This window comes from Dendropsophus ebraccatus, chromosome 1, assembly GCF_027789765.1.
Source record: "Dendropsophus ebraccatus isolate aDenEbr1 chromosome 1, aDenEbr1.pat, whole genome shotgun sequence".
Classification (NCBI taxonomy): Eukaryota; Metazoa; Chordata; class Amphibia; order Anura; family Hylidae; genus Dendropsophus; species Dendropsophus ebraccatus.
In genome coordinates this window covers 138,254,887-138,399,065 of record NC_091454.1, presented here as the reverse complement: position 1 = coordinate 138,399,065, position 144,179 = coordinate 138,254,887, and the positions used below count along the sequence as shown (strand labels likewise).

The window sequence follows — 144,179 nt, the reverse complement described above, 5'->3', positions numbered from 1 at the left end:
TCGCTGCGATCGTTTAGACCGCAGCGAGTATGTAGTGTATGGGAACTGCCAGGACCTGCCGGGCTCGCAGCGAGAATCTCGCTGCGAGCCCGCCCGTGTGAATATACCCTTAAAAGGAATCTTAAATACAGAAGTAAAATACAATGAGACTTTGCATGTCTCTATATCAACTACAGTTATACAGTATAACCAAACACTAACCTCCCTCGTCGCCTTCTTTTTTTTCTGTCAGGAATGTTCTGGTCATATTCAGTTTCTTTGCTGTATGGCACTTATAATTCAGTTTTGGTTTTGTACTTTCCCCTTCTCCTGAGCATGAAAAAGGAAAAATAAGAATCAAATACCAAATTAATAAAAGGTCACAAGGACACAAGGTATCCTGGTGGTGCTGAGTAATAATGGTACAAAGTTTTAATAATGCAATAGTGAAACTCATCCATCTTTTCCAACGTAGCACTGGCAGATGGTGAGTTGATGCTTTTTTTTCTCCATCTGTCTGTATTATTCACTTTTGCAATAAATAATAATACATTTTTTTTCATACTTTGTTTGCAGATACTGCTCTCAAATAAAAAGCGGACACAGGAGTTTTTAGCTCGTAAAAGTTTGCCTCAACTGAATGCTTCAGTAACAGAAAAAATCTCTGTGCTACAATCTTAAGTCTGGAGCCTAACCTGTTCAGCAAAGTGTTATTATAAATCTACATCTGTTGCTTGGCATTTATAATCACTATATGCCTCCACAGTCTCCTGAGCCACAAGCCTGCAACTAGCAGGATTATTACACTGAACGATTATTGGCCTTACTTGGCCGATTTCTGACCGTTCAGCCTGATAATCGTTCAGTGTAATAGCACCTGTTAAAAGGCAACAATGAGCTGACATGCACAATGTCAGCTGATCGTGGTCTTTAAACATGTTAAAAAAATCTGCAATAGTCTGCAGCACACTGTTTTGTGCAAACGATCTACGGGCCGCATTACATAGCCCGATCAAAATAGTAAAATGAATGCTGATCTGCTAGATTGGTGCTAGTTTACTGAGCCTATTACACAGCTCGATTATCGTGCAGAAAGGGCTGTACAGACATTGCTTACTATGTCCGTGTAGTCCCTTTCTGCACGTTAATCGAGCCCTTGCTTTAAAGTGAAGTTCATACAATATCTGTCCATGCTGTCCGATGTTCTCTTCGCTCCTGCCCGATGTCTGCAGCCTCTGGTGGAACTTCACAGCGTGTCTGTGAAGTGTCAGGGCGTTCAGCAAATCACTGGGCACTGCAGTCCCGTCCCAGCCAGTGATTGACTGAGCAGCCTGTTGCTTCACAGGCACACTCTAAAGTTGTGCCGGCGGCTGCTGGGAGCATTAAAAACACAGCGGAGTGGGCAGAAGTACTGTATGTACTTTATTATTTTATTTGTATATTAATCAGCCGTCGACGGCGCATCATTTTTGCACAAAGCAATGCACGGTCGGCGGTCGATGACTTTAGGTCAGGACAAAAAGACACGATCTGCAGATGATCATTGTCATTGGCTAATTGTTGTCTTTACTACACAAAATGATGATTAGCCAAGTCGGCCTGATTCTGCAGATTACAGCTCCATGAAATAGGGCCCTAAGGGTCTTTGAGCAACTGCTCCACACTCACTGTCTGTCCATTTAATAGCACAGTGCAGCAAGCGGGGAACAAGAGGAAAGCAAGCACTGAGCTAAGAGGTGTAATAAGGCCCTTAGACTGCAGTGGCCACCTCTCTATAGATGGATGGGGGTCCCAGACCCATTTGGCACCTTTACACTGGAAAGGGAGAGAGGGGAAGACAGAGAAAGAGAGACAGAGATAGTTATAGAGCTAAGAGACACTACACTTCCTTGGGTTTCTATGACCTGTCCCAGGCAAGAAGTATAGATGTAGAAGTGTGACTGGAGAAGTCAGATAGTAGATGGTGAAGACATGCTGTTCAAGTCATTCTAGCGCAAACTGGGTTGGTAAGCTGGGGTAGTGGCTGGTCAAAGAGTATAGGTAGAGGGATATTTTTTAAGGATAGGTGTTATGGCTGTATATTTAAAAGAGGAAGGAGAGATGAAAATGGTAAGTGATAGACTGAAAAGATGGGATAGGGCATACAGTATAAGGCTTATTTTTTACACAATGTATAAACAACGGCCGCTGCTGCAAAACCACAGCCATTATCAGTGTTCATGATCATTAAAAGGGTAGTTAATAGGGATGAGCGAACCTCGAGCATGCTCGAGTTCATCCGAACCTGATCGTTCCGCATTTGATTTTTTTTGTATTTTCTAAACAGTGAAACAGGATATTAAAGCAAACCCTATCGATCTTTACCTTGATCAGGTATTTCTTCAAAGATTACGAATGTGCCCAGGGCATCTAGAAAAAAATATTGTCAAATAGTTTATACTAAATCATCTTAAGTATTACATGGTGGCTTACAAAAAACCTGGAAAGGCCTAGGTAATAAGAAGTTAAAGGGAATCTGTCATTTTCATACTTTTGGCTCCCACTGCTCCATCATCTTTGATTGATATATCACTCCATTTGGTTATATAGAGAGATCTATCAAATAAAACCACCGGGGACCACCCCAATGACTGAAGCAGCATTCTTCTGCTTCTGATTCAATAAAGAGTGTGTGTAACTATCATTCCTTGCTGACTGCAGAATACGCTGTAAAAATCCTGCCTTTGGCATGTTTGTTCGGGCATGCGCAGAGGACGGAATTGATCTGGCAGTGCTGTTGACTGCTCTGTCAGTGTACACAGTAAATAGCGCTGCTAGATGATCCTGGAGAAAGTGTATCCTGCTGCCGGAAAGGAGTGATAGTTACACTTCAAGAGGTTCCCTGTTAGGTGCCACTCCTGCGAGTGCCCCAATCAACATACCCACAGTATATATGACTGATCAATGCTAAGTAATAACATACACTTTTCTATTGTATAATTGGAGAACATGCTATGACCACTGCTGGCATTCATATATCTACAAAGAATAAGTCAGCAGCCCCTTACCTTCATACTCGCCTGCAAACACATATTTATCAACTTGCAAGAAAGGCTTATCGGTGTTTATCCCCTGTACAAAAAGGTAATTAGGATTATTATCAGTTTTAATATAGTTAGATACTGCTACAAACTATATAGCATTAAATGGTGGGGTGTGCAAACATGAGGTCTAACTGGTTAGTTCTTCAGTATTAGGCTATGTTCCCACACAGTATTTTTGCTCAGTATTTTTCAACCAAAACCAGAAGTGGATTGCAAACACAGAAAGGCTATGTTCACACACTGTTGAAAGTAGATGGCAGTCATTTAATAGTTGATAATCACTATTATTTTAAAACAACGGACGTTATTTGCTGTTAAATGGTTGCCATCCACTCAATTTCAACGGTGTGTGAACATAGCCTTCTGTGTTTTTAATCCACTCTTTGTTTTGGTTGAAAAATACTGAGCAAAAATACAGTGTGGGAACATAGCCTTAAAGGGGTAGTGCGGCGCTAAGAAATCATTCACAAAATAACACACATTACAAAGCTATACAACTTTATAATGTATGTTATGTATGTGAATGGCCCCGTTCCCGTGTATATTGTATGTATACTGCACTACACTTCCGGGTACACAGGCGGGGGGCGGGGTACACGGGAAGGGGGCCATTCATATACATAACATACATTACAAAGTTGTATAACTTTGTAATGTGTGTTATTTTGTGAATAGTTTCTTAGCGCTGCACTACCCCATTAAAATGCAAATAGTTTTGTATCTCTAATTTATTTATGGGTAGAACTAAGGAGTGGTGCACAGCACAAAAATGTTTTTAATCCAAATAATTTTTGATCACATCAATACAGGTTTACTCATTCTTTTATTAAGTTAAAAGCAAAGAGGTTGCTCTGTTTCAAACTAAGAAAACTGGAGCATTTTTGTTTTACATAAACTGCTTAATAGAAATACCATAATATCCCAGCTGTATTTTACCAGAATTTTGCACTTGTTGCCGCATTTTTCTAAAATGTCTGAATCAACGATTCCTGTCAACTCCACCAAGACCAGCTGTTCCTAAAAGGAAAGAATATCATCAATACAGTCAAGCAACTAAAACACAAAAACATCATAACTATCTTAAGGGGGGCCAAATGGTTCCCACCCATGATTAGCATTTCTTTTCTATAAAACAAAAGTAGTAAAGCAAAGGGACACAAGTATGTTCCTTGCACAGGGGACTGCTTTTATCAATGTTTGCCCTTGTGGTATACGCCGCTATGGGGGTGGGCAGTGCTCCTAAGGGGTGCCCCAGTGCTTCTAACGGTCTCACCGGACCATGGAGCAAAAGACTAAGGCTTCATTCACACGCTCCGTGTGATAAGGCTACATTCTCACGTTCCTGTACAGATATGCGCGGTGCTGCAATGAAGCAACCCTGCGGCGCTGTCATAACAGCGCGGCACATATCTGTACAGTTCCCCCGCTCCCAGCATCTTATCACAAATGTTGCCCGGGCGGGGGAGAGTCAATTACAGGCATTCCACATCTGTGTTCCATGCGGAACATGGAACGTGTGAATGCAGCCTTACTGCACCGGAACGGTGCTGAGGAGGAATGTAAGACACATACCTTCCTCCTCAACAGTAGAGATTTATCAGCAGGTCAGATTCATCTTACCTGCTGATAGCTCCCCTTTAAAGGGTTAAAGCAGATTGCACATATTGCTCAAACAGAAATAACTAAATTTAAAGGGGTTACACAAGATTAGGAAAACATTGCTTCTTTCTTCCAGACACCTGTCCTCAGTTTGTGTGAGGTATCACACTTTGATTAATGTGAATGAGGCTGACCTGTAATATCACACACAACGGACAAACGTTGGACTGTTTTTCGAAGCAAGCAGCTATGCGTTTCTGTTTCTGGATAACCAGGTTAGCATGTCAAACTCTAAACACTCGTTGGTCAATATACATAGTAAAGACACAAAATAATATGTCCAGTGAGAATTTAAAAAAAAAAAAAATTGGCTGTTTCTTCTCCTTACCCAATGCAGACAAGAATAAAAAAAAAACATATATATGGCATAACTTTTGTGTTTGTTATTATGCATTACCTCTTCTTCTTCATCATCAGACACACACTGATTGTTTGCACTGGTCTTTTGTCCATGAGACACAGGAGTTACATTGGAAGTCATAACAGACTAGCGATGCAGTATGTTTTTACAACACTGGGTGGCAGCAGTTGCACACGTCGTGGTCAGGTTGATACTAAGAAGAATAAAAGTAAATTTATTTTTTACTAATTAAAGCAGATCTAATCTGTTTCTATATTCTGATTGTAATTTTTTTTTTTTAGTAAATTATAATGGGGGCAGCTATCATTCCGGAGCTGCTTTTAACAGCATTTATTAAAGATTTGCTTTACAGCAAGCCCCATTAACATAATAAAACTGGAGGGGACAGGGGGCTGTTGACTTCAATGGGAGAGTTTTCTATTTCCCGGGACCTGTGCAGAGGACATTGTATAGAGAGAAAAGCTATTATCATCACTTATTGTGAATGGCCCCATATTATCCATATACTGTACTAGTGTCACGTTTCACTGTAAGGGTGCATGCACACTACAGAATACGCTCGTAAAGGCGGCTGTGGATTCCGTCACTGGCCCCTGATTGCGGCAGCATGCATCTCTGCCTGTGCCATAAACACCACTTTAAGGCCAGGCCGATTCCGCCATCCACCAAAAGAACTGACATGTCAATTCTTTCGGCAGACTCCATCCGTGCCTAGAACGGAGTTAATGGCACAGGCGGAGATGCATGCTTCCGCGAGCAGGGGCCAGTCCTTTACGGGCGTATTCTGTAGTGTGCATGCACCCTAATCCTGCCTGTGATAATAAGGAGGAGACTGTACAAAAGTTCTCTCTACAAAACAGGAATCATCATCTTTCTATTACACTCAGTGGCCAGACTGAAAACTGCAAATATTTACTATTCTTTCATAATAAAGATAGTAACATAAGAGGAGTGAAGCCTTAGGAATGGGTTACATGTGCTGGGATGGGCAGATACTCTGTAGTACTCGATTATCCATGTAATTACCCAGTTTCTCCAACAGTAAGGCCTGGCTTGACTCTGCAGTTTCTGGAGTAGGCTGGTAATATAAGCAGCCCCAGGAATAGTCCCTAGTTACACTCCAGGTCATGGTATGTGACCTGACAGAGAAAGCATACTGCTGCTCCCAGCCCTCCTGTGCCCCGCCATCTCATGCCACTGCAGAGCAATATCCGCTCACCTGCTTCCAGCTCCCACTCCAGAGCCCCCTCCTCCCCCCAGATGCTAGTGACCCCATAACTACTACTATAGGTGTACACATAAGCCACATATACATCACTAGTTACTCAGAGACTCTGACCACCCGGTAATTGCGGGACATAACATGACAATAACACGTCACTAGCGTCATTCATCCTGCACCCACCGCGTCACACAGCAGCTTCTGGGCTGCGGAAGGACCTTTGGTGACGTCACTGTCATGTGATCTATCACGTGTGTGGGAGTTCCCCAGACCTGGCATGGTAGACGCTAGAGTGTATCCTCTCCTTTGAGTGTGATGTCAGCAGGAGGGGCGGGGCCTCGACCAGAAGTAGAAAGGAGTAAGCTGCTGCACCATTCACTGTGCAGAAACAGAGAAAAGGAAGCTCCAATATCCACAGTAACATGGAGAGGTATACAGGGGGAAAGGATTGGTGTGTGGGGTCTGTATACAGGGGAAAGGATTGAAGTGTGTGGGGTCTGTATACAGGGGAGAGGATTGCTGTGTGTAAGGGGTCTGTATACAGGGGGACAGGACTGGTGTGTGGGGTCTGTATACAGGGGGAGAGGACTGGTGTGTGGGGTCTGTATAGGGAGACAGGACTGGTTTGTCCCCACACACCAGTCCTCTCCCCCTGTATACAGACCCCTTACACACCAGTCCTCACCCCCTGTATACAGACCCCACACACCAGTCCTGTCCCCCTGTATACAGACCCCTTACACACCAGTCCTCACCCCCTGTATACAGACCCCTTACACACCAGTCCTGTCCCCCTGTATACAGACCCCACACACCAGTCCTGTCCCCCTGTATACAGACCCCACACACCAGTCCTGTCCCCCTGTATACAGACCCCACACACCAGTCCTGTCCCCCTGTATACAGACCCCTTACACACAACTCCTTGCCCCCTGTATACAGACCCCACACACCAGTCCTCTCCCCCTGTATACAGACCCCTTACACACCAGTCCTCTCCCCCTGTATACAGACCCCTTACACACCAGTCCTCACCCCCTGTATACAGACCCCCCACACACACACCAGTCCTCTCCCCTGTATACAGACCCCACACACCCCAGTCCTTTCTCACTGTATACAGACCCCCCACACACCAGTCCTCTCCCCCTGTATACAGACCCCACACACCAATCCTCTCCCACTGTATACAGACCCCATACACCAGTCCTCTCCCCCTGTATCCAGACCCCTTACACACCAGTCCTCACCCCCTGTATACAGACCCCACACACCAGTCCTGTCCCCCTGTATACAGACCCCACACACACCAGTCCTGTCCCCCTGTATACAGACCCCACACACACCAGTCCTGTCCCCCTGTATACAGACCCCACACACACCAGTCCTGTCCCCCTGTATACAGACCCCCCCACACACACACCAGTCCTCTCCCCCTGTATACAGACCCCCCCCACACACACCAGTCCTCTCCCCCTGTATACAGACCCCCCACACACACACCAGTCCTCTCCCCCTGTATACAGACCCCCCCACACACCAGTCCTCTCCCCCTGTATACAGACCCCCCCACACACACACACCAGTCCTCTCCCCCTGTATACAGACCCCCCCCACACACACCAGTCCTCTCCCCTGTATACAGACCCCCCCCACACACACCAGTCCTCTCCCCTGTATACAGACCCCACACACCCCAGTCCTTTCTCACTGTATACAGACCCCCCACACACCAGTCCTCTCCCCCTGTATACAGACCCCACACACCAGTCCTCTCCCCCTGTATACAGACCCCCCACACACCAGTCCTGTTCCCTGTGCAGCTAACGGTCCTATTACACCAAAGCATTATTGGCCGATGATTCCTGGCCGTTCCATCTGATAATGATTTGCTGTATTAATCCATTATATCGGCTGATTATGGTCTTCAAACTGGTTGAGAAATCCAGATCACGATAGCGCTGCTGTCTACATTGGGCAGCCTGAACGATCTAAGGATTGTCCAGGCTGCCCCTACACTGCTGCCCACGGTTTCCCCGCTCCCTGTCTGTGCGTGTAATAACACATACAGCGAGCAGGGAGCAAGAGGGAAGTGAGCTCTGACCTAACATGTCGCCGCTCTCTTCAACCTCTTAATCATGCTGTGTAATACAGTCCTCTGCAGTGAGAGCCTCCGAGGAGAGGATACACCCAGAGGAGAGGATACATTCTAGACACTTCAGTACTGAACGTGCTAGAATGTATCCCCTACAGTGAAAGACTCAGAGGAGAGGATACATTCTAGCCATTTCAGTACTTAACATGCTAGAATGGATCCTCTCCTCTGAGTTTCTCACTAGTATCTTCAGTACTGAAATGGCTAGAATGTATCCTCTCCTCTGAGTGTATGCTCTCCTCTGAGTTTCTCACTGCCGGGGATACATTTTAGCATGTTCAGTACTGAAATGGCTAGAATGTCTCCTCTCCTCTGAGTGTATCCTCTCTGAGAGGGTATATATTCTAGCCATTTCGATACTAAACATGCTAGAATGTATCCCCTGCATTGAGAAACTCAGAGGAGAGGATACATTCTAGACCAGTGTTTCCCAATCGGGGCTCCGCGGCACACTGGGGTGCCGGGAGAACCCGCCAGGGGTGTCGGGGGACCCCGGTGGGAAGTGTGCACTGTCTCCTTAAGCATCCCGAGAAGCTGCGGCCACGCAGCTTCTCGGGATGCACAGATCGCTTTGATGTTCCACCCGCACAGTGAGCGGGCAGAACATTAAAGCGAGCAGAATGCAGTAGCAGGACCTGTCAGCGTCCTCCTCCTGCATTCCCTCCCATAGGCTGCCGGCACTTCATACCAGCAGCCTATGGGACGCCGGGATGTGACCTCTCCGGCAGGCGTGATGATGTGACGTCATCACGCCTGCCGGAGGTTACGTCCCTGCGGCTCGCAAGATGGAGCCAGAAGAGGAGGAGAGCTGCTGCCTGCAGCCATACAGCGCGATTAGGTGAGTAGGATGGGTTTTTGTTTTTAGGGGCATCTCTGGGGGCATTATTAGCTCATGGGGGCACCTCTGGGGGCATTATTAGCTCATGGGGGCACCTCTGAGGGCATTAGTATATGGGGGCACCTCTGGGGGCATTATTAGTTCATGGGGGCACCTCTGGGGGCATTATTAGTTCATAGGGGGCACATCTGGGGGCATTATTAGTTCATAGGGGGCACCTCTGGGGGCATTATTAGTTCATGGGGGCACCTCTGGGGGCATTATTAGTTCATAGGGGGCACCTCTGGGGGCATTATTAGTTCATAGGGGGCACCTTTGGGGGCATTATTAGCTTATGGGGGCACCTCTGGGGGCATTATTAGTTCATGGGGGCACCTCTGGGGGCATTATTAGTTCATGGGGGCACCTCTGGGGGCATTATTAGTTCATAGGGGGCACCTCTGGGGGCATTATTAGCTCATGGGGGCACCTCTGGGGGCATTATTAGTTCATGGGGTTGCTAGAAATGTGCAGAGCCTGAATTGTTTGTCTCGCAGGTTCTGAAAAGATGAAACGTATCTGGAAGAAATCATCATGGAGGACTGGGCCGGATGGAGAGGAAAAGGGAAAGTGACGCCTCAGATCAAAGAAGACGTCACCTGTGAGTCACTGTATGACAGTTTTCCTATTTTGTAGAACATTATTTAGTAGGGGTGCCCCGAGCTAATTTTTTTTTTCCAAGGGGTGCCCCGAGGTCGAAAAGGTTGGGAAGCACTGTTCTAGACACTTAAGTACTGAACATGCTAGAATGTATACCCTATAGTAAGAGCCTCAGAGGAGAGAATATATTCTAGGCGTGTCAATAGTGAAAATGCTAGAATGTATCCCCTACAGTGAGAAACTCAAAGGAGCCAGCATTCCCCAGTACGCATCACCTCTGCCAGTATCCCCCAGTACGCATCACCTCTGCCAGCATCCCCCAGTACGCATCACCTCTGCCAGCATCCCCCAGTACGCATCACCTCTGTCAGCAGCTTTGTCTTCACACAGATACAGTGTGTATGGAGTTATAGCTCACCCCTGCCCTGTAAAAGGAGTCTTCCGTGTACGTAGTCTCCAGCTTCCCTGTATGGTCCCTTAGTTCTCCCAGTGTTGGATGGAGGCAGTGTGATAGGTAATCTGCTGCCTCTCTCTCACACTAGGAGTTAGACTTTACCAGCAGATGACCGAGCAGACAGGTGAGTATGAAATACTGCACAGGAGGCATAGTCTATTACAGCGCTTCTCAAACTTTTTCTACTGGAGCCTCACCCAACAGACCAAGGCAATGCCTTGGCCTCACCCAACTGACCAAGAGGGTGGCTGGGCCTCACTATCTGTGGTGGAAGTCCTTTTAAAAGCTAAAAATAATGCTGGGGCTACCTTTTCACCCGTCTCCCAAGCTCTATGTATTAATAAAGCAAGTAAAAAATAAATTGATATTGTTGCTAAAATGGAGATTTTTGCAAACAACAAAAGGACTGTGCAGATCATAGTTGCTTTGTGAAAACTGGCTTATTATCTGGGCCTCACCAAAAACTAGGGGGCGCCTCACAGTTGAGAAGCACTGGTCTATTAGGGCTTAATAAGAGGGGACGGATGACAAAGTGCATTATGCTTTATTAAGTGGAGGTGTTACGTCAATAAAGGAGTTATCCAGTGCTACAAAAACATGGCCACTTTCCTCCAGAAACAGCGCCTCTGGTCCCAGTTTGGGTGCAGTTTGCAATTCAGTTCCATTGATGTGAATAGAGCTTAAAGGGGTTATCCAGCGCTACAAAAACATGGCCACTTTTCCCCCTACTGTTGTCTCCAGTTCAGGTGCGGTTTGCAATTAAGCTCCATTTACTTCAATAGAACTGAGTTTCAAAACCCCAACCAAACTGGAGACAACAGTAGGGGGAAAGTGGCCATGTTTTAGTAGCGCTGGATAACCCCTTTAAAGTCATTCTATTACCCATGAATACATAGGTGATTTACACAGCAGCAGCTGCTGCAAATTGCAGATTTACCTTTGTTGGGGAGGTCCAGAGCTTTTTTTTGCAGGGAAAAAAAAGGTTTTAATCCTTAGTGCCATAGGCCAACAGCTTCACCGAGGTGGGGCTTCCCTGCTGCTGAGCCCTCTCTTCCCACCTCAGTCCAGTGCTGTAATCCACGCCTCCTTGTGACACCTCACGGGAGGATTACACTCGGCAGCAGAGGTGATCCTTCTGTTGGCATCAAGGAATAAAAGCTTTTTCCTGCAAAAAGAAGCCCCAGATCTCCCTAACAAAGGTAAATCCGCAATGTGCAGCAGCTGTTGTGAACATCATCTGTGTTAACATGGGGGACAGTATCACTTTAAGTGTACTATACCTTATTAAAGTAGTGCTAAGCTGTCTGCCCTGATTCAGGAGAGTTGGGTGAGGGGAGTGGGCAGGGTGGGAGGATTGTAATGAACAACAGCTGAGGGAAAGCATCCTGGGACTTCAGAAGATGATGTATTGTCTACACAGAGAGTTTGGAACTGGGAGATATAGGCAATATTCACTTTGTAGTTCTGCCATTTTCCTTTCCATCATGCTGCCGCACTGGTAGGTTATATGCCTTGGGGTGATAGTTTTATTTAAATATAATTTTCTTATACCAGATAACTCCTTTAAGGGTGGTTACAGTGCCTTACACCTCATCAAAGATGATATGTGGCCAGCAAACAATGATTTTCAGGCCTACTCAAAAGATGCAAAAACCAACAAGCGGGCGTTCCCCTGCTCCTCACCTGATCACTTTCTGTGTAAAATGGCCTTTAGTCTAGCGGTGGTAGAGGGCTTGTGTTAGGGGCTCTGATAGGTTACAACTTATATACATACACATGTAATCTGGGCCTGAGCATAAGGTGCAATAGTATAGTCTTATATAAATGGGCAGGGCCAACATTTGCATGGTGCTGCTAGTTTTTACATTTACCTGAATCTCCATAATGTCCATTCCCAAAAGTTGGCAAGTATGTTCATGTGCCTGGCAGGGGCGGACACAGACTGCATAGGGCCCCTGTGCAAAAAAATGTCCATGGGCCCCCCATAAGCAAACCACGCCGCCACATCCCTCAACATACTTACCTGGTCTAGCGCAGTCCCCTGGCGCGTCACTCGTGAACCAGGGAGAATGCACGAACGCTGCACCAGGCAAGGTGAGTATATGCATGGAGTAGGCTTTTGTGGCTGGAGGTACAATACTGCCTCCAGCCGCAGGGAGATATATGCAACTGTATCCCTCACCTGCAAAATTTCTGCCGTCCTTGAGGGGGTTGCGTTGCAGACTACTCTGATCTGGTGGTAGGGGTGTTGTTGCTGGACCCGCTCTGATGCTCTGTCCCAAGGCTTGGGGGGGGGGGGGGGAATTAGGGTGTTGTGTGGTCCGCTGTAATGCATCTTCCAAGGGGAAGGGGGTTGCGGGCCGCTCTGATTCGCAGTAACACATATCACAGCACAGTTCCACAATAAAGAAATAGCGATCGGCACTATCGCAGTGTGAACTATGTCCTATTAGGATATTCCGCTGGTATTTATGCCCTCAGTTAAAAAGGTATGGGTGCTCCTTCTTATGAAACCAAATTCCAATATAGTAACATTCAGTACAGAAGATGAAAGGGCACTCACCATAAAACGTGACTTTTACTGTAGCTCCATTAAAAACAATCCATTGTATTCAGGCGACTAAGACACCAGCACCATGCGGTGAACCTACGTGACAGCCGTTTCGCGTGCGTTAGCGCGCTTTTCCAGACGTAGGACACTCCCCCACAGCCCGGGTTATATACCCTAACTGGGCTTGCGTAGTGTGTCCTATTGCCAAATACTTAAAAATATTAAATATTATTAAAAACTAAGTAAGGCAGTACACCTCATACAGAGCAATAAATTATAGTATAAATTCATACATTAATTCATTAAATAATCATGTTCAGTTTGATTCGGTCATTAAGACCTAAAGGTCCTTGTGCATTTGTTGGTAATATAATACGGGCTTCACTTTGTAGCAAACGTTTGTTTGTATCCGTCTCTGAATTTTCTGTTATATTTTTCAATCCCTGAAAACGCAGTACATTGACATCGCCTCCATGTACATTCTTCACATGGTCAATTAACCTAGGGGCCCCTTTCTCTGTTCTGAATGATCTCATATGTTCGTAAAACCGCCTATGAAGTGGGCGCGTTGTTTTTCCTACATAAAAAGCTCCGCAATTGCAGGTGATGGCATAGGGAACATTAGAGGGACAGCAACAAATTAACTCTTTTACATTATAGGTTAATCCACCGATCTGTACGGACTTTCCAGTAGCAAAAAATCTACACCACGAACAATTTCCACATCGGAAATTCCCTTTCAGGGATGAATTCTCCAACCAGGTAAGTTGTTTTCTTGTGCTTGTGTACTTACTTCTTACTAATTTATCCTTTAGATTGTGGCACCTTTTAAATGTTATCAAAGGTCTTCCCTTATAGTATTTCGCCAATATGGGGTCGTTTTCTATTATATCCCAATGCTTGAGGACAGAGCGCTTGATTGTGTCAGCCATTGGACTAAATTTAAATGAAAATGCAAAGCGTTTTGTTTTAGACACCTTTTTAGATGTTATTTCATTTCTTTTCTTATTACTTTTTTTTATATAGCAAAGCATTCCATACCCATTTAGTGGCTCTATCATTTGCTCGCTCTAATATCTCCAAAGGATAATCACGACTGAGGAATCTCCCTGTGAGTTCCTATGCTTGCTGTGCATAGTTTTCATCTGAGCTGTTTATGCGACGTAGGGAACGGCTGTTTTTGTATGGTCGGGATGGTAGCTTGAAAAATGAAGAAGAGCATTAGTAGCTGTCGGTTTGCAATATGTCTCAGTTTCTAGTTTCACATTTTCTACGGTAACTAGTACATCTAGAAATTCCATCTTTTTTTTCCTGCTTTACTTGTGAAATTCATGTTTTTATCGTTGTTGTTTAGATATTTCACAAAATCACCAAAATCAAGCTCACTGCTGTCCCAAAGGACGAAATCATACACAAAGCGTAAATATAATTTAATAGCAGACATAAATGGATTATCTTTTGTGAACACTAATTCCCTCTCTAGTACACCTAAATAGAGATTAGCGAAAGTGCATGCGATGGGCCTGCCTTCGCAGTGCTCTTTTTCATTTTTCAAGCTACCATCCTGACCATCCAAAACCAGCCATTCCCTACAGCCAGTATCTCCGCCTACGTCGCATAAACAGCTCAGATGAAAACTATGCACAGCAAGCATAGGAACTCACAGGGAGATTCCTCAGTCGTGGTTATCCTTTGGAGATATTAGAGCGAGCAAATGATAGAGCCACAAAACAGGTACGGAATGCTTTGCTATATAAAAAAGTAATAAGAAAAGAAATGAAATAACATCTAAAGAGGTGTCTGAAACAAAACACTTCGCTTTTTTATTTAAATTTATTCCAATGGCTGACACAATCAAGCGCTCTATCCTCAAGCATTGGGATATAATAGAAAACGACCCCATATTGGCGAAATACTATAAGGGAAGACCTTTGATAACATTTAAAAGGTGCCACAATCTAAAGGATAAATTAGTAAGAAGTAAGTACACAAGCACAAGAAAACAACTTACCTGGTTGGAGAATTCATCCTCAAAAGGGAATTTCCGATGTGGAAATTGTTCGTGGTGTAGATTTTTTGCTCCTGGAAAGTCCGGACAGATCGGTGGATTAACCTATAATGTAAAAGCCTTAATTTGTTGCAGTCCCCCTAATGTTGTCTATGCCATCACCTGCAATTGCGGAGCTTTTATGTAGGAAAAACAACGAGCCCACTTCGTAGGCGGTTTTACGAACATATGAGATCATTCAGAACAGAGAAAGGGGCCCCTAGGTTAATTGACCATGTGAAGAATGTACATGGAGGCGATGTCAATGTACTGCGTTTTTTCAGGAAGTGAAAAAAATAACAGCAAATTCAGAGACAGATAAAAACAAACGTTTGCTACAAAGTGAAGCCCGTATTATATTAGCAACAAATGCACAATATACTATAATTTATTGCTCTGTATGAGGTGTACTGCCTTACTTTGTTTTTAATAATATTTAATATTTTTAAGTATTTGGCAATAGGACACACTACGCAAGCCCAGTTAGGGTATATAACCCGGGCTGTGGGGGAGTGTCCTACGTCTGGAGAAGCGTGCTAACGCACGCGAAACGGCTGTCACGTAGGTTCACCGCATGGTGCTGGCGTCTTAGTCGCCTGAATACAATGGATTGTTTTTAATGGAGCTACAATAAAAGTCACGTTTTATGGTGAGTGCCCTCCTTTCATCTTCTGTACTGAATGTTGCATATCACAGCACACTTACCTCATCACACATATACACTCCTTACCTCATTACACATATCATACATTACCTCATCACACATAGCATACACTCCTCACCTCATCACACATAGCATACACTCCTCACCTCATCACACATAGCATACACTCCTCACCTCATCACACATAGCATACACTCCTCACCTCATTACACATAGCATACACTCCTCACCTCATCACACATAGCATACACTCCTCACCTCATTACACATAGCATACACTCCTTAAGGGTGCCTTCACACCTACCGGATCCGCAGCGGATCTCACTTCTGCGGATTCGCAGCGAGATCCGCTGCGGATCCAGTATCAATTCACCCCTATGATAGCTTATACTCCCAGCAGGATTGACATCCCGCTGTGAATATGTGCTTTAACCCCCTGCTGTCCGCAGCCCCGCCACACCCCCCATCCCTGGCCGCATCCCCCCATCCTCGGCTGAATCCTGCAGCCCGCATCCCCCCATCCTCCGCCGCATCCTGCAGCCCGCCGCCGAGAGCATACAGTACCTGCTTGGCGGCGCGGCTGCAGTGAGGCTGCCGGCTCCGTTCCTGCTCAGATCAGCTGAGTGGGACCAGAGCCGGGAGCCTCACTGCAGCGGTGCCACCGAGCAGGTACTGTATGCTCTTGGTGGCGGGCTGCAGGATGCGGCCGGGGATGTGGGATGCGGGCTGCAGGATGTGGCCTGGGATGGGGGGGATGCGGGCGGCCGCGGGCTGCAGGATGCGGCCGGGGAAAGGCGATGCGGCGGCGGGGCTGCGGACAGCGGGGGGTTAAAGCACATATTCACAGCAGGATGTCAATCCCGCTGCGAGTATGTGCTATCATAGGGGTGAATGGTACCGGATCCGCAACGGTTCTCGCTACGAATCCGCAGAAGTGAGACCCGCTGCGGATACGGTAGGTGTGAAGGCACCCTAACTCATTACACATAGCATACACTCTACTGCCCAGGTGGGGGGAGGCGAGCAGAGTGTGGCCGCTGTGCACATGCAGGGTGGTGCTCTTCTCTGCACAGCACAGTTCGTGGGGGAGAGAAGGGGGAGGGGCGGCCCGCTCTGAGACGCTATCCTCTGAGAGATGGGAGTGGCAGCAGTACCATGTGAGGAGCGTGGGTATGTATGAGCAGCCAGCCCCAGCTGTGCTTGCCTCCCTAGCTGATTAAACTGATAAGGGGACGCAAGTTCGGCTACAGGGATGTGTCACCTGTATGCAGGGGCATAGCTAATGTCTCCTGGGCCCTGGTGCGAGAGGCCAACTTGGGCACGACTAAGTGATGCTATTGGTGTGTGTGTATGTATATATATATATATATATATATATACACTCCAAGACAGATATTACCAATAACACCAGCATATTGGAAGAGAAATTATCACCGTACATATTACTGCCATACTGTTACCGACCAAATCCTGTATACTGAGACTAGTAATACCAGTATATAGGAAGGAAATGTTACCGCCACACCACAACCACTACCATCACCACCATATTGTTACTGACCAAATCCAGTATACTAAATCACCTCATCCAGTCATATAGAGGTGGCCCCAGCTCTACACAGGTTCTATACACCATATACATTACAGTGCAGTTATATCAGGTGACTCACAGGAGACGTCTTCTCTGATCAGAGTTCTTTCCTTTTCATCTTCTCCATCCGTCCTGGGCCATTATGAGAACTTCTCCGAGCCACGAATCCACAGAATCTGCCAGACAGACATATTAGTCACCTCACTCTGGCACCATCCTCATCTCTATACACACTGCACATCTGTATTGGCCCCTTTACACCCTCATTTAGTGGGTAGCCCTGACTCTATGTGACCCCCTAATAATATATGCCCCCCTCTGTGTATTCCTTCTCCCCCTATGTTGCCCCCCCCAAATAGATGGCCCCTCTCCCCCCATGTTGCCCTCCTTATAGATGGGCCCCTCTCCCCCCATGTTGCCCTCCTTATAGATGGCCCCCTCTCCCCCCACCCCCCTTATAGATGGCCCCCTCTCCCCCCACCCTCCCGGGGGGGGGGGGCTGCCGAGGGTGTCACGTCTTATCCCCGGCAGCGCGTGCATCCCAGAGCTCCCTGCACGCTGGAACCGGAAGTCAGGGCCCAAGGCGCGCAGGGAGCTCTGGGATGCGCGCGCTGCCGGGGATAAGACGCGACTGAGCCGGACTCTTGTGACCGCAAGCAAAACAATGCGGTCACAAGAGTGATTGATCGAGAGGGCCGCGCGGGCCCCCCTTCGTGGCGGCGGTAGCTACGCCACTGCCTGTATGTGCAGCCCCAGGCTCCCTGCTTTCAAATCTTGCCTGGCAGGGGGCAGCTGGCCCCTACCCCCTCAGTGGCCCTGTGCAGCCACACCGACTGCACATGCGATATGTCCGCCAATGGTGCCTGGTCTGATATATAACATGGTGGTTTGATGTGGAAATAAAAACTGTCCCAGCAATGTGAGACCAAGGCCCCATTCACCCTTCAGGAAAATCTGTCCGTTTTTTCTTATAAGGAATTTCTGTCAGGATTTCCTGACCCATAGGGTTGCATCGAACACTGACAGCCTTCAGGATTTTTCCTGAAGGGTGTCGTTCAGGAAATTATAGAACCTGTCCTATTTTCATCAGGATTTCCTAAACGGTTGCCCCCATAGTAATCTATGGGTGCTCAGGAAATCTTGATGCTTTCCTGATGTGTTTTTTTAAGAAATCCTGAAGACACAACTGATGGTTTCCTGAACATAAAAACTGATTACTGTCATGAAATCCTGATGCTTTTTAAAGGGGTAGTGCGGTGCTAAACAATTATTCACAGAACAACACACATTACAAAGTTATACAACTTTGTAATGTATGTTATGTCTGTGAATCGCCCCCTTCCCGTGTCCCCCCCCCCCCCCCACGTGTACCCGAAAGTGCATTATACAATCGCGGCTTAGCACAGTTGTGACGCGGCGGAGGGGGGACGGCGGCAGGGATTCGGCCATGCGTCCAAAGATGACATTTGGCACAAAATGGCAGACGGCCCTCGACACGGATCAGGTAATGTATAATGCACATCACACTTCAGGGTACACGGGCGGGGGTGGTGGGACACAGGGAAGGGGGCGATTCACAGACATAACATACATTACAAAGTTGTATAACTTTGTAATGTGTGTTATTCTGTGAATAATTTTTTAGCGCCGCACTACCTCTTTAAGGCCTCCTGATCAGGATTTCCCTGATAGTAAAAACTGACATTGAGGTGTGAATGGTGCCTTAATTAGTCATATTTTATAGCCTGATATATTATATAGCAAGTATAAGTTCTTTATAGCATATATGCCTAGAGCTGGCCCTTTTCTGATTGTTTTCTGACTCTCCAACATTTTAAATGGGTCTCCTGAGAAATATTGCACAAGGTAAATTATCTCTAGAATGTGGAGTTCAACCACTTCCTCATCAAGCGTTATGGGGAGTGAGGCCTTAAAGTGACTGTACCACCAGGCCCAGGCTGAAGCACTGGAGGCGGGCCGACCCACCCTTAGTGGGAGGAAACCCTAGTCCCTCTATGATAGGGTTCCATTAATTCTAATGGAGTCATGTCATGGGGGGGGCTGGGGTTTCTTCCCACTAGGGGTGGGTTGGCCCACCTCCAGTGCTTTAGCCTGGGCCTGGTGGTACAGTCACTTTAAATTTCTTGATGAGTTTGAAGGAAATTAAGCCCTTGAATAATAATACCTCCTGTGCTTTTTATTCCACTTAGTTTCTATGGACTAATTTCTCTACCTTTACACCCCCATCCTGGGCTTCTCAACACTTTACAACACTTTTCAACACTTAAAATTACTGTCATGTACCTTTTCCTTCCTCCATTATCTGGTTACATATACAGTGGTGCCTTGGATTAAGAGTATAATTCGTTCTGGGACTGTGCTTGTAATCCAAATCCACTCTTAAACCAAAGCAAATTTTCCCATAAGAAACCACTGATATGCAGACAATTGGTTCCTCACCAAAAAAAAAAGATTTTTTTTCTGAATAACATGTAGAACAGATGAAACAAACAATGAGAAACAGCTAAATGTCATATTTAGGGATGGTCCGAATCCGCCGAGGTTCGGGTTCGGCTAAACCTGAACGTTCGGCATCGTATTCCCGCTGTCTGCCCACTCCATGCAGCAGGCGGATACAGTGGGAGGACCGCCTGGAAAAATGGGATACAGCCTATGGCTATGGCTGTATCCCAGTTTTCCAGGCGTTCCTCCCGCTTGATCCACCCGCTGCACAGAGCGGGCAGACAGCGGTAATCATTGCGGATGGTTCGGGTTCGTACGAACCTTGTCCGAACCAGGTTCGGACCATCCCTAGTCATATTATAAGTTACTGTCCAGTATAGCAAGCAGCATGTGGTGTATAATGTATAGTAAGTGCATAAACCTGAAATAACAGCAGCAGTTTGTAGATACAGGATGGAACTTCAGATCCCCATAATGCAGTACCATAGTTCAACGGGCTAGAATAAAGAAGCAGTGCTGCTGTCAGAGGTCTGTGTGGTCACATGACAGCAATAGGGAAGAGGGGTGTTCAGCCTGGACTAATCGGGAAGTGAGAATAACAGAGCTGTGCAGGAGGACAGTGGCAGAGACTTTTCTATACAGCAGTGTGAATGGTTCAATGTAAGTGCAGCCACATTATAGCAGGAATGGAGAGAGTGGGAAATGCAAGGGCTGTCAGATCTGCCATGATTTGGAAGGTGATGGAGACTTCCTGGGTCAGAGTACAGGGCTGTAGACCACCTTGTGCACGCCATGCCCCTCCCCCACTCTCCCACCCAGTACAGGAAACACTTAAACCAAAGCAATGCTCTTAAACCAAGTTACAATTTTGAGAAAATGTGAGCTCTTCTTACAAAACACTCGTAATACAAGTTACTCTTAAACCAAGGTACCACTATAGTTTGTTTTAACTTTACACTTTGGATCAACGTACCAATGGAGGAATGGATGAGCTAAGAAAGTAAATAGCAGAATATAAATGCCCAGGAAGAAAGCAGCACTGCATGATCAAGCAGAGAAGTGGATTCACATAGTAAGGAGCCATGATCAGGGTCCACTCACATAGACAAACACAGAAAAACTACAGTACTCGATAGATGTGTGAACATAGTGCTTTTTATTTCATTGTAAACCAATCTTAGATAAAGCATTGTGGAAAGATTTGAACCTGCTGTGGAGCATGGGCAGATTTTTGCCTGGTTTACACTGGTTTCCATGCGTAAAACATGATCAATCAGGTGTGGGGGAGGCCACACACCCTGCCCGCCCATCAGAAGAACGGGGGTTGCAGCTGGCGCACAACAGGTAGAAGGCAACAATCTGTGCTTTCCCTGTGGCGTACAGCTGGGAGCATGTTAATAAATCTCCCCATAGATGGGCTGATAACTGGCTCGTCCACCTCTACGTGCACCTTCTGCCTTTTGTTTCAACCCCATTCCTCGTTCCTTTATTTTCAGTAATTAGCGGGTAATTCTGTATGTCTAATGGTCTGTTTACATACCCCTTAGAACTTTAAATTGCTGCTGTATTTTTTGGCACTACATAAATAATATATTTAAAAAATGTAGAAATAGCTAATTATTTATACAGACGCCAACCCTGTAAACATTCAGCCCACTCAGACAGACTGAGCGTTCTTTAGGCATATATATATTTAGCAATTACCTAGTACTGTATGCTTCTTCTCTTCCCTGGAGAGATACATTGTGAAAACACCCTTGTTCATTGAAGCCTGTTTAATCTTTGTAAGGCAAAATAAAAGATGTGTAAGTAACTAAAAGACGCAATTAAGTGTAATGTGAAAATAACAGGTTTACACATTCTCCCTCCTCTTATGTGGTAGAACTGTAATAATTTCTCAATTGGTAATAGTCTGTGAAAATAATGGTCCGACTCCCTCCAGATACTATATATTTTGTAGTGCATACTCATTGTGAAGTGTAATTTGTTTGTGCTGGAAAAAGCTATCAAGATTAAATGTGGAGATATGAAAGATGAGAAACAGCAGTGATTCAATTATTGTAAAGTAGTGTTCTTCACACAAATAGGACTCTCATAATGTGATGAGCCACACCTTTCAGGGTTTTATTTTGCAGTTTAAGGTTATGTTCACACTACGTATATGTCTGGCCGCATATTTTACACGGCCGGACATATATGTGTGAAACTCCGGCCGGGGATTTACGTAAGTTGCGTAAATCTCCGGACGCTTATTCACGGAATGCGCTTAGCCGGAAACTTACGTAGTGTGAACATAGCCATAGGCTATGTTCACACTACGTATCTTTCCGGCCGTAGTGCGAACCGCGAACATACGCACATAGTTTTGAGGTTGATGCGTTCGCTTGAAAGTATACGATATACGCCCGCACAATGCACACTACGTATGAGCTTAAGGCCGGATCGTATACGGCGCCGTGAAAAATGAACAACACCATTGTTTAAGGATGGAAATGTTCCAACTCACGGCCGTGGATTTCAATGTGGTCCCGTACAAAGTACTTATTTCAGCCAAATTGAACGTGATTTTTAGATCCAAAAGGTACTGTGTGGTTTATTGGGCTGGGCGAAGATTTCCAAGTAAATGACATGTTTCAGATCGCTTCGAAGCTAGGGAAGCATAACTCTACTACGGGCGTATGTTCGCGGTTCGCCCGCATGTTCGCAATCCGGCCGCATGTCTATTTTTCCCACGGCCGTACTTTCAGCCGCACATGTACGGCTGCGTACGAACTACGGCCGGACTCATACGTAGTGACAGAATGGTGTCTGCCATGAGGTGAAGTCTCCTCTCTCCCCTCCACATTACACACAGCAGCAGCTCTGCCCTAACACTGTACATCCTTACACTACAATAGTAACAACATAGGGGAAGATTTAGCAAAGCCTGTGCAAGGAAGCAGTTACCCATAGCCAGGGCCGGCGTTAGGGGGGGGCAAGCAGGGCAAATGCCCAGGGCCCCTATCCCCCAGGGGCCCCCTACCGCAGTTCCAGTGGAGAGGAGAGCACAGACAGGGTCCTGCAGCGTCTGGGAATGATCCCTGGCTGCTGCTATCAGGGGTCACGCAGAGGCTGCAGGACGCTGGGCTCGGTGTCTGCTCCCCCTCCCCCTCCCTCCAGCTCCTCTCACTGCACGTGACTTCCTGCTCTGGTGTGGAGCTGTCGGGACGATGGAGGAGAGGGCTGCCGGGTGAGGATGACAGCCTGCTGCTAAGGAACATGAGGGGGATGCACCACTACACCCAGCATGCTAGAGGGAGTAAGTATTCTGTACATGTAGTGTGTAATGCGTATGAATGTAGGTGTATAATGCATGAATGCAGTGTGTGTTACATGTCCTGTGTATAGTGTGTGGACTGGATGGTTTGTATCTGTATAATGTGTTTTCATGGGTGTGTGAGTGTGTGTGTATATATATATATATATATATATATATATATATATATATATATATATATATATATATATAATGGTGTGTGTGTATATATATATATATATATATAAAATGGTGTGTGTGTGTGTGTGTGTGTGTGTGTATATATATATATATATAATATATATAATGGTGTGTGTGTGTATAAGCACTGCTGACTCCAAGTGTTGAGGTGAATGTACTGTATATAGGAGCTGCAGCCATTCTCCGGCCTCATCAGTCCTATGTAATTGCTGCAGCTCCTATGTATAGTGTATGATGACATCACTAAGGCAATACGGTGTATTTTATTGAGAAAAAAATAAGGTGGTATTCAGTCTTTAGGTGGTGGTCACTGTATGGTGGTAATATTGGTCTGTATATAGTGTCATTATGCAGTGGTCACTCTTTGGCATTAATATTGGTCTGTATATAGCGTATATATATACACTCATTACTGCCATAGATTGACTTCCACATAATGACACTATATACAGACCAATATTACCGCCATACAGTGACCACCACATAATGACTCTATATACACACTATATACAGACCAATAGTACAACCATAGAGTGATCGCCCACATAATATTGGTCTGTATATAGTGTGTATATAGAGTCATTATACAGGGGTCAGTCTATGGCAGTAATTTTGGTCTGTATATAGAGTCATTATGCAGTGGTCACTCTATGGCGGTAATATTGGTCTGTATATAGTGTCATTATGCAGTGGTCACTCTTTGGCATTAATATTGGTCTGTATATAGCGTATATATAGAGTCATTATTGCCATAGATTGACTACCACATAATGACACTATATACAGTACAGCCACAGTACAGTATATATAGTACAGCCATAGAGTGATCGCCACATAATATTGGTCTGCATACAGTGTATATAGAGTCATTATACAGGGGTCAGTCTATGGCAGTAATATTGGTCTGTATATAGAGTCATTATGCAGTGGTCACTCTATGGCGGTAATATTGGTCTGTATATAGAGTGTATATAAAGTCATTATACAGGGGTCAGCCTATGGCAACAATATTGGTCTGTATATAGCGTATATAGCGTAGAGTCATTACTGCAATAGATTGACTGCCACATAATGACTCTATATATACACTATATACACCAATAGTACAGCCATAGGGTGACAGCCACATAATATTGGTCTGTATACAGTGTATATACAGTCATTTATTATACAGTGGTCAGTCTATGGTGGTAATATTGGTCTGTATATAGTGTATATAGAGTCATTATGCGGTGGTCACTCTATGGCGGTAATATTGGTCTGTATATAGTGTATATAGAGTCATTATGGGGCAGTCACTTTTATGGTGGTAATATTGGCCTATATATAGTGTGTTTTCTTCAATAACGGTATGGAGGTAATATTTGGTCCTGATTATAGTGATTTTTTTAAATTTATTTTTTTAAAGCAATTCATATAAATAGTTCTTGTATTTACACCACTAGCGGGCAGTCCTGACATTTAGCGGCAGTCCTGGCATGTAGGGGCAGTCCTGGCATTTAGCTGCATTCCTGGCATTTAGCGGCAGTCCTGGCATGTAGTGGCAGTCCCAGAATGTAGCGGCGGTCCTGACATGTAGGGGCAGTCCCAGAATGTAGCGGCGGTCCCGACATGTAGCTGCGGTCCTGACATGTAGCGGCATGTAAACTTCTGAACTGAGTAAGGGCCCTAATACATGGAGCGAAAATTGTCCGAATCAGGATGCTATCGCTCTGTGAGGACACTGGGGAACATGATCAGGTAGTATATATCACAGACAAGGCCTGAGGACACCGGGGAACATGATCAGGTAGTATATATCACAGACAAGGCCTGAGGACACCGGGGAACATGATCAAGTAGTATATATCACAGACATGGCCTGAGGACACCGGGGAACGTGATCAGGTAGTATATATATCTTTATTGTTTACTATATACAGCAAGGATTGCACACACATCACTAATGATATACTGTATATATACACATAGGGGGAGATTTATCAAACATAGTGTAAAGTGAAACTGGCTCAGTTGCCCCTAGCAACTTATCAGATTCCACCTTTCATTACTCAGATTCTAAGTAGGTGGAATCTGATTGGTTGCTAGGGGCAACTGAGGCAATTCTTCTTTACACCAGTTTGATAAATCTCCTCCATTGCTTTTGCTGTAGTAGGCTCTCTAAGCGAGCTCCATTCTACCAGATTGGCGCTCACTTCTGCAGAATATCAGGCCGTGTAATACGGCCTTAAAAGTGGCCGTATGCTTCCAATAACTGCTGGCTGAACATTCCTTCAGCTGACAATTATCTCTCCCATCTGGTCCCGTCCTCCCCATACACAGAAATTTGGCACATCTGAGTTTTCCTGTGTTTTCTATGAGAGGGTAAAGCCATAGCCATACAGATCTGATGGCGGCTTATCTCTCTTAGAACAAAGAGGTTGGGCATTGATTTTCCATCAAGCTTGATCCCCTATGTCCACTGATATCATCTGTCAGAGGACTGTCCAGAGAGCCCCATACACCTTACACTGATGGCCGAACCCACCAGGAGCAACAGGTACCACCAACAAAAGAGTAAAATGTATGGGGACCTTAAATTGTTGCTAAAATATTTCAGCATTTGGGGCCCCACCTTTAACTTTGCCCAGGGCCACATGTAGTCTAAAACCGTCCCTGCCCATAGCAACCAATCAGATTACTTCTTTCATTTTTTTAAAAAGGCCTTGGAAAATGAAGCCTAGAATCTGACTGGTTGCTATGGGCAACTGCTTATAGGTCCTTTATTTATTGTTTATAGCTCTAACCTATGCTGCAGTGCTGTACAGAGATTGTAGTCTGTCATACTGTCCTTACTGCTGCAGTTTCTTCTGGGCTCAGATGTTAGTTAGATGTTAGGGGTGTGGCTAAAGAAATGCGGAGACATAACCCCACCCGCCTGATGACTCACTGTTCCCTCACTGGCAGGAACAGGAAACAAAAAGGGAACAGGACATCACAGGAAGTAAAGAAAACACAGACAGAGTGGTCATGTGACTGAGCCTGAGAACACAGTAAGCGCTCTAAATAAATAGAAGTGTATGTAGAATATGCAACATCCTCAGAGGTCAATGCAATGCTAGTTTATTGAAAAATCCCGGACAACCCCTTTAAGCTAAGAGATGTATTTCAAAATACACTCACCAGCCACTTTATTAGGTACACCTGTCCAACTGCACGTTACCACTTAATTTCTAATCAGCCAATCACATGGCGGCAACTCAGTGCATTTAGGCATGTAGACATGGTCAAGACAATCTCCTGCAGTTCAAACCGAGCATCAGTATGGGGAAGAAAGGTGATTTGAGTGCCTTTGAACGTGGCATGGTTGTTGGTGCCAGAAGGGCTGCTCTGAGTATTTCAGAAACTGCTGATCTACTGGGATTTTCACGCACAACCATCTCTAGGGTTTACAGAGAATGGTCCGAAAAAGAAAAAACATCCAGTGAGCGGCAGTTCTGTGGGCGGAAATACCTTGTTGATGCCAGAGGTCAGAGGAGAATGGGCAGACTGGTTCGAGCTGATAGAAAGGCAACAGTGACTCAAATAGCCAACCGTTACAACCAAGATAGGCAGAAGAGCATCTCTGAACGCACAGTATGTCGAACTTTGAGGCAGATGGGCTACAGCAGCAGAAGACCACACCGGGTGCCACTCCTTTCAGCTAAGAACAAGAAACTGAGGCTACAATTTGCACAAGCTCATCGAAATTGGACAGTAGAAGATTGGAAAAACGTTGCCTGGTCTGATGAGTCTCGATTTCTGCTGCCACATTCGGATGGTAGGGTCAGAATTTGGCGTCAACAACATGAAAGCATGGATCCATCCTGCCTTGTATCAACGGTTCAGGCTGGTGGTGGTGGTGTCATGGTGTGGGGAATATTTTCTTGGCACTCTTTGGGCCCCTTGGTACCAATTGAGCATCGTTGCAACGCCACAGCCTACCTGAGTGTTGTTGCTGACCATGTCCATCCCTTTATGACCACAATGTACCCAACATCTGATGGCTACTTTCAGCAGGATAATGCGCGATGTCATAAAGCTAGAATCATCTCAGACTGGTTTCTTGAACATGACAATGAGGTCACTGTACTCCAATGGCCTCCACAGTCACCAGATCTCAATCCAATAGAGCATCTTTGGGATGTGGTGGAACGGGAGATTGGCATCATGCATGTGCAGCTGACAAATCTGCGGCAACTGTGTGATGCCATCATGTCAATATGGACCAAAATCTCTGAGGAATGCTTCCAGCACCTTGTGGAATCTATGCCACGAAGAATTGAGGCAGTTCTGAAGGCAAAAGGGGGTCCAACCCGTTACTAGCATGGTGTACCTAATAAAGTGGTCGGTGAGTGTATAAGGCTAACATTTCCAAATGTGCATCCTTTTGTTATATGTTTGAGAATAATCCAGGTTATTCTGTCAGGGCATGCTAGTTTATGCTGGAGAACAACATGTTTGTCACCACTAGCATAGATTGCAGAGCTATAAGGCACTGCCAGAAATGTATACAGTAAGTTTCCTGATGAAAAAAGGCAGGCCTATCTAAACTTGTGACACAGAATGGTATTGTTTGTACAGTATACATTTAAATGAATTTGACCGCCATAAAATGCAAAACAGATCCAAACATTTGCCAACATTTTTTGCTTTTCCTGTTTTGCTCTATACTCGTTCTGGTTACATCAACAGTCTATGGGGCAGGCCTGCTCAGCCAATCAGCATCATATCCCCAAACCCAGAAGCAGTGGCACAACAGGGAGCAGCGTAACACCTTAGTAAGGGCAGCAGTGTGGGAACATGGGAGGTGTTTTTTTCACCCTCTTACCCCGTCCCTGCACACAACACTTGAAGAAGTCCTGGCTGGACAACTTCTTTAACCCCTTGCCGCTGCAGTCTGTTTTATCTGCGATGCCCTGGCCCCTAGGGGCCACTCCGCAGTATAGATGGTGCTAACAGGCAGGAACCGGGGCAGCTGTAGGATAATGTGGTCACGGTGTAGGCACGAGGGTGATACAGCTGGAAACCGGGCTCCTGACCCTGCGGGAATACTGGGCATGCGATTCTTCGTTGTCCTTAGTCAGGGCACCAATTATCACACCAATGCCAAGGTTCAGAAACAACGGTAGTTGTATATTTATTGTAACGGTGGTAACTAATAGCAACAGTCTCTCCGGATGCAACCGGGAATAAGGCAGACTTGAATAAAGCAGAGTAATGGGTGATGCTGCAATAGGCTGTGAGAGTAGCGTGCTGAATGATGGGGGGAGTAGTAGTGAAACTGAAGTTGAGATGCTGGGTGGAATGAGACTTGAATGAAATACTTGCTGTTGATGATTTGAGAAGATGATGAGGAGATGAACTGAGGAATGACTGAAGAATCAACACCCAGATGAGAATCTTGAGGCTTGAGACAGGAACACAGCCAGTGGACTGGAGCAGCAGAGCACACGCAGGTCTCTCTCTTAGCAGGGAGAGAGGAAGGACACAGAACTGGTCTCCTGTGGGGCAGGAGATCGACTACACCACAACTTGTCTCCTGAAGGTGGAGGACAAGACTGAGGTAGCACAGGAAGTCACATGGTAACCCCAGCCAAAAGCTCGATGACCATTGGTGTTACCATGGAAGCAGGGCACAGTCACGTGACATCCAGCCATTGCATCATCACACCATTAGGCATATACAGAGAAATATACATGAGAAGTACCATCCTTAAACACTAGGAGGCGACATAATACCTTTAGACACTGATACCTGAATACACATACAATAAATGAATGAAATAGCAGACCTGAATACTGAGAAGGGTAACGCAATACACGCAGTTTGCAGTGGACCATAGCTTTCCAGAACAGAACTAGTTATAATAAAAATATGAGCATAAGAAGGGCTGTTCTGGGACACTGCATATCCTTAATGCCCAGGGCCTATTTTTCAGATCTAACCTGTCTCTCTTTATGTAGTAATAACTCTGCGATGCTTTTAATTATCGTGGTTATTCTGAGATTGTTTTTTAGTGACATTTTCCTCCTTAGGTTTGTGGTATTCTTTGGTTGATACACTCAAAATTTCAAATTCTGATTTTATTAAGGACTAGTTTAGTTCTGAAGTAGATTTGTGGGGTCTGTGTTACCCCCATAAATCTCTCCACTGTAAAAATTGCACCCCTCAAAGTATTCAAAGTAACATTTCATAAGTTTAGTAACCCTTTAGGTATTTCGCAAAAATAAGGAGAAATTTTAAATTTTCATTTTTTTGGCAGCTATTCCATTTTAATCCATTTTTTTTCCTCTAACACAGCAAACAATAACTGAGAAATGGAACTCAATATTTATTCCACTAATGTCAATGTTTCTAGAAATCCCCCATATGTGGCCCCAGTGCGTCACCTGACTCAACCACAGGCCTCAGACATGACAGAGACCTGGTGAATTTTGAGGCATTTTTTTTTATCCATTATACCATGTCACAGAGACCTTTTGGTGCTCAAAATATTTGTGTAAGACAAGTTGACGTTTCCATCTGTACCATTCTGGGGGACATGTGACACCCTGACAAAATTAAGCAGCTGTTTTTAATCCTTTTTTTGTACACCATTAACTATAAGTTACATATGACATGTTATCGTTATTCGTCAGGTCGGTGTGATTACAGCGATATCCATTTTATATAGCTTTTGTTAAAGTTTATGGCATTCATACTATAAAAACTGTTTGTTTCTTGCATATTGTAAGAGCTGTAATATTTTTATTTTTTCGCCAATAGAGTTATGTGAGGGATTTTTTTTGCGGTATAAGCTGACATTTTTAGGGAGCGTGATTAACAAAAAAATTTCATTTTGGTTAGTTTTTTATTTTTAGGTTAATCAGGCGGGATAATTAATGTAACAGGTTAATAGATGGGGTCATTATGGACACAGTGATACCAAAAATATGTATTTCATTTATAGGGGATCATTTAAAAAATTGGGAATGGGGAATGTGTATATTAATTTATTTATGTATGTATTGATGTATGTTTGTGTTTTAACTAACTGTTGCAGGTACATATATAATACATTACAGTACATGATCTGTGCTGCAATGTTGCTATGGTTACCCCCGAAGCCGTGCGATCGCTCACACGGCTTCGGGGTGGTCGGAGGGAGCGGATCTCCCTCCGGATGCACCATAGACACTGCGGTCCCACAGATTGCGGCGCCTATGGGGTTAACTGCCCGGGGGGAGTGCGGTTCACCTTCAGGTAGTGGCAGCAGGAGGAAGCTGTGTGAGACAGCCTCCTCCTGCTGCCTGATCGCCGCTAGGGACAGCGGGGGGAGGCAGGGACAGCATGACGTTCCAGGAACGTCATGTTGCAGGAACTACCTGCTTTACATGACGTTCCTGGAACATCATTTTGTGGCAAGGGGTTAACAACAACCCTCTGATATCTATACTTCAGCCAACCACACATCCGCTGAACTGCCCAGGAATTAAAAGGGTTATCCAGCTATGCAAAACAATAGTTATACGGTTGCTAGTATGTAAAAAACATTAAAGAAGCTATGCTTACCTCTGCGCTTCCCTGGTGTCCATCTACGAGCCTCTGGTATCCCCTTCATTTGATCCTGCCTCCATTAATCTTGGGATGACGGCCCGTTCAGCCAATCACTGGCCGTGGCTATTGTTTTACATTGCCAGATAACCCTTTTTAATTTGAATGAATGTTTAGGTACTATCATATACAGTAACTGTAGGGTAGTCCCCCAGGGTCAATTCCACTGGTGGGCCCTAGGTACCCTAGTCTGATACTCGCTGTGACCAAGAATAAGGGCTGTATTACACAACCCAATAGGCTGGGCAGGGGCTTCACAGACATTGTTAACAATATCCATGCAGTCCCTGCTTAAAGGGGTATTAGCCACCGCTGACACTTCTGAGCCCTTCTCCGCAGTGACAGGTCGCTCAGCCACTCACTGGCCCTGGTGCTGTCCTGTCTCAGCCAAAGGTTTGCTGAGCAGGCTTAATAATTCAATGTATCCCTATGTTACAATAGCACAGTCTCTTGTGAGTGTACAATTTATGAAAAGAGGCACTCACATTTAGTAGTCTTCATTTTGACTTCTGTTTATTGAACGCTTTATTGGAGTTCGGCTGTGTGTGAAGAGATCACTGGAGATAGCTTGAGGCTAGGCGTCCTCTCCCCTTCCGTGGGATGTTTTCAGAAGGTGGGGCTTCCCTACTCAGGAGTTTCTGCTCCATAGTGTGAGGAGGCGGGGATCCTGCACGCCGATGGCCTCTGCGGCTTCCCACCCTCGCGTCTCTACTCCGGCCCGCACGCGGGTTGAGGCTTACTTCCGGCTGTATTGCGTGTCACGTGGCGGATCCAGAAGTGACGCGTACGTCGCGTCCTGACGTCACACGCCGGGAGTATTCTTCCGGGACCGGTGCGGTTGCTTCATAAGGTGAGTGCTGAGGGGGTTAGCTGATCTGAGGCCTGCATTTGCATTTTCTCATGGAGGGTGCTGGATCAAAAAAGTCCGCTACGGCGGAAAAAGCTACGCCTACAGACAAAGCCCCACAACCGCAGCCAGGGGTGAGTTATTTATTGTTATATATTTTTTCTCACCTGGGTCACTGACCAAGCACACTGTGTATCCGGTAGCACTGGGTGGATTACTTATTATGCTATACAGTAAAAATCCATCTGCATGTTTCCTTAGGAAAAGGAGAAGGAGAAGGGCCCTGCAAGGAAATGTAACCTTTGTGGCACCAGGCTCTCTTCGTCTTATAAGAAAAATATTTGTGCAGCCTGTATAGGCGATATTGTAAAAGAGGATAGAGCCTCTTTCCTGTCTGAGATAAAAGACATGATGAAAGCTAAAATGGCAGCAGTTAAACCACCTCCTCCTACTTTACCTCCAGCCACATTACCAGTTCAAATGGATCTTGTAGAACCTGTAAATATATCTCCTATTAATGTTCTACCTATAACACCTGGTGCGTTGGACACTCCAGCCACAGTTACTCCACCCCCTGACTGTAATCCAGTGGCTGTTGCGGGTCCTAGCTCCTTCGAAGAACTAGTGGTGAGGCCAAAAAAGCGCAAGACTGTGTCTATATCATCTGACTCTGAATCAGAATCTGGTCAATTATCTGACTCCCACGTGATATACTCTGAGGAGTTGGATACTCAGGAGGGTGCCAGAAGATATCTCTTTCCAACAGACCATACCGGAGCTCTCCTTAAAGCTGTTAGGAGCGCTCTTGGAATGGAAGATGTACAAGAAGAATTATCAGTCAAAGATAATCTCTTCGCAGGCTTAAAGACAAAAAAGAAACAGCGTTTCCCATCCATGAGTCTTTACATCAACTAATACAGGATGAATGGGAAGACCCAGAGAAAAGGCTCATGGTTCCTTCCCAGATTAAAAGACGTCTCCCCTTTAGTGAAGAGGACATTGAGAAATGGGGTGAAGCCCCTAGGATCGACGCCCAAGTAGCTAAAACCACTAAAAAAACTACACTCTCATTTGAGGATTCCTCTCAGATGAAAGACCCGTTGGATAGGAAGGCTGAAAAAAATCCTGGGATACCGTATCGATCCCTGAAGAATAACATTGCGGCTACATGTGTAGCTCGTGCCTTACATGTCTGGATCGGACAATTAGAAGATCACCTAAGGAATAAGAAATCTAGAGAACAAATAATTGGATCACTCCCTCTCTAGAAGGATGTGGCAGCTTATCTGGCAGACTCGACAGCTGAAGCAATCAGAATATCTGCCAAAGATGGGGCACTGACCACTGCGGCTCGATGTGCACTATGGCTTAAAAGTTGGACTGGAGATAATATCTCCAAGTCAAAACTCTGTGGTATTCCCTTTGAAGGGAACTATGTTTTTGGTTCAGCTCTAGATAAAATTGTAGAGAAAACGGCGGACAAAAAGAAGGCTCTACCCGAAGGAAAGACCCCAAAAAAGAAGGAACAATACAAACGGCCCAGATTCCAAGAAGACTATAAGGGCAAAGGGAAAACTGGCCGTTGGAGCTACAATAAAGGAGGGAAGGGGAAGAATATTTTTTTTCAACCCAAAGGCCTCAAAAGACCAGCAATAACCACTTTCCAGTGTGTGTGTGTGTGTGTGTGTGTGTGTGTGTGGGGGCTGGCCAAGTTTCGGGAGGCTTGGTACAACATCTCAAAAAACCAGTGGATCCTCAAGATCATCTCCTTAGGATACAAAATAGAATTCCTGGACAACTGTGGTTCATCTAAGGCATCAAGGGAGTCCGAAACAGAATTCTCTTCAATCCATCTCAGATCAGATATTCTTCTGGGCAGAAAAACACCTACTTTCTCTTTCAGAAACCCACCTCAAGGGAATAGACAATGTTCAAGCGGACTTCCTGAGCCGCCATAACATTCACCCAGGAGAATGGTGTCTGAACCAAGACATCTTTCAGATGCTAATAAAGAAATGGGGCACACCAGAAGTGGATCTCTTCGCCACTCGACAAAACAGGAAGTTGGATACGTTTTTCTCTCTGACTCCCAAGGACAGAGCTCTGGGGGTGGATGCTCAGGCACAACCGTGGACTTTCAAGATGGCTTATGCTTTTCCGCCTATCCCTCTGATCCCCAAGACACTCCAGAAAATCAGGACAGAACAAATAACAGTGATTCTTCTGACCCCATTCTGGCCGAAGAGGGCATGGTTCGGCCTACTACAAACTGTGTCTGGAACCACCGATACAGCTTCCTCTCCTCCCAGATCTTCTCCATCAAGGTCCATTACATCACCCAAATCTGGAAGATCTACGGATGACTGCATGGATCCTGAAAAGTCCATGTTAAAAAGTAGCGGACTTTCAGATGATGTAATCACCACCCTACAAAGAAGCAGGAAACCGGTAACTGCAAAAATATATCTAAAGGTGTGGAAGGTCTTCTCATCCTGGTGTCCATCTCCTCCACCGTTTCCAGCCGATCCTGACATACCATTAATTCTGGATTTTTTACAGGCTGGACTGAAGAAAGGGCTAAAATCTGCAACCTTAAGGCTGGGTTCACACTATGTATATTTCAGTCAGTATTGTGGTCCTCATATTGCAACCAAAACCAGAAGTGGATTGAATACACAGAAAGGATCTGTTCACACAATGTTGAAATTGAGTGGATTGCCGTCATTTAATGGCAAATATTTGCTGGTATTTTAAAACAACGGCTGTTGTATTGAAATAATGGCTGTTATTTACTGTTACATGGCAGCCATCCACTCAATTTCAACATTGTATGAACAGAGCCTTTCTGTGTTTTTAATCCACTCCTTTTGGTTGCAATATGAGGACCACAATACTGACTGAAATATACGTAGTGTGAACCCAGCCTCAAAGTACAAATATCAGCCTTGTCGGCCATATATGATGCTAATATAGCTGACCATAGGTGGGTGAAAAAATTTATGAGGAGCGCTTCTAGATCTAATCCTACTTTAAAAAATCTCGTTCCACCTTGGGACTTCAACACCGTCCTAGAAGGTCTAACTCGTCCTCCTTTTGAACCATTGTCCGAGGCCAGTATAAAAATTTTGTCCTGGAATACCGCCTTCTTGGTGGCTATTGTCTCGGCCTGTAGAGTCTCAGAAATTCAGGCCTTCACTATTAGGGAACCTTTTTTTATTCTTCAATCAGACTGCATAGTTCTCAAAACTGATCCAAATTTCCTTCCCAAAGTGGTCTCTAATTTTCACCGTTCCCAAGATGTATATCTACCATCCTTTTGTGAAAGACCTAGGAATATCCATATTTCATCTATTGGATGTTAAGAGAGCAGTCCTCCAATATCTAGAATCCTGCAGTTCTTGGAGACAAGACCAAGCTCTTTTTCTTCTATTCCAGGGGAAAAATAAGGGCAAAAAGGCTTCCAAAAGTGTAATATCTCGCTGGATAAAAAACGCGATTCTAGAGGTCTACAAATTAATGAACTTAACTTCTCCTTTACCAATCAAAGCCCATTCCACTAGAGCAGTGTCCACTTCTTAGGCGGAGAGAGCCTGCGTGTCAATTAAACAGATCTGCAGGGCTGCTTCTTTGTCAACGCCTCACACGTTCACCAGACACTACAGACTTCAGCTACAGCGGAACGATGATCTTCCCTTCGGCAGAAAAGTTCTGCAAGCTGTGGTCCCACCCTAAGGTAAATTGTTGGTATTCTCCTGTGGTGCCGTCATGAAGGTGAGGAGAGAAAATGGTATTAGTCTTACCGGTAAGACTGTTTCTCCGAACCTTCATGACGGCACCACCATCCCTCCCTAATATTAAGTACTCACGTGGTGCTAGTGTTGTTATAAAGTCACTGGTGTAAGTGGGGAGGGGCTTTTAACCTCTCGTGTTTGTTGGAGTTAACTCCCGTGGTGCTGTCATGAAGGTTCGGAGAAACAGTCTTACCCGTAAGACTAATACCATTATATATATATATATATATATATATATATATATATATATATAAAATAAAAATTTAAATTGACCTTATTCTGTCCTGTTTATTAATAGTTTTTTATTGGGTGGGCAAAATAGCATTGCCTGCTATGCGGTTGTATTGTGTTAAAAAATGGAAACCAGACACATTCTGTTATTTTTACCAATGGACTCAATAGAAAATTAACAACTTTATTATGATGTTCTAATCCATTAATATTACAGAAAAATTTTTAAATACATAAAAAAATTTAAAACATAAAAGGTACACATTTTCAATGGTTCTTTATCTTACTCAATTGTATAAAATTTCGAAAGTTAGAGAAAAAGGAACTATGACATTGACATGTAAAAAATATTAAAATGTAAATACTGTACAGACATAAGATAATTAGAAAGACAGGGAAATCTTTAGCATGTTAATTTGTAAGTATTTTTCTATCTACATTTGAGGTCCAGCACTGTGGCTGCAAGACCCAGACACCTGACTGAAATTGTAGATTATCTAAGGTTGCTTCAATTGAACTGTGTGGATCTGGGGTTGTAGAAGTAATATAGTGCCTAATATAGCATCATAATTTGGTTTTTCCATATGACTGCTATTTTGTCCTTTTGTGTAGGAAACAAATATTTTACTAGACTTAAAAGAGTACCTATCAGCACGGATGCTGCAAATTTCATTCTTTATCTAAAAGTTCGGGTATTCAAAGATGTGAACCATGTCGTGATGGAAATGCGTGCAACCTCTATTCTAATCCAATGGAGGTCATGCTCATTTCTATCATGGTGGTGTTCATAGCCATAGATACCCGAACTTCCAGATGAAGAGAGGAATTCCCTACTGATATGGCAGAAGCCATGCCGACAGATACTCTTTAAAGAGCGACAAACTTAATAGGATCCACATGGGAGAACCCATCACTCTAGTGTGAACAGTCTAAGGCTTGAGCTAGGAACATGATTTTTGTCACACAACAGCCGCACCAACAATTGTAGCACTTTGCTGTCTATTAGCATGCACAATGAATTGTGTGACAGTCAGAACTAGACATAATTTTTCTGCAATAAGAAAAAGTCGCTTAGCTTTTTTTCACCCAATTTCTGTGTGATAAAATAATAACTTACTGCAGGTATCACTTTACCAAAGACTTTGAATAATGTACATTCTCTCCAAAATGCTGAAATGTGTAATTTACGGGAAATTTTTAATTGGTTGTTTTTCAAAAAAATATTAAAATGCCTATAACCCAACCTTAGAATAAAATAAAATAAACTTGTATAAAGTTGCCTAAAAAAGAACTCCATTTCTTTGTATTTAATTAACTAGTAACATTAAAGGGGTTTACCACTTAATGGTAAAATTGTTTAGTGTACAGTATTAGTAAGTGTACTACTGACAGCCGCTCCCTGTGTACCTCATATAGGTAATATCAGACTCCCCTCTGCCAGGCTGTTTGCTGAATGGTGATTCTCTCCATAAGAAGGCCAAGCATGGAGAAGAATGTAACCATTCCCCTCTCTTGGAGCCTGTATATGCCTATATACAGAGGTAACATGCTTCTTCATGCTAAGCCATCTTATGGAGGTGGGTTGTATAATTTTAGCTCTATAGCAGGCATGTCCAAACTTTTTTCGAAGAGTGCCAAATTTGATGAAGTGAACATGTGCGAGGGCCGACCATTTTACATGCTACATGCTATATGCTTTATAACACAGGCAGATAATAGCAAGCTGGATACCTGGGGGGCCGTAAAAGTTCGGAACGCGGGCCGCTAATGGCCCTCCGGCCGGACTTTGGACATGCCTGCTCTATAGTAAAATTGCTCAGCTTACAGTATAAGTAAGTATACTATGTACCGCACGTAGTGACAACAGCACCCTATGTACCCATAAAGTGGACAATCTCCCTAAAGGGACTCTATCAACAGGTTATCAGGAGAGGCACTTATTGCTCCTTAAGGCTGGGTTCACACTATGTATATTTGAGGCTGTATTTGTGAGGCTGTATAGCAACCAAAACCAGGAGTGGATTGAAAACACAGAAAGGCTCTATTCACATAATGTTGTAATTGAGTGGATGGCCATCATTTAATGGCAAATATTTGCTGTTATTTTAAAACAACGGCTGTGGTATTGAAATAATGGCCGTTATTTACTGTTATATGGCGGCCATCCACTCAATTTCAACATTGTGTGAACAGATCCTTTCTGTGTTTTCAATCCACTCCTGGTTTTGGTTGCTATGAGGACCTGACATGAGGACCAAATACAGCCTCAAATATACATAGTGTGAACCCAGCCCCCAGGAGCTTTGGTGCACTGTGTTTATAATACAAACATTTTATTAACATGGCAGGGAGCTACTTTACCCCTGGGTGCACTGATATGACCACTGGAAGAGCAGGTGGGCAGCCGTATCAATGTACCAAGGATTAAAGGGGTTATCCAGTGCTACAAAAACATGGCCACTTTCTTTCAGAGACAACACAACTCTTGTCTCCAGTTAAGGTGCGGTTTGCAATTAAGCTCCATTCACTTCAATGGAGCTGAGCAGCAAAACCCCACCCAAGCTGAAGACATGAGTGGGGCTGTCTCTGGAAGAAAGTGGCCATGTTTTTGTAGAGCTGGATAGCCCCTTTAAAGTACCACCCTGCTGCACCAAAACACCTCATTAACATTGATAAAATGCAGATTTCATAGGATGCCTTAACCTGCTGATAGATTCCCATTACCTTGTTTCTTATTTACCATTTTACATCTAATAATGATGTACAGGACATAAACTTTCAAATGCCCATGGCGATCCACAGCTGTGATGGTTTCTTTGGATTCCATAATTGTCCACATTCACAAATGGTACATGAGGGGATAGGTTAGATGAAGTGACACTGTGGTGGTGAGAGTAAGAGAGTGGCTGCATTCCAAAGGAGACAGGAATTGGTATACAGTCTAAAGCAGAAATATCTCTATTTGTAAATTCAGTGGGAAAAATGGTGCTGCTTGTGATAGGAGATGGGGAAACAGCTGACAGTCCTGCAACAAATCATAAAAACATACAAATTGTTTAAAATTACTTATGTTCATTTAGAAGAAATATGTTTTGTTTGACGTAGGCTGTACACTGAAGTTGTCCAAACTTTAAACATCATTTATTATATAGATCAGAAAAAGAACAATGTTTGTCATACTAATAAAAAGATCCAGTGAAAGTAACACTACTACCTGGTGACAGTGAGGCCCTATTCACACATCAGTAATCCTGTCCATAATTGCAGATCTGCAGCTATGGATAGGATTCTGATGTGTGTCATTCTGTATTTACACGGACCCAAGCTTGAAATCAGTATTTTTTGTGGCACAGATCATGGCTCCTTTATCTATCAGTTACAACTACAGTGTAAAAGTGTCCATTGAAATCCATGAGTACTACATTGTGCACAATTACAGATTCTAAATTGGGGCCAGTATAATTCTAATGTGTGAAAAGGGCCTGGGACAGCATCTCTTCTATCATCTCATCTCCAGATATCATGTCAAGTTCTTTAATAACTAGGGTGCATCATATATCCTATCCTCAAAAATCGTTTATTATTTCAGCTACCAGCAAGGACTTTCTTGGAATACTACTTGATTCTCATCAATAGACATTTTTTCCCCTCAGGAAAAGAGTCCATTCCTTTTTTTTTCCAAAAGAGACTAATGGTGCATTAACAGATTTTTTTAAGCCAAAGCCAGGAATAGATTTGAAAAGAGAAGTCTTAGTATTTCCTTTATGACCTGTTCCCTGTTTATAGTCTGTTACTGACTTTGGCTTCAAAATTCTGTCAGATAAAGCTCTCTGTGTAAACGCACCCTAGGGCTGCGTTCACACTATGTATATTTCAGTCAGTATATGTATATTTCAGTCAGTATATTTCAGTCAGTATTGCAACCAAAACCAGGAGTGGATTAAAAACACAGAAAGGATCTGTTCACACAATGTTGAAATTGAGTGGATGGCCGCCATTTAATGGCAAATATTTGCTGTTATTTTAGAACAACGGCTGTTATATTAAAATAAAGGCAGTTATTTACTGTTATATGGCGGCCATCCACTCAATTTCAACATTGCGTGAACAGATCCTTTCTGTGTTTTTAATCCACTTCTGGTTTTGGTGGCAATACTGACTGAAATATACGTAGTGTGAACGCAGCCCAAGAATGGGTTCATACTGAGAAATTCTCGCGAATAAACTCAGCGGAATTCCGTCCATTTTAGAATGGTGTCTATGGAGCCGGCGGACGTACTGCGGAACTCCGCGTAGTTTATCCGCGAGAATTCCTCAGTATGAACCCACCCTTATGGTGGTCACATGGACTCATTTAAGACTCATTTAAGACCTCTCCAAAATCAGATCTTATCCAGTTAGGACAATAGCCCTAATTTTTCTATTGAAAATGAAAATGTCTCTCCTATGAAGTCATATCTTTGTTCTCTTGAGGTTCCTAGAACCTCTGCTCAAGACCACAGCCTTTCCAATCCACTAAACAGTAATCTTGGATTCTTAAAGATAGCCAGACTTTGTCTCCAGGTTGAAATTTGGGTGCATCCCTCCGTTTCTTGACGGCTTGCCCTATGATGTAAGAAGAGGCGAACTTCTGAATCTGTAGAAAGTAGCACTGGAAGACAAGGATGCTGGCCATAGACTATATGAAAGGTAGTTCCCCGGAAGAGCCGCCAGAGTGGTTATTATAAGCAAGCTTGGCCCATGACAGCAGAGGGACCCAATCATCTTGACGAGTTACCAGAAAGTGGCGAAGATACTTGCCCAGAATCTGGTTTACCTGTTCCGTCTGGCCGTTGGATTGAGGATGGTAGGCCGAAAACAGATCCAGTTTTAGGACTCTGTTGTGCGTTCGGCTCGGCGTCCATAGCAACCAGAATGCTTATGTTTTTGCTATACTCAGCTCTGCTGCTCCTGGTTGTAGCAGTGTCCAGTGTTGCACTCCACCTGCTTATCAGCACTAGGTGTTTGCGATGACAGTGATTTGACTGACAACTGACTCGCCCAGTTAGCTGTCAGTATCTGGGCTGGGCTGGGCCTTCTAGTCCTATAAGTCTTTCACTTTGTCTCAATTTCTCTGCCTGTGATAGCGCCTAGTTTCTAGTGCCTTGATCTAGGGTTTCTGACCTGACAATTCTGTATGTTTTTTGACCTTTGGCTTTTTTTTTACCTTGACTTCTCTCCCGGACTCCGATTTTGTACTTTTGCTCCCGCACGTTGGTGACTTGGAACGCTGACCTTTCTATTATTGTGTGAGTTTGTCTTGTCTTGTTTTGTGTTTCCTTTTGCTGCAGTATAGGGAACGCCACCCAGTTGTCCGCAACTGCTTAGGGCTGTTGTGGCAAGTAGGTAGGGCCAGCTGGGGCGGGTGTCAGTTCTAGGGCTGCACTCATCTTTGTCATCCCAGACCCCCCCCCCCCACCTGACATCCAGCTTGATTTGGAACTGGACACAGAGAGCTCGGCAAAATTTGGAGGGAAATTGAACTCCCCTGTCTGAGACAATATGGGTTGACATGCAGTGTCCCAGAACATGCAGACTACTACTCCTATTATGTCCATTTCTCTTGCTGTGTCGATGCCTGTTCTGGTAAGTGTTTGCACTGCAACTGCTGCTGGTTTTCCCCTAGTATTCTCTGGTAATGTGCATTCTCATGTGTATTCTCATGTATTCCTGTGTATTATTGCATTGTACAGTGGTATGCAAGGCTGTTGATCACGTGACCTGTAACCATGGTTCCTCCAATGGCCGACTAGCTCTGGCCAGGAGCAACCATGTGACCTCCCACTTCCTCCTAACAAGTTAGTCTTCCCCTTGCTGCTGAGCAAGGAGGTTGTGTGTGTCGTCCCTCTCCTTCCTCAGAGGAGTTGTGGATCGAGTGCTCTGCTGTATTCAAGTCTTCGGCTGTATCTGCCTGTTCAAGTGACCGGATTCTCCTCTCTTATCTGGGTGTCATTCCGTTATCTCTCCTCATCGCTGCAAGGATTCACAGCAAGTATTATTCTCAAGCTAATCCACCCAGCAACGCTATATCTCTCATACTCCTACTCCCATCATCCGGCACGTATTCTCACAGCCTATGCAGCACCACTCCTGCCTTATTTGTCAAAGCCTGCTATATACCCGGTTGCATCCGGACAGAACTGTTGCTACTAGTTACCTCATCTATAATAAAACCGCTGTTACTGAACCCTGGCATTGGTGTCCACTAACTGGTGCCCTGACTAGGTGCAGCGAAGAATCGCATGCCCATCATCACCCGCAGATTCCACAGACCGGCCTTACAGCTGTGCTGCCCTCAGGCCTATACCGTGACAAGTATAACCCCTGCAGCTGCCCCGGTCATTGCCCGCTCATAACACCAGCACTGCGGAAGTGGCCCCCAGGGGCCAGGGCATCGCATTTTTGGCGTCACGAACAGGATACAGACTGTGTTGTGCCAACTGTTAGTGCCCCCAGAACTGTACTGAAACCCCCTAGAGACTTGGGCGTTGGAAAACCAGAAGAGCATCACCAGATATTCAAAGTGTTTGTCCCAGATGTTGAATTCAGTCTTCCATTCATCAACCCTCATGAATTCGGATGAGGTTATACACGTCCCGGAAATCCAGTTCAGGGAATATCTTGGCACCCCAGATCTAATAAAAAAGCTCTGAAATGAGTGGGAGCGGATAGTGGTTCTTCATGGTGATCTTATTCAGGCCCCTGTAGTCAATACAGGGCCTCAGGGATCCATCCCTTTTCTCCATGAAAAAGAAACCTGCTGACATCACCTCCATCTCAAGCTGTGAGAGTGGAGTAAACTCTGCCACGAGTCAGTGAGGCAGTCATATGGTTGGTGTGGTGGAAGAGTCTCTGCCTGATTCTTACAGAAGACATTTGCAAAGTCATGATAGGGTGCAGGCAAAGCCGAGGGTATAGGACCAGTTGGCTAAAAGAGTAGAGGCTGCCACTAGACTAGGTGATCTGAAGTTTCCCAGCCGGATGGGACACTCCTTCAGCTGGTGCCCTTTTGTCCCCCAGTAGACACACAGACCCAGGTTACAATAACAAGTCTTTTCCTCTGCGGATAAATGAGCTTTCTCAACCTGCATGGCCTCTTTTCATGGTGGCACGGATTTAGGCTAGACAGGGTGTTGAAAAGTTGGAACTCAAAAAGAGCAGGAAGATTCCTGCTGCTGACGAAATTCCTGCTGTGGTTCAGTGGAACTGCCACTAGAATGGTGAGCGGAAGAGTGCTTGCAAAGTTCTGGACCATCTGGAACGACTGTTCCTGGCTAGCCCCTTTGTGGGCAGCCTCTGCAGTTGCGGCTGGGTGCATGTACTGACTCACTGCTCCAGTTAGCGTCCCCATTTTTGCAACTGTGGTCCCCAGAAGTCAGACCCCTTGTGATCAGACACTTATCTCTTATTCTCTTGAGAGGGGATATGTTTTTATCCCTGGAATTCCCCTTTAATTTCAAGGAAATAGTTATAGACAGACATCCAGTAGACTTAGGTTGGCTTGACAGTCAGATGCTTATGTCACTCCCAGAGCTAGCCACACACTTCAAAAAGCTATCTGCCCCCAACTATTCCTTCTGATCGTCTCATAGACATGTATGCACACTTCTAGTTGTGAATTATCTCCCCCCAGAAGATAAAGATTCTATAAGGATGGAGTGTCCTGAAATACAGTCCAAATCTTCTCTTCCCTGATGTTTGTCAGGAGAATCCTATACATCTTATATAGTTAATCTGTCCAGATGAAATCATTGGGTTTGGCTAACATCAATTTAATGTGTGTGGCCAGCTTTATTATAAACCTTGCAGTATATGGTCATATCAGTGTTTAGGTTACCACTCTTCTCTTACTTGTTGGGGCCTCCTCTGCTGCAAATGGGGAACTGATAGGGTGATATTTATAAGAGGAGATTTTATCTTTTCCAAAGGATGCCGAGTCCATCATTGGTTGTCTCTGCAAAATAATAAAAAAGGACAACTAGATCTATTTTTTTTCTATTGCTTATGTATATCTTATTAAAGCATTCAATAGCAATGTATAGGATCTGTGTATAAAAACTTAGTGGGCTATTTACTTTGACTAGCAGGACATTTTCTACTAAGCATTTGTTACAAAGATATTGCCAACTTCAGATAACTGGCAGGTATAAAGCAAAAGCATTCAGCAACTATAAGGAGCCTTACAAGGGGTAACTAGGGCTTTGAAATTGACAACAATTCATTAATTATAGACCAGTGGGGATCCATATCATAGCACCATTGCATAGCATGTATTAAAGGGCCATAGTGCTCATGCATCCGCTCATACTTTAAATGCTAGGTATTAGCACTGTGTCACATCAGACAAAGCAGCAATATATCGCACAGCTGCTATGATAAGCCATCAGTTTTAAATCCTCACGCAGCTCCAAGAGGAAAAATCTCTGTCTCTTCTTTATGACTTGTTCCCTGTTTATAGTCTGTTTCTGGTTTTGGCTGCAAAAACCTGTCAGGTATCTATGTGCATAGAATATCTTGCAAACTTTGAATGGTGAATGATTGTGGGTTGATTTGCCACCTGTGCTTGATAAACCCTCCATTATTTACTCTTATATTATGAATAGAGATGAGCGAACCGGGTTTGGGTTCGAGTCGATCCGAACTCAAACGTTCGGTATTTGATTAGCGGGGGCTGCTGAACTTGGATAAAGCTTTAAGGTTGTCTGGAAAACATGGATACAGCCAATGACTATATCCATGATTACCACATAGCCTTAGGGCTTTATCTAAGTTCAGCAGCCACCGCTAATTAAATGCCGAAAGTTCGGGTTCGGATCGACTCTAGCATGCTCGAGGTTCGCTCATCTCTAATTATGAACTCTATGGCCCAAATTTAACATTGTATATTTTAGGGCATCTTGTGGACAAACTTTAGCACACATCCATTTCATGCATTTTATAAAGTTCAACCCTCGTTTCCAACCAACCCGCCTGATTTTTTTCTTTTTTTTTTTTTTGTTCTCGGTAACAATCAGGATTCCACTCTATTTCTTCGCTTGCAAAGTTAACTGTGGTGCACATTTTTGATACACATTATACAACCAATAAAAAGTTGTAAATAACATCCCAGCCTTATCTACAATCTGTGTCAAATGTATTAAAGGACTAGTGCCAAAATAATATATGAGGTAAAATGAACGGCAAGCGAATCAGACAAAAATTAATGAAAATGAAAACGAACATGGTAAAAGTAGACCTATAAGCTATATGGGTATTTGCACTAGTAGTATCCTGTCTTGCTCCCCATAAGGCATAGCTATAATCCTCTTCATTGTGAACTAAACTATTGATATTACCTGTGGTGAAAGGTAGTCACTTAGCATTGATGCGTGAAATGTGGCAGCTCTTTGTGTTATATTTCCAAAATGTGGAACCAATAATGTTCTCCTTGAACCTGTAAAGATAAATCAAACAATTTATACAGCCAATATATTACCACGTCTATCAGAAAAGCACCAGTAATGGGATCACATTTTAATCCGCACTTAAAGGGGAACTCCGGATAAGAAAAACTTGTTTTCTATTAAAAGTACATTAAAACTTATATAGATGTGTCTATACAATGTATTATTGTATCTGTACGGTTCTGCCACACTGGTACACTGGCCCCTGTGCAAATCCACATTGTCTCCTGCTCCTTCTGCTATGCCCCCTTAGGAGACAACTCTTCCATGCCTCTGTCTTACATTGTGTGTGTTTGCTGAGATCAGGCTGAAGATGCAGACAGGGGGCAGGGCGTGATGGAGGCTTGGCTGGATAACCCAATCCTCTGAGTGATCCATCATCTCTGACCAGCCGGAAGCAGGTGCAGCACTAATTTTACAGTTTGTGTGGGTGATGGACTGTGATGATAAGCTGAGGGAAAGCATTGCATTCTGGGAAATGCTAAACCAGGAAGGACAGAAACACAATACAGAGAAACCCCCCCCCCCTACCCCAAACAAATGGATTTTTGGTAGTTTCAAAACTGGGATAGGCAGGTGAGTAATACTTTATGCTTCTGCAGAAGTTTCATTTTTTTTAACCTCTACCTGGAGTTCCTCTTTAATACGCTGCTCTGCTATATTCTTAAAGGGAAAATCTATGATGGCCTATCCACAGAATAGAAATAATGTTAGAAATGTTACTTGAAACCAAGCTAATCACAGAGTGTTGGGATCCAGAGCAATCAGCAATTAGCTGTAATCTATGCAGAAACTTGGTAGTACGTATTCAACTTCCCTGCAGCATTACCTGGTTGTCCAAAAAGATAGACACCTGAATAAATGATGTACGGTAGTTAGGAATGCCATCCTGTGTGTGGCATGTTGCCATGAGGAGAAGTCCAGAGAAAATGAAAAATCCAGTGCAGGCAAGGGGGGTGTGGGAACATAATAAAGAATCTGCAGCACATCAAAAGTTTTCTCTCACCCTCCGGGCTCCAGTTTCGTCACAACCCGGGGGAAGTGCCTGCTCAGCCAGTCAGTGACTGTAGCAGTGTCCTAATCCCAGCCACTGATTGGCTGAGCAGACATTCCTAAGCCTGGGTCATGACATTGCAGGAGTGGGAGCTTCAGGAGGCCAACGGGGGTCCATGAGTGGTACTGCATCACTTTGGGGGATGTGTACGGATAGATTCTTTATTATGTTCCTGCACCCTGCCAGCACTGCATTTTTGGTTTTCGCCTTGCATCATCATGGGACATGCAACATTCTCCCCTTGCTATTGATCAATTTATGTGGCTTAAATTTTGTGTGATCCCCTGAAGAATTTCCTAACAGGAGGAAGGATGCAGCCACTGTGCTATAGGGAAACTAGGGACCCTAGGGTAAGAGTGGTGGAGTTGCCCTTATTAGGGCAGGTGCTCTGTCTAGAGGGACATCGGCATTGGGGGTATATTAGAGTAGGGACTGGTTGCCCCGATATTAACACATTATTCATCACCTCCCCAGCTGTTCAGGAACTATACCAGAAGACTCTATTCCTCAGCAGTGGAACCAAATCCTTGCAAGAGATAGCCTGGGATGAAGGTTATGTATACCCCACACATTTACCCTTAAAGACGTTTCTTCATCATTAACAAGTGAGTGGTAGGATTGTTTCAACTCATTTTACTCCTAGTATTGTTTTGGGCTTTGGACATAACTATTTAGGAATATTGGGGAATATTTATTGAATTGAATTGGCTCAGTTGCCCCTAGCAACCAATCAGATTCCACCTTTGATTTTCAAAGAATCTGTGAGGAATTAAAAGTGGAATCTGATTGGTTGCTGGGGGCAATTAAGACATCCAACTTCTCCAGATGCCAGGGGTCAAATGCAGAGCATTCAGGTTTGGAGTGATGTTGCTGAACCCAATTTTTTCACAAGAACGCTTAAAACTAGTCACAAGTAAAATGCTGATTTTTGGTTAAGATCATATGGTTCAGATCATATGTGCCCAAAAATGGTACCCATGGAGTCGCTACACAAGAGCTGTCATACAGGTCATGTGATGAAAAAAATAAAATGTTATTGGTCTTTGTGTGCAGTTAAACAAAACCAAAATTATTTTGTGTTTTTAGGTTGGATCATTAAAAATGCCATAATTGCCACATGGCAGTTGAAAATGTTGGTCCCTTCAAAAATAATCTGGGTGTAATGGTGGAGGAGAATGAGGAAAAGGCCAATCTACTAAAAACATCCTTCTCTACCATATTCACAGAAGAAAATCCTATAATGGATGACATGAGTAGGGCCGATGTAAATCATTCCATAAATCTCAACTGCCTAACACAACAAGAAGTGCTGCGCACCCTAAAAATCATATAAATCACTGGGCCCAGAAGAGATTCATTTCAGAGTTTTGCAGGAACTGAGTACTGTGTTAGACAGATCCTTATTCCTAATATTTAAAGATTTTAATATGACAGGGATTGTTCAATAAGACTGTCTCATATATTGCCAATATTGGTGCCGATATTTAACAGGGAATCAAAAAGTGATCCTGGAAACTATAGGCCTCTAAGTCTAACATCTGTTGTGGGTAACGTATTCGAGGGTTTCTAAAAGATGTTATACTGGAGTATCCTAATGAAAGTACCCTAATAACACGTCACCAGTATGGACTTATGAGGGATCAGTCTTGTCAGCCTTATCTGATTAGCTTCTATGAGGAGCTCAGTAATAGACTGGACCTGGTGGAGGCTGTGGACATTGTGTATCTGGACTTTTCAAAGGCATTTGATACTGTGCCACATGAAAGGTTGGTCTATAAAATGAGGATAGTGGGAAAATATATGTAAATGGCTGAGTTATAGGAAACAGAAAATAGTTATTGATAGAACATACTCAGATTGGGTCACAGTTATAAGTTGGATACCACAGGGGTCAGTTTTAGGTCCAGTTCTTTTTAATATGTTTTTAATGACCTTATAGAGTGTTTACAGAGTAGAATTTCCATTTTTGCAGATGACTCTAAACTGGTAACGTAATAACCAGAGAGCATGATAATATGATATTACAGAGGGATTTGGAGAAGCTTGAGGCTTGGGCAGAGAAATGGCAAATTAAGTTTAATGGGGATAAATGTCAGCTTATCCACTTAGGCCGTAGAAATAATGAGTATGTTTATGTGCCAAGTAATAAAACACTGGGTAAAAGACTTTGGGGTATTGGTGGATAGTAAATTCAACTTTAATGACCAGTGCCAGGCAGTGGCAGCCAAGGATAATAAATCATGGGATGCACCAAAAGAGGCATAGATGCTAAACATAAGAACATAGGTTTTACTATAGTTTAGACTTTATGGACTCTTGCCTTTTTTTAACCTTATTAACAATGTAATTATGTAACACTGTGGCAAGATGTTAGTTTGGAGTCAATAGATAAATATATAACACCATATCATCACACTGTAGTGGAGTTTTAAGCTCTGGCTATGTTTTTTTTTTGTTTCAGAAATAGTGACATTTTTCCTCCCACAGACTTCCAAAAGGGAAGGGTCGCAAAAAACAATGCCATGCCCATATTCATGTTGGCCTTTTTTCTAATGCCCCCCCCCCCCCCGTCTTTAATAGGAATCCTTCAGAATAAAAAAATCACCAAATAAAAAAACCCTATACTAATTAATACACTACACACTAGACTAAACTGTCTGCAAAAAATCCCACCAAAATGCAGGAAAAACTTCTAGCAGATATTCGTTACTTTTTTATTTTATTTTTGGCCATGCAAAATTTGTGTCTGATGAAAGCCTTAGGCTATGTTCATATGACTTTTTTCTGGCAGTTGTTTAATACTTAAAACAATGGCCATTGTTTTGAATATCGAATAACGTCAGTGGTTTAGCATGTTTCAGTGCCAATCATTGCAATGATGGCCACTGGAACATTAGTCTGGTTCAGGTGGGCTGATTGCGCTTTTAACTAAAAAGTCTATTGAATTTAATAGTAAAGACGGTGAAAGGACAGTGTAAAAAGAAAAACTGTGTGAATAGCTAAAAAATTTACTTTCATTGTTTGCAAAAGACTTCCACAAACAATGGTCGTTATCGTTATGTTGAAGTCCATACAAACAACGCCTGTCATTTAATACACTGTGCGCATTGGATGGCCGTCATTCCATTGACTTCAGTGCATTGGGGTCAATTAAAATGCGGTATTAAAGGACGTGATTTAAAAAAAAAACCGACGCCTTTACTCTTTTTTTACTCAGTATAAACATAGCCTTAGGCAAATAACGGCCGTTGTTTGCACAAATATGGCAGTTTTTAAGAAATACGGCTGTGTTTTTTACGTAGTGTGAACATAGCCATAAAAAAATGTATCACCATTATGGCTATGTTCACACTGCGTATGTTTCCGGCCGTAGTTCGTACACCGCCATACGGACGGATGAGTACGAACATACGCCCGTAGTACAGTTATGCTTCCCTAGCTTGTTTCAAAGCGATCTGAGGCAGGTCATTTACTTGGAAATCTTCGCCCAGCCCCGTAAACCACACAGAACCTTTTGGATCGAAAAATCAAGTTCAATTTGGCTGAAATAAGTACTCCGTACGGGACCGCATGGAAATCCACGGCCGTGAGTTTCAACATTTCCGTCCTCAAACAATGGTCTTGATTATTTTTCACGGCGCCGTATACGATCCGGTCGTAAGCTCACACGTAGTGTGCATTGTGCGGGCGTATATCGTATACTTTCAAGCGAACGCATCAACCTCAAAACTACGTCCGTATATTCGGGGTTCGCACTACGGTCGGAAACATACGCAGTGTGAACATAGCCTATAATTGTGAAAACCCACAGAATAAAGATGTCACTTTTATAGCATGGAGAATGCTGTTTAAGGGTAGCTTCACACGTACCGAATACGCAGCAGATTTCATGCGTAATCCGCTGTGGATCCTATAGTATGAAGCTGAATTGGTCCCATACACGCAGCGGATCCACTGCGTGTATGGTACCTGGCCCCTTTAACTGCCACCCGCGGCCCGAGCATACATTACCTGCTCAGCGTCACGGCTGTGTGTGACGCTCCCGTCACCCCTCGCTCCCCTTTGGGAGCATCACACACAGCTGCTGCGCCAAGCAGGTAGTATATGCTTGGGGCCGGGGCTGCTGGTGGGTGGCTGACTGGGGGGGGGTAAAATCTGCAGCGGATTTCGAAGCAAACTCGCAGCGTGAATTCCACTGAGGATCTGGTACGTGTAAAGCTACCCTTAGGCTATGTTCACACAAGTAAACAAAGGCCGATATTTGACACTCAAAGCAACGGCAGTTGTTTTAAATGACGATTGCATTGCACTCAATGAACAACAGCCAGAAATAATTGACATTATCATTATTTTGACGGCCGTAGCAAACAACAGCCATGGTTCACTAGATTGTGTGAAACAGTGGCCATTATTTGCATTTACTTCAGTGCAAATCATTGCATTATAAAAAGAACGGACATTGTTTAAATTGACATTCTTTTCATAACAAGTATGTTGTGTGCACATAGCTTAAAACCAAAACCAAAAAAAACAAACAAAACAATCCCGAAAAGCTATGAATGTATCCTTCATCAGAAAAAAAATGTCTACATTTCAGGAAACATTCTGGGTCTACCTTCATCACCTGAAAGCTGTATGTCTCTTCTTATTTTTTCTTCCCGTCTCCACTTAGCTCTCCTGTTTGAAAACCAAATCTTTAAAAGAGGGTGAAAATTAACATCAGTATTAGGCTATGTTCACATACCGTAAAATATGGTCGTACTTTAAAAATAACAATGCTCTTCATTGAAGTCAAAGGGCAATTGGTCAACAGGGCACACACTGTATAGAATAACAGATATCATTGATTACGAACATCCAAAAAATGAACATGCTTACCTGCTATTGGAAAATACATCTGTTCACTTTTTTTTTTTTTACTCAAAATTACAGTCATAGTTACATAGTTACATAGTTAATACGGTTGAAAAAAGACACATGTCCATCAAGTTCAACCAAGGAGGGGATGGATACAGGGAAGGGGGAGGGGTGATAGGTTCTATACAGTCAGTTAGCTTTTTTTTTTCTACCTAGCCTTATGTTTACACAATGAGGCGAGCAAGCAATGAAACAGAGCATTAAAATGGATATAAAACACCGCCATATTTTGAATCTCACGTACGTATGAAAAAATGCATGTGCTTGTACAAAATGTATGTATTTTTAGGCTATGTTCACACTACGTGAACACCCGGCCGGGTCATGGAACGGCCGGTCTCAGCCCGAATCATCACGGCCGGTACTTAAGTACCGGCCGGGTGATATTTCCGGCCGTGGAGCTCTGATGCGGGCGCATCAGCGCGCATCCACATCAGAGCTTCCCATAGCCCACTGTGTGAACTGAATTCCGGCCGCAGAAAACTGACATGTCAGTTTTTTCCGGCGCCGCCGGAGTGTGTACGATATGTGTACGCTCCGGCCGGGATCCCATTGAAAATAAGGCTATGTTCCACCCCTCAAAACTACGGCCGTAGTTCTGCGGCGAGATCTACGGCCGTAGTTTTACGTAGTGTGAACATAGTCAGTCTTACTATGTTTGCACAGTCAGGTGTTTTTCTATAGACTTCAACGCATCATTGGGTTAAAAATGTGGCCACATTTCTACCAATTTTACTGCTGTATTTTGCTTTTATTTTACAGTTAACTGCTTATTGTCTAGGTTACTGACCACTACTCTGCTCTAAAAGGCTTGTGGAATAGAGCTGAAACGTTGCACTTTCTTATGCAAACTGGCACAAAAAAGTAAGAGCAATTTATTCTGTAGGTGCCGTCCTTCACTTGCTTCCCTTGGATATGTTTAAAATATGGGTCATAACCCAAAAGGACTGTGCATCTCGTATTGTGGTACCGCAAATCCAACCCCCTTATAATTATATCTATCTAGATTTTTTTTTTGCATATTCTGTATACTATACAGTATATCTACACTATTGGAAGAGTTTTTGATCAGGGTGTTTTTTTTTTTTTGTTTGGCCTATTTCTGCACTTTCACTAATAGCATGAACGAAAAAAGAATGAAAAGATACAGCTCACCGGTGGATGAGAAACAACAGCAGCAGGTTGGGTGCAAGGGAGGATGCTCGAACTTCAAGGCGCTGGCCAGACGCCGTAAGCAGGACTTCAGCAGGAGAGGAGAGTGTGGAAGTCGGCACTCCTAGGCGTAGTAGATTAAAATATAACTTTTATTCGTGCATTTAAAATCCCATGGTGGGCATGACAGGACCTACGCGTTTCGCGCAACTGCACTTAATCATGGTCTACTACGTCTAGGAGTGCCGACACACTCTCCTCTCCTGCTGAAGACTAACTTTCACTAATAGACAGGTTTATCAACTTATTAAGTTAATGGCCTTTATATTTTTAGAGCTGAAAGCTCTTTTGTTTCAGAAATTGAAAATTTTAATTTTGTTTCAATGTTTTTTGTTTGTTTTTTTCAAGTCTCAAGCTCATATCTAAATCACTCACCACAGTTTTTTTTTAGTTTTTACATTAGGAAATACACCACCCTTTGTGTGGAGTTTGCAACATCTGTGGAAAAGTTGCATGTTGTTAATTTACCTTTACAAGATACCCATGCAACTAAGCAGTTGCACAAAATTTAACAACTTTTTCCCGGCAATCGGTCTATATCATTGATAAATTCTACCCTATATCTCCGTATTTGTTAGGGTCCTATTACACCAACAGATTATCTGACAAACTTTTTTGAGCCAAAGCCAGGATCGGCAGAGAACAGGTCATAAAGGAAAGACTGAAATTTCTCCTCTTTTCAAATCCGAATCAGTCTGACCACAGCTTTTAGCAATGAGCGGTCAACAATGAAAAAGGATAGGGCGGCATATCAAGAGGCAAGTTTGCTAAATAAATGTATTTGCAAAAATATTTAAATTGATGAACCTTATGCTGCGTTTACACGGAACGATTATCGTGCGAATTTGCACGATAACGGTCGAATTCGAACGATAATCGTACGTGTAAATGCAGCGAACGATCGAACGACGAGCGAGAAATCGTTCATTTTGATCTTTGAACATGTTCTTAAATCGTCGTTCGCAAAAAATTTGCAGATTGTTCCGTGTAAACAGTCGTTTATCGATTTTACCTATGTGCGAGATAGACTTAAGCGATCGCAAAACGAATTCTCCGTACTATATATCGTTTCGTCTAAACGCTGATCGTTATAAAAAAAAAAAAGTTACTTCGAAATCGTTAATTGTACGATCGGGCGAATTATCGTTTCGTGTAAACGCAGCATTACAATTTTACCTGTATTAGTTGAGATAGGAATACCCCTTTAGGCTATGTTCCCACACCATAAAATAAAAAAATATACGGATGTTATTTTCAGTATGAGACTATGTTCCCACACAGTATTTTGGTAAGTATTCTGCAAACAAAACCAGGAGTGGATTGAAAACACAGAAAGGCTATGATCACACACTGTTGAAATTGAGTGGATGGCCGCCATTTAATGGCAAATAATTTTCGTTATTTTAAAACAAGGGCCATTGTTCTGAAATAACAGCCATTATTTGTCGTTGTATGATGGCCATCCACTCAATTACAACAGTGTGTGAACATAGCCTTTCTGTGTTTTCAATCCGCTCCTGGTTTTGGTTGCAAAATACTGAGCAAAAATACTGTGTGGAAACATAGCCTAATAAAGCACTCTATTGAAGTCAATGGAAAAATGGCCATAAAGAATAACATCTGTAATTGAGCATGGCCATTTTCAACATGCTCAGTATTTACAACCTGCTTTCGCAAAATACAGACATTTTTTTTTCATCTGTTCACACATTGTTTAAATGCCACTCAAAATTACAACCATATTTTGATATTTATTTTTTACTGTGTATAAATATAGCCTTAAAAGGGGTACTCTGACCGGGACCCCTTTCTCCGCAATGCTTGGGGAGCGGGTGGGTAAAAACAAGAACATCCACTTACCTCTTTAGTCCCACAGTGTCTAGACACTACTTGGTCTTGAGATTGAATGTGAAATGTGATGTGGCAGCCCGCTCAGCCATTGAGCGTCTATAGTGGTGTCCCACCTCTGCCACTGAATGGCTGTGTGTGCCTGCCACTTCACGTCTAAAATCCTGCCTTAAGACCAGGTCACACATTGCAGAGCCCATGCTGACAATTTTGGTTCTAATACTGTAAACAAAGCAAAGCCTTAGGCCGGATACACACATTTCGTAGGTATAGTCTGTGCACAGATTTTATGCTAAGAACTAAACTTTGGAACTCATAAATCCTTATTCATTATGATGCATTAAGCTCCTAAACAGTTAAAGCGAGACTGTATCTACCAACCCACCCCACCAAACCACTATTATCATCCATTTGGAGAGAGTAAATACTTATCAGTTGTGTCTTTTAAAATGTGCTCAGTGCCATGGTTAGAGCAAAAAATTATCTTAATCTGCTGCGCTGTGATATACTATTAGCTAGAGTGTCTGTGCCCCAGGTCTGCGACACCTCTCCTTTCTTCTTCCCCATCATCCTCATCATTAGGAACACCCCCAAGCAGGATTTCTATTTGTCACTTGTCCAAACAGTGCACAAGTGCCATAGCCACACAGGTGCACTGTTTAGATGAGCAATGAATAGAAATCCTGCCTGAGGGCATTCCTAATGACGAGGAGGGTGGGGAGGAGGAAAAGAGAGGCGTTGCAGACCCGTGGCACAGAAACTATAGGCCACGACAGTATGACAGTGTTGTAGATTAAAAGCTGACACAGAAATGTGGACAGTGTACATCGGACGGGGATGGGGGGGGGTCTTATACAAGAAAACATAGAGCTTGATGTGGACAGAGCCTTGTTTGTATGCAGTCGTGTTTTCTTGTGGGTTTTTTTTTTTCTTTTTTTTATAACTAGTCCAATTTCTACTCTTTTTGCTTACTCTGCTTAGTCTGCTTAGTGTTCACACAATGCAGGATTGCTACTTTTTTTCCCAAAATTGTCCCCAAAAAATTTTATTAAATTTTCATTGCAATTTTGCAAATCATGGTAAAAAATAACACCATATGACAGGGATTTGCTTAATCACAGTAAACTAGTGCCATTTTTGCTGGGATTTAGGAAACATCTTGACAAAAATGCAGGGAAAACATTGTAAAATCGCATGGCGTGAACACAGCCTTATAAGCTAAAATTAGATTTCTTATTGATTAACCTTTCATTCAGAAAGATGTGAACTTGTCTCTGTTTTGCATTTTATATATATATGTTAAAACCTCGGTTCCCAAACACCTCGGAGTTCGAACAATTCGGTGTTCGAACTCAGTAAAGACGAACGGCGTGCTGAAGAAGCATACAGGAAGCGCTTCGGGCCGGTGGGGGGATGCGGAGAGCAGGTCAGAGTGGACAGGGAGCAGTGCGAGGCAGGAGCGTTCCCCACAGTTAGAGGCAGGAGCGGGAGGCTATTTAAACTTGCCGCCAAGCTCCTGCTCCTCTAAGCTGCCGGGGACACCCTGAAAAGAAGTGGGGAATCCCATCATTATGATGGGATTCCCCACTTCTTTACAGGGTGTCCTCCACAGCTGAGAGGAGCAGGAGCTTGGCGGCAAGTTTAAATAGCTCGGTTCTCGAACTGCTCGGTTCTGGAACAGCCTTCCAGAACCGATTATGTTCGAGAACCGAGGTACCACTGTATACGCCATTCACAGGGCAACAAAAAGAACATTTTTATTTTCTGGGTCACTACAATTACAGCAATACCAAATGTATATATGTTTTTTGGTTTTTTTTACTAGTCTTGCACAATACAAACACTTTTTATTAAAAAGAATAAGAAGTCTACAGTCCAAGACCTGTAACGTTATTATTTTTTTCTTAACAGAGACGGGTGAAAAAACATGTGGGTTCTTTGTAGCTATTGATACCAGTTTCTGATACATGTGACTTTTTGATTACCCTTTTTCTATATTTTTGAGAAGCAGATTAACACCATTTGCACATTGTTTGTTTGTTTTTTAAATGTTACAGCATTTACCATTTGAGAGAAATAAAGATTTAATTTTATAGTTTCTGGTTGTTACGGACATGGTATTATCAAATTGTGTTTTGTTTGTTTTTTAATTATTTTTCCAGCTTTTTTTTTTTTAAGATGGGGGGGGGGGGGGTTGTGGTGGGGGTTATAATTTTTTTACTTTTTAACTAGGCCCATTAGGGGACTTCCCTATACTGTAGTGCAGTGCAGTGTATTAGTCAGCATTATGCATGGCAGGCCTGGGGCCTATAGAAAGAAGTCCATTGGCAGCCAATGGTCATGTTCCCAGGTTACGAAAAGAAGAAGAAAGGGTCCTCTCCAGCTCAATTACAATTGAATGCTTTATTAGACATACATATAACTCCGACGCGTTTCAGACCCCACTGGGTCCTTAGTCATGGTTTTCTGTGTAAAAAGACATATACAACAATAACCATCTCCATAAGATTAGTGACATAAATTAGTTTCACAATACAAAAAAATCATTAATTGTTAAATAACATGAAATTCAACATATAGACAAACGACTGTGTGTACATATAAATAGATAAAATCCCATCTCCATTATACCAGCACGCACAATAGTGGTGGTGTGTATGGTGATATATTGTAGCAGTTCCTGAATGCATACCTCAATATCTGATAGTATATCCCATACCCTGAACGTACATATCCAGTATCTATTATTTTGTCATATCTCCAAAAGTCTCATGATCAAATCATATCCATATATAGAAGACATAAAACAGAAATAGATGAATATATATATATCAAACAGAAAGTACCTGAAATATATTCAGCTGTATGCACAGCGTCCATGTGAAGGACAAATGAGGTTAATTTACTGTGAAAAAACGATATATGTGTAGTTGTAATACTGGTTATAGAACTCTATGTACCATATATCCATATATCCATATACAAGAGTCCAGACACATGCCCACCCAATTCGGTATATATCTAAATAAATAAATAAATAAATATATATGCCTTGTACATACCTATGTTAGCATCTCTAAAGGAATGGATGAATGGCGCCAGGCATGGCCGAAGGCGTCCGAGTACATACAGCAAGACGCCGCTTTATATCTATATTGTCAGCTGAACTTCCGCCGGAAGTCCTGTGACGTATATGCGCTTCACCCTGGAACGCATACCTCGGTGCGCTCTAATTGAACAACCCTTATGCAGGACACGTGATCGGCATGCGCTCCACAGTGGAACGCATGTCGGTAAACGTCTCCTCGATAGCTGGATCCATGGGACAAACATACCATAGAAAAAATAGACATGTATATGCTACATACTATTTATACATAAGTATACTTATTCACAATTAGTATAGTGGTCCATGAGTAAAAAGAATAAATGAATAGAATTATACAGAATAGTTTATAGGTACCAGATATTAGGTTAATACAAATACATTAAATCATTTTTAATGTTTAACCCTTTAGGTGCCCTGGTTCCCAACTTAAGGATCCACTCCGCTTCTTTCAATAATAGCCTTTTCCTCCAATTACCTGCTCTGGTGGGTCTTACTACCTTGTCTATGGCATAACATTTAAATGTGTCTAACTTGGACAAAATGTCTCGAGGCACCAGAGAGCTGTACACTGTTCTTTTTAATGCCATATACATGTTCGGCTATCCTGACCTTTAATTTTCGAATTGAACAACCCACGTACAAAAGGTTGCAACTCGTGCAACCTATGATGTATATCACGTGGTCTGACTCACATGTGAGGTTGTGTCTGATATCTATCATATACCTTGCTTCCATCACTTGATTTAAAATTCATATAAATTCCTGTGAATTTACACATACCACACCGGGGGGTATTGCAAGGGCGAAAACCACCCACTCTAAGTGATCTCGTTTCCATTTTGGGGCTTCTATATAGACTTGGAGATAACATCATGCCCAAAGACGGACTTCTTCTCGAAATAAAGTGGCAGCCCTCATCCAAAATGGATGCCAAATCTGCGTCTTTTCTTAAAATCCCCAAATTTTCTTTAATTATATTTTTGATGGTTACGTATTCCTTATTAAATGGGGTACAAAAATAAACCCCCTTATTATACCTGTTATCCTTATTTCTCTTTTTCTTGTTATTGTTGTCTAAAAGTTCTTTTCTGTTCACCTTACTCGCTATCCTATGGGCTCTCGCCAAAATGGCTGGGGAATATCCCCTAGCTCTTAATCTATCCTCTGTCTCTTTTAATTTTGAAATAGAGAAACAGAGTCTGTCCTTTTTGGATCTTAAGTTAGAGGGAAATTCTGTGGAGAGGCGGGTGTTAACATCCCTATTTAGAAAACCCTCAGCCGGAAATACAGTATTACATGCGCAAAGTGAACATCCCAAGCATACGATCAAGGCTATTCCGGTCGGGGAGTTCATTAGAACGATTAGAGCATGCTCAGACCCAAATATGGCACAAACACAATTAAAAGAGACAGAGGATAAATTAAGAGTTAGGGGATATTCCCCAGCCATTTTGGCGAGAGCCCATAGGATAGCTAGTAAGGTGAACAGAAAAGAACTTTTAGACAACAATAACAAGAAAAAGAGAAATAAGGATAACAGGTATAATAAGGGGGTTTATTTTTGTACCCCATTAATTAAGGAATACGTAACTATCAAAAATATAATTAAAGAAAATTTGGGGATTTTAAGAAAAGACGCAGATTTGGCATCCATTTTGGATGAGGGCTGCCACTTTATTTCCAGAAGAAGTCCGTCTTTGGGCATGATTGTCACGGCCGCGGCGGCGTCCCGCGTTCCGGGCCGCCGCCGCGACCGCTTCCTGCCCCATGCAGCAGCCGGTGTCCATAGTCGGGGACCCGGCGCTGCTATCACCTCGGCCCCGGAGGGCGCCTCACCTCTCCACGCTCCTGTCTCCCGCTGTGCCGGCCGGCGCGCGCGTCCCCGCCTCCTAGGGCGCGCGCGCGCCGGCTGTCTCAGATTTAAAGGGGCAGTGCGCTCCTAATTGGTAGTTGCACCTAATCACTCCCCTATAAATCCCAGCATGCCCTGTCCCCTGTGTTGGAGCCTCTACATGCTTCCCATAGCGTTTGGCCCAGCTCCCTGTTGTTCCTGTGTCCTGTCCGTTACCTGGTCCCAAGTCCCTGTTCCTGAGTCCTGTCCGTTACCTGGTCCCAAGTCCCTGTTCCTGAGTCCTGTCCGTTACCTGGTCCCAAGTCCCTGTTCCTGGTTCCTGTTTCCCTGTCACTCCACCTGTTCCCGTGTCCAGCCTGTCACGTGCGCTCTCACCTGCAGACCATTGCCTGTGCCATCTCCTGCCACGCCTCGCCTGCCGACACCAGCAACCAAGCCAGGGGTAGCGACCTGGGGGTCGCCTGCCGCAGCAAGTCCATCCCGCCTTGCGGCGGGCTCTGGTGAAAACCAGCGGCCCCTTAGACTCCGCTCCCTGGTGAGGTTTGTGCCATCGCTGGTGCCGGTCCAGTGGATCCACTACTCCAGGCGTTACAATGATGTTATCTCCAAGTCTATATAGAAGCCCCAAAATGGAAACGAGATCACTTAGAGTGGGTGGTTTTCGCCCTTGCAATACCCCCCGGTGTGGTATGTGTAAATTCACAGGAATTTATATGAATTTTAAATCAAGTGATGGAAGCAAGGTATATGATAGATATCAGACACAACCTCACATGTGAGTCAGACCACGTGATATACATCATAGGTTGCACGAGTTGCAACCTTTTGTACGTGGGTTGTTCAATTCGAAAATTAAAGGTCAGGATAGCCGAACATGTATATGGCATTAAAAAGAACAGTGTACAGCTCTCTGGTGCCTCGAGACATTTTGTCCAAGTTAGACACATTTAAATGTTATGCCATAGACAAGGTAGTAAGACCCACCAGAGCAGGTAATTGGAGGAAAAGGCTATTATTGAAAGAAGCGGAGTGGATCCTTAAGTTGGGAACCAGGGCACCTAAAGGGTTAAACATTAAAAATGATTTAATGTATTTGTATTAACCTAATATCTGGTACCTATAAACTATTCTGTATAATTCTATTCATTTATTCTTTTTACTCATGGACCACTATACTAATTGTGAATAAGTATACTTATGTATAAATAGTATGTAGCATATACATGTCTATTTTTTCTATGGTATGTTTGTCCCATGGATCCAGCTATCGAGGAGACGTTTACCGACATGCGTTCCACTGTGGAGCGCATGCCGATCACGTGTCCTGCATAAGGGTTGTTCAATTAGAGCGCACCGAGGTATGCGTTCCAGGGTGAAGCGCATATACGTCACAGGACTTCCGGCGGAAGTTCAGCTGACAATATAGATATAAAGCGGCGTCTTGCTGTATGTACTCGGACGCCATCGGCCATGCCCGGCGCCATTCATCCATTCCTTTAGAGATGCTAACATAGGTATGTACAAGGCATATATATTTATTTATTTATTTAGATATATACCGAGTTGAGTGGGCATGTGTCTGGACTCTTGTATATGGATATATGGTACATAGAGTTCTATAACCAGTATTACAACTACACATATATCGTTTTTTCACAGTAAATTAACCTCATTTGTCCTCCACATAAATATATTTCAGGTACTTTCTGTTTGATATATATATATTCATCTATTTCTGTTTTGTGTCTTCTATATATGGATATGATTTGATCATGAAACTTTGTGAGATATGACATAATAATAGATACTGGATATGTACGTTCAGGGTATGGGATATACTATCAGATATTGAGGTATGCATTCAGGTACTGCTATAATATATCACCATACACACCACCACTATTGTGCGTGCTGGTATAATGGAGATGGGATTTTATCTATTTATATGTACACACAGTCGTTTGTCTATATGTTGAATTTCATGTTATTTAACAATTAATGAATTTTTTGTATTGTGAAACTAATTTACGTCACTAATCTTATGGAGATGGTTATTGTTGTATATGTCTTTTTACACAGAAAACCATGACTAAGGACCCAGTGGGGTCTGAAACGCGTCGGTGTTATATGTATGTCTAATAAAGCATTCAATTATAATTGAGCTGGAGAGGACCCTTTCTTCTTCTTTTCGTATGCTATACCCCGGAGTCCAGGGGAAGTCTCTCCGCGCTCAAACTTTTTGGCAATCAAGCCAGGAGACATGATTGACTATTCACCAGAGTGCTGACCACATACTGTATATGCTTTTCTTTATGTTCCCAGGTTGCCAATGGTGTTAATGAGACCTCCAGATCTGTTACATGCCGAGGTCATAATTTGACATATAACAGGTTAAAGTACCAGGATAAGAGGTTTCCCTGGTCCTGGCAATTACATTGCAAAACAGTCCTAACAAGTTCAATGAAACCAAAAAAATTCACATGTTTATGGTGTGGCCCGTGGCTTTGGACCCGCAATTGAAGACTGCACTACAAACCTATATATGTCAATCACCCGTTAATATGTCCGTATGTGTTATGGGGCCATGATCCATGGCGCAAAAATAAAACAAGTAAGGACCTGCTTTTGGGCCACAGATCGCCATCTGTCCATTGTGGAAACTATTGAAGCACGTTCATGGTGTGGTCCACAGTTGGGAGTACGGGGATGCAGAGTATACATGTTAAGATTTTTTTTTTTGCCTCCACTGTACTTTGGGAGCCAGCTGCCATGCTGACAGCAGAGGAGATCTGGCACAGGAGACTTTTAATAAGGTGAAATGCCCTTAGTGACCTTCATAATAACACAAATGGGTGTTAAAAAATATTGCTGCTTTCTTCTAGTGTGGTCAGGTCACAGTATGGTGGTATTGGTCAGGTCTGGTGTGGCAGTGTTATCCAGTCACAGTATGCTGGTATTGGTCAGGTCTGACATGGTGATGGTATCCAGTCACAGTATGCTGGTATTGGTCAGGTCTGGTGTGGCGGTGTTATCCAGTCACAGTATGGTGGTATTGGTCAGGTCTGGTGAGGCGGTGTTATCCAGTCACAGTGTGGCGGTATTGGTCAGGTCTGGTGTGGCGGTGTTACCCAGTCACAGTGTGGAGGTATTGGTCAGGTGTGGCGGTGTTACCCAGTCACAGTATGCTGGTATTGGTCAGGTCTGGTATGGCTGTGTTATCCAGTCACAGTATGGCGGTATTGATCAGGTCTGGTATGGCAGTGTTATCCAGTCACAGTATGGCGGTATTGGTCCGGTCTGGTATGGCGGTGTTATCCAGTTACATTATGGAGGTGTTGTTCAGGTCTGGTGTGGCGGTGTTAAATGTGACGCCTTGATGCTATTACCTTCCAATCTACAAATCCTGTGGTGAAAATTCCCTCAGACAATAAGCAGACTGAATCAATGATAAGAGCAATGTGGAGATTTGTTTGTTTTAAGCAGTTAAAAACCATAAACTTGATTCAGACAATGTTTCTACATGTAGAGAAATGCATGTGGCTTAGCCACTCTCCTCCACTCTCCCCAAGATGTGGCGTCTTCAGGTTTAGTGCCTGGGGCAGCAGCAGCTGGTAATACGGCCCTGAGTGTGGTAGTGCAGTTTGGCTCCTTTCACAGCAACTATTGGCTCTATCATGAACACAATTTTTTTTCATCTTTATCTATGAATATAAACACAAATAAGGCATGGCAATGAATACACATACTCTGATAGTGACTTCAGGAAGCTCAGTGTCAGCAGAAAGCCTCTCTCTGGTTGCAAGGTCAGGATACTGAATACGTAGAAACTCTGTTACCATAAAAAAGAAAAAGGTAGAGAGAATCTATTAGTGTCCTCAGTCTTTCAAGTGTACTTTAAATTGAAAGCAAAATATAAGGACGGTATAATGCAGTTTACAGTATATAGAGATGGCACTCATATGAGAAAACAGAAGCCAAATAGCTGATGTATACAGCATCTTTGTATAAATCTATATGCCTGGCTTTTCACATCAGGTATAACAAGGTATTTGAATTATCAGAAAGGTGAGTTTGCTCCGGGAACACTAAATGCTAATTATATTTGTTTGAGGGTATGTGCACACTGAGTAATTTAGATGGAAAGTCTGTCACGTAATCCTTCGCTCGCGCCCGCTCGCGTTCAAGATCATTCTTTGGATGGAGGAAGGAATCCGCCCATGCAAAGAATGGAGTCTATGACACTGGTGGAGACACGCGCTCCTGCTGCAGTGTACGAGCTGGGAATTCCGCGGCGGTGGTTCCGTCTGAATTCCTCAGTGTGAACATACCCTTATGGAGCAGAAAAATGATTATCTGAAAAAATATTTTAATATTTAAAATGAAATTAAGAGAAGGTCAGAAGACTCAAACCTGCTGTTATGCTCCCCAAGGACAGGAGACACTGAAGAAGGTCATATTCTTACCTTACTCCTTAGTGCCATTTTCCCTTGCAGTCTTTTGCTTTATTAATATGTTAAGTAGGTATTTCTGTGCACAGGGGAATTACTACGGCCCCCAATGCACCTATCATTTGTGTGTTTACAGCAGGGAGAGGAAGGGGATGCCAGATGTCTGTAGCGCTGCAGCTAGGTCAGTATTTCTTGTTTTTTTAATACAGGGATGCCTACATAGTGGTGAGGTATGCAGCCTAAGAGGGTTGCCTATATGGGGGGAAGGGGGTTAACTTACAAAGTATTGTCTACATCATAGGCCTCCAAACTGCGGCCCTCCAGCTGTTGCAAAACTACAACTCCCATCATGCCCGGACAGGTAAAGCTTACGACTTGACTGTCCAGGCATGATGGGAAATGTAGTATTGCAACAGCTGGAAGGCCGCAGTTTGGAGACCCATGGATGGAGTAGTGTCAGCTATGTTTTTGTATCCGTCAAAAAAAACGGATCCTTTTTGATCCGTTTTTTTTTTTTACAATGGAAGTTAATGGAAAAACGGATGAAAACGGATGCACACAAATGCATCAGTTTTTTTCATCTGTTTTTAGAAAAAAACGGATTGCAAAAACGCTGTGTGAACCTAGCCTAACTGTCTTAGCATTTGCAGTGTGCTGTTGCACTTTTCTGTTTTGTGTCTGTAGGCGTGACATGTCAAAAGTCTTCTTTAATGACAGGCTTTAAGCTTTAACCCTTAGAGGACTGGGCCAATTAAAATTTTAGCGTTTTTGTTTTTTGCTCCTTGTGCTTAAAAGGCCATAGCAGTTGCATTTTTTCACCTAGAAGCCCATAGCAGCCCTTATTTTTGCACCACTAATTGTACTTTGCAATGACAGCCTGAATTTTTGCATAAAGTACACTGCGAAACCAGAAAAAAATTTAATGTGTGATGTAATTGAAAAAAAAAAAAACCCTGCATTTCTTTTATTTGGGGTTTTTTCGTTTTTACTCCGCTTGCCCTGGGGTAAAAGTGACTTGTTATATATGTCCCTCAAGTCGTTACAATTACGATATGTAACATGTATAACTTTTATATTATGTGATGGCTTGTAAAAAATTTAAACCATTGTTACCAAATTTATGTTCCTTAAAATCGCTCTATTCCCAGGCTTATAGCGCTTTTATCCTTTGGTCTATGGGGCTGTGTGAGGTGTCAGTTTTTGCGCCATGATGTGTTCTTTCTATCGCTACCTTGATTGCGCATATGCGACTTTTTGATCACTTTTTATTAAATTTTTTCTGGATTTGATGCGACCATAAATGCGCTATTTTGCACTTTGGAATTTTTTTGCATTTACGCTGTTTACCGTGCATGATCAGGAATGTGATAAATTAATAGTTCGGGCGATTACGCACGCAGCGATAGCAAACATGTTTATTTATTTATAACATGGGATAAGGGGGGTGATTCAAACTTTTATTAGCAACGATTAGAAGAATACAGTGGCACTCACCAGTATAAGTTGCAAAATAGAATTCTTTATTACATCACTGGTCACTGGGATGAGTGCAGACGGGCGACGATCGTTTCGCGTGCTCAGCTGATGCGCGCTTTGTCTCAGCCTTTGGTAGGTTGAGACAAAGCGTGCATCAGCTGAGCACGCGAAACGATCGTCGCCCGTCTGCACCCATCCCAGTGACCAGTGATGTAATAAAGAATTCTATTTTGCAACTTATACTGGTGAGTGCCACTGTATTCTTCTAATTGTTGTGAATACCAAGAGACTGTTACCAGTTGAGCACCACCAAGTTGCTATAACACGAGCCAACTCCACCTTTCCAGAGTTTACCTGCAACCGGTGTTGATTGCCATAGCTAGTAGTGCTGAGGCCATCTCGAAATGTATCAAACTTTTATTAGGGGAGGTTTTTTTTTTTATTTACAACACTTTTTTTTTTTATACTTATACTAGAAGCCCCCTGGGGGGGACTTCTAGTATAAGCACACTGATCTCTCATTAAAATCTATGCTGTATAGTTATACAGCATAGATCTATGAGATAGGCACTCAACTGCTTCCGGCTGCTGTAGCCAGAAGCAATTAAGTGCCGAGCCGGGATCAGCACCGTTATGGCGCTGACCCCGGCGGGTAAAGGATGTGTGGATCGCTCCTCCGGGACAACGTCCTGGGGGGGGGGGGGCAATCCACCCCACTAGACATCAGGGATGGCTGCATACAAGTACCCAGATGCAGCTGTCAACTTTGACATCTGCATTTGATTACTTAATTAGCGGGCACGGTGATCGGACCATTATTGCTAATAGCCGTGGTCCCGGGCTACATGCGGCGGTTCAGAACGCGCCCCCCCAGGGTCATCTAGGGGTTAAGGCTATGTTCACACTATGTAAAAACAACAGCTGTTTCAGAAATAATGGACATTGTTTGCACAACAATTATTTTTCCATAGTCTGAAAATAGTCCAACTGTGCCCTGAGCCCTGTACTCTGGATAGAAAAAAAATTCTCTGGAATACCCCTTTAAAAGGATTGTCTATCATGACGCTCAGAGGCTATGTTCACACAACACGCTTTTTCAGACGTATTTTTGGACGGTTATCATTTTGAGGCTAGAATACATACATATTTTTGACTCTAAATGATGGCCGTACAAAAATACATCCAAAAAAGCACATTGTGTGAACAAAGCCTAAAACTGAAATCACAGGGAAAACCTTATAAACAACATTAAGGATCACAATATGTAAAACACATGAAGGTAGTTATATGCATATTTGCATACTATTGTCTTTTAAAAATGTTCTGTCACAAAACCTTAAAGTGTCACTGTCGTGATTTTATTTTTTTTTTTTTGCAGAAATCAATAGTCCAGGCCATTTTAAGAAACTTTGTAATTGGGTTTATTAGCCGAGAAATGCATTTTTACCATGAAAAAGCAGTTTGAAGCTCTCTCCCCTGTCTTTATTGTTCTCCTATGGAGACCAAAACAGGACAACAAAGAGTTAATCTACAAATACCTCACCCTTTACCTCCTCTGACAGTCACCACTGACCTCTCTGAGCTCTGATTACAGCTGTCACCCAGCTCCATGCCTGTAATCCTCTGTTATCTGCTTTCTGCTGCCGGCTAACTCCCTCTTTCCCCTCCCCTCTCCCTAGAACAGACAGGGTACGTCTGATGCAACAAGTCACAATTTCCTGATTTTTTTGCAGTAGATGGAAAAGAGGAGGGAGGGGGGGGGGGGACCTGGGAAAAGGCTTTTTAAATGCAGATAATGGCATATTTGGCTAATAAACCCAATTACAAAGTTTCTTAAAATCGCCTGGACTATTGATTTCTGCAAAAGAAAAACTAAAAAAAGTGACTCTTTAAAAGACAGTGACTCTTTAAACAAGGAATACTTTGCTTTATATGTTTATATGACAATATGTGTCCAGTAGATTCCCACCTTTTTCCAGAGTCTCTATTTGTACCATAGAGAAAATGGTTCTGTTTCGCTGATTTTGGCTTTGTGGTGATGCAGTAGCTGCAGTCTCAGTGTTAATACTACACACATCCTCATATGGAATTTTCACATTGGTTACATCCACCAAACCTATTGGACAGCCTCAAATCACAAGGATATATTAATGCTTATTTAACTGTTAGAACGTGTCAAACTAAAAAACATTTTATTAAAAATTTTTAAAAAATATTGAGTTAAACAACAACATGGTGTTACTCAGCTTGCCTGGTTCCAGCGTTGGGTCTCTCCTGTTTTGATGTCTTCTGTCTTCTGTAATGGCCAAATTGATCCAGGCTCTTCTGGTCTCTGGGTGCATGGTTATGTTGGATTGCCAAGGCTACTGGTGCCCAAAGATGACATTGGACTTGGTGGCTTATTTAATGTAGAGGTTATCTTAGATTATTTGTTTGCTAATTGTGGTTTATTCCCTTCCTATCTCTTGTTCCCTGTCTCTTGCAGGCAGCCTTAACCTCAGATGTAGCACACTCGGTGCACTCTAGAGGGCCCTGGTGTCTGGCCCTTGAACTGTATTCGCTTTTGACATGCGGTTTTCCTACTATACATACAGAAAATGCAAAAAATGCCTGCAAAAAATGGTTCATGGTTATTCTTTAGCGGCAATCGGCAACCTCCCCCATCTGCTTGCCAATTATAGTCAGATTTATCCCTACCACTGTGCATAGGGAGAAATATGTAAATAATTGGTGGGTGGGCAGGACCAGTGATAATTAATAAATAACTGTGACTCTGGATTCATCAGATGCTCATTCAAAGGATGTTTCTCATCTGCAGCATGCAAATTTCTACATAAAGAAGCTACCTGGTGGGTCTGTCTCCAGCTTCTCTTGTTTATTTCTTGCACAATCTTCTAATAATGTTAATAATATTTATCTTCTAAGCTAATATATGACCAGATCAAAGACTTACTGGCAAAGATGGGCTGGAGACCACAATGTCAGGTACAAGGCTTGTAAAAATGATGGCCATCTTACATAATGACAGCCATCATTGCACAAATGACGTCCGTTATCTTTGAAATAATGGCCATTATTTGCACAACGATGGTCTCTGTTATGAAAGACGGCCATCATTTTTACCTAGTGTGAACCTAGCCTATGTTTTTACTAAGACTAAGGCAAAGCAGCCTTAGTTTCAGTTTTGGAAACTAAGCAAAATACATTTGGAAAACATGTTTTTTTTACCATAATAAGTACAAAACAAAACAAATGATGCATTCAAAAGGCGTGCATAGCCTTTAATAATTACTAATCCAGGATTTTGTGGTATATGTCACATACTATGAGCTGGCTTATTGAGTTATAAAATGAACACATAGGCCTACCTGCACTGGATAGCACCAAAGGAGAAATGTTCAACGTTGATGGTAAATTCCTTAAAACTCTATTTATCGATGACACCTTCAAACAGACCAATAAAATCAACATAAATAGATGAATGCGTAGTTTAAAGGGCTATTCCACACAAACACAACTTTTGATATCATGCTGCCCATGGTGAAACTAACAATTCCTTTCATATCAGCTGCTGATTTCTGTTGAAAACACAAAAATCTGTGTGTGAGCTTTTCTCTCTGTCTCCCCCTCCTGCCCCCTCCCTTCTGAGATGGTTAATGTAAACAAGTCCCTGGCATGCTGTATCTGCAACAAGTATGGAAGGAATTGTTAGTCTCACCATGGGCAGCAACATATAAAAAGCTATGTTTGAGTGGAATACTTCTTTAAGGATATAGGCAAAACAGTGTAACCAGGAATTACTACTTAGTCAAAGCTATTGATTTGCTATACTTATGTGCACAGCCTGTCTTGTACAGCCGCTGTTCACTGAATATTGGCTGCACGAAATAGCCCTGTCAGTTACTTTGTGCGGCCGCAGAGAACAACAGCAGTAGTGTATAAAGTGTGTATACTCCTACAGCCATTCCATACAATCTAATGTAATGCTACACTGTCAATAAACAGCAGCCTTTGTTGCAATCTGCAACAAAGGCCGTTGCTTATTGTAAAAATACGTAGCGTGAACATGGCCTAAACATATAAACTGGGAATATGGACTTGGTAAGAAATGTGACCAAGATCCCAATGACCGCTTTAGTGGACCTTAAAAAAATCATGTGTGCTGACTGGAGAAACTTCCAGAAGGGCAATCCTAACTATAGTAGTCCACCAGTCTAGGCTTGATGGCAGAGTGGACAAAGAGAAGTCTTCTTAGTAAAAGACACATGAAATCCTACCTGGAGTTTGCAAAAAAACACTTAAAGAACTTTCAGACCATGATAAACAAGATTCTCTGGTCTGATGAAACAAAGATTGAACGTTTTGGCCTAAATTCTAAGTGTCATGTCTGGATGAAATTAGCTGCTGCTTATTACCTGCCCAATACCATCTCCACAGTGAAGCATAATGGAGTTAGCATCATGCTATGGGACTTGTTAGGGTTGATGGAAAGCTGAATGGAACAAAGTACATTGTTTTTTTTTTTTGTTTGTTTGTTTTTTTAAACCTGGTCAAGAGTGCTCTGGTTCTCAGGCTAAACTGAACTAAACAAGACAATGACCTTGGGAACATAGCCAAGACAACATAAGAGTGGCTTAGGGACAGCACTGTAAATGTCCTTGAGTGGCCCAGAGCCTGACAGAGCTTCAGAAGATCTATAGAAAAGAATAACAGAATTCCAAATCCAGGTGTGCAAACTTTGTGGCATCGTATCCAAGAAGACTAGAGCCTGTAATCACTGCCAAAGGTGCTTTACCAAGTACTGAGTATTGTGTCTGAATACTTATTACAATAATTCGTTTTTCACTTTCAGTAAATTAGCAAAAATTTCTAACATTCTTTTTTTTACTTAGTCTTTATGAAGTATTAAGTGCAAATTATTCCAGAAACCTCAATATATATTCTGTTCTTTTTTTAAAAAAAAATATTTTAGCACAAAGGTCTGAAGACTTTCTTAATGCACTGATTATATTTTTAGACTATATATAACAAACATAATTGGCAGTTTAAATGGGTAATGGAGTTATACACTTGTAAATTACTTTTATGTAAAAATCTTGGCTTCAAGTACTTACTAACTGCTGTATGTCCTGCAGAAAGTGGTGTATTCTTTCCAGTCTGATATGCTGCTCTCTGCTGCCAACTCTGTTCGTGACAGGAACTGTCCAAAGCAGGAGAGGTTTGCAGTACCTGTCACAGAAAGAGGTGGCAGCAGAGAACACTGTGTCAGACTGGAAATAAAGCACTGTTTCCTGCAGGACATTCATCATCTGATCAATACTGGAAAACTTGATTATTGTTTTTTTGTTTTTGTTTTTTTATTTAAAAATTATTTTATTTTAATACAATAAAATACAAGGATAAAAGTACAACATATGTGAAGCACTGTACTGTATTTTTTTTTTTTACTCTGGAGTACCCCTTTAATTCTTTCTAGACAAAAATCATGATGATGAGATATGTCATTCTCTCATTTTCAGTAGCCTTCCTAAAATGTTTACAAAATGCGTTTCACACTTGTTGTTCCAATCAGACAATTCTGCTGACAGCTCAAGATATGCCAGATGACTTATGTACTAGATAAAGCTTGATGGCCTCTGTGCCCCTTTTAAACTACCAACTAAACCTTAAAAGGGCTAGGGGGTAAACCTCATACATACATTTTATAAAATACTTAAAGGGGTTGTCCAGTGCAAAATGCTTCTACGTAAATATGCCCAAGCTGTGTGATCAAAATAAAAAAGCCTGTACCTACCTTCCTCACAGCCTCCATTATCCTTGTGCCTAGTGTCTGCTTTGTTACGCTTTCTGATGCCAGGATTGGCATAAGACACTGTCACTTAGCCAATCCATGGCTGCAGTTTCCCACCTCAGCCATTGATTAGCTAAGTGGCAGTTTTTTCATGCTAATCCCTACACCAGAAAGTGAAGCACAGCAGACACCGGGTACAGGAATAATGGAGGCCTTTTTTATTTTCTGTATTATTGGGGAAAAATATTCTCTTCTATTATTAATGTGGTAATTTTACTATATAGAAGTATTTAACATAAATTCCAAGTTGGTATTTTTCAAAAAGTATTGGTTTACATAAATGGTGCAGCTATTATTGTTTTTTGTGCAGTTCAACTTGTTATCCAGGTTGAAATACAGATATGTAATGGTCCATACAATGTATTTTTCTGGATTATATATAAATGAATCAGAGTTCAGGTTGAGAAGTTCAGGTTAACGCATTAAAGTTGAATATGTATATAGTTGTGTATACTTACACTTGGAATTTTATCTTCAGGACAGATCTCGTCAGTTAGCAATCTCTCTCGTATCTCCCAAGCAAACATGGATGGATGCTCCCGCTTAAGTTCAGCAATCTTTTCTACCACTTTTGGGGTAGCTAGTCTTGGCTTGCTTCCTCCCATTGCTTTAGGCTCTACAAAACCAGTCTGGTAATAGCGTCCCAAAATTTTGCTGACACATCCATTGGATACCTGCAGTATGGTAAAATGCAGATTCTGACAACAGATATGATAATTACTGGTCACGAAGAAAGCACAAATAGCTGTAGTGAGGAACACAACAAATGGCAATAACATTCCATTATTCCCATATTCTAGATTACTTGACCATCATATGCACCATCCACCTTGCTCAGTCCACTAATTCATGTCCTGTATGTCTTCACATTTTATTTAGGCTCTGTTATAAAAAATAATACAACATGCAAAAATTAAGTATATTCTATACTTTGTGCACTACTTTCTGATATCCTTCTGACTTCAATAGAGCTCATTATTAGATTTGATTTAAACCTCAAAAGTATGTCCATACTTACTTACATTTTATTTTATGTGTAAACATAACCTTAGTACAATGTTCATACTCAAAATGTTAAATTGTGCTAGTTATCAGGTACAATTGTCTACAGATTAGAAACCTACTTTAATTATCACAGTTGAATACTAAAACAGAAGTTTTATTACGTGTTGAAAAGATCACACGTCCATATTTTTCTTTTATTTTAGGATTTGGGAACATAGGCCAACAGTAACTATGTGACCACGAATCACTACAATTTTCCTCCATTGGGGGATAAAGTTTTGACACATTTGCTTTTTTGTGACCTCAAGAAAACCTACATCACAACACCATGACAGGCAAAATGCACAACAATGCAGATTGGCACTGCAGTGTGTATTATGCCTGTCATCAGGCAATCGGATAGTGAAGTCCAGTAGGTGGAAAGTAAAATAAAGTGTAAAAGTAAAAAACACTAAAAATAAATAAAGTGAAACAAACACTTAATCCCCATAGCCTCCAATGCAAATAATACATTTAGGAAACAATTATACATATTTGGTATCTCCATGTTTGTAACAACACAGGCAATCACATGATTAAACCACAAGAAATTCAAAGTTAGGAATTTTGCTGTTTTTTCATGAAATGGGGCACTTTTTTTTTTTTTACAAGCAAATTATATGGAGACAGTAATATATGTCACAATATCAGAATCTCATGGATAAGCTAAAGCAATATGGAGCTATAATCACATAAAGTGAGACAGGTTAAAATTAAAAAAATGGGCCCTGATCCTTAAGACCATTTTGGCCGGTCCTGAAAGGTGAACCACTCCATTGTTTGGCTATATTCACACAACGTCAAAAATATTTTCATATTTAAAAACGTCTGTTTTTGCCGCGATTTAACTGCCTGCAGTGGCAATGCATTGAAGTCAATAAGAAGACGGACGTCCAATGCACACAGTGTATTGAATAACGGACGTTTTTGCCGTGGGCGTCAAAACAATGAACATGATCATTATTTTCGGACGTCTTTTGCAAACAACGGACGGTTTTTATTAGGAGTTCACACAGTTTTTCTTTTGTCACCGTTCTTTCTCCGTTTTTACTATTAAATTCAAAGGACTTTTCAATTAAGCCACACTACAAAGGCCAATTAGTAATCTCAAACTAAAATAAGGTGCAAACACCAGTCATTGCACAAAGGGAGGCCAGACAGCTAAATAAGGTCAGTAATTTTAGACTCAAAATAACGGACGTCATTTTAAACGGAGCTAAAAAGACGTTGTGTGAACATAGCCTTTCAGTGCTTGTGTTGAGTTCCTGACTATTTTTCTGTTTGTATACTTGTATCTTTCCTGTGTGCAGCATGGTTTGTTAGACCTTTAGACCCTGCTTTGTGTTACCAAATTAGACCTGATATTTATCTGAGTGCTACCATTCCAAATCTCTTTGACTAAATTTTATGCCCTGTTTTCTATACAGCAACTAAAATAGAAAAGCAATTACAATTGAATGGTTACATCTTCTGTACTGATGGGGGGTGCCAAGAACCCCAACCCAACACTGCTCTGGTAAATGTTCCTGTTTGTTAAAAAAAAATTACAATAAAATGTGCAGGATATATTTTCTGATATCCACCCTTTGGTTTCTTACCTGTGACCTGTACCGATGTTTAAAATAAAAAAAAAAAAAAAAATATGCAAATTTTGGATTGTCTCATTAATAAGAATGGCCAGCATAAATTCTGAATAAAACAACTCTTGTTTAATTTTTAACTCCCAAATTATTTAACAAAAGGTGAAGAGACACTTATAAACTTACCTGTAATATCCTAGAGATTTCACATGCTCTTACTCCACTTGTGGCTAGTTCTATGATCCTTTTCCTTTTACATGTGGGAAGAGGACGACCATTCACAAACACCCCACCTAGCTGGTTCACACTGCTCACACCTGGAAAATATAGAAAACAAAAAGATAAAAACTGGTTTTAGATTTTTAAATCACTGAACTGATAGCTATAAAAGTAATCACAAACTGCTTACATGGATACATAGCTCTGTAAGTAGTGAGACTATACATATCTTTGTTAAACATGTTGGGGATGGCAATCACCTATACAAAAAAAAAAAAGTGCCATAGTAATGTGGTCTGGGAACTGAAGTGTGGTGAAGTCCCCTGGCCACGCCTATATGACACTTCAGATCAGCAATGATAAATACATTTTAGGAGATTGCAACCTCAGACAACTACCATAAAGGTATGTATATATTCACTGCTTACATTGCTGTGTAGCCATATAGGCAGTATGGGACATCTTTTCTTCAGTTTCCCTGTTAGGACGGGGACTAGGAAGACAAATAGAAAGTGCAGTCCCTGATGGTGACACCCGCCCCAGCTGTCCCTGCCTGCGTGCCGCACTCTGCCTTAAAGGGAACCAATCACGCCGAAAATCGCCCTAATGATAAGGAAATGTGCTGGCACATCACCCAGCGCGCTTCCCAAACATCCCCCTGTACCCTTTGTGCCCCCCCTCTATTAGACTGTATTCTTACTTTTATGATGTCCTGCGCTGTATGTAAATGGCGGGCAAGTAGTCACAGTGGGCGTATCTAGTCGCAGTCCTGGGCGGTGGAATCGCTGTAATCACGCCCAGAGGGGCGTGATTGAAAGACCTGCGTTCCATCAACATCACCCAGGGCCTGCGTTCCACGTCGGGGGGTAAAAGATAGGGAAGGGGGGGAGATAGGTGATTGATGCATATTACAATCTCCCCCCCTCTTCCCTATCTTTTACCCCCTCAACCCCCCACCAGGAAGTGAAGTAAACTCATTCTTGCCTAATGACTGTTGACCCCAGGCTTTTCTAAAGTAGCCATTTTGTGACAATGACATTATCAAGAGGGAGGCGGGTCTAAGCCCTGTTAGGTCAGCCTCCCTTTGTCAGATGACTCAGGTTGCTTAGCTCTGATTGGCTGAGCAAGACAAGACAAAGTGCATCATGGGAAAGTCCAAACCAGGAAGGTGTGCTTATGCAGATGGTGTCATTGTCACAAAATGTCTGCGGCAGAACAGTCTGGGGTCAAAAGTCATTAGGTAAGAATGAGTTTACTTCACTTCCTGGTGGGGGGTTGAGGGGGGAAAAGATAGGGAAGGGGGGCAGATATGTGATTGAAGCATATTACAAAGTTAAATAACTTTGTAACGTGTTTCAATTACTGGAAAAAAAGCTTTTAGCTGGAGTACCCCTATAAATGGCAGCGGACAATTGGGCGACATTCCCTCTCCTGCTGTAAGGTGAAAACACACAAAAAGAGATGAGACAAATACACACAATAATGGGTAGTCAGCAGTCAAGATCTGATGCTAGATTAAGATACACTAGGGTTACTAGGCTGTATCACAGGCAAGGGTTAACAGGAACACAGGGTATATATGAGGGCTGGGGGCCCAGCCCCAGACCTTATTGGGGCTGAGACTCCAACCCCAGGAAAACACAGTATACTGACTGGTGATGCTGATGGCCATTCCCAATGATGATAACTACCTACAGCTGTTTGGCTGGGGGCTGTAAGTCCCTCGCCCCAGCAATACAATAGGAGAATGCTGACACCTTCCCAGCAACCAGCCCGGTCGCCCGGTCACCAGGGACGTCGTTGGAACTCTCAGTGAGCTGGCTGTGCACCCCGCTCCTGACATTTCCTTTAATATTTTATTCAGACCCATTTAGAAAAGCGTGTCATATCTAGTAGGCTCAGATAAAACATTAAAATTTCACCAAAGCTAGAGCTTCACTTTAAGATATAAATTGCCTCCTTTTACAATAATTTATTAGGTTGCATGCAGGAAGTCTATCTCAAAGCATTCCAAATGTGACCTGCTCTACTTAAACAGTCCATGGTATCCATTGATGTATTGGGAATCATGTGGTATTGTTACTCTATCTCTTGGGCGCTTACTGTACCAGTCCTTGATGTCTAATCAAATATTTTTTTGAATAATCTTAAATGGCATTTTGTTTCATGCAACAAGTGAGTGCTATTTTAATGTGTTTCTTAATTCTGCCTCAAACCAGATCCACAGTTTATCATCAGGTAAGAAGAATGCTTGGCACACAGGGAACTGAAGATGAAGACAAGTTACTTATCTTTATCCTTGTTGCCATTTACATGATACTAGCAGTTTTCTTCTATGCTAATTAGGGTTTTTGGTGCACTGGGGGCTGGCTTACCACCCCCAGTGCTCCGATCAACCCCTGGCTGGCCTACTCTGCTAATATTCATTAAAAGGGGAGAGGCAGCCAGGGGCGGACTGGTGCACGGGGGATGGTAGCTGAGGCCCCAGTGTGTCAAAATGCTGAATCAGCATAAAAGGAAAAAAAAAGCTAAAATCATGGAAATGGTGGCAAAGATGAAGGTAAGAAAATGACCTTCATCCTCAGCGCCCTGTGCGCTATAGAGAGATATCAGCAGGTTAGGTACTTTTAATGTGCTGATGGTTTGCCTTTGAGCTCATTTGTACCTGGTTAATTGTGATCCCTTAATAATTAAGGTCACTAGGGTTGATCATCCAGGGGGATTGCCTCCACTTACACATTTATGTATCATAATGACAAACTGGGAATTGAGTCGAATACAAAGATGAAAAGATCAAAACAGTCACCTTTATTTCTAGTATCATTTCAATGACTGATTGTCTAGCACCAAAATAAAACTTGAAGACGTTTGCAACCTTGCTCTGCCATGTCTGTGTGAAGGCTTTATTTCTGAGCTGTAAATTTCTTATGTCTCAGCTGTCATTGACCAAATATACAATGCATGCATGTTGAATTATTCCAAGGCCATACCTTTTGTATGGCACACAATGATTAATAAGCCCCTTCTACAGTTTCTTTCTAGGTAAGTCCTTCACATAAGCATCCCCACTGTACATATAAAGCATAATTCCTTTTACATTTAACATTGAGCGAAGCAGAGAAGGTAAAAACTAAAATGTAAGCAGAAAGTGTAAACTTAATATTTCTCTTACTTGAGCCTAAACTTAAAGTATTGCAGTAAATGGCTAAGAAAAGGAAATGTTACAAAAAGTTTTTAATTTCATTTACAAATAAGTAAAGAAATGTTTGCAGATGTCATATAGATGAGATATTTTGCAAAGGTCTTCAAGGTCTTCTTTACTGATTTTTCATTAGGATCAAATAATTATTGCATATATAAGTATAATAAAAGCAGTTTTATCGATTGATATTCATATCTTTAAAGGAAAATCAGTAGGTTAGAAGCTAATCTGCTAATATGTCCCTAGAGGGTACAGGGTTCTGAGAATGAAGGTATGTCTGTTACCCTCATTCCCAGTGCTATTCAGTGCACCAAACTGCCTCATTAGCATAGTACACTAAAACAGCGCCAAAGATGATAAAAAAATTACCTTCATCCTCAGTACCCCATAGGAACATATCAGCAGGTTAGAAGTTTCTCTTTAAAATTAACAAAGAAGAACACAGAACATAAAGGGTGTAAATTGGCCAGAGAGACACAAGCATTTTTGTTTTGCAATAATTTTTTTAAAGCCTTTATATTCTGTATACCTATAATGCTTAATACTATAATTTTGTTTTATACGCATGCCTTTACAGATAAACAGAGAACAGGTTATAAAGGTAAGACTGAGATTTCTCCTCTTTTTAAATCCATTCCTGGCTTTATCAAACACTTAAACCCACAGGCCAAGGCCCGGGGCACAAACCCCTATTAACAAAAACACCCCCCAAAAAAAAAATAATATATATAGCTTTTAATGATATTCCTTAAAAATCAAGGTGAACCTAATTAAAATTACATAACCCCTCGATCTGTCTCTCAATATAATTATAAAGATATGGAGATACAGCGATCCTCCCTCAATCACTTAATATCATAAACAGTTCAGCCTGCAGAACTGCGCTATTCTACTACAAGATCTAGGTGTATGATAATAAAATGACAATAGTGCCCCCCTCTCTACATGTTTCGTTGCAACAGCAACGTCATCAGGAGAAAAACAGGCAACACTGGTTACCTATACTGGCTGCTATTTATATGACTGGCCATAAACATGAACCCTAGCACCGCCCCAAACACTGGTGCACAAATACCCAATCACTGCTCATATTACTCAATATCGTAAACATACAGAGTCCCGATTGGTGACATGATGGTTACCTGGTTCCACCTACTCCTCTATACACCTGTGGAACTCACCTGTGTCCACATATGTCACAGAGACACCGCAAACACGTGATGTCACCGTGCCACATCATCCCGGAAGTGACGTATCGCATATCACCTGACTCAATCTAGTCACGTGATCGCATCTTCATGCCACTAACTGCGCATGACAGCGCACTTAGAAAGCAGCATGTCATGTTTACTCTAGTGCGCATGTCATCACACTTAGGCTGAGAATTCACATACCAGATATTTCTTACATTAGGTACTCCTAACCATCTAGACAGCCTAATCCAAAGGACATAAATGTGTATTCCACAGGAAATTATCACCATATTACAGGCACCATAGCTAATAACAAGGTAAGTATATATGGCCATTACATAAATATAAATAAATATGTTCACAATTAAATCAAGTCTTAAATAAACTTATTAGTGCCCACCAGTATATAAAATTGTATTGGTTCACTAAACCCATAATCACAAATTACTCTATCTATGGCACATCCAGTGCCCTATGAATTACCATTTTAGAGGAAATATCACAAATTACTCTGTTTATGGCACATCCCGTGCAGGGCCGCTTTAACCAGAGGGCACATGGTGCACGTGCACTGGGCCCACTGGTTAAAGGGGCCCCCCCCAGCAGGCCGGCCGTTGCTATGTGCGACCAGTGCGGTCGCACAGGGCTGCGGCCACCAGCCTGTCAGGGGGGAGCGCCATGGATGGGTAATCTACCCCTCCATGGCGCCCCCTGCAGGGCCCCCCGTCCGTCGCTGCCCCCGCCCGCCTGCCCGCTGCTGCTGCAGCGCTTCAGCAGCAGCGATACTGACAGAGAGAGAGCCATTCGCTCCCTCCCTGTCAGTCACTCTTGTGGCCGCACTTCCTGCGGTCACAAGAGGCCGCTCTCACCCTCATGCCGACACTCCAGTGACGTCGGGCGCTAGAGGGAAAGGGGAGTGCAGCCTCTTGTGACCGCAGGAAGTGCGGCCACAAGAGGGAAGAGAAGAGGAACGCGTGGACCTAGGTGAGTAAAAGTGTTTGTTTTTTTCAATATTATATGGGAGGGGGAGCGCATATGCTATTGGGGAGCACAGGGGGCTATATACTATGGGGGGGGGCGGCTATATACTATGGGGGAGCACAGGGGGCTATATACTATGGGGGGGGCGGCTATATACTATGGGGGAGCACAGGGGAGCTATATACTATGGGACGGGCGGCTATATACTATGGGGGAGCACAGGGGAGCTATATACTATGGGGGAGCACAGGGGGCTATATACTATGGGGAAGCACAGGGGGCTATATACTATGGGTGAGCACAGGGGAGCTATATACTATGGGGGGGGCGGCTATATACTATTGGGGAGCACAGGGAAGCTATATACTATTGGGGGTTATATACTGTTGGGGAGCACGGGAGCTATGTACTATGGGGGAGCACAGGGGAGCTATGTACTATGGGGGGGGCGGCTATATACTATGGGGGAGCACAGGGGAGCTATATACTATAGGGGAGCTATATACTATGGGGGGGTTATATACTATTGGGGAGCACAGGGGAGCTATATACTATGGGGGAGCACAGGGGAGTTATATACTATGGGGGAGCACAGGGGCTATATACTATGGGGGAGCACAGGGGGCTTTATACTATGGGGGAGCACAGGGGAGCTATATACTATGGGGGAGCACAGGGGGGCTATATACTATAGGGGAGCACAGGGGAGCTTTATACTATGGGGGAGCACAGGGGAGCTATATACTATGGGGGAGCACAGGGAGCTATATACTATTGTGGAGCACAGGGGGCTATATACTATTGGGGAGCACAGGGGGCTATATACTATTGGGGAGCACAGGGGGCTATATACTATTGGGGAGCACAGGGGTCTATATACTATGGGGGAGAGCACAGTGGGGCTATATATTGGGGAGAGCACAGGGGGGCTATATACTATTGGGGAGGGCACAGGGGGGCTATATACTATTGGGGAGAGCACAGGGGGGCTATATACTATTAGGGAGAGCACAGGGGGGCTATATACTATTGGGGGGAGAGCACAGGGGGGCTATATACTATTGTGGGAGAGCACAGGGGGGCTATATACTATTGTGGGAGAGCATAGGGGGCTATATACTATTGGAGAGCACAGGGGGGCTATATACTATTGGGGAGAGCACATGGGGGGCTATATACTATTGGGGAGAGCACATGGGTGGCTATATACTATTGGGGGAGAGCACAGGGGGGCTATATACTAATGGGGGAACGCACAGGAGGGCTGTATATAACTGGAGGAGCACATGAGGGTCTATATACTACAGGGACACCTTAAAACTATGGAGGCACAGAGGGGTGTAACTATGTAGGGGTACAGAGGGGTGTAACTACTGTATAGGGGTACAAGGGACCTAACTACTGTATGTGTTGGAGCCTAAAATATTTCTCTGGCAGATTCTGGAGAGAAGATTCACAGCCAGGAGAAGACTTCAAGGTGGCCCAGGCTGGATGGAGAGAAAAAGAAAAGGTGACAGACTCGGTGATCGGAGAAGACGCCCCCGGTGAGTCACTGGATGTAACTGCACTCTGTTATAGGGTTGTAGTGTTAGGGGTCATGATGTGGCGGTATTACGTAATGGTATCATTGGTGATATCTTTCTGTTTTGTTTAGTGCAGTTTTTATGTAATATGTAATCACTGTATGGTGGAAATAGTGTTATAAGGTAACTACTGTATGTATTGGGGCTCTTGATACAGTGTGGGGGCAAATTCAGTACATTATACAATGTGCCAAAAGGGAAGGGGGGGCCCACTCTTGAGGGCTGTGCACTGGGCCCACCAATGTATTAAAACGGCCCTGATCCCGTGCCCTATAAATTACTATTCTAAAGGAAAGCAGCAAACGAAAAGCCCTCATTTAGCCCCAGCGGGACTTGAGTTTGGAGGCAAAATATCCATCTTGCCTCCTCTTTGAGAAGAATTTTATCTATATCACCTTTTCGTGAGCTCAGTTTGAATTGGCAAAAGCCCCAAAACTTAATGTCCTCGACTCTACCACTATGTACATGTCGAACATGTCTTGGAAGTGGTGTGTCTGCTGCTGTTCTGATGGTACTCATATGTTTCGACACTCTCCGACGTAATTCCTGGGTTGTCTTACCCACATATAAGAGTGGGCAAGTACACTGGGCAATGTAAATTACGTTTTTACTGCTACAATTGAGAAATTGCCTCACTTCATATGTTTTACCATCTCTCTGATTCTGAAAGGTTTTAGTCTTGGTCATATACTGACAAAGACCACAATGTCCACAAGGGAAAAACCCCTTTACATTATTTTCAAGCCATGTACGAGGGCCAGGTATAGGTTGTAGATGACTATGAACCAAAACGTCCCTAAGATTGGGCCCCCTCATAAACGTAACGCACCAGTGAGGGGTAGACCTATTGTATCTGGCAACAATTGTCTGACGCAAGGGGCAAGCAAATACGTGGATAAGATCTTGGCACCCCTGGTATCCTCACTGTCGTCATATGTGAAGGATAGTAAGGATATGGTTGCCAAACTAATGGACTTAACAGTGAATGAATGTACTGTACTTGCCAGTCTGGATGTGGAGAGTCTATACAGTAATATAAGTCATAACTTGGGGATTCAGGCCACCTCTTATTTTTTGAGTACTAAGAGTAGACACTTTAATGCACATAATTCCTTTGTTACTGAGTTATTGGAATTTATCTTAACACAAAATTATTTTTTGTTTAATGGAAAGTTTTACCACCAAACACAAGGCACTGCTAGGGGGTCTTCTTGTGCACCAAATTATGCAAATTTATTTTTAGGGTGGTGGGAAAACACGGTTGTTTTTGGTGATGATGATTTCAGTTCATTTACTACACACATTTTGCTTTGGGCACGGTATATAGACGACATCCTCATCCTTTGGGATGGGGATGCGTCTCTTTTACAGGATTTTGTTGACACTTTAAATAGGAATGACATTGGGATGAGTTTCACATATGAATTTGGTGGCAAGAATATTAATTTTTTGGATTTACAGATTTATATAGACGATAATCTCCAAATCCAGACTGGCATTTACCGGAAACCGACATCTACCAACTCTTTGCTTCAATGGAAAAGCTGGCATCCCGGATCTTTGCGACGTAGCATACCTATTGGCCAGTATCTTAGGGCCCGTCGTAATTGCTCTGATGAACAGGGATTCCAGTTAGAATGTAGAAATCTGTATCAGAGATTTCGACAAAGGGATACCCTAGTAAACACCTAAAGAAGGCATACCATAGAGCATGTAGTAGTGACAGATCACAGCTTTTACAGGATAAACAGTCTCACGAGACAGAAAAGATGATAAGATGTATTGGCAATTATGATGGACATGCGGATCAAGTGATGGCTATCCTGAGGAGACATTGGCATTTATTAAGGTCTGATACGGATTTAGCCCCGGTGGTCAGTCAACATCCGAGCGTTACGTTTAGGAGAGGGCCCAATCTTAGGGACGTTTTGGTTTATAGTCATCTACAACCTATACCTGGCCCTCGTACATGGCTTGAAAATAATGTAAAGGGGTTTTTCCCTTGTGGACATTGTGGTCTTTGTCAGTATATGACCAAGACTAAAACCTTTCAGAATCCGAGAGATGGTAAAAACTTATGAAGTGAGGCAATTTCTCAATTGTAGCAGTAAAAACGTAATTTACATTGCCCAGTGTACTTGCCCACTCTTATATGTGGGTAAGACAACCCAGGAATTACGTCGGAGAGTGTCGAAACATATGAGTACCATCAGAACAGCAGCAGACACACCACTTCCAAGACATGTTCGACATGTACATAGTGGTAGAGTCGAGGACATTAAGTTTTGGGGCTTTTGCCAATTCAAACTGAGCTCACGAAAAGGTGATATAGATAAAATTCTTCTCAAATTGGCTAATTGAGGGCTTTTCGTTTGCTGCTTTCCTTTAGAATAGTAATTTATAGGGCACGGGATGTGCCATAAACAGAGTAATTTGTGATATTTCCTCTAGAATGGTAATTCATAGGGCACTGGATGTGCCATAAATAGAGTAATTTGTGATTATGGGTTTAGTGAACCAATACAATTTTATATACTGGTGGGCACTAATAAGTTTATTTAAGACTTGATTTAATTGTGAACATATTTATTTATATTTATGTAATGGCCATATATACTTACCTTGTTATTAGCTATGGTGCCTGTAATATGGTGATAATTTCCTGTGGAATACACATTTATGTCCTTTGGATTAGGCTGTCTAGATGGTTAGGATTACCTAATGTAAGAAATATCTGGTATGTGAATTCTCAGCCTAAGTGTGATGACATGCGCACTAGAGTAAACATGACACGCTGCTTTCTAAGTGCGCTGTCATGCGCAGTTAGTGACATGAAGATGCGATCACGTGACTAGATTGAGTCAGGTGATATGCGATACGTCACTTCCGGGATGATGTGATCATGTGACACGGTGACATCACGTGTTTGCGGTGTCTCTGTGACATATCATGTGGACACAGGTGAGTTCCACAGGTGTATAGAGGAGTAGGTGGAACCAGGTAACCATCATGTCACCAATCGGGACTCTGTATGTTTACGATATTGTGTAATATGAGCAGTGATTGGGTATTTGTGCACCAGTGTTTGGGGCGGTGCTAGGGTTCATGTTTATGGCCAGTCATATAAATAGCAGCCAGTATAGGTAACCAGTGTTGCCTGTTTTTCTCCTGATGACGTTGCTGTTGCAACGAAACATGTAGAGAGGGGGGCACTATTGTCATTTTATTATCATACACCTAGATCTTGTAGTAGAATAGCGCAGTTCTGCAAGCTGAACTGTTTATGATATTAAGTGATTGAGGGAGGATCGCTGTATCTCCATATCTTTATAATTATATTGAGAGACAGATCTAGGGGTTATGTAATTTTAATTAGGTTTTTAAGGAATATCATTAAAAGCTATATATTTATTTTTTTATTTTTTTTGGGGGGGGGGGGGGGGGGTTGTTAATAGGGGTTTGTGCCCCGGGCCTTGGCCTGTGGGTTTAAGTGTTTGATATTATAAGTGGAATCCCTGACCCACCCGTGAGAGGGGTGTGTGTCTAGCATTCCTGGCTTTGGCTTAACAAAAATGTAGCTATTCAAATAGTTAGCAACCGTCTTATAGCCATCAACAAACATATTTTCCCCAATAACTTATTTTAGTAATGCTGTAGCTATTCTTTTTCTTCTGAAGAATGTTTTATTCCCCTGCTTACCAGAATTTTGCTTTTCAATCCTCTTTGGAGGCTTTAGCAGCATTTATAATCTGCTTTGCCTCCTTCTGTATAATTTTTTATGTCTCTTTGTCAGCTACACCCCTAGTCTCTTTATACCTCCAATAGGCTGCCTTTTTCGTTTACAATAGCCTTAATATCACTAGTAAACCATAGTGGTTTCTTCTTCCTTTTCCTTTTGCTAATTACTTTTGCATGTAGTCTAGTTGCCTTTAATATGGCCTTTTTTAATACTGCCCACTGAGCGCTCGCTCCCAATGTTTTATCCCACCCTTTTAATTTATTATCTAAATCTTCATTTTATTTAAATCTAGTTTCCTAAAATCCAATATTCTTGTGCAGTATAGGATTGCATGTTAGTTTGTATATCAAACCATAAACACTGGTGGTCACTGGAACCTACATTTTCTTCCACTCTACCTTCAGACACCCGATCCCCATTAGTAACTCCTAGCCTGAAGAAGGGTGCAGCACCCACAACGGCCGTAGCTTCAGGAGACACGTCCTGCACCCATGTAACCCCCCCCCCATGCGTTTTTATTAAGATGAAGATATAAAGCTGTAACCTTGTCTACATATAGCGGTGAGTGCTGTGTTGTCTCTCATCGTACGTATGTACTAAATCTAGAATGTTCTCTCCTCTGGTTGTTGACCTCTATAAGGGCCTTTATTACATTCATGCTTTTACATGTAAGTGCACAAGGGATATTCCAATCCACATCCGACATGTTGAAGACACCCATAACTACAAGGTCCCCCTTTACTGACATTTTGGTAATTTCATCCATCAACATGTTATTATAGTGCTCAGTTTGCTTTGGAGGCCTATAAATAACATCTATCTTAATAACATTGCATGAAGATTACTAAGCTTTGTAATACCTTTATTGCCAACTGAATCTACTACACCAACTGCATCTACCTTACCAACATCCAAATTAAGGCAACCTTAAATCCCTTATTAGTAAAGCTTACAACCTGCAATAACACTGTTTTTGCTAGACAATTGTATTAGCAACCTATAACCTAACCTTCTGTCTCTTTCTCCTTTCACTGATAGAATTTAATCCTGCAAAGACACGATCCTGTCTTCCTCTTTACTTGTCTATTACCTAGTAAGCTTCTGCTATTGTATTTTCTTGGTTTTATTATTTATTCCCATCTTTTCCCTGTGTACACCACTCTGTAGGTTAAAACAATAATATTAAAAACAACTGTATAAGGATGTGCACCCTTGTATGCCATTTTCTTTTTTTCTGTTATCAGTGGACTAAATCCATATGAACAGTTTCATATGAAAAACTATTGTTGCAAATGTAGCATTTTAGAAGCAGCCCATTTTACATTGTGCCTTGCAATCATGTTATAAAAGAGAAGAGAACAAGAGAGCATCATGCGGCACATAATGTTAACTAAAGAACAGTGTCAGTGACTCTCATCCCAGCTGAATGCATACTGCATTCAAAGCTTTAAAGACATTATAGTGAAGAATAATACCCAAGTGTAGCAAATGCATTTTAATTCCCAAAGTAAAAATAATACAGAACACCATGAGAATAGTGTTGAAAAATGGGCCATGTGAGTCATTATTTCTAGTAACAATCAACCACGTTTCTGCTTTAGAGATGCAAAATAAGCATTTAACTTCTTCAATTTCAAAGATGGCACTAACATTTCTGCAAGTCGACGATTTAACAGCTACCTATATTGAGGAAAAAAGACTCTTTAGTGAACTATTTATTAGTGCTAAATATATAACTCCTTATTCTACACTTTGGGATTTTATTTACTAACATCCGAATGAGTTCTCCCAATCACAAACTGTTACTATATAGGCATGCAGTAATACTTGGCTAGACACTATAATGCCATAGCTGAAATTAATTGCATCTAATGTAGTGCCTGTTGGCCAATAAAAATCTCTCTCTGTCTTCAGGGGACTGGACTTCGATTTCTGGTAAGTATGGCTTTGTTTTACAGTATGATAACAAAAATAAATAAATAAATAATGAATGTAAATTGCAAACTTGCTTTACAGTGCTGGCCAAAAGTATTGGAACCCATGCAATTCTGTCAGATAATACTCAATTCCTTCAAGAAAATGATTGCAATCACAAATGCTTTGGTATTAATCTCTTCATTTAATTTGTCTTCAATAGAAAACCACAAAAAGAATAGTCAAAAAGCCAAAAGTCAAAAAGTCAAAATGGATATAATTCCACACCAAACATAAAAAAGGGGGTGGACAAAAGTATTGTCACCCTTAGAAAAATCATGTGATGCTTACCTGTGCCACATAACAGGTGGTGGCAATAACTAAATCACACTTGCAGCCAGTTGAAATGGATTAAAGTTGACTCAACCTCTGTCCTGTGTTCTTGTGTGTACCACATTGATCATGGAGAAAAGAAAGAAGACCAAAGAACTGTCTGAGGACTTGAGAAGCCAAATTGTGAGGAAGCATGAGCAATCACAAGGCTACAAGTCCATCTCCAAAGACCTAAATGTTCCCGTGTCTACTGTGCCCAGTGTCATCAAGAAGTTTAAAGTCCATGGCACTGTGGCTAACCTCCCTAGATGTGGACGAAAAAGAAAAATTGACGAGAGATTTCAACAAAAGATTGTGCAGATGGTGGCTAAAGAACCTCAACTAACATCCAGAAAAATTCTAGCTGCCCTGCAGTCCGAGGGTACACCATTGTCAACCTGTACTATCCGTCGGCGTCTGAATAAAAAGGGACTCTATGGTAGGATACCCAGGAAGACCCTACTTTTGACCCAGAGACTTAAAAAAGCCAGGCTGGAGTTTGCCAAAACTTTCCTGAGAAAGCCAAAAACTTTTTGGAAAAATGATCTCTGCTCAGATGAGACAAAAGTAGAGCTTTTTGGGAAACAGCATTAACATAGAGTTTACAGGGGGAAAAAAAGGCCTTCAAAAGAAAAGAAGACTGTCCTTAAAGTCAAACATGGCGGAGGTTCCCTGATGTTCTGGGGTTGCTTTGCTGCCTCTGGCACTGGCAAATGTAGCATAATGTAGGGCCCAGAGTGAGAAAGCTGGGTCTCCCTGAGAGGTCATGGGTCTTCCAGCAGGACAATGACCCAAAACACACAAGAAAATAGTTTGAGAGAAAGCACTGGAGACTTCTAAAGTGGCCAGCAATGAGTCCAGACCTGAATCCCATAGAAAACCTGTGGAGAGATCTCAAAATGTCAGTTTGGAGAAGGCACTCTTCAAATCTCAGGGACCTGGAGCAATTTGCCAAAAAAGAATGGTCTAAAATTCCAGCAGAGCATTGTAAGAAACTCATTGATGGTTACCGGAAGCGGTTGTTCAGTTATTTTGTGTAAAGGTTGTGCTACCAAGCATTAGGCTGAGGGTACCAATACTTTTGTCTTTGACTTTTTTTTTCATTCTCTTTTGTGTTTTTTCATTGCAAGCAAAATAAATGAAGATATTATTGCCAAAGCATTTGTGATTGCAATCATTTTCTGGAAGAAATTGAGTTTTATCTGACAGAATTGCAGGGGTGTCAATACTTTTGGCGAGCACTGTATATCACATCTACTGTTTTAGATTTTGAAAGTTATAACAACAGGTACACTTTAAACAAGAAAAGTGATGTGTACCAAAAAGAGAGAGAGAACATTTTATAGGAAGGTAAAAAAAAGCTTTATTTAATACAAAGATAAGTCCAGGCAAGGGCTAAATTACTCAAAAATGGAGAAGTATATATGGAGAATGAGTATAAGAATGATGGGGAACAAACCTACTACCATATACTGTAAGTATACCTCCAGCAGGTAGAACAGTCAGCCACACAACCTATAATGCAAAGTAAAGAAGAGGCAGGCCTATAGCCTCAATACCTGTGGCACACGTCGCAGCTTCTTCCAGGGTTAGTACACCATGTAAATATGCTAAAAAACTATGGTTTCTAGAACCCTTTAGTTGCATTCACATGTTGCAAAGATATCACGTTTTCATCTAGCAAACAGCTAGATGAAAACGTGACAGCACAATGTATACCCAGCCTCAGGATAAGCTCAGAAGCAATAGAAAATGCCACCAGAAATCTGTCTGCAAACTTTGCAGTCTTTTTCTTTGAATTTGCTGCGTATTAGTGTGTCAGCCAAATTTTTACTTTTCCTGAATGTGACAATTGGTCCCTGGAGAACTAACACAAATAAAGGATGTTTTAGAATTGCACTCTTAGGGTGCCTTCACACAGGACGATTCGCAGTGGAAATCTTGCTGCAAGTTTTGCAGCAAGATCTGCTACAAGGTAAGGTCCTGGCAGGTCCCTGTGAATACATACTCGCAGCAAGTATGTAATTCACCCGCCCCCTTGACCCTTTAATCGGCTCCCGCTGTCTGTATACATTACCTGTCTCCTTGCTCCCGGCTTCCTGCTCTCCTATCAATGGCTGCGGCTGGGCAACACACTGATTGGCTGGGCGGCAGAGCAGGAAGCCGGGACCCCTTGCAGCAAGAAGAGGTAATGTATACAGACAGCAGGAGCCAATTAAGGGGTTAAGGGAGTGGGTGAATTACATACTTGCAGCTGTCTTTCACAGGGACCTGCAAGGACCTTACCTTGTAGCAGATCTCACTGCAAAACTCGCAGCCAGATTTCCGCTGCGAGTCGTCCTGTGTGAAGGTACCCTTAAATGGGTTATCCAGTGCTAACAAAAACATGGCCACTTTGCCCCCTCTCTTGTCTCCAGATTGGGTGGGGTTTGGAACTCAGTTCCATTGAAGTAAATAGAGCTCAACTGCAAACCACCCTGAACTGGAGACAAGACAGGGGGAAAAGTGGCCATGTTTTTGTAGCGCTGGATAACCCCTTTAATGGCATTTGATAATGGCCAAAATGTAAAGCAAACATATTTTCGTTTTGTCCATGTTATTCTTACTTTCCATCTTAATCTGTACTTTATTCTTGTTCATGTGTTTTCTTTTTGTCCTTTCAGCAACTGTATCTGATCTTTACTAGAACCTTGTCTTACAGCTTTATCTAATAATTCTCTTGGATAGCTTCTCTCATTTAATCCTAATCCTGATATTGATTTTTTTTATGCGCAAAAACTGTCCATATGTTACTACTGTCTCACACTCCGGATGATTACTCTTGTAGTCCAATAATGTATTATATACATTTGGTTTTCTATATCCTCTATACTCCCCCTTTTGGATATGTACTAGACCATCAAGTACCTAGAAACTAATTTTGGAAGTTTGTTGTTGTAGTTTATGCAATGTATAAAATCGTGAAAACAATCCTTTGTACTTCTGCATATTATACATACACCATTGACAAAACATAAACATCTAATATACTTAAAAATGGAAGACTCCAAATGAAAGACTGTCATGTGGGTTGTCATTGATGTGTTTTCGAAAATGTGTCATTTGATTCCTCTAAATAATAATCTTCGGTTACATGGTGCCTAAAATTATTGAATTTGATAGGGGGAGTACAGTTCGTTTGTAAATTCTGGAAAGAATTCTGTGCCCGACTGGGAGTCTTTCCTTCCTTCTCCTCTGCTTTCCAGCCTCAGTCCGATGGCCAGAATGTCATTCGAACAGTTTTTTTTAACAATTCTGTTTTTATTGAGGTATAAGCGCAAACATAGCGACAAGAAAAGGCAAAACAACAATAACATGGGGGAAGGGGAGGGGTAAAGGCACGTTCGATCAATGTCCATGCAAGTGTCCTCGTTTGGAAGGGATGACGTCTCGACCCTGCAAAATCTCAGGTGACCAGGAGAAGATGGAGGAGTCAGCATCTGTCTGGGAAGCATGCCAGAGGCTTTACTCCAGAAAGTAGCGAGGGAGACACATACAAGTATTACAGAATCAAAATCGTATGAAATCATACAAAATGGCCTAGAAGTGGAGAGGTGCGTTAGGGCAGTCATGTCACACACTTATTCAAGGTTAGAGGTGTCTGAGGTGAAAGAACGGTGGTCCCCAGTGGGAGGGGGGAGAGGGAAAGTTAGCTGGGGAGTAGTTATGGCAGTACCTTTTGTACGTTAGCCAAGGTGACCATATTTTTAAGAACGCATCATGGGACCCATTCGCCCAACTTGTAAGTTCCTTAAGTCTGCAAATCTGGTTGACCTTATCCAGTCATTAGGCACAAGTGGGGGGTAGAGTGCCTAATCAATGCAATGGTATCAATAACTTAGCAGCCACCACTAAATGTGCAGCTAGGTTGCATTTAGAGGACGTAAAGTCCTGTGACGGTAGAGCAAGGAGCACCAATTGTGCGGTCAACACAACTGGGGAGGGAAGTATCAGACTGATCTCTATATCCTGCCATTAGAACAGTTTTAAAGTTATGTTTCCAACACTTAAAATAAGTAGAAAGAATTCATACCTCTTGCTAAGTTTTCTCTGAATAGAGAAAATACAGCTACTAAAATGTCTTTGTTCTTTTGCACTTATGGGTTCAACCTTAGGTATTCTTCAGTATGCAGTGCTGAAACCATAAATTCCTTCACTAAAGCTATCTATAAACAACTGTATGATTGTCATGATTTTATCATTGCTGCGCTAAAGAACCACATTATGTAAGTCATGTGGGTACTATCCTTATTTCTTTACATATGGATTATGGTTATGAACTTAACGGTTGGAATTATGAAATTAGAGATTTCTCTGATGTCTAAAAAGAGCCTTGATGCATGTGTGCTATACACTAGGGGGGAGATTTATCAAAATGGTGTAAAGTGAAACTGGCCCAGCTGCACCTAGCAACCAATCAGATTCCACTTTTCTTTCTTCACAGACTCTTCAGAAAATGAAAGGTGGAATCTGATTGGTTGCTAGGGACAACTGGGCCAATTTTACTTTACACCAGTTTGATAAATCTCTTCCTAGGTGTTGTGCCGACCACTGTGTCTGTTTATAGAAGACATATAAAGCTTATTGGAATTTTATTAGGATTGTGCCTAGGAAATTTTGTTTTGGCTACATATTCATGGTATATCATTTATAGACCATGCCTAAATAGCCTTAGGCTTTGTTCACACTGGCAATTTTTTGGCTATGTTTTCTTTATGGGAACAGACCATAATATATCGTGAAAAGGAGGCTGTCATTATTTGCGGCCGTCATTATCAACAGGTGGCCGCCTTTTCCCACTAGCATAAGGTGGCCACCTACCAATGTAATAAAAAGCACTGTTGTAAGAAAACCATACCTGGCGGGTGTCTGTATCGACAAAAGAATATTCTGCTGCCCGCAAAACATTATAGTTTCTCTTTAAAATCAGCAGATTTTTTTAAATAATGTGTTTCTTTGTAGTAAATAAAAACATCAGCCATTATCTAAACAGTTGTTAAGCCAATTTTACTACAAATTATTATTATTATTATTTTTTTTTTTTTATTATTATTATTATTTTTTGTGGCAGCTAAATGTATGCCTGTTTGCTGGTGTTTTAGTAAATTTAGCAGGCTTGGGAGGCCACACCTTTTGGCCCAACCCACCCACTTTGCACAGAGCCCTGCCTACTTGGCAAACATTCATTCTGGTTTTTCCAAGTTGGCCATTTAAAATACATTTTTTTGTAAAAGTCTTCAAGAAGAAAAAAAATCAGGTTTGCAATCCTAGTGCTCAGTCTCACTACTTAAAGAAGAGACCACTTTTCTGCTGGGAATTAGGCAACCATATTCTCTAGATCAGTGGGTGTCTAGCACATCATTGCATAATTGTAATCTCTTAAAAACATGTTAAACCTACATATTAGACAACTGCGTACATATAAATTATCATAGTTGTCAGAATTGCTCTTCATCGGGACAGCAATGATGAAGCCAGTTTAAGGCTTGTCTGGAGACAGACTTTTTAAATTTATTTCTTTTATTTAAGTAATTTTATTTATTTATTTATGTATGTAAGTGGATTATGGATGTTCACATATAATAAAAACAAAATACAACAGTAAAGTAGGTATAAAAGCCAGTTGTATTTTGAATCTATTTTATATGTTACATCAAAATTTATGGTATAATGTCAGTCAGTCAGTGCACACATTGTAAAATAAAGAATTTTACAATGTGTAAAATTTTTACATTCAAATTACAACTGTGTCCTGGTGTCAAATTACAACGTCCCTGGTGTCTAGTGGGTCGGCCCGGCCAGAAGACCGGATTTACCCCCCGTGATCGCAATGACGCTGATCCCGGCTCGGCAATAGATTGCTGTGGCCTGCAGCAGGCCATAGCAATCTATCACCGATGTGACTGATCTTTGCTGTGTATATACACAGCATTGATCTCTATAAGAGATCAATGCTGTGTATATACAAGTCCCCCAGGTGGACTTCAAGTTACAGTAAAAATAAAAGTAAAGTGTTTTTATTAATACAAAATCCCCTCCCCTAATAAAAGTCCAAATCACCCCCCTTTTCCCATTTTATAAATATAAATTAACAAATAAACAAACATGTTTGGTATCACCGTGCGCGTAATTGCCCAAACTATTAAATTATTACATTCCTGATCTCGCACGGTAAACGGCGTAAGCGCAAAAAAAAATCCAAAGTGCAAAATTGCGCATTTTTGGTCGCATCAAATCCAGAAAAAATGTAATAAAAAGTGATCAAAAAGTTGCATATGCGCAATCAAGGTACCGATAGAAAGAACACATCATGGCGCAAAAAATTACTTCTCACACAGCCCCATAGACTAAAGGATAAAAGCGCTATAAGCCTGGGAATGGAGCGATTTTTAAGAACATATTTGTTAACAATGGTTTGAATTTTTTTTACAGATCATCAGATAAAATAAAAGTTATACATGTTATATATCGTTTTAATCGTGACGACTTGAGGAACATTCATCACATATCCGTTTTACCCCAAGGTTTACGGCGTAGAAACAAATACCCTCCAAATAAAAGAAATGAGGTGTTTTTTTTTCAATTTCACCACACATTAAATTTTTTTCTGGTTTCACAGTGTACTTTATGCAAATATTCAGCCAGTTATTGCAAAGTACAATTAGTGGCGCAAAAAATAAGGGCACATGTGGGTTTCTAGGTGGAAAAATGTGCTATGTCCTTTTAAACATAACATGGAAAAAGCAAAAGCGCAAAAACGAAAATTGGCATTGACCTTAAGGGGTTAAAGGGAAAATGTATCATCTGTAAAAAAAAAAAAAAAAAAAAATTCATTGTGCTTGCATTTTTTTTTCTGTGCTGTGTGCAAGGCACACTGGCCTTGATGAATCTGCACCCCCTGTAAAAATTTAAAATAGCACAGATGGCGCAAACTGCTCAAAGGTGGAGCAAATGCTTTTGTAATTCTTTATTCTTCTTTATTCTAATTCTTTTATGCCCTGCACAAAAACTAATTATTAGCCAAAATAGTAGCGCAAACTCAATAATACGAGTGCCCCTCAATGTTGATTTCAGAGAAACAAAGAAGCAGAAAGAAAGAAAATAGCATTTTTAAAACCAGATAAGCATATCTATTCATAGTAAAGTTTGGCAAGCATTGGTCTATCCATCTCCAGGCAACAGTAGTAAAATTGTTATGTTAAACCCTCATAACACTATCACTGCATTAACAAGGCTACGTAAACACAATTAATTCCATTAGAAGCTGTAGCAGGGAAATATAATTACTGTTTCCACTATTTGCTCAACCTTAGTACAGGAGATTATGTGCATCCCACGCAGTACTCCAAAGACTTTGCTAACTATCTGACACTAAAGAACAAAATGAATCGTACAGCTCTATATTACACATGATTGTCTCAATACTCTTCATCACCTCGGTCAGAAACATATGTGGCACAGCAAGAAAACCTTGGCATTTTCATTTTCTTCTTGTAATTTATGGTCTTTATGTAAGTATAGACGTCTGAAACCTAGGTCAGTAGCTACCTCTTATCTATATAATATATATATATATATATATACATACATATACACAGTGGTGCCTTGGATTACGAGCATAATTCGTTCTGGGACCGTGCTTGTAATCCAAATCCACTCTTAAACCAAAGCAAATTTTCCCATAAGAAATCACAGAAATGCAGACAATTGGTTCCACACTCCAAAAATAGTGATTTATTATTCTGAATAACATGTAAAATTAATGAAACAAACATTCAGAAACAGCAGAATATGTGATATTATAGGTTACTTTACAGTAATGGAGAGGATGGGAAACACAAGGACGGACAGAGACTGCAGGGAGTATGAAGGAATGAACAGGGCAGATGTGTGGGCACAGTATAGCAGTGCTCTCTGTCCAGGGAGAGAGGGGTTACAGCTATGGAGAGATTACCTCCACAGTCCTGTCCCCTGATGCAAGCCCCAGCCTGAAGTGGATCTGGTATGATTTGGAAGGTGAGGAAGACCTTCTGGGTCTGAGTACAGGGCTGTAGACCCCGCTATGCAGACCATGCCCCTCCTCCATGCGCGCTCCCACAGTACAGGGAGCTCTTAAACAAAAGCAATGCTCTTAAACCAAGTCATAATTTTGAAAAACTGTGAGCTCTTATATCAAAACGCTCTTAAATCAAGTTACTCTTAAACCAAGGTACCACTACATATATATATATATATATATATATATATATATATATATATATATATATTAGGAATTTGGAAGCAAAATGTATCATAGTTTTCTGTACAAATGCAAACAAATTTATTGAAAATGTCTAAAAAAAAAAACTGCCTTTGTTGCCTATAGCAACCAAATCACAAACCAACTTTCACAATTAATTAAGCTCAGATTTTTTTCCAAAGAGTTTCTTAAAAACAAAACAAATTTGTTTTAAAGGGGGTTTCTGATTTTGCTTAAATAAAGCTTAATCACTGCACAATGACTTGCCGTACAATAGTAATGATTTCTAATAAATGTCATTCTTTGCTATTTTAAGTTTGCTGTTTGCTGTCAGTGAATAGAAATTTTTTTTTTTGTTTTATCTCGCCATGTCTGAAAAACCATTCAGATCCATTACTGAGGTTTACTGAGGCAACTGTGTCCAGTTTAAAAAATCCTTTTAAGTTTTATTAGAATGTGAAATATGACTTATAATACAGCATAAGCAGGAAGAAAAGCCAATCAAACAGGAATATCCATGTACAATCTGAAGTATGTGAATGCATTGGAAGACTGCTATCAGCAGCATAAACATAGAAAAGATAAGGTGCCATAAAGGCAACCAATTATGGCATTTAAAAAACATGAACATCACCGAAACAGGGAAAAGTCTCTAGTCTCTGTGTGAAAGAGGTGTTTTTCCAAGACATGAAATCAGAATCAGTCAGGGTTAGGCAGATCCTGAACTGTGATTAGTGTTCGAGGTGACTTACACCATGGGGGACATCTATAAAGTCCGGCGTTTTTTATGCCGGGCTTACAAATGTCCCCTCAGCTCTGGAGCTTAGGGGATTTATGTAGAGGCGCATTGCCTCTACATAGATCCCATACGCACGGAGCCCGTTCATGCGAATAATCTGAAACCTTCACGAGCTCAGAGCTGTCGTAGGTTTCAGTATCATTTTTCCCAGGAAAAATTATAAATGCAGCACACGCAGAGGCCACGCCTCCTCTGAATGCTGCCACACCCCCCGTAATGCCCCCTCTCCGCCCCACTGGTGAAAGTGGCGCCGATTGGCCCAATGCGAATAAAATATTTGCAAAAAGACCTTTTGCAAATATTTTCCGCTGATCTGCGCTGAAAAAAGGCATTTTCGCCTTTTAATACATTTCCTCCCATGTGTCCCAAATTTTCTCGAACATAGCTGGGCATTTCCTATGTTTGTAAACTATCTCCTCATTAGACACTACAGTGTTAGGCCATGTGCAGACTGCTTAAGAGACCGGCTGTTCCGTGACCCGGCCGGGTCACGGAATGGCCGGTTTCTGAAAAGATCATCCCGTCCGGTACTGCAGTACTGGCCGGATGATCTTTCCGGCTGCAGGGTTCTGATTCCGGTGCATCCGTGCGCGTCCGCATCAGAACTCTCCACTGCACGCTGTGGAGTGAGCGGCCGGAGCCACTCGCTGCATAGTGTGCACCGACATGGTTTCCTATGGCCGCTATTTAATGAATAGCGGCCGCAGAAGCGTATACTATGTCTATACGCTCCGGCCAGGATCCCATAGACAGCAATGCAACGTATATTCTCGTAACAATCACGGCCATTGTACAACGGCCGTGATTTTATGGAAATATACGTTGTGTGAACATAGCCTAATCAAGCAATATTCACTTATCTACAGAGGGGGTCTCCTATCAATCCAGCAAAGAATAGTGTTTCTCTTAAAAAATATTATGATGTGATGGGTCTTACCCCCCTTCACTTATCGCTCTGAATAAGTCAAAACCCGGTCTGTTCAAACTGGCATTTATTGCAGAAAGGGCCTGGAATCTTACCCATCCTATGCAAGTGAACTGGTGTGAGGTAGCTTTGGTGTACAATATACAGTTGTTTTAGCCTGTTGCTGATAGAGATACGTGGGCATGTGACTCCAGCATGGTCTCATAAGACTCATCTGACATAGCGGGAATGTGTTTAAGAAACCCTTTCACACATCAAGAACAGCCCAAATCTATTTTGGGCCCCATAATGTAGATAGCCTGGCATACAGATTGTGTAGCTTACAGCAGATAACCTTCACCAAATAGAATAGAAAACTGTAGTATAAGATCTGTGGTGAATTTTAGCCTCTAGATATAAACTAAAATGTTCCTATTCATTGACAGCAATTGATTATCTTGAAAATGACAACAAATTAAAAGACAAAGCATATTAAAAGATGCCAAATTGTTTACACTTTATTTACATACAATAATTTTCCTATTCACTAACAGCAAACAAAGATCCTGAAAATAGCGATATATCTAACTATTTACACGGGAGAGGTGTTTAGAAAAAAAAATGCCATCTTAAGGTACTAAATGTGCAATAACCATGATGTTATTATAGAATAAATATTAATACATTGTAATAAGGTTACTGAACACACAATGCCATTCCTAAACGCCTCTCCCAACTCTGAATATCTTAACTCGGTGATGCAAATGTTTTCATTTCTACTGTCACTAAAGTTTCCTGACTGTGCACAATGTATTATAATTTTTTTTTTTTTTGGGGGGGGGGGGGAGGATGGGGGGGAAGAGCTCACATTTCAGTAGCCTTTTTGTGCAAAAGTATGGATGAGGAAACAAATGATTACAGATGGGGTTTCATAGTTTTCTCTAATAAAAAGAAATTCTGAAGTACATTTTCCTATTATTAAAAGTTGTTTACACTATGACAGTGTTACAAATTGGAATATTACATTGCAAAACATTAAATTAGCAGGGATTACAAAAAGCTACATTATTAAGCAAGAATGGTACTATTAAGGTGAATTAATAGTAGTTACACATTCAAGTGAATGAAACGCTCAGTCCATTCCATTGGAAAATGTAGCTTTTTTACCATATACTTATACATACATATAATTCTATATTTTACAGAAGCTGAGTAGCTAGTAAACTATTGATCAAAGTTATTTTGTGTCTACATGAATAATACATTACTATGAATATAAATACATTCTGTTTTGTCAATATACTGTTTTATACTTAACAAATAGATATGCAATTTGCATTTAGATTTAGAAGTTTAGATTGTATCTATTCATAAAATGACTGGAGAGTGAGTTTACCTTCCACTGAGCAGCTTTCCATATTCCTCCCTTGCTGCCTTCACACCTTAGTGTGAGCCTGGCATTGTGAGGAGGAGGACCATGTACTGATATCTTATAGATGATGTGGCTGACATCACAGGACAGGACCACAGCAGGGAGGAGTCTCATGTTTGTACACCTGCTTTTTGCAGGTATTAATATTTCTGGAAGTAATGTGCAGCATCTCTGTAACTATCTATATGAATTATGCAAGAAAGCTAATAATTCATAAGTGGGTTATGCAATATTAAAAGTTCCATATATATATATAATAGTCAGGTGCAACATTCACCAAAGCAAATCATAGCTGACTAAAATACAGTTAGTGTGGGAATAGGCAGTGTTTAATTCACATTAACTTACATTCCATGTATTAAACTAATACTGTATAATATCAATGAATATTTCTAATAAAACAATAAATATATAGACTATAAAGTTGTAGATTTCCACAGTATGCTGGGAATATAGTGAGCTTACAAAACCAATACTCAAAAATCAAAGAGAGCCTGACAGCAGTGATGCATATTGGGATGTGTGGATTTCAGCACTAGCTGTGTGTGGACAGCACTCTCCATACACTGCATACAACTGCATAGACCTGGCTGCTCCTCCAGAATTGTACCCAGCTGTGCAGTATTTAGTCATTGGCCAATATCCTCTTCATCTTGGTCTGAGTTTATGGCTACCCAAGGCTCTTGGAGTCCTTTTTGTGTCTTGACTTAGGAACTCCCAGCACTTGCTGGTCATGTGACCTGAGCATCTCTCTCCTTGCTATGCATGGGCCTGAAGGCTTCAGAGGCCTTGACTGGCTTTCCCCATGAGTTTTTCTCCTTCTTCAAAACAAACAGCCTGTTGCTAACACAGCTGCCATATGGTAAAGTGCTTTTGATTAAATCATAAATCCAGTCTATATTCTGTTTTATTACATTTTTTTTCCAGCATTGAACAAATAGAAGGTTTAGGGTGCCTGGAAGCCCAGAGTGGCTTGTCTTGATGAAAATCCAGGGAGAGAACCTTCCCCAGATGTCCTACCGTCTGGTCTGCAGATAAAATATGTTGTAAACGTTTCTAACAAAATATTTGAAGAGCAAATATTAACAAATGGAAATCCATGCAAGGCAGCTCACATAGCCTGTTAAATGACTAATTGTCCATCATTAGCCAGACTCTCACACATCTGAGCACTCCACAAAGAATAGAGACTATTTTAAAATACCATATGTTCCAAATTATACATTAACTACAACCAAACCACAGCCTGCTTCTCTCTACAATCTTTAATACCAGGTCAGGAGAGTTTTATTAAAGGGAAAACAACCCTAATAATGGCCATTCAGTAGAGCTTCCTAATAAAGATAACACAATAGCACTGTAGTGGATGTGTGTGCTCTTGTTATTCACTGACTTTTATGTTCTTCTTGATGGACTCAAGCAGAGATTCAGATATTAAAGGTAATAGAACCACCAAGGATTTTATGTTTAACGTGTATGCAAACCATCCCTGGAATGTCCACCTACAAGTCTGGGTCACTCCAGTAGCATCAGACGAGAGCTTCCTGTTGAATTTTTATCATCGTAAGTAACAAATGCTTACTTAACATAGAGTAACATGAAAATACAGATATAAACCATTATTCCCAACACCTCTCTGACCATAGCCTACTAATAAAAATTGATACATGATATCACAACATTATACACAGATGCATTCTCTCTCCTATGCACTTGGGTAGTGACTCGCATTACAATATCAACACCAAAAACAGAACATGATAAGTCAAAAATACAAAGGTATGAGGTATTCTGAGGAACCCAACCCATGTTGGCATTCAATATGTACATAACCAACCATTGACTTATTTAGAGAAACATGAATCATTATTCCCAACACCTCTCTGATCACAGCTGACTAAGGAAAATTGTATTACTGCATATCCTGTCAACTGCTAAACTAAGGTATTTGTATTTGGAGTCTTATTACACTTTCATACCATGGTTAGATGAATACTGTAAGATAATCTACCAGAGGTCAACACAGTAATGGGCCAATGATGAGATTGAGCTTTCTGGCTACAGAGATGCATAAGACATTACTTCACTGCAATATCCTGGTTACTCATGGTAGTTAAAAAAAAGTGCTTCTGCCATTGTTACCACACTACAATGCTTATTGGAGAAATGTAATGTATCGTAAGGTATTCGGTGATAGGAGAGATCATACTACTGGGATCTTTGTGGTTTTTCTAAGCATAGAGGATAATGATAATATATATGTGGTCTTGATTTCTAAAAATAAGGAGACGATTAGAAAATAGTGATATGCTGTTATCATGTGTATTCTATGGCTAAATGTGACTCTTCATTTACTCAGAAATATGTTTAGGATTTGAATTATTTGCATGGGAGAAATCTGTTCCTTTCAGCAATATAGAGCCATGTTATTCTTCATAATGGAGTCTTCATTTTAGTGATATTTAGAGAATAAGCATACATATTCCAAAGCTTTGATAAAATTGATAAAGTAAAAGGCACTCACCGCATCTTCTGGTGCAAATCAGGTTTTACTCCATAAAAACTTGGTGCATGGGAGAGATACTAGCCGCGAGCGCATGTCATGTTCATGCTACGTATAAATGGGAGTGTGCACAAAAAATAATGTACAACTGCAACTACATAAAAGCACGAATTTCATTCTTCTCAGTCAAACCTAATAGTCCTAATGCATTAAAGAAAGAGATGAGATATGCCTCCCTTTAGAGCAACTTTCTGTGTCTATTTCCTCCATCTACAGGGGTATTAACCCTCTCTAGACTAGAAAATTTCAGTACCTCTTAATTACTATGATGAACTTTCCTAACGTGATCTATTAACTTTGGAGCCCCCTTTCCGGTTGTTATTGAGTGTCTATGCTCACGGAACCTAGTATGCAGTTTTCAGATAGTTTTCCCAATATAGTACATTCCACAGGGACATGTCACTATATACACAACACAGGTTTTTTTACATGTTATTAATAGAGATTAGCGAACCTCGAGCATATTTGAGTCCATCCGAAACCGATCGTTCGGCATTTGATTAGCAGTGGCTGCTGAAGTTGGATAAAGCTCTAAGGTTGTCTGGAAAACATGGATACAGCCAATGACTATATCCATGTTTTCCACATAGCCTTAGGGCTTTATCCAAGTTCAGCAGCCACCGCTAATCAAATGCCGAAAGTTCGGGTTCGGATGGACTCGAGCATGCTCCAGGTTCTCTCATCTCTAGCTATTAAAGAGGACCTGTCACCCCCCGCGCCGGGGTGACAGGCTCCCGACCCCCAGATAGATCCCCTTATACTTACCTCATGTCGCCAAGTCCCGCTGCCGGAGCCGGTCCCAGGACGGAGATATCCCGGTGAGAAGCCGTCGCGCGCGCTGTGGAGATGAGTCCAGCGTCCATAGAGAATGAATGGAGCCAGACTTATCTCTGCTGCGCGCGCACGGCTCCATTCATTCTCTATGGACGCTGGACTCATCTCCACAGCGCGCGTGTCGGCTTCTCACCGGGATATCTCCGTCCCGGGACCGGCTCCGGCAGCGACATGATCAGGTAATGTATAATGCACCACACACTTCCGGGTACACGGGCGGGGATGGTGGGACACGGGGAAGGGGGCGATTCACAGACATAACATACATTACAAAGTTGTATAACTGTTGTATAATAGCCTGTAATTCAAATAAATTGTGTCTGCTATTTATTTGCTTCAATCTTAATAATCTACTACTACTGCAGGGTGTGAACTCCTATAATGCAATATGGAATTGCTGGAGGTAGGTTTTCTGGATTGCCAGGACATAATGACTGTACTACCACCTTTCTCAATCTGCCTAATTTTCAAGTCTGACCTAGACTCCAACCATTTTAATGCTTGTCTCTCAGTATCTGATAAATTCATGGGTACAGCACAGAACAAATGTTTTTCAGAATGAGGGTAGGTTTACGCTACGGAATCCGCACTGAGAAGTTCTACAGCTGGGTCGATTCTGCGTTCTGCTGAAAAGAATAGATATGTCAGTTCTTTCAGTCGAGCGCAGAATCTGACGAGCCATAGAATAGTGTCTATGGCACAGGTACAAACCACACAATCTGCCGGAATTTATCAGTGTGGATTCTAGTGTGAACCTACCCCAACTTAGGAAAAAAGGTCAATAGCTCCACCTGGCTCCACATCGGGCCAAAAGGTGGACCTATTACTTGCAGTGAATACTTGAATGCCAAGGTCACTGTTCACTATCTCTCATTCAGCTCCATCCCTAAATTCAATATCAGACAGCACCTTCACTATTTTTCTGTAATCTTCAGACATCCCTTCTACAACTGAGAACCTTAAAGGACCGATTATAGCGAGAACTTTGCCCTCCCCCCTCTCTCCTCAATACAGACATTATTCTCAACTGCAAAGAATCTAAACAAATTGATTTTTCTCATTGCTGTATGGAAATCTATTTCAGAGCTGGCATAATCAAAATATTCCGATATTCCAAAGTTCAGATCTTTAGCCAAAACCTTCAAACAGTCATCTGGAATAGCTGTGTCAGAAATGTTCACAACATTTGTGGGGATTATTGGTGTCTCCACATGATGTTCTTTTTTTGTTCTTCTCTTGGCTTTTTGGCCTCATATATCCTCCTGTTATTCATCCTCTTGCCCCTCCCGGTGCATTTCCTAAAGGGAGTCTCACTGAATCTTCATTAGAGCCGCTGCCCGACAAGCTTGAATCTGACTCTGTTGTTCCAAAATCAGTACTATATTGTCTCTTACCATCTTACCATGTTTAGCTTTCTGTTTAGATTTTGCTACATAATTGGATTTCAGTTTGTTTGACCCAATGAAAAATCCTACCATTCTCATAATCAATTTTGTCACTGACAAATTTTTCTTTTTTACAATCTTTTCTCTCTGTACAACAATTAACGTTTTTTTCCAGTTTTTTTAAATAAAACAGTCATTTGTTCTTCTGTCAACCTTGACCCTAGCTCAGTCGTTGCTTTCCCAAGCACTATTTTAATATGTTTATACTCTTTTATATTACGTTCAAGAACCAGATGCACGTAAAGCATGATTTTCACGAACTTTGTCCCTTTCCTTAGAGGGGTTATCCAGCACTACAAAAACATGTCCACTTTCTTCCAGAGACAGCCCCACCCGCGGGGTTTTGCTGCTCAGTTTCTTTGAAGTAAATGGAGCTTAATTGCAAACCGCACCTGAACTGGAGACAAGAGTCGTGATGTCTGTGAAAGAAAGTGGCCATGTTTTTGTAGCATTGGATAACCCCTTTAACAAATTCTTCATCATATGTAAATTGAGACGGAGGTTTATATACTCTTAGTCCTCTAGGTACTTTTTGCACAGTCTGAATATGACTGAAGAGATTTCACCGTCCAGAATAGTCTTGTTTCTTTTTCAACTAAGGATATCACTTTCATTTCCAAGGTTTTTATTTGAACTTCATCATTGTAGTTGCAGGACGCAAAAAATGAACTCGCATTCTACCTACCAGCATTCATAGTAGTGTCCATGTCTTTTTAGGGGGTACCACAACCATGTTTATATCGTCAGTCTGACTAACAGGTGTGCTCATTAAACTGCAGAAAGCGTAGCGTGTTTAAAAAGTTAAACAGTGCGTCTGGCACTACTTGCTTATATAATGTCAGCCCTGACTGGTTGTGTAATGCCTGTGTGTGTGTGTGTGTGTGTGGGGGGGGGGGTGTCGCTTAATGGCCAACATATAGCAAAGCTTCACAAAAAAGGATAAAGTAAATGGCACTCACCGCATCTTCTGGTGCAAATCGGGCTTTATTTACTTAATAAAAACCAAAGCAAGCTGCACTGTTTAATGATAATAAGTATCATTCATTCTTGTCATCAGTGGGGGTCCAGCACCTCATTCCCATAGTGAAAAATTTGAAAAAAATACCACAGAAGTTATAGGTATAAAAAAAGTGACAGATTTTGTAATTAAAAAAAGTCACCATCAGTGCACACTGTATAAAAAAAATGGCAGTACTTCTAACATATTGTTATTATTGCAGTTTTTCAGCAGTGTGTGCACTGATAACTTTTCTAACGGTTGTGTGTATGGGTCCATATACTATTTGCAATTGTGGATCCGCAATTGCAGACAATAATCATGGATGTGTGCAAGGTGTCTTTTACATGGCCAAATATTGGTAATGAATGTTCCTTATGCTACGTTTACAAGGAGCAATAATTCGCTCAATCGATTGTTTAACGATAAAGCAACAATTTGGTTTTTAAAACGATCAGCGTAAAAAAAATTGTAAGAAAAATCGTTAATGCGATCTTTTTTAAGATCGCTTAAGCTCATCTTTTACATAGGGTGAATCTTTGAAAGACACTTTACACGAAACCATTTGCGAATTTTTAGCGAACAATGAATGACAATTTGAGAACATGTTGAAAGATCAAAATGAATGATTTTTCGCTCATCGCTTGATCGTTTGCTGTGTTTACACAGAACGATTATCGCTCAATTGCGATAGTTATTGCGAAAATTCTAACGATAATCATTCCGTGTAAATGCAGCATTAGAGTGTTTATTTACCAGATAATCGACTGGTAATTTGTAATTTGTGAGCCAGTAATTTGCTGATGAAGGTGCTAATGACTTTTTTATTGTCTGATTAAATCTTATGTATAGCCATATAAATTATCATTATTTGCTGCACATCTCACTGTCTAAACAGGGCATGTGCAGTCAATAACAATGCATTTAAATGGCCACACGAATGATCCTGCCTTGATGGATCTCACTGATCTCACATTGGGAGTGTAAAAGGGTCCTTAATCTTGATACAACCCCTATAAGAATTAGAATTTTGCTTATTGATATAATGTGATGTATTTTATAATGTTTATCCTGCTTTGTTACTTATCCATATAGAAAGATATTAGAATAGCCGTTCCTAGCATCTTCTTACCCTTAGGGGTCACCTATACATATTTATCTTCAGATGCAGGCACCAGATTCATCAAAGGCTTAGTTGGATAGAGTAATTTTATCAACCATTAGACATTTTCTTATCATTCAGTAGAAATTACCAGTGATTACAATTTTGAGTTTTTTTTAGTTCACCCCAGTAAACGTCTCACAGAAATAATTTTATGTAACCTTTTGGTTCTAGTTCTTTACATGCTATACTTTTAGAAAAAGGCTGATAAAATAAAGGACAGTTTATATAGAAAAACAACATGAATCCATGAATTTATTATTACTGTGAGAATATACCGCCTGACAGATTGGGTTTCATTTTTACTTTTGCTCCTGTGGCTCACATGAATATAAACATTTGGACATATCCATGTCCCATGCCAGACTGTGTTACACAGTGTTCTAATTTCTCATAGCAATAGAAATTTCTACAGCATGAACATTTTTTTTTTTCTTTTAGTTTTCATATACTTGAATTTTTAAAATATATTTATTGAATGATATGTCAACAGATGTAGGTCTTATACAAATGTAAATATAGTATTAGTATAAATGTATGTGCAAATGATCAATTTTTTTTTATTTTTTTTTTTATTCTTGTCAGACAAAATACAGTAGAGACCATATTCCACACAACATAAACTTAGTTACATAGCCCAAGTCTGTAAGTAAGAGGCAATGATAAACAATTGCAATATAAATCAGTAATAGCACCAAGTTAGGCACAAAGAATCTGTGTGGTGTGGACCCTACGTAACTGTCCAACATTTTCCATAGGATGTGGAGGACCACATCTTGGCAAAAAGAGAAAAAGCAATAAAATAACCTAGGCAGAGAGTATAAGGAAAGAAAGAGGAGCAGGATAGGGTTAGGAAAGGGGAAGGAAAAAAAAGAGGGGCAGAAAAGTATGGAGAAGGGGGGTGGGTTGTGGAGAACTAGGGGAGTTTGCACCACCACTGAGCCAATCATGTCCAACATATAGTTCAAATGGGATTCAAGCCATCATCGGAGTCAATTTAAGGCACAGGATTGTAGGAGCTCTATGTAATCAAAACACAACAATCACTGAACTCAGGGAGAACAGTGAAAAATTCCAATGGAGTACTCATTTACGAGTCTCCATTGATTGTCATATACAAAATTTGAATATGCAAAAAAGGGGTCCGTGGAGGGACTACGTATCAGGGTGGTTTGGTGCTCTCCCCACTAGGAGGCACCCCTTGGCAATGGGCTTCCTTCTCTGGAGAGAGGGATATCTGGCTATTCCCGTGTTTTGAGAGCTCTATGTAATCATCAGTATCCTGAAACTGCATACAGGCAAACCAAGTCTTTTTAGTGTTCAGGTTTATTTTGGAAACTAGTGGTAAGGTCCTCCATATACATTAGATTCTTAACCTTAGTAATACAAAAAGGGTGTTAGAGGATGGTTCTTGTTTCTTCCATAGTAGTGGAATACACGACCAGGCTGCCATCACTAGGAACCTTAGTAAGGAGTGTTTGTTTGCAGGTACATTTATATCACAATGATGAAAAAGGTAGAGAGCAGGACCCATATGCATAGTGAGTCCGGTAATTTTCTTGATGACTTCCATCAACTCTGCCCCAAAAAGCACTCAGGCGTGGGCAGTCCCAAAATACGTGGAGAAGAGTGTCCTCGTGCACCCCACATCTCCAGCATGTGGGATGAATTTGTTGGAAAAGAGCATGGAGTTTCGTAGGCACTCTGTACCATCTAGAGAGGATTGTGTACCTCGTCTCTTGAAATTGAGAGTTGATGGATGACTTATGAACCAGGCAATAAATTTGAGAGCGCTGAGCCTCAGGAAGAGTAATATTAAAGGGGTACTCCGGCGCTGATTTAAAAAATAAATAAATAAATAATCAATCATAAACATAGTTTTTACACTTAAGTATATGAAATATTCTAGTGTAAAAACTCAACCTAACAGTACTGCTAGGAAGAGGGGTGTACAGCGAGTGCACTACTTGGTTGGCACCAAGAACCAGCAAATATGAGTAATAGAAGTAGTAGGCTCTCTATCGTAATGCCCCTTAAATTATCCAAGTTAATATGTATAGTCTTAGATATATATCGTTTCTGGTTATATCATAAATGGTTGATTATAATAAGTCAGAATTGTGTGTAGAGATAAATAATTTTTATATTCATAAGATGAAACAAATAAAAAAATCAAATTAACCAGTGAAAAATACAAGCAAAAGTAAAAAACACACCTGTATCAAAATTCATAAGGCTCTATAGGCATATATATCAGTATATATCTTCATAGTATGATAATCACAGGAGTATATATATTAAAATTCTTAGTGTAAAACACATATAAAAAAACATAGCATAGCTTGAAGGATGTTTCATAAAAAAGGGTATCTTTGTGTAGTATATTTCATAAATGACTTTTTCATAAACGATTATAGCAGTACGAACTTGTCCATATGCGACTCTGCAGGGCCTTGCAGGTTGCAGTGGTTTGTAGTCACTGTGCTTATGGTAAATATAGAACTGTTCCTCTGTTAGTTGATTCGAGATATATTATATCACTTATTAGTAGTTATGTTTGTGTATGCAGAGGTAATACAGTTAAAATTGAATAAAAGCGGTGAAAGTACACCTCTCACCAGTCCGAAGTCTCTGTGTTTGCAGTATCTGTGGCCGCAGTTAGTGAGGAGCATGTAGATGGATATGGAACTTCTCCTGCTCGAAGATCCTTCATTCGGGAGGTTCTCCCCAGAGTATTCCACAAAGATATTGTCTCTCACATTTGTGGAGCTTCAGGAGGTATGTTTCATGTCTGATTGCCTCTCCCAATGTGGCTGGGTGTTCACTTCTGGCTGGGTGCTAAGATCTGAAGTGCAGACTGGTGATATATTGTGTACAATGCGTCTTTTTGCTATATATAACGTTGCAACTCTTATTAGACGCGTTTCAGAACGATACTCCGTTCTTTCCTCAGTAATATGTTGCAAAGTGCAACCCAGCCACATTGGGAGAGGCAATCAGACATGAAGCATACCTCCTGAAGCTCCACAAATGTGAGACAAGGTCTTTGTGGAATACTCTGGGGAGAACCTCCCGAATGAAGGATCTTCGAGCAGGAGAAGTTCCATATCCATCTACATGCTCCTCACTAACTGCGGCCACAGATACTGCAAACACAGAGACTTCGGACTGGTGAGAGGTGTACTTTCACCGCTTTTATTCTATTTTAACTGTATTACCTCTGCATATACAAACATAACTACTAATAAGTGATATAATATATCTCGAATTATTTATTACCTCTTCAATTCCTGGTTTGGGTTTTCCCATGATGCACTTTGTCTCCTGTGAAGTCTAACTAACTGTAGAACTGTTATATGGCTTACAGCTAGCTCAGCCAATCAGAGCTGAGCAACCTGTGTCATCTGACAAAGAGAGGCTGGCCTAACGGGGCTTAGACTAGGTTCCCTCTTGATGATGTCACTGTTACAAAATGGCTGCCACAGAGCCTGAGGTCAACAGTCATTAGGTAAGAATGAGTTTACTTCATTTCCTAGTGGGGGGTTCAGGTGCGGGGGGTTAGATAGGGAAAGGGGGCAGATAGGTGATTGAAGCATATTACCAAAGTACCAAGAAATACCTTAATTCTGTCGGATTTGCGTTCTCCATGCCTCAGACAGACTGTATGGGAAAATTGCCAATATTACTGCAATGGCATAGCATTGATCAGTATAGGCAATTTAATGATTGTTTATATAAGTTACCTAGTGGTTAGGTAAAAAAACGAAAGCTCCCTCAACAAAAGTTTAAATCCCCCTTTACCATTATACAAATAAAAATATGTTTTAAAAAAAAAAACAACTTTCAATTATATTAAAATATAACAATATTTTTCCTGCACAGTGAACATAAATGAAAAGAGGGAAAAAAAACACTAATTGCTAAGGTTTTTATTATATATATATATATATATATATATATATATATATATATATATATATAAAAAATAATAAGCTATCACAAAAAAATTTATACACCAACATGTGCCAGGGCTGCGGCAGCGTCCCACGCTCCGGACCGCCGCCGCATCCCCTCACCTTGTCCTGCAGCCGCCGGTGTCCACATGTAGGGACCCAGCGCTGCTGCCGCTTCGGCCCCTGGGGGCGCCTCACCTCGCCCCGCTCCTGTCAGTCACTGTGCCAGCCGGCACGTGCGTCCCCGCCTTCTAGGGCGCGAGCGCGCCGGCTGTCTTAGAGTTGAAGGGGCAGTCTGTCCCTAATTGGTTCCTGCTCACACACTCTCCTATAAATTCCAGCTCTGCCCCACCACAGGTGTTGGAGCCTCTACATGCTTCCCATAGCGTTTGGCCCAGCTCCCTGTTGTTCCTGACTTCAGTCCTTGTTCCTAGTTCCTGTCCGCTGTCCCGGTCCCTAGCCCCTGTCCGCTGCTTACCCATTGTTCCTGAGCACTGCCTGCCACCTGCGGTTACGCCTACAGACCTCTGCCTGCACTATCTTCTGCCTTGTGGCGGGTCCTGGTGAAAACCAGCGGCCCCTTAGACTCCGCTCCCTGGTGCGGTTACTGCCATCGCTAGTGACGGTTCAGTGGATCCACGACTCCAGGCGTTACAGTAGGCTCCAACCATGGATCCCGGCGAGGTGCCTGATATCCGTGACCTAGCCAGAGTGGTCGCCCAACAGGCGCAAAAGATCTAGCAACAGTCGCAGCAGATCCAGCAACTGACTGCCGCCTTACAGCAGCATACTACAGCCCAGCGCTCTCCACCTCCTGCAGCTCCTTCAAGACTTCGACTGGTTCTCCCGAGTAAATACAGAGGCGATCCCAAGTTGTGCAGAGGATTCCTGACTCAATGCACCATGCATATTGAACTTTTAAGTAGTCAGTTTTCCACCGAGCGCTCTAAAGTGGTATTCATAATCAGCCTACTGGAGGGTAGAGCTTTGGCTTGGGCCACGCCGCTCTGGGACTGAGATGACCCTGCTGCTGCCACCAATCTCCGAACCTTCCTGGCCGAGTTTCGCTCCGTCTTTGAGGAACCGGCCCGTGCGTCTTCGGCTGAGACTGCTCTACTCAATCTCTCACAAGGGAGTTCCTCCGTTGGCGACTATGCCATCCAATTCCGCACGCTGGCAGCAGAGCTAGACTGGAATGAGGCCGCTCTAGTTGCCACCTTCAAGAAGGGCCTGTCCAGTTGGGTGAAAGACGTGCTCTCCGCCCGAGACCTTCCTGCCTCCCTGAACGAACTCATCCTACTGGCCACCAGGGTCGATACTCGTTTTTCTGAGAGAGAGGAGGAGGTCCGGCAAGAACGGCGACTAAGCCGGTCTTCCTGAGTCCTGTCGTTCCGGTGTCCCAGCAGACTCCTGAGGTTCCTATGCAGGTGGAACAAGTTCGCCTGACGCCTGATGAGAGAACTCGTCGTCTGGAGCGGAATCTCTGCCTCTACTGCGGTGGCCCTGATCACTTCCGGCAGAGATGTCCCCAACGTCCTCAAGCGTCCGGGAAACGCTTGCACCTAGGTCCGGTGGGAGAGGCCTCCCTAGGTGTGAATGCCACCTCTCCAAGGTTGTCTGTGCCAGTGTCCATCCAGACACCCTCAGGACAAACTCACCAGACTACTGCCTTCATCGACTCTGGGTCTGCAGGCAGTTTCATTCCAGCCACATTGGTCCAAAGATGGCGGCTACCCGTGACCCAGCTAGCCCGATCCCTGTCTATCTCCTCGGTCATTTACATCAGGAGAAGATCTCCTACGTCTTGCGCCATTCCTCTTCCGACATCCTGCTGGGCCTCCCTTGGCTGCAATTACATACCCCTAAACTAGACTGGAGAACTGGGGAGATTCTCAGTTGGGGTCTGGACTGTCCAAACCGGTGTCTGAAGCCTCTTCAGCTCAAGTGCTCTATGACGTCACCTGACTTCGTCAAGCCTCTACCCGGCCTACCGGTGGAATACCAAGACTTGGCTGATGTCTTTTCTGCCAAAGAGGCGGACTCTCTACCCCCTCACCCGACGTACGATTGTCCCATAGACCTCCTTCCTGGAACTTCTCCTCCACGAGGTCGGGTCTACCCTCTCTCCGTACCCGAGACTGAGGCCATGTCCTCCTACATCCGGGAGAACTTACAGAAGGGTTTCATCCGCAAATCCACGATCCCTGCTGGCGCAGGATTCTTCTTTGTGGAGATGGACTGTTCTCTCCGCCCATGCGTAGACTACCGGGGAATAAATAAGGTGACTGTCAAGAACCGATATCCTCTTCAGCTTATCCCCGAACTATTTGACCGTCTCCGTGGAGCCAGGATCTTCTCCAAGCTGGATCTCAGGGGAGCGTACAATTTGATTCGTATTCGTGAAGGAGACGAGTGGAAGACCGCTTTTAACACCAGAGATGGGCACTACGAATACCTGGTCATGCCATTCGGCCTATGCAATGCCCCAGCGGTCTTCCAGGAATTCGTCAACGACATATTCCGTGACCTCCTCTATGTCTGCGTCATCGTCTATCTTAATGACATTTTGCTCTTCTCCCCTGACCAACAGACTCACGTGACACAAGTAAGTCAGGTTCTGCGAAGACTACAGGGCCAATCATTTGTACGCCAAGCTGGAGAAGTGCGTTTTCCATCAGCGCAGCCTTTTGTTTCTTGGGTATATTGTCTCTGATCGGGGTCTACAGATGGATCCAGCCAAACTCTCAGCTGTTCTCCAGTGGCCACGTCCTGTTGGACTCAGAGCTATCCAACGCCTCCTAGGATTTGCCAACTACTATCGGCAGTTCATCCCACATTTCTCTACCCTGGTTGCACCCATCGTGGCTCTCACTAAGAAGAAGGCGGATCCCAGGCATTGGCCACCTGAGGCCGAGCAAGCTTTCACTAGCCTAAAGTCTGCCTTTGCCTCTGCTCCTGCTCTAGTCCGCCCAGATGCCACCAAGCCATTTTCACTTGAGGTCGACGCATCTTCAGTGGGCGCTGGAGCAGTTGTATCGCAAAGGGATGTATCAGGCAAGACCAGAACCTGTGGGTTCTTCTCAAAGACTTTTTCCCCTGCCAAGAGAAACTATACTATTGGTGACCGAGAACTCTTGGCGATTAAGTTGGCACTGGAGGAGTGGCATCATCCGGTCAACATCTACAGAGACCACAAGAACCTTCTCTACCTCCAATCGGCCCAAAGCCTCAATCCCCGGCAGGCCAGGTGGTCGCTCTTCTTCTCACGATTCAATTTCATCATTCATTTCTATCCCGCTGAGAAGAACATGAAAGCCGATGCACTTTCCCGAGCATCTGATGTTATGGAGCAAGAGGAATCCCCTCGCCACATTATACCTCCCGATCGCCTAGTGCCAGTCGCCACCTCTGCTCTTCAGAGAGTGCCTCCTGGAAAGACCTATGAGCGCCCTGCACTTCGAAGACGAATTTTGAAGTGGGGTCATTCCTCTTTGGTGGCCGGGCATCCGGGAGCTCAAAAGACCGGGCAATTGATCTCCCGCCACTACTGGTGGCCCACTTTGTGGCTTCCTGTGCCGTTTGTGCCATAAACAAGTCGTCCCGTCAAAGACCTGCCGGCCTACTTCAGCCCTTGCCAGTTCCAGACAGTCCCTGGCGCCACATAGGGATGGACTTCATCCCTGATTTGCCTCCATCTGCAGGCAACACAGTTATTTGGGCGGTTATTAACAGCTTCTCAAAAATGTCTCACTTTGTGGCTCTTCCTGGACTTCCATCTGCTCCCCGTCTGGCCCAGTTGTTCTTTCAACACATCTTCCGCCTCCATGGTCTTCCCCTTCACATCGTGTCCAACAGAGGCTCACAATTAGTCTCAAAGTTTTGGCGTGCCCTCTGCTCACAGCTCCAAGTGAAGTTGGACTTCACGTCTGCCTATCACCCCCAGACCAACGGACAAGTGGAGAGGGTCAACCAGATCCAGGGCAACTATCTACGTCATTTTGTCTCAGCTCGCCAAGACAACTGGTCCAGCCGACTTCCATGGGCAGAGTTTTCCTACAACCATTTGGACTCGAGTTCCACAGGCAAGTCACCCTTCTATGTGGTCTATGGGTGTCACCCTCGTCCTCCTTTGCCTCTCTCTCCAACCTCAGAGTTCCCAGCCGTGGAAAAATTGTTGTCTGACCTGCAGTCGATCTGGGAACAGAAGACTCGACAGTCTTTGCGCAAAGCATCTGACCGCATGAAGGATCAGGCGGATAAGAAAAGGAGACCTGCCACAAACTTACTCCCTGGTGACAAAGTCTGGCTCTCGGCCAAATATGTCCAACTCAAGGTTCCCAGCTACAAGTTGGGTCCTCGATTCCTCGGTCCTTTCTCGGTGCTAAAACGCATCAACCCAGTCACCTACAAACTCCGTCTACCCCCTACTATGCGGATCCCGAACGCCTTCCATGTTTCCCTCTTAAAACCACTGGTCCTCAACAGATTCTCCAATAAATCTTCGTTCTCTGCTCCACAAGCCTCAGACGACGTCTACATTGTTAAAGACATTCTGGCGATGAAAACTATCAGAGGAAGACGTTTCTTCCTAGAAGACTGGAGAGGTTTTGGTCCTGAGGAGAGATCCTGGGAACCAGAGTCTAATATCCTGGATCGGGACCTTCTCAAGGGATTCTTGCAGGCTAGAAAGAGGGGGAGGCCAAAGGGGGGGGGGTACTGTCAGGGCTGCGGCGGCGTCCCATGCTCCGGACCGCCGCCGCATCCCCTCACCTTGTCCTGCAGCCGCCGGTGTCCACATGCAGGGACCCGGCGCTGCTGCCACTTCGGCCCCTGGGGGCACCTCACCTCGCCCCGCTCCTGTCCGTCGCTGTGCCGGCTGTCTCAGAGTTAAAGGGGCAGTCCGTCCCTAATTGGTTCCTGCTCACACACTCTCCTATAAATTCCAGCCCTGCCCCACCAAAGGTGTTGGAGCCTCTACATGCTTCCCATAGCGTTTGGCCCAGTTCCCTGTTTTCCTGACCTCAGTCCTTGTTCCTAGTTCCTGTCCGCTGTCCCGGTCCCTAGCCCCTGTCCGCTGCTTACCCATTGTCCCTGAGCACTGCCTGCCACCTGCGGTTACGCCTACAGACCTCTGCCTGCACTATCTTCTGCCTACTGCTCCTGCCACGCCTCGCCTGCTGTCACTAGCAGCCAAGCCAGGGGTAGCAACCTAGGGGTCACCTGCCGCAGCAAGTCCATTTTTTTCTGTATTTAATGAAGATAACTTTGTTGATAACTTTGCCTAATTGTATTTATATCCTAGGGACATTTTTATTGTTAATATCTGGAATTGTTTCATATTTGATGTCTGCTTGACATTTGAACCTTCAGTCCAAAGACTGAAACTGAAATCTCCTCATAAATATTACTGTTTGTATTTATTTTTTAAAGGGGAACTCCGGATAAGAAAAACTTGTTTTCTATTAAAAGTACATTAAAAGTTATATAGATGTGTCTATACAATGTATTGCTGTATCTGTGCGGTTCTGCCACTATGGTAGCTGATAGAAATCCAGGAAGTGAAGACAAATGGCCCCTGTGCCAATTCACATTGTCTCCTGCTCCTTATGCTATCCTACCTTAGGAGACAAATATTCCATGCCTCTGTCTCACATTGTGTGTGTGTTTGCTGAACACAGGCTGGTGATGCAGACAGTGGGCAGGGCGTGATGTCACAGGAGGCTTGGCTGCATCCCCCAATCCCCTGAGTGATTCACCATCTCTGACCAGCCAGAAGCAGGTGCAGCACTAATTTTACTGACTGTGATGGGTGGGGGACTGTGAAAATCAGCTGAGGGAAAGCATTGCATTCTGGAAACTGCTCAACCAGGAAGGACAGAAACACAATACAGAACACCCCCCCCCCCCCCCAACAAATGGACTGTTGGTAGTTTCAAAACTTGGATAGACAAGTAAGTAATGCTATATGCTTCTGCAGAAGTTTCCTTTTTTTAACCTCTACCTGGAGTTCCCCTTAAACATGTTAGAGCTACCCCTTATGCATAGTGTAATTGTTAAGGATGTGATATTTTGTATATTTAGTGAAGCCATTACACTATGGCGCTGACCTTCTTAACAAGTTGAGATGTTACATTCCTTAAAGCTTACAAAAGTAAACACTAGTGCAATGCAAGAAGCTGTTCTCGTACCCCAGCAAATGAAGTACTCACACAAGCCTTACTAGAAGAATGCACACCCCAGGATATATATACTGGCTGTAATCTTTGAATAAAGAAGATCCACCATCAATGTGCCAGGGTGTTTGATTCTCAGTGCACACTATAAACTTTATAATTTCTAATTTAGAAAAGACAGTCAATATGACAGCACTCTCGAGGTGCATCCATATCATAATTGTGAACAATGCATAAATTTTGACCCCCTTCCAGCCAGTATATATACGTTCCTGCAAGGGGTATGTGCAGTAGGAATGTATATATGTTCCTGTATTGATGGGGCTGTAAATGTGTGCAGGGCCGCTCCAATGCGAGCGATCCCACACACATCAGTAGAGCTAGGGGCCTGAAATAATGACAGACAGCTGCAGTTAAGCACCTGTCAGTGACTGATTGGCTATGCTGCAGGGGGCCCGATCACTTGTACCGACAGGCGGGGGTAAGCCACTTGCCTACGTCCTGTGAGAACGGCGATCTGTAGATAGAGTCTGCTCTCAGGCAGACTCTGTGTACATATCACCCATAGTACTGATCTATGCTATCAAAATTACGCTGTTATAATAATAAAAACTAGAGGTCACAGTTAAAAAAAAAATAAATGTATTTACATGATGATGTGCACACACATATATAAGTCAGGACGCGTTTCAGCGTTACTGCCTTTCTCAACTGCCAATTGGGAAAGGTGGTAACGCGGAAACGCGTCCTGACTTATTTATGTGTGTGCACCTAGTCATGTAAATAAATCACCTTGCAAGCTAAGCTCTGGTGAGTGCTGTGAATTTTTTTTTTGGACTATTGAGCGTATCCTCGGCACCACGGATACAGAAGTGCCAACTATCTAGTTACCTATTACAGTAAAAAAAATGACACCCCAACCAGCCCTGAAGGTGGAAAAATAAGTGTTATGGCTCTTAGAAGGCAAGGAGGCGACACTGCTCCGTGGTGACCTGGACATGCGTTCATCAATGACCATGCTCATGAAGGGGTTAAGCAGTTATGCTGTCGTTTGCACCACCTGGAAAGTTTCTCATAAGACAAAATTAAAACCGGACCATCTCGTTACACTAGAAGTAGCTGGTTTTTAGAAAAGAAATAGAAAATCATAACCAGGAAACGCCCACTTTGCGGATTTTTGGACAAAAATCACGGGTTTGTCAGGTTTTTGGAAAAATTGTGTCGCACACCTTTCGTAAATATGTCGGAACACTAAATTGACATGGAAAATAGACAAAACCTGTGCTGCCAGGAACATGTTAGTAAATCAGCCCCACTATTTGCACGGTAAGGTTAATATAGCCGTATAAATATTAAATAGTATTTAATATTTAACTTGTAGTGCGTATCTACCCTTGAAGTTTACAAGATGCTATCACATCTTATATAGGTTCCGCTAAATAAACTGTTGTTCACTGTAATTACAGAAAACAATAGACAATAGGATGCTTATCCTGATTCATCCTTATATAGTATTGGAATGTACTTGAGAACAATCAACTGAATATCCTTAAAATGGGAAATGTAGGTAGTAGAAAAAGTCAAGGGCTGTCTAACCATATCAGATCTTTGATCCGCCTTAATTCTACCCTCTAGATGGTAAATTCTATTCTTTGATCTCTCAATATTTCTAGCTCTGTGTATGGTCTGGTCACAGTACCCCCTTGTCTTGACCTTCACTTTAATGCTACCATATGAAACTGCAGGTCATTCTGACAATTACACAAATTGTCAAACAACCCAGTACAAACTCAAAATGCAGGGAGGTGAAGGAATTCCTAGTGGCAAGAAACCTAGAAAAAAAAAAAGCAATGCAACGTGGCAATAAATGGAAGGGGTTTGCATACCTATTGTAGTTCTAGCAAGGAAATAAGGGGGGGTAATTTGTACATTACCTGAAGATGACAAATTGATGAGCCGTTTCTCAGGGGAAATAGTCCACCACACGTGGGTCCCCTGGAAAGTGAGACCTGGACATAACGGTAAAGCAGATGGTCAAGTGTACCGATAGACATAAAGCAGTAGTTCTGGAACTTGTCAGGGTGCTGCCACAGGTCTCAGTACAACTTACGGAAATACCTGTTTCAGGCCGCACAGAGACAATGGGTCAACCCAGTGTCTCTGTCTCTTTCTGCCTGGTTTTACTTCAAGCATCTGAGATTGCTATCCAAAGCACAGAGACAAGCCAGCACAGGAACGCAGAATCCACCATCTTTGCAGTAAAGAAATTCACTAGAAATGATGATTAGATGTGCATAGGACTCCAACACAACTATCTCACACCAAGGAGAAGCAAAAATGCCAAAGGAAAATGGCACCTATAAGATCTTTTTTGGTTATTGATAAATCTAGTGACATTGTTCTCACCATTTCCCCTCTTTTACAGGCAATGTCCCACTTTTTGCGGACTGCAGGTGCATTTTTACGTCTCATGAACAATTATACAGACTGATTATACAGTCTGCAAAAAAGTGTGGATGTAGCCTAAAACGTTTGTATAATGTAAGGTAGTTTTCTATTAAGAGTTTGTGCAACTCTTTACCTGTGCAATGACACTTTCCTGCAGTATATTTTTCAGAAAAGGTCATTTATGTCTTTGTCAGGTTACAATAGGATTTACAACTCTTTGCTACCGATCAACAATATTTTATGTGCTGTCCTACTTTTTGAGAAAAACTGAATCCATCTAAGACCAAAGATTAACACACAGTATATATTTGTTCTCTATCATTTATTGAACCTTTTTACATAATGAATTGCAAGTCTCTTATGTAGATGACCTTGCTGTTATAATTTATTAATATTATTGCATAATGCAGTAGTGCATGTCAATATATGAAATGTGATAAAGCTTATTAGGAAAAAAGGGCATGTTCATTACAGCGAAAAGAGAAAAGGTGTCAGTTTTTATTTTTTTAAATGTCTTTTGATATATATATATAAGTGAAATGAATGGAATCCATTGAAGTCAATAAAAAGATGGCCGCCCAATACACATCAGTGGACGTTTATGAAGGCTCCGCCACTGGTGTACATGAGGGAGAAGGCAGAGATTCCCCGCTTCTGACGTACGCCAGCTGTATCCTCCAGCTCGCCCGATTGGCAGACTGCATGGCAGGAAGGTAGGTGTGGCCTCCCCCTGCTCCAAATTCACTTGCTTGCAGGTGTAAATCATGGCAGAAATCTACATCTGCTCAGGGGCAGGTGTAGGTGTAGATTTTTGTGCCCACCGTTCAGCAGGTGCAGGTCAGGCCAGTTTCACTAAGAGGCATGCGCCTTAAGGTGCGGTTGGGGGGAGGGGCATAGCTATCAGATGAACAAGCTTCTTCTGACAGCTATCTAAAGTGTAATTGTGCGTTTACACACAAAGATTTATCTGACAGATTTTGGGTGACAAAGCCAGGAATGAATTTGAAAACAGGAGAAATCTCAGTCTTTCCTTTATGACTAGAGATGAGCGAACCGGGTTCGGGTTTGAGTCGATCCGAACGCGAACGTTCGGTATTTGATTAGCTGGGGTTGCTGAACTTGGATACGGCTCTAAGGTTGTCTGGAAAACATGGATACAACCAATGACTATATCCATGTTTTCCACATAGCCTTAGGGCTTTATCCAGGTTCAGCAACCACCGCTAATCAAATGCCGAAAGTTCAGGTTCAGATGGACTCGAGCATGCTCCAGGTTCGCTCATCTCTATTTATGACCTGTTCTCTGTTTATAGTCCTGGTTTTGCCTTGCAAAATCTGTCAGATAAATCTGCCTGTGTAAACGCACCATAAAGGGCTTTTTACACAGGCCAATTATTGTGCAAAAAAAATCATTAAATCCTTAGAATTTAAGCAATAATATTCTGGTGTAAACGCTAAGACGATCAAACAACTAATTTGTTCATATATTGTTGATGGCATCTTTTGAGCTGACCTCAAAATCCCTGTTAATTGTTTTTAAGTCTGTTAGTGTAAACACTCACTATTCACATTATATAGATACAAATGCAATTTCATAATTCACAAAATATATGTGAACGCAATTAGGATCATTGCGTTTATCGTTTATAAGAAATAAAAACAGTACTTGTTTGCTAAAAAAGCACTAAAGTGATTTATTTGTAGATGTAAAAGGACCTTAGAACAACAGGTGTAAAACATTTTAATAAGCTGAATGTACGCTCGCCATTCAACAGCTTTGAATAGGTAAAAATACTCACAAATCTAGGCTTAGTATATTAAAGCAAAGTCTCCCCCATCTGGAGAGTGCACAGACTGAGATACTTGTACAAGAAATTGCTGCCGCCTAGAGGCAGCCCTAGAAACAGTATACAGCAAACAAGGCAGTAACTCTTTTTTAGAAGTCTATTATATAGACAAGAATAAAAGTTTATTCTTGTGGGGTAGTCAATTATGCCAAGAATAAGTTGTTTTTGTTGTAAGAAAGTGTTCATTAAAGTTTACCTGTCGTTTGTAAAAAAAAAAAAAACACGTCACCAAGAAAAGGTCGCCAATAACACCTTGAATTGTGATGGTTGATGCACACAGGAAAATCCAAAATCCCAGTGTGGACACAGGAATGACTTGAAGAAGGGAAGACTCCTACAGTATCAGCAGTAAGGATTAATTTCAAGCTTTATTTAAGACACCTGGTACAGGAAATGCAACGATTCATCCATCCAGGGTGTTTTTCAAGCATAACTTCACATCACCCAGTGCTCTTTTATATACACTGTACAATGTGTCATCATGTGACACAGAATGAGGAGAGGACCACGCTTAGTGATGTTTTCTACGGCTCTTTTTAAGATCGCTAGAGTGTGAACCAGGGCCGTATTTACCACTAGGCACCCATGGTCCGGTGCCTAGGGCAGCAACTTTCAGTGGGGCAGCACCAGGGAGCAGGGGGGAGAAAAAAAAAACTTTTTTTGGTTTTATTTTTTTACTCTCCCACCTTCCCTTCAGACTTGCCAGTAAATCTAGTGTATTTTTAAGGTGGTGGGGATATGCATGTGGCAGAAACCACGCTCCCATTTCTTCCCCACTAGTCATGTGCTGTTACCAGGATTGTTGACCATACACCTATTGGTCACCGCATGAGTGTCTGGTATCTGTTGCATGTAGTGACGTACAGTAAATGTGTGAACTCAGCCTAAGACTGATCAGATATCAATTTGATGGGGAGTGAAGATGTGGTGTCTTCAGGTTTAGTGCCTAGGGCAGCAGCAGCTGTTAATACGGCCCCGCTGTGAACACTAATAATCCAGAGTTACAGGATACAGGTGAGGGAGGACAAGTGCAGTTTGCCGGAAAGGACACACGAACTGCACTTCCCCTAACTTAGTTTGCAGAGATTTCAAATGTGCTTTCCATTCAGTTGAATGAACCAATTCCCCATTCAGTTGAATGAGAGATTTTCAATCACATGTTTCTGCAACAAATCTTCCAGATGTAAATATAACTTGAGTATGACAGGTAATGAAAGAGCTGTCATCGAGGGGCGTGGTTTAGCTGCTGAAGAGAGCGGACGCATGCTGGCTGAGCTCCCGCTCTAGCTACTTCCTACAGCAGTTCTACAGCATGGATTTTCTTTATTTTTGGTTTCGGAGGTCCCCTTCCCTGCCTGCTACTAACAGGGATAAGGCAAACATCAAGGAGAGCGACGGCTGCGGCAAGAAGGAAGATGGAAGCTTCTCTCCCTTCGGCGCGAGCACAACAATATGGCGCCACTGCCTTGGCAGCCCTTTCTTCCTCATGCTTATACGCTGGCGGCGGAGTGGGGTGGCAGACTGCTCCGTCACCTACTGCCGCACTGGGGGCTCAAAAAGGACCCGCCACGGCCCGCACTGCTCACCATCCGCAAACAGGTAACAATCGGAACAGACAACAGGTGCATATCGCCTCCCCCGGACCCTTGTCGGGCTCGGATGCGGAGGCGCGGCATCAATCATCCGCCTCTCCTGTATTCCCCCGGTCTCCTTCATCCCCTCAGAAAGCGGATAGACCACACGGTACGGCAGAGCTCAGCTTCTTCCTCACTGTATACAAACAGGCAGGCACCACCTATAATATGTCCAGAGTGCCAGTCCCTTCCAGATCCAAACCAACCAAGTATGTACCAAAAGAAATTGATCTGGAAAAATTGGGTCTGCACATCCAAAATGTAATAAATATCCTTTATTTATATCAAAAACACTACTACTATTTCCTCTAATACGGTGCACTGGACTACATTATAGATAGGTTTCGGACTCTCTGTGATTGTTGCTGGACTTTAGCCATCCCTAAACTTTTGAAAAAAGAAAAAAAAAAAAAGAAAAAAACCGGGTCACATTCATATGCATGTCCTGAAGGCTTTTTGCACGAATCATGTTAATATTGGGTACCGTGATTGTGATGTGATGCTCTATAAGTATCAATGATAATAATAATTATAATAGTATCTTTTTAAATTTAGATATATCATGTGATATAGGAAGGAGGAGCCACCATGCTGTCGCAGTGTTGTGCGGGGTATGGTTCACTGCCTTACGCACACGCTGAAATGATTTACAGCTTAAAGCAAGCATATTACATATTGTGGGGACTAGGGGCCATCATGTCGTCGCAGTGTTGTGCGGGGTATGATTTACTGCCCTACGCACACACTGAAATGATTTATACCGTAAGCATAAGCATATTAAATATTGTGGGGACCAGTGGCCCGATGGTGACACATAATATACCTAAGTATGTCATGGAGTCCAAGGTACCATTGAACCCCATGACATCTGGTTGATGAGCCTTTTGCGTATGCACAGAAACTTAGCATGATTACTCTATATGATAAACTTTGGGTGCATGCGCATACGGTTCAATATTTCCATTACTGGCCCCGTGATTTTTATGCTGGCGCATTGTGACACAACATGATTGGTTTGTTACTTGAATTATTGTTCTTTATTTGTAAATGTGCAGCCTAATATGAACGTTATAGGTGTTGGACTTCTGGCACATGCGCATGTATTTATCTCCAGCTCTGTGATGCTAGGGCTGAGCAACGCATGCGCATTGTGATATGATATGTTGAATTCGCTCATTAAAGGACTTTCCGTGGTGCATGCGTGGTATGGTAATCTATGGCTGTTTAGTCTGGAGTACGCAGGTGCATTTATCGCCTTTGGCCATGTGATACATTTACGTCATGTGGCTCTCTCCGATCACATGACATGTGATCACATGATACTCTGATGACATACTTCCGGCCCGGAACTCGACACATCCGGACACCGGCAGCATTGGCGGCATCAGCAGCGTATAGGGTGCAGCTGCCTTTCAGATATTGCATATGATGTGGCTAGCGGGACTGGGGAATCTAATATCTGAGCCGAAATAAGTGCATCCATGTTTTATATGTTACCCCACCATTGTAATCATGGTAATTGAATTTAAGTCTTTTATATGTACTATATATACTAGCACTATGACACAGGATACTTACCCCTGATGAAGTACACTTGACGGAATGCGTGGGTTTAATCTACCTGATCCATCTGTGAGACGGCAATAATGATATTTTATTATATTACTTTTGTATTTGCATTGTAATTTATTAATTTTCTACAATTCATTAATTTTCTTTTTCAGGTTATTGTTTTTCTTATATTGGCACATGCACTTGCACTTAGTGGCATCTAGTGATAGGGTTAGATAGTTTACATTTCTATTCAAGCACTTTACATCACTTTCATATATAATCTTCATATCATTGCTGTTTCTACATTATCATGTGGGGTGGATTAGTGTTTTACTGTGGCATATTGTGGCCAGTGATAGGATTTTCCATGTTTTTAAGTGGTTTTAAATTGTTTTTCTTCTGTGTGTTTTTGATATAAATAAAGGATATTGATTACATTTTGGATGTGTTTTCCAGATCAATTTCTTTTGGTACAGCTTCTTCCTCAGTCACAGCACCCCAAGGCCTGAGTGCTCGTGCCCCAATGTTTGTTCCATCGTCAACTACATCTGCACAGCTATCTCAGAAAGACCCCTTTGATAGCCTTAACATCCCAGAGACTCAGCTGACCACCACATTGCTTAGAGAGATGCCGTTCGCTTTCCGTGACTCTATTCAAATGAGACTGGACCATGCCATCGCGGCTCTCCGTGACTCAGTTCTACATGCAGAAAAACGCATACTGGCAGTGGAAGTAAAAATTGTCGACATGGTGAAGGTATTCAATGACCTCGTTGACTCTCACTGGCAACTTAGTGAGGAAGTAACTCAACTACGTGCAACACTGACCACAGTGGATGACAAGTCCCGTGCCCACAACCTGAAGCTTCGGGGAATACCTGACTCTATACCACCTGCTGACCTGGCTAAATATACTTGTGAGTTCATTAAGGCTACGCTGTCTGACTGCCACCCGAATGATATAGCGGTAGATTGGGCACGGCGTGTGCCACGGCCGACTCATTTGCCTCCAGACATTCCAAGGGACACATTAGTGCGTGTCCGTCACTTCCATGTCAAGTCAGCATTCCTTGCCGCAACCCGCCAACATACATCAGTGCCAACTCACTATTCGAAAGTTGCTGTCTTCCCTGATTGGTCTGCGGCTACCCTGCGCTTCCGTAAGACGTTTGCTCCCGTAACAGCTGTATTACGAGCACATGGAATCCCGTATTGTTGGAGAGGCCCCTTTGGCATGATGGCTTCTAAAGGCTCGGACTGTGTAGTGATTCATGACCTGGAGGAGGGAATACAGCAGCTGCAAAGTTGGGGTCTCCCCTGTCCTCTAATGAACAACCCTCAACAACGACGATCTGCCTCCTCACTGCCTTCTCCAAGCTCCATTTCTATTTGAGTGATCCTTCATTGTGATAGCTTGTGAGATACTGATGTCTACCGTGCTGTGTGATGGACCTTGCCAGTAACGCGTTTCTTCTCTTCAGCTAATTTAAACTGGACTATGTGCCCCACACTTAGACCGTGAACATAGGTCATCCCCCGTTGACCTATGTCCTTAGCGGCCCCTGTGTTGTTCTGTCCGTATCTTTGTAAGTCTAACCTTGTTACCCCCTTTTAGTCTTGTATCCCTCCCTCTATGTTTACCTGTCAGCAACAGTTGGGTTAGCAACTATGCCTACTCCTAGCAGACCTTTTTATGGTCCGCCTTCCGCCCTCTCACGTTTGATAGACATTGTTGGACAATGGTGAACTGGTTATAGACATTTTGCATGGTTTCTTATACTTATACTTCTTCCTTATTGCTCCTTTTGCATTTCACGTTACTTTATTGCTACCAGTTATGTGTTATTTTATGGATGTTCCTATGCTACTGTTATGTTGTTATATTGCCATATGTCTTACTACAGTTATGTGGATTGAGTTCATTTACTACTCCAACTTAGGTGATTGAGTGTCCCCTACCTTCCCATTTTGTTCTTCCCCCCTCTCTCCCCTTTCCTTTCCCACAACATCCTTCCTTTCCCTTCCTCTCCTTCCCCCCCCTCCCCTTTCCTTTCCCACAACATCCTTCCTTTCCCTTCCTCTCCTTCCCCCCCCCCTCCCCCCTTCTTTACCTGCTCTCCCTCTCACCTTCCTTTCTCCCCTCCTCCCCCTCTTCTTTCCCGCCTCCCCCCCACCTCTTTCTACCCTCATCCCTATCCCTCCCCTCCCCCCCATTAATATGGTAACTAGCCATTACATTGGCTGTCAACTTTATTGTCAACTGTTGTTTTGTGTAAAAAATTGAAAAACCCCTGTCAATAAAAATTATTGAAACAGAAAGAGCTGTCATCTTAAACTAACAATTCACGGTGGGGGGAGATGAAATAAGTAAAATCAGAACCCAGATCAGTCCCCCTAGTGCCCCGATCACTAACCCCCCTCCCCACGGCGGCCATCAGATCCAAGATGGCCGCCGCCATCACTGAACAGACTAATGTCTGTTCACAGTGATCTAAAGTAAAAATGAATGAAAGCCCCATGCTCTCCGCCACCGGAGGTAGCGGAGAGCATGGGCCAGTGATCGGGAACCCCCCTGTGGGGTCCCGGTACAAGCGATCAGTGGTATATACTATATACCGCTGATCGCTTGCACCATGTCCTCCAGGCACTTTTTATCCCCTGTCACCATAAATGATTGGTGACAGGGGATAAAAAGTTATGTGCCCCCACCCCCCAAGTCACCCCCAACCCCCCTGTCACCCCCCCTACCCCTTATACATTACCTGATCCTGGAGCTCCTTCCTCTTCGGTGTCCTGGCTGGTTATGAAGTGCGCATGCGCTCCACAACCAGCCAGCTCTGAAAATTTAAAGTGACAGAGACCAATTTGGTCTCTGTCACTGAACTATGATTACTGTGATAGAAAATATCACAGTAATCATAGTAATATAGTGAAAATAAATGTGTAAAAGTACAAAAAGTGACAAACATTCAAAAAAATAAAACACACACTTTTTATTACAGTAATAATTGCAGTTTACTCCCAAATTACCCCTAACCCCCCCAGATTACCCGTAACCACCGCACGTTGCCCGTAACCACGTCAGATTGCACGTAACCGCCCCAGATTACCCGTAACCACCGCACGTTGCCAGTGACCCCCTCCAGATTGTCCGTAATCACCCCAGATTGCCTGTAACCACCTCAAATTACATGTACCCACCCCAGATTACCTATAAGCACTTCAGTCTATCCGTAACAATTCTAGATTGTCTGTAACCCCTCCAGGTTGCCCGTAACCACCCCAGGTTGCCCGTAATCATGCCAGATTACATGTAACCCCCTAGACTGCACGCAACCACCGCAGGTTGTGTCTGACCACCGCACGTCGCCTCTGACCACCCCAAATTGCCCGTAACCACCCCAAATTGCCCGTAACCACCTCAGATTACCTATTAGCACTTCAGTTTATCCGTAACCACAGCAGGTTGCCTGTAACCACCCCACGTGGGGTGGTTACGGACAATCTGGGGTGGTTAGGGGCAACCTGGGGTTGTTACGGGCAACGTGGGATGGTTACGGACAATCTGGGGTGGTTACGGACTTTGTCCGTAACCACCCCATGTTGCCCGTAACCACAGCAGGTTGCCTGTAACCACCCTAGATTGTCTGTAACCACAACAGGTTGTCCGTATTCACCCCATGTTGCCCGTAACCACCCCAGGTTGCCTGTAACCACCCCAGGTTGTCCGTATCCACCCCACGTTGCCCGTCCCCACCCCAGGTTGCCTGTAACCACCCCAGGTTGCCGTAACCACAGCAGGTCGCCCGTGACCATGCCATGTTGACCGTATCCACCCCAGATTACCCGTAACCACCTCAGACTGCCCGTAACCACCTCCAGATTACCCGGAACCACCCCAGACTGTCCGTAACCACCCCAGACTGTCCGTAACCATCCCACATTACCTGTAATCTAATTTTTTTTATTTTATTTTAGTAACTGCGCTATTCTAATAACTATTACTAGCTGCGGTTTTGCTCCAGCAAATTGGCGCTCCTTCCCTTCTGAGCCCTGCTGTGTGCCCATACAGTGGTTTATACCCACATATGTGGTACCGTTGTACTTAGGAGAACCTGCGTTACAGATTTTGGGGTGCTTTTTCTCTCATGTTCCTTTTGAAAATGAGAAACTTTAATCTAAACGTATATATTATTGGAAAATTTAAATTTTTCATTTTTTTAGGCCGAATGGTGAATACTTTCCTCCAGACCCTGTAGGGTTAAAATGCTCATTATACCCCTAGATTAATTCTTTAAGGTGTGTAGTTTCCATAATGGGGTCACTTATGGGGGTTTCCAGTATAAAAAACCTCCTAAATCAACTTAAAAAAAGAACTGGTCCCTAAAAAAAATCAGTTTTGGAAACTTTCACGAAAATGTGGTAATTTGCTGATAAATTTCTAAGCCCCGTAACACCCTAAAAAAGTATAATATGTTTATGAAATGAAACCAGAATAAAGAGGACATATTGGTAATGTGACCTAGTAACCAATTTATGTGATACGACTTTCTTTTTTTAGAAGCAGAGAATTTCAAAGTTCATAAAATGCTAATTTTTTCAATTTTTCATGATATTTTGATGTTTTCACAAAAAACACACAAAGTAGTGACCAAATTTTGCCACTAATATAAAGTGCCATATGTGACGAAAAAACAATCTCAATCACTAGCATACGTTAAAGCATCACTGAGCTATAAGAGCATAAAATGAGACAGGTCAGATTTTGAAAAATGAGCCTGGTCTTTTAGGTGCAAATAGGCTTGGTCTTGAAGGGGTTAAAGTCCACAGACCAGATATAATTCAGACTGTAAGCCTAATTTATAATTATCTTAAATTAATGTGGGTTTTTTCTTTTTTCTTTTAAGTCAAAACACTGAATAGAAAAACACCTCACAATTATTTACTAAACCCAGTCCCACCCCAATACGGAGAATAATTACCAACTGAATCACCAACCTCTTACAACAACTTATGATGCCGTGGAGTCACCCCACGGCCCAACTTACCATTGACCCAAAATCCTGGGGTGCCTATCTGACCCTCCAATAAGCCACCCCCTACCATAAGCAATAGTTACCTTGGTCTATCTGCACGGAGCAGTTATAGTTTACAGCAGTTTTTGGTGCAAATTATATGGGTGCCACCCAGCCCCACCCATATTTCTCCACAAATTTCAAAAGTGACAAGAAAAATAAAAAGTCACACATTTCAGTGCAATTATGGCATTTGTCAAGCTTTTCTACTTTTTTTCTATACCAGAATAGTGGCATAATGGCTAAATAAGTTCACTGTGCAAGTAGGGGGAAAACATTAGTCATGTCAACTATAGTTGCAGTAAAACCAGGGCTGGGACAAGTGTTAGGTAATGCCTATCTGGCTCAAGAGACGCAAATTGCTTGAGTTTGCCACTAGCAGCAGTAATCCTGGGCAATTGGCCTGGATCCCTGGTGCATAAAAGAAGATAGGGTGAGGGACTGCTTACCATGCGGTCTACAGAAAGCCTGGAACAGCACAGGAACTCTGCTCAACTCAGGTGCACGCATGATAACATTGCTTGTCCTCTGCTGTTAGTGGTGTGGGAGGAGAAGGCCCTGACAGGGTTCAGCAAAAGGTAAGTATGCAGTGTATTTATTTATTCATTTTCTATTACTGAAGGGGGCATATCCCTACTGGGGACACCAGTTTAAATATGCAAAACAGGAGTCCGTGGAGCCTCGGTTGCGAGTCTCAAAACACGGGATAGCCAGATATCTCTAGCCTGTTGCCACGGGGTGCCTCCATGATAGGGAGAGCACCACGTGGCAACAGGCTAGAGATATCTGGCTATCCCGTGTTTTGAGACTCGCAACCGAGGCTCCACGGACTCCTGTTTTGCATATTTAAATTTTTGGGGGCATCAGTGGAGACTCTTGATTGAGTACTTCATTGGAATTTTTTCACTGTTCTCCTTGAGTTCAGTGATAACTGTGTTTTGTTGGACACCAGTTTAAAGAATCGCTCACAGCACGTCCAAAGGTGTTGTAATTCAAACGGTAAAGATTATTCCATCAATTCTAAAAGCAACATCAAGTGCAGCACAACAAACATATGGATAAAGGTGCAATGTTTCTGGAGACTCTCACCACCATTTTAAAGCAAATGGCGGTGTGACATTTTATTTGCTGAGCTGCATTTGATGATGCTTTAACAATTGATGGAATGAACTTCACCGTTTGAGTTACACCTTTGGACGTGCTATGGGAGATGATTTAAACTGGAAGCTACTTGTTCCGTGGTCTGAATGGACCATACTGACACGTATTCTACTTTACAGTAGTGCTGCTTTGTATACCTTTTCTACCAGGGGCACCAGCTACCTACCTACCTATGGGAAGCACCTGGCTACCTACTGGGTGGCAACTACCTACTGGTGGGCACTTGGCTTCCTGCAGGCATGGAACTTGCTACTTTTGAAATGTGTGGGAATAGAAATGGGTGGGGCTCAGTGGCAGGGGATGGCCTCTCATAGCGTGACTGGTTTACTATAATTTATATGAGAAACTGCTATAAACTATAGAGTACATCTATTTCGGCTCAGGGCTGGCATAATTTTCAGATTGTGGTCTATGGAAAGGTAATAATTAATCAAAGGGATTATTAAAATATATATTACTATCCCCCCCCATAAGGTGGTCATTTAAAAATCACTTGTCTGTCCAGTCGACTGAACATCCAACACTCATCAATTCCCCACTGATCACCAAGTTCCAGGCCTATCTCAACTGCACACCTATTTACCTACTAAGTGCATATATGTGAAGGCATTTACATAAAATAGGCACCCACCTACTAAGTGGGGCATTATTACTGGGTATTACCCAATATTATTTGTTGGAATATTATATGTTGTTGGAAATAGTGTAAACTTAAGACCTGTAAACATCTGCTCCCCATTCCCCGCTTGCTGGCGACACTATTACATGCGTAGGCAGTGAGCGGGTCAGTACAGGGGGAGCCAAGGGGAGCTTCGGGGGGGGGGGGGGGGGGGGGGGGGGGGGGGATTGCCCGGGTGATTGTTAGATGGTTCAGGCAGCCCGTAGCTCCTATTCCACAGAGTGATGGAAGCAGATCGCTGCCATATTAGTCGTTTGTGTTTCAACATGTTGAAAGACAAACAGCAGCGATCAGCCTACATTGTTCATGTCAGCTGATCGTTGCCTTCTATTACACAGGACGATTATCAGCCATAATTGCCGATAATCATCCCGGATAACAGGGCCTTTAAGATAAACATGTTTATCCCAGGCATGTTTACATTGTTTGTCTGGCAGATATGAGTGAGTGAGACAGGAGAAGTCACCATGGAAATCTGGGTTGAATGCAGAAGAAAAGGATCTATGGAGCTGGTGTACGACGTACGTGTTTCCAGGCCTAACCAATGATAAATTAGCTGTAGGAGGAGGCCACACCTTCTCCCCACTTTGCCAAGCCCCCATCAGGCAAGTGCGGCCTATGCCTGGCAAACGCTACAGAAAAGCGTTTGACCTTGATATACTTTTTTTTGTTCAGTAACAGTATAGTGGTTTTATTCAGTCATTGGTATTATTGGTCTTGGTATATTGGATTTGGTCAGTAACACTATAATGATAAAATTAAAAGGTGATAATATTAATCCCTTGTATATTGATGTTATTTATTGGCTGTATGACTATTATGAAGAGGTATAAAACCTGCTGCATCTGCTGTGTTGTCTTGGTGGTGGTGGTGGTGGTGTCAACCCTTTGCTTTGATATTTCTTCTTTAACTGAATACAGTGGTACTAAGTATAAGCTATTCATGGTGAAACTATGTGAAGCTCACTAAACTCAGGCTTTGTAAAAAAAAAAAAAAAAAAAAATGACCTCTATGTGAAAATTAGCATTTCCTCCATAGGATGGCAATCTCTTGTGCTGATAATGATACATGCCCATATTTCCATATGAAAAAGCTGAAGAGGTCTACATGAAAACTAGGTTATTAGCAATGAACAAAGAAATAGCTTTGATGTTGTGCATAAACATTCCACTTACTAGTAATTGTACTTTCAATTGCTCAGCAGAGTGTGAGGTACAATCCTGCAAGCCAATTTTTGCATCCTGTGATAAGTTTGAGATGTGTCAAAAACCACTTCTCTGATAACAATAAAAACTTCAACATTACTTTCAATATGGAAATGGTGACATAGGATTATCAATACATCAGTAAAGAAGTAAACTAGCCATAATTTATTAATATAGGAGCCAAATTTAAACACATATATCCATTGACCAAAGGGGCATAGTATACACACAGGAGGAGACAGAATTATAGTATATACTCAAAGTTTAAGGGGGCCCAATTACTGCATAGCAGCACAAAAAGGAGATAGGTATAAACTATACATACTAGGACCTATAATTCTGCCCCTACACTGCTTTTCCTTGCTGTCCTCATTGCTTTTCCTTGCTGTCACTCATACAGGACAAGCGCAATGGTGCTGCATTTGTTAGTGTTTGGAGAACAGTCCAACAGTCAATGCCACTCCAACATTTCTCCTCTTCCCACCTGGAAGCCGGAAACAGCACAGCGTGCACAAAATACACGTGTTAAAAGTGAAAGTACATCACTTTAAGTTTAATACATGAATAGATCGGTGCCGCTACTGCGGCCCTTTTTTTAACCGGCGTCCGGATACCAGACATGGGGCCGGTCTATTCCTAAGCACTGGCCCGGCATGAAGCACTGGGGGCCTCCACTGTGAGGATCTCCCCTCCCCTATGTGATGTGGTTCCATTAGAATCAATGAAGCTGGGTCACAGAGAGGAGTGAGTTTTGTCAAGGTCTTCTTTGTTGGAGTATTTTTAAAATTTTAAGAATAGTAATAAATCTATTAGGACCCATGGATACCTGTTGCAAAAGCTTCTAATAGCCACCGAGGCCATGAGGTGTACAATGGGCTGCTTATAAATCAAGACACAAGCAGACAACCTATGTTACATCCAGCTTTCCATTACTGCTTAATCCTTTAACCCCTTAATGATGCAAGGCTGGGTATACCTGTCATGCGGCCGTTAAGGGTAAACAGAGAGGCCTCTCGGAGTGAGCCCTCTCTGCAGCCGCGGTCCTTGTTTGCTATGTGCAGCCAGGGACCGCAGGTCTTAGCCGCCACGGTTGATCGCCGCGGCCGGCTAATTAACTATTCAAAAGCAGCTGTCAAAGCTGACAGCTGCATTTGGATAGCATGTGTGCCCCCTCTCCCTGGTGTCTAGTGGCGGATCTCCGCCCCGCGATGCGATCACGGAGGGGAGATCCGTTCTAATGAGCCGGCCGGGGCTCAGCATCGGAATGACGCTGATCCTGGCTCGGCAATCCATTTAGATGGTCTGCAGCAGACCATTATAATAGAGCACCGATCTGATGAATCGGTGCTCTGTTATATACACAGCATTGATCTCAATGGGAGATCAGTGCTGTGTATATACAAGTCCCCCAGGGGGCTTCTAATTACTGTATGTGTTTTTATTAATAAATAACCCCCTCCCCTAATAAAAGTCCAAATCACCCCACTTTTCCCATGTTATAAATAAAAATAAACAAACATGTTTGGTATCCCCGCGTGCGTAATCGCCCGAAACATTAATTTATTTAATTCATAATCCCTCACGGTAAACGGCTTAAGCGCAAAAAAATTCCAAAGTGCAAAATTGAGCATTTTTGGTTGCATCAAATAAAAAAAAAATTGTAATAAAAAGCGATCAAAAAGTCGCATATGCGCAATCAAGGTACCGATAAAAAGAACACATTGAGGCGCAAAAAATGACATATCAGACAGCCCCATAGATCAAAGGATAAAAGCGGTATAAGCCTGGGAAAAGAGCAATTTTAAGGAACATTTATTTTCTGTAAAAGGTTTCAATTTTTTCCGAGCCATCAATTAATATAAGTTATAAAAATTGCATATCGTTTTAATCGTACCAACTTGAGGAACATATATAACACGTCAGTTTTTCCATAGGATACACGGTGTAAAAACAAAACCCTCCCAAAGAAAACGAATTGCGGTTTTGTTTTTTTTTCCAATTTCACCGCGCATACAATTTTTTTCTGGTTTCACAGCATATTTTATGTAAAAATTCAGCCTGTCATTGCAAAGCACAATTAGTGACGGAAAAAAAGGCCGTATGTGGGTCTGTAGGTGTAAAAAATGCAACTGCTATGGCCTTATATACACAAGGAGGAAAAAACTAAAACGCAAAAACGAAAATTAGCCTGGTCCTTAAGGGGTTAAGAATGCAGCCTATTTTAGTTGAATTTTTACGTAATTTACTCTATGGTAAAATTGATAGTGTTTTGTCAAATTTATTTTTATTACCATAAATTTTTAACGGGGTATTCCCATCTCATACCAGCTACTATAGATAAACTTGGTAGGGCTCATAAAGTTAAATAGTCCTGCAAATACATTCATTTAGCAAACTTGCCTCCTATCCTGATATGGCCACTCTTTTCCTCCCATTGTTGATAGCTCATTCTGGAGAAGGCGGGGCCTGAAGATTCAGGATCACAAGCAGCACCAATGTAAGCATATATTGCTGCTTATAATCTGTAAGCTGACAGCATAGATACATACATATATGTGCTGTCAGTTTTCTTTTACCATTATTGGCCCTTACATCGCGTTTACACAGGACTATGTGTGCCTGCCAATGATTAATTTAAAAGCTTGCTCTAAAGACCCGATCAGCCAAGCATCAGGCCTATTCCCTGTCTTTAGCTGATCACTGTCACTTTTACACTGGCCAAGTATCAGCCACAGGAGCATTTCTAACAAAGCTTGTTGCGATAATCAGCCCCTGTAGAAGGCCTTAAAGGGACAGTGTCACATTTTTGAAAAATTTTTAATAAAAAGTAACAAGAAAAAATAGGTGTGTTGTATTTTTTTTTTTTTACATTGGTCTTGAGTGTCTTTTATTCAAACTAATGTATGCACAGGGGGCTGCCATTTTAATAGTGTCTGTGTGTGACGTCATTTCACGACACACACACAGACACTATACGGCACCTCCATAACATTGGAGTGAACCGACGGAGTCCGTCTGGTTCACTCAAACTGGAGGCTCCGTCACTGTGTACTGCGCATGTGCATAGACATGCGCAGTACACAGCTTACCTGGGGAGGGGTGGCCATTTTTTTGAAGTCCCAGCAAGAGGAAGGAGAACAGGGGAGGAGAGAGACCGCACAATGAGTGGGCAGGAGAAATCTGTGCAGCTCTCCCCCCCCCCCCAGCCAAGACGGTCCCCCCCAGTATAGTTACGGGGCCGGAGTGAGCTTCGGGCACGGACAGGCTGTAATACACCCTTGCGGAAGCTCACAGCTGCAGCCCCTCGGTGCCTGGATTCTCTCCTGCTCGGCGGCCATGTGACATTGCGGCGCTGCAGAGCAGGAGAGAATCCAGGCACCGAGGGGCTGCAGCTGTGAGCTTCCGCAAGGGTGTATTACAGCCTGTCCGTGCCCGAAGCTCATTCCGGCCCCGTAACTATACTGGGGGGGACCGTCCTGGCTGGTCTGCGGTCTGCTGCAAGGTTAGTGGGGGCGGACGCCCAGCTCACTCCGGCCCCATAACGGGGGACCAGCCTGCCTCTACCGCGCTTCTCCCTGTGCCCCACATCAGCTCCCCCCCCCCCATCACCCCAGCCTCTCCCCCCCGTCACCCCAGCCTCTCCCCCCTGTCACCCCAGCCTCTCTCCCCCCTGTCACCCCAGCCTCTCTCCCCCCTGTCACCCCAGCCTCTCTCCCCCCTGTCACCCCAGCCTCCCTTCCCCCTGCCACATCAGCTTCTCCCCGTCACCCCAGCCTCTCTCCCCCCGTCACCCCAGCCTCCCTCCCCCCTGCCACATCAGCTTCTCCCCGTCACCCCAGCCTCTCTCCCCCAGTCACCCCAGCCTCCCTTCCCCCTGCCACATCAGCTTCTCCCCGTCACCCCAGCCTCTCTCCCCCCTGTCACCCCAACCTCCCTCCCCCCTGCCACATCAGCTTCTCCCCACTATCACCCCAGCCTCCCTCCCCCTGCCACATCAGCTTCTCCCCGTCACCCAAGCCTCTCCCCGTCACCCTAGCCTCTCTCCCCCCTGTCACCCCAACCTCCCTTCCCCCTGCCACAACAGCTTCTCCCCGTCACCCCAGCGTGCCTCCCCCCCTTGTCACCCCAGCATCTCTCCCCCCTGTCACCCCAGCCTCTCTCCCCCCTGTCACCCCAGCCTCTCTCCCCCCTGTCACCCCAGACTCTCTCCCCCCTGTCACCCCAGACTCTCTCCCCCCTGTCACCCCAGACTCTCTCCCCCTGTCACCCCAGACTCTCTCCCCCTGTCACCCCAGCCTCTCTCCCCCCTGTCACCCCAGCCTCCCTTCCCCCTGCCACATCAGCTTCTCCCCGTCACCCCAGCCTCTCTCCCCCCTGTCACCCCAACCTCCCTCCCCCCTGCCACATCAGCTTCTCCCCACTATCACCCCAGCCTCCCTCCCCCCCTTGTCACCCCAGCCTCTCTCCCCCCGTCACCCCAGACTCTCTCCCCCTGTCACCCCAGCCTCTCTCCCCCGTCACCCCAGCCTCCCTTCCCCCTGCCACATCAGCTTCTCCCCGTCACCCCAGCCTCTCTCCCCCTGTCACCCCAACCTCCCTCCCCCCTGCCACATCAGCTTCTCCCCACTATCACCCCAGCCTCCCTCCCCCCCTTGTCACCCCAGCCTCTCTCCCCCCGTCACCCCAGACTCTCTCCCCCTGTCACATCAGCTTCTCCCCGTCACCCCAGCCTCTCTCCCCCCTGTCACCCCAACCTCCCTCCCCCCTGCCACATCAGCTTCTCCCCACTATCACCCCAGCCTCCCTCCCCCTGCCACATCAGCTTCTCCCCGTCACCCAAGCCTCTCCCCGTCACCCTAGCCTCTCTCCCCCGTCACCCCAACCTCCCTTCCCCCTGCCACAACAGCTTCTCCCCGTCACCCCAGCGTGCCTCCCCCCCTTGTCACCCCAGCCTCTCTCCCCCCTGTCACCCCAGCCTCTCTCCCCCCTGTCACCCCAGCCTCCCTCCCCCCTGCCACATCAGCTTCTCCCTGTCACCCCAGTGTGCCTACCCCCCCCCCCTACCCCCAGCTTCTTCGCTGCCCTACCTGTGTAATGTCTGACATTGCGGACATCAGAGGGCAATAGCCTGTACTCTCCTCTCTGTGTGTGTGTGTGTCACACATTACACAGGTAGAGGAGGGATAGATAGATAGATAGATAGATATAGAAAGGTAGAAAACTGCAGCACTCCGGATAAATTCAAAAGAATGTGGTTTTTATTTTCACCCAAAAACTTGCGACGTTCCGCTGAGAGCTTTATTAAGCTATTAAGCAGTGTGTCAGCGAGAGCGAAACGTCGCAAGTTTTTGGGTGAAAATAAAAACCACATTCTTTTGAATTTATCCGGAGTGCGGTTTTCTACCTTTCGATAAGTTTGGCAAGACTGGTCCCTTGTGCTTACCGCTCGGCACGAACCTGTATTACATTTGTGGAGTGCTGCAGGACTTTGCCCACTATATATATATATACACACACCTCCTCTACCTGTGTAACGTGTGACACTGCTGATACCAGAGAACAATAGCCTGTACTCTCCTGTATGTGTGTGTGTGTGTATATATATATATATATATATATATATATATATATATATTCAGTGGTACCTTGGTTTAAGAATAACTTGGATTAAGAGTGTTTTGGTTTAAGAGCTCAGTTTTTCTAAATTGTGACTTGGTGTAAGAGCATTGCTTTGGTTTAAGAACTCCCTGTACTGGGTGGCAGCGCGAGTGGAGGAGGGGCATGGTCTGCATAGCGGGGTCTACAGCACTGTACTCTGACCCAGGAAGTCTCCCTCACCTTCCAAATCATAGCAGATCCACTTAAGGCTGGGGCTTACATCAGGGGACAGGACTGTGGGGGTAATTTCTTCATAGCTGTAACCCCTCTCTCCCCAGACAGAGAGCGCTGCTATACTGTGCCCACATCTGTCCTGCTCATTCCTTCATGCTCCCTGCAGTCTCTGTCCGCCCTTGTATTTCCCATCCTCTTCATTACTATACAATAACTTATAATATCACAGATTCTGCTGTTTCTGAATGTTTGTTTCATCTGTTTTACATGTTATTCAGAATAATAAATCATTATTTTTGGGTGGTGGAACCAATTGTCTGCATTTCTATGATTTCTTATGGGAAAATATGCTTTGGTTTAAGAGTGGATTGGGATTACAAGCGCCGTCCCGGAATGAATTATGCTCGTAATCCAAGGCCCCACTGTGTATGTATATATATTATATATAAATACACACACACACACACACCACCTCTACCTGTGTAATGTGTGACACTATTGACGCCAGAGAGCATTAGCCTGTACATCTAATAAATATATATATATATATATATATATATATATATATATATATATATATATATATATATATATACACACACACCTCCTCTACCTATGTGCATGCGGGGGATGGGTAGTGAGAAGTGAGTGAGGTGAGTGTAGGCGAGCTGTATGCAGGTTTAGGTGTATTAGGAGGTTCTGCAGCAGCTGAGGTGCATTATGAAAGGCTAGGGACATGCTTCTTCTATGTGTACTGCTGTGCAGACAACAACAAAATGGTGCTGCCCAGCAGTACACATAGTATCACCTTTCCCCTCTTTGTTCTCCTGTGAAAAGAGGAGGGAGGTGATGATGTCACAGCAGTTGAACAGGGACTGCCTCTTTTCAGCATCCAGCTTTCAGGCTGCTTTTACCAGCAGTTTCCTGGTGGAGCTCCCCCTGGTGGCCATCACTGGGAAATATGAAAAATTAGATTGTTAATTTTTCATATTTCCTTACATGTAAAAAAAATGAAAAACATCTAAATTAACAAAAAACAAATTCAGTTTTAACACTTTCAAATTTTTTTTTTACTTTGCGACACATTCCCTTTAAGTCTTTATAAGCTTGCCACATATTGGCACCATCTATTCGTATTCTATGATGCAGAGTAATAGTTCTATGTGTCAAGGTGTGAGAGTGTCCGGTGACATGCCTCCTTGTTTACAGTGTCTCTTATGATGACTAGATTGCGTCACCTTAATGGTCCCCCATTTTATTGACTATTACCCTTGTACCAGTGTCCATGCACAAAGCCCACAAACCAACATGTGCGCTGTGAAGTTCTGAGTTAGTGCAGGAGCAAGTTTGTATATAGAGCAGTTCCCACTAGCATTTACTAGGGAACCGCTTTCTATCTGGATATGCCACTGCCAGACAACTGCCTGATGTTTTATCATTGTTGCAACTTTTTATGACTTGAGGCATAGTTTAGGCTGCTACTGCACCAGACACTATGGGAGGCTATGGAATTTAGGAAACAGACACTTTACAGCACAAATACACTTTCTTCTGTTTTATAAGGCTTGGAAAAAAAAATAAAAATAAAATGTAGTAGTTTTAAAGAGCTGGAGATGGATTTTCTTACATTGTACAGTGCTGCCTTGGATTGCGAGCATAATTCGTTCCGGGACTGTGCTTGTAATCCAAATCCGCTCTTAAACCAAAGCAAATTTTCCTATAAGAAATCACTTATATGCAGACAATTGGTTCCACACCACAAAAATAATGATTTTTTATTCTGAATAACATGTAAAACAAATGAAACAAACACTTAGAAACAGATGAATGTCATATTATAAGTTAATGTACAGTGTAGCAGTCAGCATGTGGTGTATAGTAATTGCATAAACCTGAAAAACAGCCGCAATTTGTAGATACAGGATGGGACTGCAGATCCCCATAAATCCCCACATGAATGCAGCATCCTCTGTCTGTGGAGAGAGGGGTTACAGCTATGAAGATATTACCTCCACAGTCCGTTCCCCTGATGTGAGCCCCAGCCTGAAGTGGATCTGCTATGATTTGGAAGGTGAGGGAGAGTTCCTGGGTCAGAGTACAGGGCTGTAGACCACGCTATGCAGGCCATGCCCCTCCCACCCAGTACAGGGAGCTCTTAAACCACAACGCTCTTAATCCAAGTTACTCTTAAACCAAGGTACCACTGTATTTGGATATAATAATCCCAGTATCTAGGTATAGATCTCTTTTACATGTTCTAACCAAGGTATTTTAGCCCAGAAGGCATTAATTGTGGCATAGATGGAAAAGAGTGGTCTTTGACTACTTTCCACTATAAGTATTATACCCATTGCATGTTATCCCCTGATAAATCTAGTGACTCAGCGGAAACGTGGCATGTTGGAAGATCTATGTAGAGATATTAATCAGGGCAGGGGTCAGCCTTTTTAAATGCCCCAATGGACCCTGTAAAGACATAGGGGGAATTTATCAAATTGGTGTAAAGTAGAACTAGCTCAGTTGCCCCTAGCAACCAATCAGATTTTTCATCCTTCACAGATTCTTTAAAAAAAATGAAAGGAGAAATCTAATTGGTTGCTAAGGGCAACTAAGACAATTCTACTTTACACCAGTTTGGTAAATTTCCACCTTAGTGACCAGTATACACACGAAGGGTGAACCAAGCATAGTGACAAGATATTTAACCCTGGATGTTCGCAACCGGTTTCATATTGGACCCTCATGCCCCAATATAGAAGACATCAGAGCAGTAGCTGTAACCTATTTATACTGTATCCACTAGATGCTGATTTACTGAGGTGTATATGTGGTCTCCCACCACGGATCTTGCTATTGGTTACACCCTTCGCCTGTACTTATTGTAAGCTAGTGGTGATGAAGTAAGTGATAAAGTTTCGCCACTTGATGCTGCTATTACAGATGTGTGTATTTAGATACTGCACGGCTGAAGTATGGAAAGGGATATTGTTTATTTGTGTGTCAACTGGATCCGTGAACCTATAGGAGTCTCTTCTTCCGTCCTATCAACTCTCGCTTTACTTCTTCTTACACACTCTTCACCCACTCACAGCGCACTTTAGAAACGCTGGAGACAGGAAGTGTGAATCAGTCTTAGGGCCCTATTCCACCAAATAACGATCTTAAACTACAGCTATTGCGAAAGACCTGAAAACGTTTACTCATTTCCATGGAACGATAAGTTACTTATGATTGTAATTGCGATTTTTTTTCTTCGCTATTTGCTATTGCGTTCGTATCTATTGCGAACGACGTCTTATTCAATGCGAACGTTTTGCGAACGAGCAACGATAAAAATAGGTCCAGGTCTTATAAAGCGATCAACGATTTCTCGTTCGGTTGTTAATCGTTAACTGCATTTCAACCGAACGATTATCGTTTAGATTCGAACGATTTAACGATAATCGTTCGGTGGAATAGGGCCCTTAGTCAGATCCCCGTATGGTTAGGAAGCAAGACAAGACACAGTTAAAGAGGGTGTACCACCAGGTATATCCTCATTAATCTGACACAGGAATAGAACGGTGCCGTCACGGGCATGCCACGGTCCGTTTTTTGATCCGTGGCCCGATTCCTGTGTACGGCGCCATTCTATCCACAGGTCCCAGGGCGGTGCTCCATTGATTCTAACGGAGCCGCGTCATACAGGGGACGTAATTCCCTCTCACTGGTGGTGGGCCGATCGAAAAACGGACAGCAGTACCGGCTTGCCCGTGACAGCACCATTCTATCCCTGTGTCAGATTAAATCCCTGGTGGTACAACTTCTTTAACAGTTTCTCCTCAGCTTACCGTACATAACACTTTGCATTGTTAAACTCCTACAGGAGAGGACAAGTCAGAGATGATCTCAACCCACGCCGTAGACTAGGAGAGTCACAGTGCAGGACAGTATACACATAATAGCCAAAGAAGCTAGGAACTGATTCGGATAGAGCAAAGTTGCTAAGAGCCTAGGAACTCTATCTCGCAACACGGTTGTCAGCACGAAATCCTCAGCAATCCGCTCATCCCAGGTAACAGGGTCTGGGGCTTGTGTCACCCTAGGATAGGCATTACAAAAAATAGGATTAGTCCTTACCGGTAAGCCGGTTTCTTCGAACCTTCACGACGGCACCATAGGAGGATGGGTTGTACCCTAGGGACAGGAAAAAGCACGAGAGTTTAAAAGCCCCTCCCCTTTCTCCCAACACCAGTGCCTTATAACAGTCATTTAGCACCACGTGAGTATCATATTTAATACAATACTAGGGAGGGATACTGGTGCCGTCGTGAAGGTTCGAAGAAACCGGCTTACCGGTAAGGACTAATCCTATTTTCTCTTCTCACCTTCACGACGGCACCATAGGAGTAATACCAACCATTAATCTTAGGGAGGGACCACAGCCTGAAGAACTTTTCTGCCAAAGGTCAGGTCTTCATTTGACTGCAATAGTAGTCTGTAATGTTTTATAAACGTATGGGGAGACGACCAAGTCGCTGCCCTGCATATTTGTTCTAATGAGGCAGATGCTCTCTCTGCCCAAGTAGTGGAGACTGCTCTTGTAGAGTGTGCCTTGATATTGATTGGAGATGGAAGGTTTTGAGCTTTGTAAGCCTCTGCTATGGCATTCCTTATCCATCTGGCGATGGTACTCTTTGATACTTTCCTGCCTTTATTCTTGCCCTGAAACTGTATAAATAAATTTTGGTCTATTCTCCACGGTCTTGTAGCTTCAATGTACTGGAGAACTGCTCTTCTCACATCCAGGGTATGGAATTTCTTTTCCAGATCATTCTTTGGTTCTGGACAAAAGGAAGGCAGGACAATATCTTGGGATTTATGAAATTCAGTCACTACTTTAGGAAGAAAGGAGGGGTCTGTTTGTAGTACTATACGGTCATCAGATATAGTACAGTAAGGTCTACGGAGCGTGAGGGCCTGAATCTCACTCACCCTTCTTGCGGAGCAGATGGCTACCAGGAAAACTGTTTTGTAGGAGAGTAATCTACTGTTGATTTCTGAAATGGGCTCAAAAGTAGATTTTGTCAGACCCTCTAGGACCACATTTAGATCCCATGTCGGATGGGAAGTCTGAGTTCTGGGATTAATCCTAGATGCTGCCCTGATGAATCTTTTTATCCATCGATGATCTGCTAGATTAGTGTCGTAGACGGCTGATAGGGCAGAGATCTGAACTTTTAAGGTAGCTGGTTTGAGACCTTTTGATAGTCCCGCCTGTAAGAAGTCTAATATCTGAGATATATTAGGTTCTGCCGGGAAAGGTGGAGGACTTCCGCACCAGGAAGAAAAAACTTTCCAAACTTTTAGGTAGATGGAAGTTGTTACCTTTTTCCTACTTTGCATTAGTGTTGATATTACACTTTCTGAAAGTCCTTGACTTTTTAACATTTCCCGCTCAGGATCCATGCTGAGAGGTGTAGTTTTGTCGGATCTGGATGGAAAATTGGGCCCTGGAATAGAAGGTCTATTTGTTGTGGGAGAATTACTGGGTCCTCCCGCGTCAGGTTCTTTAGAAGTCCGAACCAGCTCCTTTTTGGCCAATAGGGAACAATAAGAACGACTTTGGACTTTTGTTCCCTGACCTTCTGTAGAACCTTTGGTATTAGTGGTATTGGAGGGAATGCGTACGCTAGTTTTGCTTCCCAGGTCTGGGTTAGAGCGTCTATTGCCGTAGGATGGTCCTTTGGATTCAGGGAGTAAAAGTTTTTTACTTTCCTGTTTTTCCTTGTAGCAAATAGGTCGATCTCGGGAAGGCCCCAACGATCCACTAGTTGATGGAACACTTGTTCTTTTAGACACCACTCTCCTGGATGTATTTGGTTCCGGCTGAGAAAATCCGCTTCGGTGTTTTCTGTCCCCTTTAGGTGAGTTGCCGATAGGGACAGCAGATGTGACTCTGCCCAGGAGAAAATCTGTTGGGAGGTTAACCACAGGTGATTGTGTTTTGCACTCCCCTGGTGCCTTAAGTGTGCTACCGTCGTCATATTGTCTGAGAGTATGTGAACGTGTACCCCGTCTAGGATGTTCTGAGCTGCCAGAAGGGAGTTCTGTACTGCTTTTAACTCCCTGAGGTTCGAGGAGTCCTTCCTTTCTTCTGGTTTCCAGAGTCCCTGGAAGAAGTGGGTCCCCGATTGGGATCCCCAACCTATCTGGCTTGCATCGGTTTTTAGAATTGTCTTGGGATGAGGATCCCACTGTATCCCCTTCTCTAAGTTTTCTCGATTTAGCCACCAGTGTAGTGATTTTCTTACCTGTGGCGAAATTTTTATCTTTTTGTCCAGTCCGGATGGCTCTTTGTTCCATACTTTTAGGATCTGCGCCTGTAGGATTCGTGAATGGGCTTGGCACCATGGCACTGCCGGTATGCATGATGTCATTGACCCTAGCACTGACATGGCTTCTCTCACCGAGGATAGAGGGGCATTTTTGAATTTCCTTATCTTTGTTAGAAGTTTTATAATTTTTTCTTCCGGGAGAAAGGACGTCTGTAGGTTGGAGTCCAGAAGAATCCCCAAAAATACTTTCCTGGGAGATGGTATTAAGTCTGATTTGGACTCGTTGACAATCCAACCCAGTCTGGATAGTAGGTTGTGAGTCGTTTGTAGATCCTGACGGACCTTTTCCTGAGAATCTGCAATTATCAGAAGGTCGTCCAAGTATGCCACTATATTTACTCCCTGTAAGTGTAGGGAGGAAATCACTTCCGACATCACGTTGGTGAATATACGTGGAGCAGACGAGATCCCGAACGGGAGAGCCCTGAACTGGTAGTGGTATATCTTTTTGTTGATCTGGATTGCAAACCTCAGAAATTCCTGAGACTGAGGGTGAATTGGGACGTGGTAATACGCGTCCTGGAGATCTATGGAGGTCATCCATGCGTCTGGAGCTATTAGAGGGGTGGTAGACTTTATGGATTCCATCTTGAACTTGGTGTATTTTACAAATTTGTTTAGGGGCTTCAAATTTATAATTAGTCGGAAGGATCCATTTGGTTTTTTTACAAGAAAGAGATTCGAATAATGACCCGCTCTTCTTTCTTTTAATGGTACTGGAGAGATGACTTTCATAAGATGTAACTTTTTTACACTCTTCTCCAGCTCTGATTGTAGGGGAATTGTAGACTGCTTGGATATGGTGAACCTTCGTGGAGGGGGATGAGTGAATTCTATCTGGTATCCCTTCCTGATGATGTCTATTACCCAGTTGTTCTCGGTAATAGAGGCCCACGCTCTTGAAAAGTCCTGCAGTCTTCCCCCTACAGGACAAACGTCACTGTTTGTCCTGGGAGGCTTTGGGGTTGAAAAAAATATTTCTCCCCTTGCCTCCTTTTGAATAGCTCCATCGGCCCGTCTTCCCTTTGCCTCTATAATTCTCTTGAAATTTTGGGCGCTTATATT

At 42.8% G+C, this 144,179-nt stretch overlaps 2 protein-coding genes across 4 annotated transcripts in view; both read right to left on the bottom strand.

Annotated features, from left to right (window-relative positions):
- The window catches only part of GTF3C6 (general transcription factor IIIC subunit 6), a 13,882-nt gene extending 7,329 nt beyond the window's left edge, over nt 1-6,553 (bottom strand). The window contains exons 1-6 of one of the 3 annotated variants that reach the window (XM_069956285.1): nt 6,488-6,553; nt 5,119-5,275; nt 3,999-4,079; nt 3,027-3,090; nt 2,344-2,388; nt 202-309 (exon numbers count right to left, since the gene is read on the bottom strand). In XM_069956285.1, coding sequence (XP_069812386.1) covers nt 202-309; nt 2,344-2,388; nt 3,027-3,090; nt 3,999-4,079; nt 5,119-5,202 — 382 coding nt within the window. In that variant the 5' untranslated portion in view covers nt 5,203-5,275; nt 6,488-6,553. Of the gene's footprint in view, nt 1-201; nt 310-2,343; nt 2,389-3,026; nt 3,091-3,998; nt 4,080-5,118; nt 5,276-6,301; nt 6,329-6,407; nt 6,459-6,487 lie in introns of those variants that run through there. The other 2 variants (XM_069956286.1, XM_069956287.1) reach the window with 2 other exon arrangements.
- Nucleotides 6,554-38,319: 31,766 nt separating this feature from the next.
- Nucleotides 38,320-98,174, bottom strand: PAX4 (paired box 4). The gene is made up of 9 exons (XM_069957924.1): nt 98,140-98,174; nt 73,746-73,876; nt 71,394-71,609; nt 68,453-68,528; nt 62,907-62,989; nt 50,847-50,916; nt 45,061-45,158; nt 43,577-43,679; nt 38,320-38,711 (listed from the first exon to the last, which is right to left on the bottom strand). The coding sequence occupies exons 1-9, from the start codon at nt 98,159-98,161 to the stop codon at nt 38,437-38,439; spliced, it is 1,074 nt and encodes a 357-aa protein (XP_069814025.1). The 5' UTR covers nt 98,162-98,174; the 3' UTR covers nt 38,320-38,436.
- Nucleotides 98,175-144,179: the final 46,005 nt, after the last annotated feature.

Excerpts from the sequence above, each read along its gene's own strand:
- PAX4 (XM_069957924.1), bottom strand. The coding sequence starts at position 98,161 with ATGGAAAGCTGCTCAGTGGAAG. Across the intron at positions 50,917-62,906 it reads TTCCTGAAGTCACTATCAGA|ATTTGGTTTTCAAACAGGAG; the intron begins GTATGTGTATTC and ends CCTCTTTTAAAG. Across the intron at positions 38,712-43,576 it reads AGCAGAGGAGGCCCCAACAA|GACTGTCAGCTGTTTCCCCA; the intron begins GTAAGAGAAGAG and ends GATTTGTTGCAG.